This window comes from Aquarana catesbeiana, linkage group LG03 (assembly GCF_042186555.1).
Source record: "Aquarana catesbeiana isolate 2022-GZ linkage group LG03, ASM4218655v1, whole genome shotgun sequence".
Classification (NCBI taxonomy): domain Eukaryota; kingdom Metazoa; phylum Chordata; class Amphibia; order Anura; family Ranidae; genus Aquarana; species Aquarana catesbeiana.
Window position 1 is genome coordinate 126,203,732 of NC_133326.1, and position 144,179 is coordinate 126,347,910.

General features: G+C 44.8%; 1 protein-coding gene across 3 annotated transcripts; it reads left to right on the top strand.

Annotated features, from left to right (window-relative positions):
- Positions 1-47,817: 47,817 nt before the first annotated feature.
- On the top strand, positions 47,818-116,169 carry ZNF592 (zinc finger protein 592). Of its 3 annotated transcripts, none has more exons than XM_073619183.1 (11): positions 47,818-47,966; positions 65,612-65,726; positions 68,865-68,913; positions 78,618-80,938; positions 100,441-100,619; positions 103,073-103,249; positions 105,823-105,982; positions 107,759-108,025; positions 108,308-108,417; positions 113,353-113,503; positions 115,373-116,169. In XM_073619183.1, the coding sequence occupies exons 4-11, from the start codon at positions 78,638-78,640 to the stop codon at positions 115,844-115,846; spliced, it is 3,819 nt and encodes a 1,272-aa protein (XP_073475284.1). In that variant the 5' UTR covers positions 47,818-47,966; positions 65,612-65,726; positions 68,865-68,913; positions 78,618-78,637; the 3' UTR covers positions 115,847-116,169. The 3 variants fall into 3 exon arrangements, with proteins under 3 accessions (XP_073475284.1, XP_073475286.1, XP_073475285.1); XM_073619184.1 differs by lacking the exon at positions 47,818-47,966 and adding an exon at positions 64,924-65,050; XM_073619185.1 differs by lacking the exons at positions 113,353-113,503; positions 115,373-116,169 and adding an exon at positions 109,593-109,725.
- Positions 116,170-144,179: the final 28,010 nt, after the last annotated feature.

Sequence of the window (144,179 nt, forward strand, 5' to 3'; positions counted from 1 at the left end):
TTTACATATACATTGTGCATTCACATCAGTCCCTACCCTCAAGGAGCATACACACTAAGGCCCCTAACTCACATTCATACATACTAGGGACAATTTAGACAGGATCCAATCAACCTACCAGCATGTCTTTGGAGTGTGGGAGGAAACCCACGCAGGCACAGGGAGAACATGCAAACTCCAGGCAGGTAGTGTCGTGGCTGGGATTCGAACCAGCTACCCTTCTTGCTGCTAGGCGAAAGTGCTACCCACTACACCACTGTGTCATGTTGGTTGTTCTTTTCAAAAACTCACATCGCCAATGGCGTTGAACTTCGGTCACATTTTCAAATTTACAATACCACTTCAAAATGGTCTTGCGTTGCTTGAAAGTCAAGTGTACCTTATTTGACTGCCAGTGATAAGCATGTTAACCTCACTGAAAATGTGAGTGCATTTTAACAATTTTTTTGTAAAAGTTTTATAGTGATTTTGCACTATACACCGATCAGCCATAACATTATGACCACTGACAGGTAAAAGAAATATCTCGTTACAATGGCATCTGAAAATTGGTGGGATATATTAGGCAGCAAGTGAACATGTTGTTCATGAAGTTGATGTGGTGAAAGCAGAAAAAAGATGGGCATCGCAGTTTGTTGTGTATGGGGCTGTGAAGCCTATGGTTACCCATGTCTACAGCCAAAAGCTTCTACAATGGTCACATGAACCTCAGAACTGGAGTATGAAGCAATGGAAGAAGGTGGCCTGGTCTGATGAATCACGTTTTCTTTTACATCATGTGGATGGCCGGGTGTGCAGGTGCGTCACTTACCTGAGGGAAGAGATGACACCAGGATGCGGTATAAGAAAGCAAGGCGGCAGAGGCATTGCGATGCTTTGGGCAATGTTCTGCTGGGAAATCTTTGGTCTTGCTATTCATGTGGATGTTACTTTGGTGTCCATGCCTCAATGGGTCAGGGCTGTTTTTTGGGTTTTTTTGGTTGTTTTTTTTTGAAAATATTTGAATATAGCATACAGTGCCTTGCAAAAGTATTCACCCCTCCCCCCCTTGGCTTTTTACCTATTTTGTTACATTACAGCCTTTTGTTCAATGATTTTTTAATCTGAATTATATGTGATGGATCAGTACACAATAGTCTAAGTTGGTGAAGTAAAATTAATAAAATATATACATAAAACTATTTTTCAGAAATTAAAAACTGATAATTGGGATGTGCGTATGTATTCACCCCCTTTGTTATGAAGCCCATAAAAAGCTCTGGTGCAACCAATTACCTTCAGAAGTCACAAAATTAGTGAAATGATGTCCACCTGTGTGCAATCTAAGTGTCACATGATCTGTCATTACATATACACACCTTTTTGAAAGGCCCCGGAGGCTGCAACACCTAAGCAAGAGGCACCACTAACAAAACACTGCCATGAAGACCAAGGAACTCTCCAAACAAGTAAGGGATAATGTTGTTGAGAAGTACAAGTCAGGATTAGGTTATAAAAAAATATCCAAATCTTTGATGATCCCTAGGAGCACCATCAAATCTATCATAACCAAATGGAAAGAACATGGCACAACAGCAAACCTGCCAAGAGACGGCCGCACACCAAAACTCACGGACCGGGCAAGGAGGGCATTAAGCAGAGAGGCAGCACAGAGACTTAAGGTAACTCTGGAGGAGCTGCAGAGTTCCACAGCAGAGACTGCAGTATCTGTACTTAGGACGCCAATAAGTCGTATGCTCCATAGAGTTGGGCTTTATGGCAGAGTGGCCAGAAAAAAGGCATTACTTTCAGCAAAAAACAAAATGGCACGTTTTGAGTTTGCGAAAAGGCATGTAGGAGACTCCAAAAATGTATGGCGGAAGGTGCTCTGTTCTGATGAGACTAAAATTTTACTTTTTGCCCATCAAAGAAAACGCTATGTCTGGAGCAAACCCAACATATTACATCACCCAAAGAACACCATCCCCACAGTTAAACATGGTGGTGGCAGCATCATGCTGTGGGGATGTTTTTCAGCAGTCGGAACTGGGAAACTGGTCAGGGTTGAGGGAAAGATGGATGGTGCTAAATACATGGATATTTTTGAGCAAAAGTACCACTCTTTGTGTGATTTGAGGCTAGGGGTTCACCTACCAGCAGGACAATGACCCCAAACACACTGCTAAAGCAACACTTGAGTGGTTTAAGGGGAAACATGTAAATGTGTTGGAATGGCCTAGTCAAAGCCCAGACCTTAATCCAATAGAAAATCTGTGGTCAGACTTAAAGATTACTGTTCACAAGCGCAAACCATCCAACTTGAAGGAGCTGGAGCAGTTTTCCAAGGAGGAATGGGCAAAAATCCCAGTGGTAAGATGTGGCAAGCTCATAGATACTTATCCAAAGTGACTTGGAGCTGTGATAGCCGCAAAAGGTGGCTCTACAAAGTATTCACTTTAGGGGGGTGAATAGTTATGCACATTGACTTTTTCTGTTATTTTGTCTTATTTGTTGTTTGCTTCACAATAAAAAAAAAATCTTCAAAGGTGTGGACATGTTCTGTAAATTAAATTATGCAAATCCTCTAAAAATCCAATTTAATTCCAGGTTGTGAGGCAACAAAACACGAAAAATGCCAAGGGGGTGAATACTTTTGCCAGGCACAGTAGACATAAATGACTCTATGAGCCCAAATAGGTAGATATCAGCAGAACATAAATATAACATGTCTAAACAGTAAACCTATTCCCAGATGGGGTAACAATGTTTAGATGTACATACCCTAGGAGAGGGAAAGAAGAACTCCAGAACACAAAAAAAAAAAAAGGGGGGGGGGATGGGGAAGATGGAATAATGAGCTTTATTAGTCCTGGCCTATAGAGGAACAACTTTCTCTATTAATCTCATCATAACTTATTGTGTTAAAGCGGAAATGCATGAGTGAGATGCCATGGATCTAATGCTAATAAACCATGTATAGCAAGTGGCTCCAAATCTTCCAATCTCCTCTGGCCGTGTCCCTCAGTAGCAGGTAGAAAAATTGAGTGGATCCCCTTACTCCCTGGGACTAAAAAGGAAAAAAAAAGGGGGGGGTTGTAGGGAAAAGGGGAAGGGAGGAAGAGCATAGGGACATAATGAGGAGAGGGGGTGAGGGGGGTCAGGGCTGTTTTAGCAAAAGGGGACCATACTCAATATTAGGTGGGTGGTCATAATGTTATTGCTGATTGGTGTATTTGGTTTATTCTGTCTTCAGTACATAGTTATTGAGTGGAAGCCCTCAGCTGGAGGGCTAAAAGAAGTTCTGTGTATAGAATTTTAAGCTGACCTGACCTAACTGATATATGCTAGTTTGGAATCAGGGGAAAGGTGATTGGGTTTCAGAAGGGGTCCACCCCCCAGCACTGTTGTGAGTAATTTGGAGAGGAAGCACACAAGGGAGTGTTGTGATGCATTATGAAACAAGATTGTCACAGATATATTTTCATGTAGACTTTATGCAGCACCGAGTTGATTGGTATCGCACATGGAATGAAAAGGGATTGGAGCACAGATTAGGGACTTTTTAAAGAATGTTACTTTATTTCTGTATACAGTATTTTATTCATATTGTTTGGGAGTAGGGATGAGCTGAACACCCCTGGTTTGGCGCGCAGCAGAACATGTGAACAGGCAATAAATTAGTTTGAACACGCGAACACCGTTAAAGTCTATGGGACACGAACGCAAAAAAATCAAAAGTGCTCATTTTAAAGGCTTATATGCAAGTTATTGCATAAAAAGGGTCCTGCCCCAGGGGACATGTATCAATGCAAAAAAAAGTTTTAAAAACGTCCGTTTAAATCACGGCACTGATTTTAATAATACCTAAAGTGAAACAATAAGAATGGAATATTTCTTTAAATATCGTGTCTGGGGGTGTCCTTAGTATGCCTGTAAAGTAGCGCATCTTTCCCATGTTTATAACAGTGCCACAGCAAAATTACATTTCTAAAGGAAAAAATATCATTTAAAACTGCTTGTGGCTGTAATGTGCTGTCAGATCCCGGCAATATAGATAAAAATACCAAAAAAAAAAATAAATGGCTTGGATGTCACCCCCAAAGTCCATACCAGGCCCTTCAGGTCTGGTATTGATATTAAGGGGAACCCCGCACCCAATTTTTTTTTTTAAATGGCGTGGGGGTCCCCAGGCACTATATACTCTGAACAGCAGTATATATACTATATGGCCTGCTAAACAGAGGCAGAAAAATCGGGCCTTGGGTGGTGGTGCCACAACACTGTAAGCCCTCACAGATACTCTTGTTGGGCGCAGGAATGGGCCTGCTATGAAATATTAGATCAAAAATTGTAATTACATGCCCCTGTTGGTGGTGATGCCCTAAACCAAAAATATTGTTGGAAGCTAGCATCATCAAGGTTGAGTAGGGATAGGATAGTCAGCATAGGCAGTCTTCAGGTCATCCCACATCCATAGCAAATTCAATCAGTTACATCAGCATCAGGTGCTTGATAGCTGCTGATCCAAGACTGATTCATTTTTATAAATGTGAACTCTTTGATCCGTTACAAACGCTCCAGCAGCACTGAAAGTGCGTTCAGAAAGCATGCTGGATGCAGGACAGGCCAGTAGCTCGATTGCATATTGAGCAAGTTCTGGCCAGTGGTCCATCCTCAAGACCCAGTAACCCAGTGGATGCTCTGTTGGAAAGGTCTCTAAGTCTGCTCTTGCCCCTAGATATTCCTGCACCATGTAATGCAGACGCTGGCGATGGTTGCTTGAGCCAATCAGACCTTGGCACTGAGGACAGAAAAATTGTTTAAAGACATCGGTCAGCCGGCCACCTTCTCTACCGCTCTTCCTCTGCCTAAACGAAGCCTCAGCAACATGTTGTCCAGCACCAGGAAATTGTAACCTCCCAGGGTCTTGAAATGCGTTGCACAAACCTTTCTTCTATGGCCTCCTGAAGATGTTTTATCCACTGCTCCCTCTGCAAAGGCAGGATGAGTTCTGCAACCTTACCTTTGTAACGTGGATCAAGAAGGGTTGCCAGCCAGTAATGATCTCTCTCCTTGACACCACGAATCCTAGGGTCCTTTCACAGGCTTTGCAGAATCAGGGAGGCCAGAATCTTCCTCTGGGTCACTAAGGATTACATGAGCCGTAACTATCTCCTCCCAGCCAACTCCTTGGGTTTCTGGGGACTGAAAACCATCCCTTGAAGACTGCTGCTGAGTGTTATTCTCTACATCCATGCAGACACAATCCTCCTCCTCCTCCTCTTCTTCCTGTGTGTTTGGCGGGCCTGCAGGAATGCTAACTGGATAAAGGGGGCCTTGAGAGGTAAGGAAGTCCTCCTCTTCCTCTCACTGTTCTGCCTCAAGTGCCCTGTCCATGATTCCACGAAGCGTGTGCTCCAACAGGAAGACTAGAGGGACTGTGTCACTGATGCATGCATTGTCGCTGCTCACCATCCTTATGGCCCCCTCAAATGGTGACAGGACAGTGCATGCATCCTTGATCAGTATCTACTGGCGTGGTGAAAAGAAGCCAAGCTTCCCTGACCCTGTCCTGGTGCCATACTCGCACAGGTACTCATTAATGGCCCTCTGCTGTGTATGCACCTGCTGCAGCATTGCCAAGGTTGAGTTCCACATGGTGGGCATTTCACAAATGAGGCGGTTGGTGGACAGGTTGCATTCCTGTTGAATGTCAACCAACCAAGCACTGGCATTGTATGACTGGTGGAAATGATCACAGACTTTTCTGGCCTGCCTCAGGAGATCCTGTAAGCCTGGGTACCTGCTGCACAAGAACCGCTGTACCACCAAATTCAGGACGTGTGCCAAACATGGAACATGGGTCAAGTGTCCCTGTCGGAGGGCGGAGAGAAGGTTGGTGCCATTGTCGCATACAACCATTCCTGGCTAAAGCTGGCGTGGTGTCAACCACCTCTAAGCCTGCCCCTGCAGAGCAGACAGAATCTCTGCCCCAGTGTGGCTCCTGTCCCCTAGGCAGACTAACTTAAGCACTGCATGGCATCTTTTAGCCTGACTGCTTGCGTAGCCCCTTGAACGCTTATGGAGCACTGCTGGTTCAGAGGATAAATCTGCCATAAAGGAGGAAGGGGAGGGGGTGGAGGAGAAAGCTGTGGCAGAATCACCACTAGCATTTTGGAGGCGTGGTGGCAGAACAAGCTCCAACAACACTGAACTCTGTCCTGCATCCTTCCCAGCTGCCAGCAGAGTTACCCAGTGCACCGTGAAGGAAAGGTAACGTCCCTGCTCATGCCTGCTGGACCATGAGTCAGCTGTAATATGAACCTTACTGCTGACCGCCCTGTCCAACCAGACCAAAACATTGCTTTGCACATGCCGGGAGAGCCGGAATGGCCTTCCATGAAAAAAAGGCATTTTGGAACGTGCCACTGAGGTACAGCACATTCCACAAATTCACAAAAGGGGGCAGAGTCTACCAGCTGAAAAGGTAAAAGTTGCAGTGCTAGCAATTTGACCAAGCTAGCATTTAGATGCTGAGCATGTGGATGGCTGGAAATTAATTTCTTTTTACGGTTCAGCAACTGGGGTAGGGAAATTTGCCTGCTAAAACAGATGATGGTGTACTGCTAGCAGATTAGCTGCTAAGGTAAACAGAGTAAGCGTAGTCAAAACAAGCCAGAGTTCAGTAACCGGATCAGGTAGTCAGCCAAGCAAATGTCACAGAGCCAGAGATAAACGTAGTAGTACAGCAAGCAGGATCAGGAGCCAGAAGGAATGTCAGCCGAGCAAGTCTTCAATAAGAACGCAGGAGAAAGTCTCTGTGATGTTGACAAAGGCGAAGGCAGAGATCAAGTGAGCTGGATGACTTTAAGTAGGCAGGACTGACGAGCAGAATCAACAGCTGGGTAACTGTGAAGAGAGATGGGAGCTGGCAATTAGCCGACAGCTAAGCGGCCAGCTCAGAGAAGGAAGGGCTGAGCTCAGCCCTGACAGTACCCCCTCCTCAATGACCCCTCCCCCTTGGAGGACCACCGGGCTTGAGGGGAAAACGTCTATGGAAATCACGGAGGAGGACAGGGGCATGTACATCCGAGGATGAGACCCAAGAGCGTTCCTCTGGACCGTACCCCTTCCAATGCACCAGGTACTGCATGCGCCCACAGAACCTACGGGAGTCAACAGTGGATTGTACTTCATACTCCTCATGGTTCTCAACCTGTATAGGGTGAGGAAGTGGCATTGAGGTGGTAAAGCGATTGCAGACCAAAGGCTTCAATAAGGAGACATGAAACAAATTTGAGATGCGCTTACTAGGAGGAAGGTCCAAGGCGTAAGCCACTGGGTTAATCCTGCGAAGGATACGGAAAGGCCCAATAAAACGAGGTGCGAACTTCAAAGAAGGAACACAAAGTCGGAGGTTGCGAGACGACAGCCAGACTCTGTCCCCAACCTGATAGGAAGGTGAAGGCAGGCGTCTGCAGTCAGCATGGAGTCTGTACCTATCGTTAGCATGTTGCAAAGCCTCCTGAACTTGTGCCCATGTGGAATGAAGACCACGGAGATGCTCCTCTAACGCAGGAATACTCTGCGGAACAAACGAGTCAGGCAACATGGAAGGTTGGAAGCCATAATTTGCCATAAACGGGGACAATCGGGAAGCAGAATTCAAGGCACTGTTGTGAGCAAACTCTGCCCACAGTAATAGGTCTGACCAGTTGTTATGATGGTCAGAAATATAGCAATGTAAGAATTGCTCCAAGGACTGATTGGCTCATTCTGCGGCCCATTAGACTGCGGGTGATTTGCAGAGGCGAAAGCAAGCTGAATTCCCAACTGTGCACAAAAGGCTCGCCAGAACCGGGAGACAAACTGACTACCCCTGTCTGAGACAATAAACTTGGGTAGTCCATGTATGCGAAAGATCTCCCGAGCAAAAATGGAAGCCAGTTCCTTAGAAGTGGGCAGCTTCTTAAGTGGAATACAATGACACATCTTTGAGAACCAGCCAACCACCATAAGGATAACAGTGTTGCCTTGGGAGTTGGGTAACTCCACAATGAAATCCATAGACAGGTGGGTCCGGGGCCTCTCTCCATTGGGTATGGGTTGTAGGAGGCCCACTGGAAGGTGTCGTGGAGTCTTACTCTGAGCACACACGGAACAGGCAGCTACAAAGACAGTTACATCAGCCCGTAGACTAGGTCACCAGAATTGTTGGGAAATGGCCCAAACAAGTTGATTCTTCCCAGGGTGGCCAGCTGCCTTGGGAGAATGGTAAGTCTGGAGCAATGGCAGTACGGAGACTCTCTGGGACAAAGCAGCAGTCACAAGGTTTCTCAGGAGGAGCATGGACTTGAACAGCAAGAATTTTGTCACCCAAAGGAGAAGTAAGACTGGTGTGAACCGTAGCCAGGATATGATCAGGAGGAATCACAGGAACCGGAACCGACTCCAACTTGGAAGTGGAAGAAAATTGTCGTGACAAGGCGTCAGTCCTTACATTCTTAGTACCGAGTAAGAATGAGACAATGTAATTAAAACACGACAAGAAAAGAGCCCATCGCGCCCTTCTGGGAGAGAGGCGCTAGGCCTCAGACAAGAATGTGAGATTGTTATGGTCAGTAAGAATGAGAACCGGCACAGTGGTACCTTCAAGGAGATGTCTCCATTCTTTCAGAGCTAAAATGATCGCCAACAGCTCTCTGTCACCAATCTCGTAATTGCACTTTGCAGGTGACAATTTCTTGGAAAAGTAGCCACACAGATGCATAGCGCTCTCATAGTTAGGACGTTGAGACAGAAGGGCGCCAATTCCAGTCTCAGAAGCATCAACTTCTAGGATAAAAGGCAACGTTCTCGTACTCTGATGGACATGAGGCACTTGGCAGCAGAAGCGGAACGTGCGGGAACGTCAAATGTACTTTTAAAGAGGCCGCAAAATCAGGGTAACTCAAGACAACAGGTTTTTGCATCTCCCATAGAGGGTTTGCCCAGGCCAAGGCTCTCTCAGAAAGCAAAGATATCACAAAACCTACTTTGCTTCTGTCCGTGGGAAACGCCTGGGGCAGCATCTCAAAGTAAATCTCAACGTGGTTGAGAAACCCTCTGCATTGAACTAGATCGCCCTCAAATCGCTGGGGAAGCAGAGCGGAACCAGACATACCTCTTACAGAGGTAATACTTGAGGCGGGTGCCTGCACAGAGACTGGCGCAGCAGCAGGGACGGCCTGCAACTCAGGTTGTACCGGAGCAGCCACAGTGGGAGTTTCCAGGTGAGCCGTGCGACTCAGGAGCATTTGTAACGCTAAGGCAAACTGATTCATGCGGTGATCTTGCTCATCCAATCTGAAAAAAATATTACCAACAAGTGGATTGACTGTATCTTCTGAATTTATGACCTTCGCCTACTATAAGGAACCATGAAACAGACCAAGACAGAAGTAAAGTTAAATCACACTTGTTTAATAATAATAATAATAAGAAGGTAAACAGTGTAAGCGTAGTCAAAACAAGCCAGAGATCAGTAACCGGATCGGGTAGTCAGCCAAGCAAATGTCAGAGAGTCAGAGATAAAAGTAGTAGTACAGCAAGCAGGATCAGGAGCGAGAAGGAACGTCAGCCGAGCAAGTCTTCAACAGGAACGCAGGAGAAAGTCTCTGTGATGTTGACAAAGGCGAAGGCAGAGATCAAGTGAGCTGGACGACTTTAAGTAGGCAGGACACAGCTGGGTAACTGTGGAGAGAGATGGGAGCTGGCAAATAGCTGACAGCTGAGCGGCCAGCTCAGAGAAGGAAGGGCTGAGCCCAGCCCTGACAGTTCCTTTCAGTGCAGGTTTTTGAGAGGACTGGAGGTATAGTAGGGTTGGAGATCCCAGATGAGGAGCAAGAGGAGCCCTGTCTTTGATGTGGGTGTTTCAAGTGCTGTTGCCAACGGACTACATGGCAGGTCATCATATGTCTGGTCAAGCATGTGGTGCTCACATAGGTTGTAAACAGCAATGGTGCGATCTGCTGCACACGTGTCGAAAAAGGCCCACACCAACGAACTTTTAAAAGTCAGCGGGGAGTCAGCAGCACCCTGCACCTGCGGAGCTCTGCAGTGTGATGCAATAGGGTGGCTTCCCTTAAGCTGCGCCCTAGAGGACATCCTGCCTCGGAGTTGTGCCTCCTCCTCCTTCCTCCTCTCTTCTCTTGGCCACCCAAGTACAGTCAGTGATCTGATCATCCCCTCCCTCCTCATCACTGGAGCAAACCTGGCAGTGTGCTGCATCTGGGAGAACATGACTGCCAGTTTCTTGTCCTTCTGTGGCACCCCCTCTCTCTAGGCTCACGTTACTCTCTTCCTCAACCTGGGAACCAACATCGGAGCCTTCAAATCGCTGTGCATACTCCAGCAGCATGTACCCGACACTGTGGTCAAATAATTCTGGGGACTCCTTCATGCATGATGGTGGGGCTACGGAAGGAGTGACTGTGGACAAGGAGCCGGTGGAATAGGCCGCTTTGGCAGCTGTGTTGGAAGGCAAACTACTCTGAGCCTGGGTGACAGAGGATGAGGAGGATGAAGACGGCTTTGTTATCCACTATAACAACTCTTCTGCATGTTGTGGCTCAATAACACGGCCAACAGCAGCAAAAAACCATGTCCACGACCACCACTGTTGACTGTAGACACAGAGGCTGCTCTTTTAGTGGTCTGTGAGTGTCTGCCTCTCCTTGGTGGCCTTCCGGACATGATGTATTTTTTGTTTTGCAACACCATACTATACTGTATTAGATACTGTGTACACCACCTGCACTGTATTAGAAACTGTACTAAGGATGCACTGTATTGTGTATATATATGAGCCGGGGTGGACTGACCCATTGGGCACCGACCAAAGGCCCGGCCTCATGAGAGGCCACTTGAAGCGGCCGTAATAATACCGATAATAATACTGCTAACAGGATTGCTGCTCCCCGCCGCCCCCTCCTTCCCTCCCGTCCACCGCAGGTGCTTGTACTGTACACATCACCTGGGACAGATGAGAGGAGGGGCCGGCGGGGAGCAGAGCGCCGTTAGTATTATTACAGGCATCGGGTGAGTGAAGCTTTTTTTTACTGGAGTATAGAGACACCAGGGCCACCATCGGAAGGAGGGGCAGGACCGCAGGAAGGCCCATGTTACTCTCCTGGTCCCTCCACCGCCACAGTGTCCCCCTGTGTGCTCTCCCCCCCACAGTGTCTCCCTGTGGCCCCATGAGTTGTCAGTCCGCCCCTGTGTGTATGTATATATCTCAAATACACTGCCACTAACTGAATGACCTGCCTGCTTAATCTAAATCAAGCTATCTCTCTGTCCACGCCAACACTACACACGGCCACAGTGTAAGAAGCACCTTATATAGTGTAGGGCATGGACTTAGTCCCCCTGAGCCATGATTGGTCAAAGGCACCCTGCCTTTGGCCAATTATGGCTCTCTTAGCAGAGCACGCCGTGATTGGCCAAAGCATGCAGATCAGGTGCATGCTTTGGCCAATCATTATACAGAAATGCACTGCGATCTTGCAGTGCATTATGGGGCGTTCCGCTGTTTGGCGAACGGGCGAACACCCGATGTTCGAGTCGAACATCAAGCTCATCCCTATTTGGGAGATAAGTGTATTTGTATTAGCACAAGGTGATTTCATATGTGTACATTTAAGGAAGCACTGCACTACAAAAAGGGAAAAAAATAACCCAGCCACAAAAAAAAAACTCTCAGCTCTCTCTGTAATATATTCCAGTTGAGCAGACCTCATACCGCTAGGCCGTACCTCCCAACTGCACCTGATTCAGCAGGACAGTCCCGCAATTGGCAGCTCTGTCCCGGGCACCCTCATCCCGGGACAATACAGTGTCCCGGAATTGCCCCCCTGGCCCGATCTGATGCCCCCTAAAATAGCCCTCACATCGCCGCTGTCACTCACTGTCAGCCTGTGGTGGACCCCTGGCTGGTGGAGATCCCTTTTACTTTGTTCACCACCGCTGCTGACTCAGTGCCCAGTCTGGAGTTTGGCAACCCATTGATCATGGGCAGGTGATGGGTAGACCATAATCTTTCCTTGCCGACTCCTGGAACCTGGACAGGAGGGGAAGTGTTTACTGGATCTGATCTGTATTTTCTTCCTGCAGCAACTGAAAGTCTGCTTCTCCTCCTCTCCCCCCCCCCCGCCAGCATTCAGCGGCTGGAAAAGAAAAATACAGTTGATCGGTACAAGTATATGCCACCCCCGCCGCCCCTACTGTCCCTGTTCCTCTTCTTTTTTTTTATACCAATTGCTCACCATGTTCACTCGTAACTGAATCCAATGGCGGCTGGTGAAGTTTTAGTATGGGGGGGCGCCAGACCCCGCCCTTCCTTTTTGACCCCTCCCACTTGGTAAAAATGGGCGTGGTTTCGGCAAAATAGTGGGCGTGGCTCTAAGGTGGTGTGGTTAGCGTCTGAGATGAACGAGGGATAGAGGGAGAGAGGGACAGCAGGCCCAGATCCTACACAACAATAGAAATGTGTATTCTACAAAGTTTAACAATCAGCAGATAAAGATACTCCAAACACCTGGTGTTAGCACTTCAATCATCCCGGCACCATGGTTGTTATGGTGTCAGGATGATTGAAGCGCATTATTTCTATTATTACATTGTAATATAAAATGAAATCATTCAACTCACCATAATGCAGAATCAGTGGGAGCCCCGAGTGTGTCACTAGCCACGTCGCCTACAACCAGATGCCATCAGGTGTCCCCAGCAGTCCGTCCTTACATGCAGCCTGTGTCACATCAAATGCAGCCTCTGTCCCCCCAAATACAGCCTCTGCCCCCCCCCAAATACAGCCTCTGTCCCCTTACATCAGAGTTGCCATCAGTGTCCCCCCACAGCAGGTGTCCCCCATCAAAGCCCCCCACAGCAGGTGTCCCCCATCAGAGTCCCCCCACAGCAGGTGTTCCCCATCAGAGCCCCCCACAGCAGGTGTTCCCCATCAGAGCCCCCCACAGCAGGTGTCCCTCATCAGAGCCCCCCACAGCAGGTGTCCCCCATCAGAGTCCCCCCACAGCAGGTGTCCCCCATCAGAGTCCCCCCAAAACAGGAGTCCCCCATCAGAGCCCCCCCACAGCAGGTGTCCCCATCAGAGTCCTCCCACAGCAGGTGTCCCCCATTAGAGTCCCCCCACAGCAGGTGTCCCCCATTAGAGTCCCCCCACAGCAGGTGTCCCCCATCAAAGCCCCCCACAGCAGGTGTCCCCCATCAGAGCCCCCCCACAGCAGGTGTCCCCCATCAGAGTCCCCCCAAAACAGGAGTCCCCCATCAGAGCCCCCCCCACAGCAGGTGTCCCCATCAGAGTCCTCCCACAGCAGGTGTCCCCATCAGAGTCCCCCCACAGCAGGTGTCCCCATCAGAGTCCCCCCACAGCAGGTGTCCCCATCAAAGTCCCCCCACAGCAGGTGTCCCCCATCAGAGTCCCCCCACAGCAGGTGTCCCCCATCAGAGTCCCCCCACAGCAGGTGTCCCCCATCAGAGTCCCCCCAAAACAGGAGTCCCCCATCAGAGCCCCCCCACAGCAGGTGTCCCCCATCAGAGTCCCCCCAAAACAGGAGTCCCCCATCAGAGCCCCCCCCCACAGCAGGTGTCCCCATCAGAGTCCTCCCACAGCAGGTGTCCCCATCAGAGTCTCCCCACAGCAGGTGTCCCCATCAGAGTCCCCCCACAGCAGGTGTCCCCATCAGAACCCCCCACAGCAGTTGTCCCCATCAAAGTCCCCCCACAGCAGGTGTCCCCCATCAGAGACCCCCCAGAGCAGGTGTCCCCCATCAGAGCCCCCCACAGCATGTGTCCCCCATCAGAGCCCCCCACAGCATGTGTCCCCCATCAGAGCCCCCCACAGCAGGTGTCCCCCATCAGAGCCCCTCGCAGCAGGTGTCCCCCATCAGAGTCCCCCCACAGCAGGTGTCCCCCATCAGAGTCCCCCCACAGCAGGTGTCCCCCATCAGAGGTCCCCCCACAGCAGGTGTCCCCTATCAGAGCCCCCCACAGTAGGTGTCCCCCATCAGAGTCCCCCGCAGCAGCTGTCTCCCATCAGAGTCCCCCCACAGCAGGTGTCCCCCATCAGAGTCCCCCCACAGCATGTGTCCCCCATCAGAGTCCCCCCACAGCAGGTGTCCCCCATCAGAGTCCCCCCACAGCAGGTGTCCCCCATCAGAGTCCCCTCACAGCATGTGTCCCCCATCAGAGCCCCCCACAGCAGGTGTCCCCCATTAGAGCACCCCCACAGCAGGTGTCCCCCATCAGAGCCCCCCACAGCAGGTGTCCCCCATCAGAGTCCCCCCACAGCAGGTGTCCCCCATCAGAGTCCCCCCACAGCAGGTGTCCCCCATCAGAGGTCCCCCCACAGCAGGTGTCCCCCATCAGAGGTCCCCCCACAGCAGGTGTCCCCCATCAGAGCCCCCCACAGCAGGTGTCCCCCATCAGAGCCCCCCACAGCAGGTGTCCCCATCGGAGTCCCCCCACAGCAGGTGTCCCCCATCGGAGTCCCCCCACAGCAGGTGTCCCCCATCAGAGCCCCCCACAGCAGGTGTCCCCCATCAGAGTCCCCCCACAGCAGGTGTCCCCCATCAGAACCCCCCACAGCAGGTGTCCCCTACAGCAGTTGTCCCCATCAAAGTCCCCCCACAAGCAGGTGTCCCCCATCAGAGCCCCCCACAGCAGGTGTCCCCCATCAGAGTCCCCCCACAGCAGGTGTCCCCCATCAGAGCCCCCCAAGAGCAGGTGTCCCCCATCAGAGCCCCCCAAGAGCAGGTGTCCCCCACAGCAGGTGTCCCCATCAGAGTCCCCCCAAAACAGGAGTCCCCCATCAGAGCCCCCCACAGCATGTGTCCCCCATCAGAGCCCCCCACAGCAGGTGTCCCCCATCAGAGCCCCCCCACAGCAGGTGTCCCCATCAGAGCCCCCCCACAGCAGGTGTCCCCATCAGAGCCCCCCACAGCAGGTGTCCCCCACCAGAGCCCCCCACAGCAGGTGTCCCCCACCAGAGCCCCCCACAGCAGGTGTCCCCCACCAGAGCCCCCCACAGCAGGTGTCCCCGATCAGAGCCCCCCACAGCATGTGTCCCCCATCAGAGTCCCCCACAGCAGGTGTCCCCCATCAGAGTCCCCCCACAGAAGGTGTCCCCCACCAGAGCCCCCCACAGCATGTGTCCCCCTTTAGAGCCCCCCAGATCCCTTTTACTTTGTTCACCACCGCTGCTGACTCAGTGCCCAGTCTGGAGTTTGGCAACCCATTGATCATGGGCAGGTGATGGGTAGACCATAATCTTTCCTTGCCGACTCCTGGAACCTGGACAGGAGGGGAAGTGTTTACTGGATCTGATCTGTATTTTCTTCCTGCAGCAACTGAAAGTCTGCTTCTCCTCCTCTCCCCCCCCCCCCCGCCAGCATTCAGCGGCTGGAAAAGAAAAATACAGTTGATCGGTACAAGTATATGCCACCCCCCGCCGCCCCTACTGTCCCTGTTCCTCTTCTTTTTTTTTATACCAATTGCTCACCATGTTCACTCGTAACTGAATCCAATGGCGGCTGGTGAAGTTTTAGTATGGGGGGGCGCCAGACCCCGCCCTTCCTTTTTGACCCCTCCCACTTGGTAAAAATGGGCGTGGTTTCAGCGAAATAGTGGGCGTGGCTCTAAGGTGGTGTGGTTAGCGTCTGAGATGAATGAGGGATAGAGGGAGAGAGGGACAGCAGGCCCAGATCCTACACAACAATAGAAATGTGTATTCTACAAAGTTTAACAATCAGCAGATAAAGATACTCCAAACACCTGGTGTTAGCACTTCAATCATCCCGGCACCATGGTTGTTATGGTGTCAGGATGATTGAAGCGCATTATTTCTATTATTACATTGTAATATAAAATGAAATCATTCAACTCACCATAATGCAGAATCAGTGGGAGCCCCGAGTGTGTCACTAGCCACGTCGCCTACAACCAGATGCCATCAGGTGTCCCCAGCAGTCCGTCTTTACATGCAGCCTGTGTCACATCAAATGCAGCCTCTGCCCCCCCCCAAATACAGCCTCTGTCCCCTTACATCAGAGTTGCCATCAGTGTCCCCCCACAGCAGGTGTCCCCCATCAAAGCCCCCCACAGCAGGTGTCCCCCATCAGAGTCCCCCCACAGCAGGTGTTCCCCATCAGAGCCCCCCACAGCAGGTGTCCCCCATCAGAGCCCCCCACAGCAGGTGTCCCCCATCAGAGTCCCCCCACAGCAGGTGTCCCCCATTAGAGTCCCCCCACAGCAGGTGTCCCCCATTAGAGTCCCCCCACAGCAGGTGATGGGTAGACCATAATCTTTCCTTGCCGACTCCTGGAACCTGGACAGGAGGGGAAGTGTTTACTGGATCTGATCTGTATTTTCTTCCTGCAGCAACTGAAAGTCTGCTTCTCCTCCTCTCCCCCCCCCCCCCCGCCAGCATTCAGCGGCTGGAAAAGAAAAATACAGTTGATCGGTACAAGTATATGCCACCCCCGCCGCCCCTACTGTCCCTGTTCCTCTTCTTTTTTTTTATACCAATTGCTCACCATGTTCACTCGTAACTGAATCCAATGGCGGCTGGTGAAGTTTTAGTATGGGGGGGCGCCAGACCCCGCCCTTCCTTTTTGACCCCTCCCACTTGGTAAAAATGGGCGTGGTTTCAGCGAAATAGTGGGCGTGGCTCTAAGGTGGTGTGGTTAGCGTCTGAGATGAACGAGGGATAGAGGGAGAGAGGGACAGCAGGCCCAGATCCTACACAACAATAGAAATGTGTATTCTACAAAGTTTAACAATCAGCAGATAAAGATACTCCAAACACCTGGTGTTAGCACTTCAATCATCCCGGCACCATGGTTGTTATGGTGTCAGGATGATTGAAGCGCATTATTTCTATTATTACATTGTAATATAAAATGAAATCATTCAACTCACCATAATGCAGAATCAGTGGGAGCCCCGAGTGTGTCACTAGCCACGTCGCCTACAACCAGATGCCATCAGGTGTCCCCAGCAGTCCGTCTTTACATGCAGCCTGTGTCACATCAAATGCAGCCTCTGCCCCCCCCACAAATACAGCCTCTGTCCCCTTACATCAGAGTTGCCATCAGTGTCCCCCCACAGCAGGTGTCCCCCATCAAAGCCCCCCACAGCAGGTGTCCCCCATCAGAGTCCCCCCACAGCAGGTGTTCCCCATCAGAGCCCCCCACAGCAGGTGTCCCCCATCAGAGTCCCCCCACAGCAGGTGTCCCCCATCAGAGTCCCCCCAAAACAGGAGTCCCCCATCAGAGCCCCCCCACAGCAGGTGTCCCCATCAGAGTCCTCCCACAGCAGGTGTCCCCCATTAGAGTCCCCCCACAGCAGGTGTCCCCCATTAGAGTCCCCCCACAGCAGGTGTCCCCCATCAAAGCCCCCCACAGCAGGTGTCCCCCATCAGAGCCCCCCCACAGCAGGTGTCCCCCATCAGAGTCCCCACAAAACAGGAGTCCCACATCAGAGCCCCCCCCCACAGCAGGTGTCCCCATCAGAGTCCTCCCACAGCAGGTGTCCCCATCAGAGTCCCCCCACAGCAGGTGTCCCCATCAGAGTCCCCCCACAGCAGGTGTCCCCATCAGAACCCCCCACAGCAGGTGTCCCCATCAAAGTCCCCCCACAGCAGGTGTCCCCCATCAGAGTCCCCCCACAGCAGGTGTCCCCCATCAGAGTCCCCCCACAGCAGGTGTCCCCCATCAGAGTCCCCCCAAAACAGGAGTCCCCCATCAGAGCCCCCCCACAGCAGGTGTCCCCATCAGAGTCCTCCCACAGCAGGTGTCCCCATCAGAGTCTCCCCACAGCAGGTGTCCCCATCAGAGTCCCCCCACAGCAGGTGTCCCCATCAGAACCCCCCACAGCAGTTGTCCCCATCAAAGTCCCCCCACAGCAGGTGTCCCCCATCAGAGACCCCCCAGAGCAGGTGTCCCCCATCAGAGCCCCCCACAGCATGTGTCCCCCATCAGAGCCCCCCACAGCATGTGTCCCCCATCAGAGCCCCCCACAGCATGTGTCCCCCATCAGAGCCCCTCGCAGCAGGTGTCCCCCATCAGAGTCCCCCCACAGCAGGTGTCCCCCATCAGAGGTCCCCCCACAGCAGGTGTCCCCCATCAGAGGTCCCCCCACAGCAGGTGTCCCCCATCAGAGGTCCCCCCACAGCAGGTGTCCCCTATCAGAGCCCCCCACAGCAGGTGTCCCCCATCAGAGTCCCCCGCAGCAGCTGTCTCCCATCAGAGTCCCCCCACAGCAGGTGTCCCCCATCAGAGTCCCCCCACAGCATGTGTCCCCCATCAGAGTCCCCCCACAGCAGGTGTCCCCCATCAGAGTCCCCTCACAGCATGTGTCCCCCATCAGAGCCCCCCACAGCAGGTGTCCCCCATTAGAGCACCCCCACAGCAGGTGTCCCCCATCAGAGCCCCCCACAGCAGGTGTCCCCCATCAGAGTCCCCCCACAGCAGGTGTCCCCCATCAGAGTCCCCCCACAGCAGGTGTCCCCCATCAGAGTCCCCCCACAGCAGGTGTCCCCCATCAGAGGTCCCCCCACAGCAGGTGTCCCCCATCAGAGGTCCCCCCACAGCAGGTGTCCCCCATCAGAGCCCCCCACAGCAGGTGTCCCCCATCAGAGCCCCCCACAGCAGGTGTCCCCATCGGAGTCCCCCCACAGCAGGTGTCCCCCATCGGAGTCCCCCCACAGCAGGTGTCCCCCATCAGAGCCCCCCACAGCAGGTGTCCCCATCAGAGTCCCCCCACAGCAGGTGTCCCCCATCAGAACCCCCCACAGCAGGTGTCCCCTACAGCAGTTGTCCCCATCAAAGTCCCCCCACAAGCAGGTGTCCCCCATCAGAGCCCCCCACAGCAGGTGTCCCCCATCAGAGTCCCCCCACAGCAGGTTTCCCCCATCAGAGCCCCCCAAGAGCAGGTGTCCCCCATCAGAGCCCCCCAAGAGCAGGTGTCCCCCACAGCAGGTGTCCCCATCAGAATCCCCCCAAAACAGGAGTCCCCCATCAGAGCCCCCCACAGCATGTGTCCCCCATCAGAGCCCCCCACAGCAGGTGTCCCCCATCAGAGCCCCCCCACAGCAGGTGTCCCCATCAGAGCCCCCCCACAGCAGGTGTCCCCATCAGAGCCCCCCACAGCAGGTGTCCCCCACCAGAGCCCCCCACAGCAGGTGTCCCCCACCAGAGCCCCCCACAGCAGGTGTCCCTGATAAGAGCCCCCCACAGCATGTGTCCCCCATCAGAGTCCCCCACAGCAGGTGTCCCCCATCAGAGTCCCCCCACAGAAGGTGTCCCCCACCAGAGCCCCCCACAGCATGTGTCCCCCATCAGAGCCCCCCACAGCAGGTGTCCCCCACCAGAGCCCCCCACAGCAGGTGTCCCCGATCAGAGCCCCCCACAGCATGTGTCCCCCATCAGAGCCCCCCACAGCAGGTGTCCCCCACCAGAGCCCCCCACAGCAGGTGTCCCCGATCAGAGCCCCCCACAGCATGTGTCCCACATCAGAGCCCCCCACAGCATGTGTCCCCCATCAGAGTCCCCCACAGCAGGTGTCCCCCATCAGAGTCCCCCCACAGCAGGTGTCCCCCATCAGAGTCCCCCCACAGCAGGTGTCCCCCATCAGAGTCCCCCCACAGCAGGTGGCCCCCATCAGAGTCCCCCCACAGCAGGTGTTCCCCATCAGAGCCCCCCACAGCATGTGTCCCCCATCAGAGTCCCCCCACAGCATGTGTCCCCCATCAGAGTCCCCCCACAGCAGGTGTCCCCCATCAGAGCCCCCCACAGCAGGTGTCCCCCATTAGAGCACCCCCACAGCAGGTGTCCCCCATCAGAGCCCCCCACAGCAGGTGTCCCCCATCAGAGTCCCCCCACCGCAGGTGTCCCCCATCAGAGTCCCCCCACAGCAGGTGTCCCCCATCAGAGGTCCCCCCACAGCAGGTGTCCCCCATCAGAGGTCCCCCCACAGCAGGTGTCCCCCATCAGAGCCCCCCACAGCAGGTGTCCCCCATCAGAGCCCCCCACAGCAGGTGTCCCCATCGAAATCCCCCCACAGCAGGTGTCCCCCATTGGAGTCCCCCCACAGCAGGTGTCCCCCATCAGAGCCCCCCACAGCAGGTGTCCCCCATCAGAGTCCCCCCACAGCAGGTGTCCCCCATCAGAACCCCCCACAGCAGGTGTCCCCTACAGCAGTTGTCCCCATCAAAGTCCCCCCACAAGCAGGTGTCCCCCATCAGAGTCCCCCCACAGCAGGTGTCCCCCATCAGAGCCCCCCAAGAGCAGGTGTCCCCCATCAGAGCCCCCCAAGAGCAGGTGTCCCCCACAGCAGGTGTCCCCATCAGAGTCCCCCCAAAACAGGAGTCCCCCATCAGAGCCCTCCACAGCATGTGTCCCCCATCAGAGCCCCCCACAGCAGGTGTCCCCCATCAGAGCCCCCCCACAGCAGGTGTCCCCATCAGAGCCCCCCCACAGCAGGTGTCCCCATCAGAGCCCCCCACAGCAGGTGTCCCCCACCAGAGCCCCCCACAGCAGGTGTCCCCCACCAGAGCCCCCCACAGCAGGTGTCCCCCACCAGAGCCCCCCACAGCAGGTGTCCCCCACCAGAGCCCCCCACAGCAGGTGTCCCAGATCAGAGCCCCCCACAGCATGTGTCCCCCATCAGAGTCCCCCACAGCAGGTGTCCCCCATCAGAGTCCCCCCACAGAAGGTGTCCCCGATCAGAGCCCCCCACAGCATGTGTCCCCCATCAGAGCCCCCCACAGCAGGTGTCCCCCACCAGAGCCCCCCACAGCAGGTGTCCCCGATCAGAGCCCCCCACAGCATGTGTCCCTCATCAGAGCCCCCCACAGCATGTGTCCCCCATCAGAGTCCCCCACAGCAGGTGTCCCCCATCAGAGTCCCCCCACAGCAGGTGTCCCCCATCAGAGCCCCCCCACAGCAGGTGTCCCCATCAGAGCCCCCCCACAGCAGGTGTCCCCATCAGAGCCCCCCACAGCAGGTGTCCCCCACCAGAGCCCCCCACAGCAGGTGTCCCCCACCAGAGCCCCCCACAGCAGGTGTCCCTGATCAGAGCCCCCCACAGCATGTGTCCCCCATCAGAGTCCCCCACAGCAGGTGTCCCCCATCAGAGTCCCCCCACAGAAGGTGTCCCCCACCAGAGCCCCCCACAGCATGTGTCCCCCATCAGAGCCCCCCACAGCAGGTGTCCCCCACCAGAGCCCCCCACAGCAGGTGTCCCCGATCAGAGCCCCCCACAGCATGTGTCCCCCATCAGAGCCCCCCACAGCAGGTGTCCCCCACCAGAGCCCCCCACAGCAGGTGTCCCCGATCAGAGCCCCCCACAGCATGTGTCCCACATCAGAGCCCCCCACAGCATGTGTCCCCCATCAGAGTCCCCCACAGCAGGTGTCCCCCATCAGAGTCCCCCCACAGCAGGTGTCCCCCATCAGAGTCCCCCCACAGCAGGTGTCCCCCATCAGAGTCCCCCCACAGCAGGTGGCCCCCATCAGAGTCCCCCCACAGCAGGTGTTCCCCATCAGAGCCCCCCACAGCATGTGTCCCCCATCAGAGTCCCCCCACAGCATGTGTCCCCCATCAGAGTCCCCCCACAGCAGGTGTCCCCCATCAGAGCCCCCCACAGCAGGTGTCCCCCATTAGAGCACCCCCACAGCAGGTGTCCCCCATCAGAGCCCCCCACAGCAGGTGTCCCCCATCAGAGTCCCCCCACCGCAGGTGTCCCCCATCAGAGTCCCCCCACAGCAGGTGTCCCCCATCAGAGGTCCCCCCACAGCAGGTGTCCCCCATCAGAGGTCCCCCCACAGCAGGTGTCCCCCATCAGAGCCCCCCACAGCAGGTGTCCCCCATCAGAGCCCCCCACAGCAGGTGTCCCCATCGAAATCCCCCCACAGCAGGTGTCCCCCATTGGAGTCCCCCCACAGCAGGTGTCCCCCATCAGAGCCCCCCACAGCAGGTGTCCCCCATCAGAGTCCCCCCACAGCAGGTGTCCCCCATCAGAACCCCCCACAGCAGGTGTCCCCTACAGCAGTTGTCCCCATCAAAGTCCCCCCACAAGCAGGTGTCCCCCATCAGAGTCCCCCCACAGCAGGTGTCCCCCATCAGAGCCCCCCAAGAGCAGGTGTCCCCCATCAGAGCCCCCCAAGAGCAGGTGTCCCCCACAGCAGGTGTCCCCATCAGAGTCCCCCCAAAACAGGAGTCCCCCATCAGAGCCCTCCACAGCATGTGTCCCCCATCAGAGCCCCCCACAGCAGGTGTCCCCCATCAGAGCCCCCCCACAGCAGGTGTCCCCATCAGAGCCCCCCCACAGCAGGTGTCCCCATCAGAGCCCCCCCACAGCAGGTGTCCCCCACCAGAGCCCCCCACAGCAGGTGTCCCCCACCAGAGCCCCCCACAGCAGGTGTCCCCCACCAGAGCCCCCCACAGCAGGTGTCCCCCACCAGAGCCCCCCACAGCAGGTGTCCCCGATCAGAGCCCCCCACAGCATGTGTCCCCCATCAGAGTCCCCCACAGCAGGTGTCCCCCATCAGAGTCCCCCCACAGAAGGTGTCCCCGATCAGAGCCCCCCACAGCATGTGTCCCCCATCAGAGCCCCCCACAGCAGGTGTCCCCCACCAGAGCCCCCCACAGCAGGTGTCCCCCACCAGAGCCCCCCACAGCAGGTGTCCCCGATCAGAGCCCCCCACAGCATGTGTCCCTCATCAGAGCCCCCCACAGCATGTGTCCCCCATCAGAGTCCCCCACAGCAGGTGTCCCCCATCAGAGTCCCCCCACAGCAGGTGTCCCCCATCAGAGTCCCCCCACAGCAGGTGTCCCCCATCAGAGTCCCCCCACAGCAGGTGTCCCCCATCAGAGCCCCCCACAGTATGTGTCCCCCATCAGAGTCCCCCCACAGCATGTGTCCCCCATCAGAGTCCCCCCACAGCAGGTGTCCCCCATCAGAGCCCCCCACAGCAGGTGTCCCCCCACAGCAGGTGTCCCCCATCAGAGTCCCCCCACAGCATGTGTCCCCCATCAGAGTCCCCCCACAGCATGTGTCCCCCATCAGAGTCCCCCCACAGCAGGTGTCCCCCATCAGAGCCCCCCACAGCAGGTGTCCCCCATCAGAGCCCCCCACAGCAGGTGTCCCCCATCAGAGCCCCCCACAGCAGGTGTCCCCCATCAGAGTCCCCCCACAGCAGGTGTCCCCCATCAGAGTCCCCCCACAGCAGGTGTCCCCCATCAGAGGTCCCCCCACAGCAGGTGTCCCCCATCAGAGCCCCCCACAGCAGGTGTCCCCCATCAGAGCCCCCCACAGCAGGTGTCCCCCATCAGAGTCCCCCCACAGCAGGTGTCCCCCATCAGAGTCCCCCCACAGCATGTGTCCCCCATCAGAGTCCCCCCACAGCAGGTGTCCCCCATCAGAGTCCCCCCACAGCATGTGTCCCCCATCAGAGTCCCCCCACAGCAGGTGTCCCCCATCAGAGCCTCCCAAGAGCAGGTGTCCCCCATCAGAGCCCCCCAAGAGCAGGTGTCCCCCACAGCAGGTGTCCCCATCAGAGTCCCCCCAAAACAGGAGTCCCCCATCAGAGCCCCCCACAGCATGTGTCCCCCATCAGAGCCCCCCACAGCAGGTGTCCCCCATCAGAGCCCCCCCCACAGCAGGTGTCCCCATCAGAGCCCCCCACAGCAGGTGTCCCCCACCAGAGCCCCCCACAGCAGGTGTCCCCCACCAGAGCCCCCTACAGCAGGTGTCCCCCACCAGAGCCCCCCACAGCAGGTGTCCCCCACCAGAGTCCCCCCACAGCAGGTGTCCCCCATCAGAGTCCCCCCCACAGCAGGTGTCCCCCATCAGAGTCCCCCCACAGCAGGTGTCCCCCATCAGAGGTCCCCCCACAGCAGGTGTCCCCCATCAGAGCCCCCCACAGCAGGTGTCCCCCATCAGAGCCCCCCACAGCAGGTGTCCCCCATCAGAGCCCCCCCAAAACAGGAGTCCCCCATCAGAGCCCCCCACAGCATGTGTCCCCCATCAGAGCCCCCCACAGCAGGTGTCCCCCATCAGAGCCCCCCCACAGCAGGTGTCCCCATCAGAGCCCCCCACAGCAGGTGTCCCCCACCAGAGCCCCCCACAGCAGGTGTCCCCCACCAGAGCCCCCTACAGCAGGTGTCCCCCATCAGAGCCCCCCACAGCAGGTGTCCCCCATCAGAGCCCCCCACAGCAGGTGTCCCCCATCAGAGTCCCCCCACAGCAGGTGTCCCCCATCGGAGTCCCCCCACAGCAGGTGTCCCCATCAGAGCCCCCCACAGCAGGTGTCCCCCATCAGAGTCCCTCCACAGCAGGTGTCCCCCATCAGAACCCCCCACAGCAGGTGTCCCCTACAGCAGTTGTCCCCATCAAAGTCCCCCCACAAGCAGGTGTCCCCCATCAGAGCCCCCCACAGCAGGTGTCCCCCATCAGAGTCCCCCCACAGCAGGTGTCCCCCATCAGAGCCTCCCAAGAGCAGGTGTCCCCCATCAGAGCCCCCCAAGAGCAGGTGTCCCCCACAGCAGGTGTCCCCATCAGAGTCCCCCCAAAACAGGAGTCCCCCATCAGAGCCCCCCACAGCATGTGTCCCCCATCAGAGCCCCCCACAGCAGGTGTCCCCCATCAGAGCCCCCCCACAGCAGGTGTCCCCATCAGAGCCCCCCACAGCAGGTGTCCCCCACCAGAGCCCCCCACAGCAGGTGTCCCCCACCAGAGCCCCCCACAGCAGGTGTCCCCCACCAGAGCCCCCCACAGCAGGTGTCCCCGATCAGAGCCCCCCACAGCATGTGTCCCCCATCAGAGTCCCCCACAGCAGGTGTCCCCCATCAGAGTCCCCCCACAGCAGGTGTCCCCCACCAGAGCCCCCTACAGCATGTGTCCCCCATCAGAGCCCCCCACAGCAGGTGTCCCCCACCAGAGCCCCCCACAGCATGTGTCCCCCATCAGAGCCCCCCACAGCATGTGTCCCCCATCAGAGTCCCCCCACAGCAGGTGTCCCCCATCAGAGGTCCCCCCACAGCAGGTGTCCCCCATCAGAGCCCCCCACAGCAGGTGTCCCCATCAGAGCCCCCCACAGCAGGTGTCCCCCCCCCATTCTCCACACAGCGGTACTTACCTTCAGTCTCCTGCGGTGTCCTCCTCCTCACACTTTCACCAGCATTCTTCCTGTTTCCTCTCTCGGGCGCAATGAGAGAGAGAATCAGGAAGTGACATCTGACTCAGGGCAGATGTCAATCAAATCTGACGTGCCAAGTAGCTTCCGCCCGGCGCCTGTAGTATGTATTGCTATGGCCGAGCGGAAGCTACTTGGCGCTTCAGAAAACGCCCCAAGGCGGGCTAAACGCCCGCAAATGCAGCGCCACGTCTGCAATCTCGTGATTGCATAGACGTGGCGCTTCCTATAAGTGCACTGTGTCCGGCGTCGCACTGTATCCGGCGTCCGAACACAGTGCACTTAAGGACCTGTTTTTTTCTTTTTTTTTTTTTTTAAAGGGCCAGTAGTAAAAAAAAAAATTTTTTTTTTTTTTTTTTGCTACCTGGAGGGGGGGGGGGGGGGGGGGGGCGGCGCCCAGGCGCCCCCTATGGACGGGCCACCACTGACTGAATCATAGTAAACTGTGTTTACTATGGTTCAGTTTGTGAATGAACAGGAAGCCGCTCAGGGTAGAGCACTTTCCATTCATTTACTGTCTAGTGCAGCTGAGGCTGCAGAGAAATGGACTCGGAAATCTCTGTCCCCAGTCCCTTTATCTGTCTCAAAAGTGAGACGCCATGGGTCTATTTAGACCCCTGATATTTCACCAAAGCCCCCTAATGGAGCTCCTAAAAAATAAAAAAATTAATTAATAAAAAAAACTACTGTCACCGTCAACTGCCCTACTGACACTGTCCAGGTTTTAATAATTGTATATATATATATATATATATATATATATATATATATATATATATATATACACAGTATCTCACAAAAGTGAGTACACCCCTCACATTTTTGTAAATATTTTATTATACCTTTTCATGTGGCAACACTGAAGAAATGACACTTTGCTACAAATGTAAAGTAGTAAGTGTACAGCTTGTATAACAGTGTAAATTTGCTGTCCCCTCAAAATAACTAAACACACAGCCATTAATGTCTAAACTGCTGGCTACAAAAGTAAGTATGCCCCTAAGAGAAAATCCACAAATTGGGCCCAAATTGTCAATATTTTGTGTGGCCACCATTATTTTCCAGCACTGCCTTAACCCTCTTGGGCATGGAGTTCACCAGAGATTCACAGTTTTCCACTGGAGTCCTCTTCCACTCCTCCATGACGACATCACAGATCTGGTGGATGTTAGAGACCTTGCACTCCTCCACCTTCCGTTTGAGGATGCCCCACAGATGCTCTATAGGGTTTAGGTCTGGAGACATGCTTGGCCAGTCCATCACCTTTACCCTCAGCTTCTTTAGCAAGGCAGTGGTCGTCTTGGAGATGTGTTTGGAGTCGTTATCATATTGGAATATTGCCCTCAGTCTCCGAAGGAAGGGGTCATGCTCTGCTTCAATATGTCACAGTACATGTTGGCATTCATGGTTCCCCAATGAACTGTAGCTCCCCAGTGCTGGCAACACTCATGCAGCCCCAGACCATGACACTCCCACCACGATGCTTGACTGTAGGCAAGAAACACTTATCTTTGTACTCCTCACCTGGTTGCCGCCACACATGCTTGACACCATCTGAACCAAATACGTTTATCTTGGGCTCATCAGACCACATGACATAGTTCCAGTAATCCATGGCCTTAGTTTGCTTGTCTTCAGCAAACTGTTTGCAGACTTTCTTGTGCATCATCTTTAGAAGAGGCTTCCTTCTGGGTCGACAGCCATGCAGACAAATTTGATGCAGTGTGCGGCGTATGGTCTGAGCACTGACAAGCTGACCCCCCACCCCTTCAACCTCTGCAGCAATGCTGGCAGCACTCATACATCTATTTCCCAAAGACAACCTCTGGATATGACGCTGAGCACGTACACTCAACCTCCTTGGTCAACCATGACGACGCCTGTTCTGAGAGGAACCTGTCCTGTTAAACCGCTGTATGGTCTTGGCCACCGTGCTTCAGCTCAGTTTCAGGGTCTTGCTAATCTTCTTATAGCCTAGGTCATCTTTATGCAGAGCAACAATTCTTTTTTCAGATCCTCAGAGAGTTCTTTGCCATGAGGTGCCATGTTGAATTTCCAGTGACCAGTATGAGAGAGTGAGAGCGATAACACCAAATGTAACTTACCTGCTCCCCATTTACACCTGAGACCTTGTAACACTAATGAATCACATGACACCGGGGAGGGAAAATGGCTAATTGGGCCCAATTTGGACATTTTCACGTAGGGGTGTACTCACTTTTGTTGCCAGTGGTTTAGACATTAATGGCTGTGTGTTGAGTTATTTTGAGGGGACAGCAAATGTACACTGTTATACAAGCTGTACACTCACTACTTTACATTGTAGCAAAGTGTCATTTCTTCAGTGTTGTCACATGAAAAGATAGAATAAAATAATTACAAAAAAATGAGGGGTGTACTCACTTTTGTGAGATACTGCATGTACACACATGCATCTGAGCTTTGGGGATCACACCCAAATGCAATAGGCTGCGCACACCTATTATGCTGCTTTAGTCAGGTATGTTACTTGAAAATATAAATGACTGCTAATTTATAATGGAAGTGTTCTTCAACATTTCAAACCTTGCCATAACTCTGCTTTATACTGTACATTTGCAGAAGGTGCTATGGTGTTGATATGCTATTCATTAAAAAAAAAGTGGTAAAGGAAAATAAGATAACTGTCCCTTATAATGTACACAGAAGAAATAAGAACTTGAGTTTTCTCTTTTCCTAGACGCCTCATTCCAGACCTCTGACACTCCTCAGTGTGTGACTCTCCATGGAGTCAGTTCTCCCCTCTGCACATCTCTGGAGGAAGCTGGAAGCTAGTCAGATATGTCAGGAAGACATCAGCCGTTACGCACACATCTGACCAGATGAGGGATGGTAACCTCAGAACAGTCACAGCAGAAAGACGCAAACAGCAGCAATGCTTTTCAGAGGCTCATTAGCATCTCAGATAAAATAAGGTGACATTTCAGAAGCTGCTTATCTCAAATATTAAATCTGATAAGAATGTTTTCTCTTTTTATTCCCTGAAGGAAAATCTAATTGTGATCATTCCAAACAATGACAATTTATTTTCATTCCATTTTTTGTACTCAGTCTTCATATAATGCAAAATATAAGACTTTTGTACTTAAATAGGTAGTAAATGCACTTTTAAACATTATGATCTAACTTACTATTCAGTGTCTTTAAAAGTTTTTCAAGATGTGCCATTTAGGAGACATTGCTCCCTCCTTACGTCCACTAGTGCATACACATTGTAAATCCAATTGACTAAGTGTGCCATCTATACATCAACGTGTCGTCTGTACATCATTATATTTTCTTGGAACAACTGTGAAATCCTGCAAGAATGAACATTTCTTGAAATGGTTTGCTTGGTTCACTTTAATTGTGCATGCGCGAGATTCCCGCACTGACCTTTGAGAAAGGGAGGAAGTATGGGAGGATAAGGCTTTGGAAGTCTTCACAAACATGGCACCAGTTTGAGCTGAAACGGACCTAAATAATAATAAACTACAGAGATAATAAGAGTAATTATAAAACATTATAACTTATTTCTTTAAGTTGATAACTACATCATTATTTGGTATTATGCTTGCTGTGGATTTATTTGTTAAGTTTACTACTGTTTTAAAGTGACACTAAACTCTGGTTTAAATTGAAGCATTTGCCTACAGGGCTCTTTTACCCCCCTTCCTGCCAAGGCCAATTTTCAGCTTTCAGCGCTGCCACACTTTGAATGACAATTGTGCAGTCATACAACATTGTACCCATATGAAATTTTTATCATTTTTTTTTCACACTAATGGAGCTTTCTTTTAGTGGTATTTAATCACCTCTGGGTTTAAATTTTTGCTAAACAAAGAAAAAAAATACCAAAAATTTTGAAAAAATGCAAACATTTTTCACAGTTTGTTATAAAATTTAGCAAATAGGTAAATTTTCTCCTTCACTGATGTGCGCTGATGAGGCTGCACTAAGGGCACTGATAGGTGGAATCAATGGGCACTGATGAGACGGCACTGAAGGGCACTGATAGCTGGTACTGGTAGGCAGCACTAATAGGCAGAACTGATAAGTGCCGCCTATTAGTCGGCACTGATAGGTGGCACTGATGGGCACTGATAAGCAGCACTGATAGGAGGCACCGGTAGGCGGCACTGATTGGCAGCACTGAGGAGCATTGATTGGCAGCACTGGTGGCCATTTTTGGGACTGTACTGATAATCAGTACAAAACAGATTACAGCGCACACATACAAAAATGACATTTATCCTGCAAGGCTAGTTAAAAACACCTTTTTGGGTTTGGTCACACTATATGATCATATAGTGCTAAGCCTACTTACTGCGACAAAGTACCCTGAATAAGTGGGTACTTTGTCACAGTAAGAGACTTTAAGTGAAACAATAAAGTGAAACAATAAAACATGAAAAATTTCTTTAAATATAGTGTCTGGGGGGTCCCCTTAGTCTGCCAGTAAAGTGGCGCTTCTGTAGCATGTATAGAATATGCTGCAGCAAAAATTACATTTCTAAAGAAAAAAAAATGCATGAGATGACATTAAATTTGCAGCAATACAATACCATTGCCGGAAATAGAAAAATGTTAAAAAAAACGCCAAAATAAAAAAGAAAGGCGTGGGGTCCCCCCCAAAATCTATAACAGACCCTTATCCAAGAATGCAGCCAGCTCTGCTGGGGACACTGAGGACCGGGCTCTGCTGGGGACACTGAGGACCGGGCTCTGCTGGGAACACTGAGGACCAGCCTTTGCTGGGGACACTAAGGACCGGCCTCTGCTGGGGACACCGAGGAATGGACCAGGTTCTGCTGGGGACACCGAGGACCAGCCTCTGCTGGGGACACTGAGGAATGGACCGCTCTGCTGGGGACACTGAGGACCAGGCTCTGGTGGGGACACTGAGGACCAGGCTCTGCTGGGGACACTGATGTAAGGACCGGGCTCTGCTGGGGACACTGAGGAATGGACATTGTTCATTTTAGACGCTAACCACACCCCAATTTGAGCCACTCCCTTTAAGTCAGGCCCTCTATTCACTTAAACCATGCCCATTCACCACCGCGGTGCCCCGCATTTTTCTTTCCCTGCTATGTCACACCTGCAAACGAATGCCCCGCCCCTAGTTATAATAAGATTCCTCCTACAGGCAAAAAAGTGTACCTATAAATTATTTTACAATGCTGGCAACTATCCATCTAAGGCTATTCACTTTACTAGGTATATGTGAGGGTTTACATTCACTTTAACCACTTCAGCTGTGGAAGGTTATACCCCCTTCCTGGCCAGACCATTTTTTACGATACGGCACTGTGTTACTTTACTGACAATTGCGCTGACGTGCGACAATGTACCCAAAAAAAATAGAGCTTTCTTTTGGTGGTATGTGGTCACCTCTGCGGTTTTTATTTTTTGCGCTATAAACAAAAAAAGACCAACAATTTAAAAAAAGAAAACAATATTTTTTACTTTCTGCTATAAAACATTTCCAATAAAAAAAATGTAAAAAATCTAATTTCTTCATAAATTTAGGCCAGTATATAATCTGCTACATATTTTTGGTAAACAAAATCCCAATAAGTGTATATATTGATTGGTTTACGCAAAAGTTATAGCGTCTATGAACTATGGGATAGATTTAGGGACTTTTTATTTTTTATTAGTAATGGCCGCGATCAGTTATTTTTAGCGGGACTGTGACATTGCGGTGGACAAATCTGACACCAAGTGACACTTTCTTGGGGACCAATGACACCAATACAGTGATCAGTGCTTTTTTTTTTGCGCCGCTGCCTGGAAGTGACCTACTTCAGTGTTTGCCCAGAAGGCTTCCAGCCTTCACCAAGATGGCTGCAGACCAGAACCGCGTGACCGGAAATTACGCTTCCGGTGTTTCAGCGCCATCTTGGTACACCTCCTGGGGCCCTCCCACATACACACTTGCCTGGGGAGACTGCAGGATGCAGCGGACAGCATGCTGTGCGCTGTGGAAAGCGCTCCGTGGAATACGGCTGGGTGACCCTCCACCAGTGTAGAAGCAGCATCCGTGGGAAAATACCAGCGGCATGTGATGCAGCTTGGGGGGATAGTTGCATACTCTTCTGTAGGGGCGAAACTTCAGGCAGATCCTTAGGCTCAGGTTGCTGCCCCTGCTCGCCCTCCCAAGGCCTGCTGGGCTGAATGGGCTGAATGGGATGCTGGTCAGCGAGTCCCCTGCAGAAAGCACAGAGACTGGATAAAATAATAAACGTTTGAAGCTCCTGTGGGTCTGGAAGAAACACAAAACAACTGAGGCACACAGGTAAGACTAACAAATTTATAATGGTGGACTTGTGTTTCCTGTTGCAGGAAGGAGGAGCCTAGCTCTCGGATGCAGCCCTGGAAGACGATTGGAGAAAAAAATGCACTGACACTGTATAAATGACACTGGCAGGGAAGTTAACATCAGGGGCAATGGAAGGGTTGAATGTGTTCCCTGTGTGTACTTTGTATCTGTAGGGGGAGTGCTTTGACTAAAGGAAAACAGAGATCCTTGTTTCTGCTTTGTAGTACACCAATGTAGTAAATATGAGATCTTCATTTTCCTTTCTGGCATAACAGCAGTCTGGCTTATTTACATAGGCAGACTACTGTTCTGCCTCTCTACGAACGATCGCCAGGTTCCCACCGCTGATTGGACACAGCAGGAGCAGGGCTCCAGCAGCACACATGCACGAGAATCACGTACAGGTATGTGATTTTGCGCTAAAGGGCCGCCCTGCCGCAGTATATGTACGCGGGACAGTCCTTAAGCGGTTAAGCTTATGATCTACCAGAACACCCAGATCCTTCTCCCCCATTGACTCCCCCAGCTGTTCCCCTCTTAGTATGTATGGTGTAGCATATTTTTAGCCCCAAGTGCATAACCTTACATTTATCAACATTAAACCTCATCTGCCACATACAGTATCTCACAAAAGTGAGTACACCCCTCACATTTTTGTAAATATTTAATTATATCTTTTCATGTGACAACACTGAAGAAATGACACTTTGCTACAATGTAAAGTAGTGAGTGTACAGTTTGTATAACAGTGTAATTTTGCTGTCCCCTCAAAATAACTCAACACACAGCCATTAATGTCTAAACCGCTGGCAACAAACGTGAGTACACCCCTAGGTAAAAATGTCCAAATTGGGCCCAAAGTGTCAGTATGGCCGCCACCATTATTTTCCAGCACTGCCTTAATCCTCTTGGGCATGGAGTTCACCAGAGCTTTACAGGTTGCCACTGGAGTCCTCTTCCACTCCTCCATGACAACATCACAGAGCTGGTGGATGTTAGAGACCTTGCGCTAATCCACCTTCCGTTTGAGGATGCCCCACAGATGTTTAATAGGGTTTAGGTCTGGAGAAATGCTTGGCCAGTTCATCACCTTTACCCTCAGCTTCTTTAGCAAGGCAGTGGTCGTCTTGGAGGTGTGTTTGGGGTCGTTATCATATTGAAATAATGCCCTGCGGCCCAGTCTCCGAAGGGAGGGGATCATGCTCTGCTTCAGTATGTCACAGTACATGTTGGCATTCATGGTTACCTCAATGAACTGTAGCACTCCAGTGCCGGCAGCACTCATGCAGCCCCAGACCATGACACGCCCACCACCATACTTGACTGTAGGCAAGACACACTTGTCTTTGTACTCCTCACCTGGTTGCCGCCACACACGCTGGACACCACCTGAACCAAATAAGTTTAACTTGGTCTCATCAGACCACAAGACATGGTTCCAGTAACCCATGTCCTTAGTCTGCTTGTCTTCAGTAAACTGTTTGCAAGCTTTCTTGTGCATCATCTTTAGAAGATGCTACCTTCTGGGATGACAGCCATGCAGATCAATTTGATGCAGCGTGTGGCGTATGGTCTGAGCACTGACATGCTGACCCCCCACCCCTTCAACCTCTGCAGCAATGCTGGCGGCACTCATACATTTATTTCCCAAAGACAACCTCTGGATATGACGCTGAACATGTGCACTCAACTTCTTTGGTTGACCATGGAGAGGCCTGTTCTGAGTGGAACTTGTCCTGTTAAACTGCTGTATGGTCTTGGCCACTGTGCTGCAGCTAAGTTTCAGGGTCTTGGCAATCTTTTTATAGCCTAGGCTATCTTTATGTAGAGCAACAATTATTTTTTTCAGATCCTCAGAGAGTTCTTTGCCATGAGGTGCCATGTTGAACTTCCAGGGACCAGTATGAGAGTGATAACACCAAATTTAACACACCTGCTCCCCATTCACACCTGAGATCTTGTAACACTAACGAGTCACATGACACCAGGGAGGGAAAATGGCTAATTGGGCCCAATTTGGACATTTTCACGTAGGGGTGTACTCAATTTTGTTGCCAGCAGTTTAGACATTAATGGCTGCGTGTTGAGTTATTTTGAGAGAACAGCAAATTTACACTGTTATACAAGCTGTACACTCACTACTTTACATTGTAGCAAAGTTTAATTTCTTCAGTGTTGTCACATGAAAAGATATAATAAAAAAAATATTTACAAAAATGTGAGGGGTGTACTCACTTTTGTGAGATACTGTAACTGCCCAAGTAAACAGTGCATTAATGTCGGCTTGTAATTTGGAGACGAACTGTAAGCATGTTATTCCACTGCATAGCTTGGTGTCATCTGCAAACACTGAAATGGTATTTGAAATTGTTTTTTTAGGCTAGGTTCACCTTATCGTTGGTAGTTGCGGGTGGAGGATTTGCCAGAAACCAAAGCGCACTGCTCTTTAAAACATGTAGGGCTGCCATTCATTCTTAATGGCACCACCATGCATTTAAAAATGCAGTGCATTTGCGGGAGCAGGAACCACAGGGTAATCGCATGGTGCAAAAGCATGCCCGAGGAGTCACGGGTGGAGCAATCAGCCATAGAAGTGAATGGCTGTACGCCAATGTACTCTTTTAAATGCTGATGCTTCCATGTCTGCATTTACATATTTTCTGAACATGAAACTTCCGTCTCCAGTAAAAACACTGAACGTGAATGCAGACCAATGCCAATGCACAGCGGCATCTGCGTTTACACTAGTACAGGGTCGTACAGCCATTCCCTTCTATGGCCATTATACACCCCACCTGTGGCTCCCTGGGTGCAGGAAAATGCTGTGATTTTTTACGGTACATGTCTGTGCGCATGAAGCTTTTTTTGCTATGTAGTTGCTGGCAGATTTATTAGAGATTGTAGACTGTAATGTGTTTGGTCAGTCGTGGGTGAATAGAAGTTGTCACAAATAGACAATACTGTTCTGCACTGCAACACTTTTTTGTGTAAAAATATTGTATGGAGATGCATCCTTGGGCATCATTCACATGAGCGGCCAGGGTGCAGTAAAACCAGGTGGTTGTGCCTGCAATAAAATGTAAGTACCAGTTGCATAGTTCAAGGTTTATTTATTTTCTCTGTTTAAACTTTATTTGAAATGTGACAAAGTGACAAAGTGCAGTGTCTCTGCAGTGCAGCACAGTGTGGTGACTTGCAGTGCTTTCCAGTTTGCTTCAGTAAAATACTGTCTCTGCATTTTACTGCAGCTCACTGCACTGTACCTCCTGGCTGTGTTGCAGTGTAAATAGAGCACAAAGTAAACATTTAATGTCTATATGCCCTAGCCAGTGGCAAACTGAGCATTTTTTCACTTAACTAAAAAAATGGTAGGAGGACATAAACCGATGCGCCAAATTGTGGGTGTGGTCAAGTTGGGTTAACAGTGGGAGGAGCCTAAAAGGAGCCTAGTTAAATAAAGAGTCTATACTACAGTACCCATAAAATATGCTTTAATGACTCTGCCACAAGCAAGAGTGTAAGGGCTCGCTCACACTAGCTAGCCTTGGTTTCTGGAAAATTATCTGCATTTGGATCGCTCTTCAGAAAACATTTGACAGAAGGAGAGGGGGTGTATTTCCTTTTCACTGCCTGCTTTAACACCTTGAACCCCGCACTAATGGGCCGCAAAGAAGACCTTTAGCACCTGCCAAAAGTCGCAGGGGGCATCACTTAGTGGCTGCTGCATGTTTGCACTCTCAATCACTGGCTCTACACCTAAAGGGGGGTGACCGGTCTGCATTCGTGCCAGAGCACGAGTCCAGATGAGACATTGGAATGCCTCCCCAAAAACGTTGTAGTGCCCTCCTTGCCCACCCACACTTCAATGTTAGAGAGAAGAGCACTGGACCACCAGCTGTGTGGGTCTACAGGTTAGGGCCCATTCACATCAGCTGAAGTGTTGGTTAACACATGGTAAAAGCACACGTTATGGTAATTGGTGTACTACAGTTCCATTTATTATGAATGACACCTCAAGGCATCTGTGCTGCTATGCCCTGCAGCAAAGCACAGTGTACCGCCCTGACCAATCAACATGGCCGAAGACCAGCACCCAGAAGAAGCAGGGGAGAAGATGCCGGCGAGTGACTGCATGCTCCGGAGGGTTGGAGCATAGGTATTTGTGCCTTGGTTTAATAATGGTGGAAGCAAAATAATCGAGGACCTGTTTTATTAAAGTATCAAGTGATGATGGTCCTGGTTTACTAATGTGTGAAGTGATGGTGGTCCTGGTTTACTAAAGTGTAATATGATGGTGATCCTGGTCCACTAAAGGGTGAAGTGATGGTGGTCCTGGCTTAGTACAGGTGAAGTGCTGGTGGTCCTGGTTGACTAAAGGTTGAGGTGATGGTGATACTGGTTTAGTAAAGCTGAAGTGATGGTGGTCCTGGTTTAATTAAGGGGAAAGTGATGGTGTTCTTGGTTTACTAAAGCCAAACCAATGGTGGTACTGGTTTAACAAAAGTTGAAGTAATCAAGGACCTGTTTTTACAAACTATGAAGTGATAGCGGTCCTGGTTTACTAAAGGGTGACATGATGGTGGTACTGGTTTACTAAAGGGTGACCAGATTATGGTCTTGATTTACTAAAGCCAAACTGAGCCAAAGCGAGTGTGAAAGAGGACCTGGTTGATGGAGAATGTGATGAGTCTGAAGCACTATGGGTGGAACTGCATATAGATGTCCGTAGTTCAAAGTTATTTAATGGAGTTTGATGTAGACTACCCAATGTTAATGAGGAGGTGGAGACTCAGTTCCTTGCACAGATGGAAAGGGCTGCAAGGGCTGGGACGGTGATAATAATGGGGGATTTTAACTACCCAGAAATTATGAGGGGCTCCCACCATCCCTGTGCTGTGCTGACTTCCTGGGTTTTTTAACTTCATCATAACGAATAATTGTAATTAACGAACATTCTCGTTTCCGTTGTAACGTAATTTGGATCTGAAATCCGTAAATGAAATTTCGTACAAAATTCGGAAGCATAGCAATTCGTATTTTGGATCCTCCCGAATGTACGAATTTACGGAAATTCGTACAAATTTTCGATTCGTACGAAACTAATCGCACATGTCTACCCAGAAATTGACTGGAGTAATGGCACTGCTGGGACACTTAAAGGGCAAAAATGTATAAACCTATTACAGGGCAATTTTATGGTCCAGTTTCTTGAGGCCCCAACTAGGAATGATGCTCTGTTGGACCTGGTAATCTCAAACCATGCAGAGCTTATTACTAATGTTCACATAAAGGAACATCTTGGTAGCAGTGACCATAACATGATTTCATTTGATGTTAGCTGTAAGCAAAAAACACATACGGGAAAGATAAAAACACTTAACTTCAAGAGAGCAAATTTTCCAAGGATGAGGGCTGCACTCCAGGACTTGGACTGGAAGGGATATTGGTATCAATGGGCACAGAACAGAAATGGGAATTCTTTAAAGTGACTGTGAACTCACTGCAGAGTATATTGCCATGGGCAATACGTTTAAAAGGCTAAAAATAAAACCTACGTGGCTCATGGACAACGTTAAAAAAGCTATAAACAATAAGAAAAGAGCTTTTGAAAAATATAAAAATGAAGGAACACTAGCGTCATTTAAATGTTACAAAGAATATAACAGAATATGTAAAAAGGAAATCAAGGACGCAAAAACTCAAAACGAATGACAGATTGCAAAAGATAGTAGGACAAACCCCATAAAATTCTTCAAATATATTAATAGTAAAAAGGTCAGGTCTGAGCATGTAGGCCCTTTACAAAATAATCTAGAGTGGGTGACTGGAGACAAAGAGAAGGCCAATTTATTAAATACTTTCTTCAGCTCTGTGTATACAAAGGAGCATGGGGAGCTCATGTCCTTAACCACTTGCCGATCGCCTCACGTCTATATACGTCAACAGAGCGGCACGGGCAGGCAAAATCACGTACCTGATACGTGATGCCTTCCCGCGGGCGGGGGGTCCGATCGGACCCCCCCCGGTGCCAGCGGCGGTCGGCATTTGTCTGGCAGCGATCAGAGATGAGGGGGAGGCCATCCAATCGTGGCCCCCCCCTCGCGATCGCTCCCAGCCAATGAGAAACATCCCCTGCCTGTGTATAGTACACACAGGCAGAGGATGTGATGTCATCTCTCCTCGGCTCGACAGTTTCCGTTCCAGCGCCGAGGAGAGAAGACATCCGAGTAAGTGTAAAACACTACACACACACAGTAGAACATGCCAGGCACACTAAACACCCCCGATCCCCCCCCAATCACCCCCCCCCCCCCCTGTCACAAACTGACACCAAGCTGTTTTTTTTTTTTCCTGATTACTGATTGGTGTCAGTTTGTGACAGTTAGAAGTGGTAGGGCAGTGAGTATTAGACCCCTGTAGGTCTAGGGTACCCCCCTAACCCCCCCTAATAAAGTTTTAACCCCTTGATCACCCCCCGTCACCAGTGTCGCTAAGCAATCATTTTTCTGATCGCTGTATTAGTGTCGCTGGTGACGCTAGTTAGTGAGGTAAATATTTAGGTTCGCCGTCAGCGTTTTATAGCGACAGGGACCCCCATATACTACCGAATAAATGTTTTAACCCCTTGATTGCCCCCTAGTTAACCCTTTCACCACTGATCACCGTATAACTGTTACGGGTGACGCTGGTTAGTTTGTTTATTTTTTATAGTGTCAGGGCACCCGCCGTTTATTACCGAATAAAGGTTTAGCCCCCCGATCGCCCGGCGGTGATATGCGTCGCCCCAGGCAGCGTCAGATTAGCGCCAGTACCGCTAACACCCACGCACGCAGCATACGCCTCCCTTAGTGGTATAGTATCTAAACGGATCAATATCTGATCCGATCAGATCTATACTAGCGTCCCCAGCAGTTTAGGGTTCCCAAAAACGCAGTGTTAGCGGGATCAGCCCAGATACCTGCTAGCACCTGCATTTTGCCCCTCCGCCCGGCTCGGCCCACCCAAGTGCAGTATCGATCGATCACTGTCACTTACAAAACACTAAACGCATAACTGCAGCATTCGCAGAGTCAGGCCTGATCCCTGCGATCGCTAACAGTTTTTTTGGTAGCTTTTTGGTGAAATGGCAAGCACCAGCCCCAGGCAGCGTCAGGTTAGTGCCAGTAGCGCTAACACCCACGCACGCACCGTACACCTCCCTTAGTGGTATAGTATCTGAACGCATCAATATCTGATCCGATCAGATCTATACTAGCATCCCCAGCAGTTTAGGATTCCCAAAAACGCAGTGTTAGCAGGATCAGCCCAGATACCTGCTAGCACCTGCGTTTTGCCCCTCCGCCCGGCCCAGCCCAGCCCACCCAAATGCAGTATCGATCGATCACTGTCACTTACAAAACACTAAACGCATAACTGCAGCGTTCGCAGAGTCAGGCCTGATCCCTGCGATCGCTAACAGTTTTTTTGGTAGCGTTTTGGTGAACTGGCAAGCGCCAGCGGCCTAGTACACCCCGGTCGTAGTCAAACCAGCACTGCAGTAACACTTGGTGACGTGGCGAGTCCCATAAGTGCAGTTCAAGCTGGTGAGGTGGCAAGCACAAGTAGTGTCCCGCTGCCACCAAGAAGACAAACTCAGGCTCGTCGTGCCCAAAGTGCCCTTCCTGCTGCATTCGCCAATCCTAATTGGGAAACCACCGCTTCTGCAGCGCCCGTACTTCCCCCATTCACATCCCCAACCAAATGCAGTCGGCTGCATGAGAGGCATTTTCTTTATGTCCTCCCAAGTACCCCTACCCAACGAACCCCCCCAAAAAAGATGTCGTGTCTGCAGCAAGCGCGGATATAGGCGTGACACCCGCTATTATTGTCCCTCCTGTCCTGACAATCCTGGTCTTTGCATTGGTGAATGTTTTGAACGCTACCATTCACTAGTTGAGTATTAGTGTAGGGTACAGCATTGCACAGACTAGGCACACTTTCACAGGGTCTCCCAAGATGCCATCGCATTTTGAGAGACCCGAACCTGGAACCGGTTACAGTTATAAAAGTTACAGTTACAAAAAAAAAGTGTAAAAAAAAAAAAAAAAACACAAACAAAAATTTAAAAAAATAAATAGTTGTCGTTTTATTGTTCTCTCTCTCTCTATTCTCTCTCTCTATCGTTCTGCTCTTTTTTACTGTATTCTATTCTGCAATGTTTTATTGTTATTATGTTTTATTATGTTTGCTTTTCAGGTATGCAATTTTTTATACTTTACTGTTCACTGTGCTTTATTGTTAACCATTTTTTTGTCTTCAGGTACGCCATTCACGACTTTGAGTGGTTATACCAGAATGATGCCTGCAGGTTTAGGTATCATCTTGGTATCATTCTTTTCAGCCAGCGGTCGGTTTTCATGTAAAAGCAATCCTAGCGGCTAATTAGCCTCTAGACTGCTTTTACAAGCAGTGGGAGGGAATGCCCCCCACCGTCTTCCATGTTTTTCTCTGGCTCTCCTGTCTCAACAGGGAACCTGAGAATGCAGCCGGTGATTCAGCCAGCTGACCATAGAGCTGATCAGAGACCAGAGTGGCTCCAAACATCTCTATGGCCTAAGAAACCAGAAGCTACGAGCATTTTATGACTTAGATTTCGCCGGATGTAAACAGCGCCATTGGGAAATTGGGGAAGCATTTTTTCACACCGATCTTGGTGTGGTCAGATGCTTTGAGGGCAGAGGAGAGATCTAGGGTCTAATAGACCCCAATTTTTTCAAAAAAGAGTACCTGTCACTACCTATTGCTATCATAGGGGATATTTACATTCCCTGAGATAACAATAAAAATGATTAAAAAAAAAAAAAAAAAAAATGAAAGGAACAGTTTAAAAATAAGATAAAAAAATAATAAAGAAAAAAAAAAAAAAAAAAAGAAAAAAAAGCACCCCTGTCCCCCCTGCTCTCGCGCTAAGGCGAACGCAAGCGTCGGTCTGGCGTCAAATGTAAACAGCAATTGCACCATGCATGTGAGGTGTCACCGCGAACGTCAGATCGAGGGCAGTAATTTTAGCAGTAGACCTCCTCTGTAAATCTAAAGTGGTAACCTGTAAAGGCTTTTAAAGGCTTTTAAAAATGTATCAATTTTGTTGCCACTGCACGTTTGTGCGCAATTTTAAAGCATGTCATGTTTGGTATCCATGTACTCGGCCTAAGATCTTCTTTTTTATTTCATCAAACATTTGGGCAATATAGTGTGTTTTAGTGCATTAAAATTTAAAAAAGTGTGTTTTTTCCACAAAAAATGCGTTTGAAAAATCGCTGCGCAAATACTGTGTGAAAAAAAAAAAGAAACACCCACCATTTTAATCTGTAGGGCATTTGCTTTAAAAAAATATATAATGTTTGGGGGTTCAAAGTAATTTTCTTGCAAAAAAAAATAATTTTTTCATGTAATCAAAAAGTGTCAGAAAGGGCTTTGTATTCAAGTGGTTAGAAGAGTGGGTGATGTGTGACATAAGCTTCTAAATGTTGTGCATAAAATGCCAGGACAGTTCAAAACCCCCCCCAAATGACCCCATTTTGGAAAGTAGACACCCCAAGCTATTTGCTGAGAGGCATGTCGAGTCCATGGAATATTTTATATTGTGACACAAGTTGCAGGAAAGAGACAAATTTTTTTTTTTTTTTTTGCACAAAGTTGTCACTAAATGATATATTGCTCAAACATGCCATGGGAATATGTAAAATTACACCCCAAAATACATTCTGTTGCTTCTCCTGAGTACGGGGATACCACATGTGTGGGACTTTTTGGGAGCCTAGCCGCGCACGGGACCCCGAAATCCAAGCACCGCCTTCAGGCTTTCTAAGGGCGTAAATTTTTGAATTCACTCTTCACTGCCTATCACAGTTTCGGAGGCCATGGAAAGCCCAGGTGGCACAAACCCCCCCAAATGACCCCATTTTGGAAAGTAGACACCCCAAGCTATTTGCTGAGAGGTATAGTGAGTATTTTGCAGACCTCACTTTTTGTCACAAAGTTTTGAAAATTGAAAAAAGAAAAAAAAAAAATTTTTTCTGGTCTTTCTTCATTTTCAAAAACAAATGAGAGCTGCAAAATACTCACCATGCTTCTCAGCAAATAGCTTGGGGTGTCTACTTTCCAAAATGGGGTCATTTGGGGGGGGGTTGTGCCATCATGGCATTTTATGGCCTTCAAAACTGTGATAGGCAGCGAGGAGTGAAATCAAAAATGTACTGTATGCCCTTAGAAATCCTGAAGGCGGTGCTTGGTTTTTGGGGCCCCGTACGCGGCTAGGCTCCCAAAAAGTCCCACACATGTGGTATCCCCATACTCAGGAGAAGCAGCTGAATGTATTTTGGGGTGCAATTCCACATATGCCCATGGCCTGTGTGAGCAATATATCATTTAGTGACAACTTTTTGTAAATTTTTTTTTTTTTTTTTGTCATTATTCAATCACTTGGGACAAAAAAAATAAATATTCAATGGGCTCAACATGCCTCTCAGCAATTTCCTTGGGGTGTCTACTTTCCAAAATGGGGTCATTTGGGGGGGGGTTTGTACTGCCCTGCCATTTTAGCACCTCAAGAAATGACATAGGCAGTCATAAACTAAAAGCTGTGCAAATTCCAGAAAATGTACCCTAGTTTGTAGACGCTATAACTTTTGCGCAAACCAATAAATATACACTTATTGACATTTTTTTTTACCAAAGACATGTGGCCGAATACATTTTGGCCTAAATGTATGACTAAAATTGAGTTTATTGGATTTTTTTTATAACAAAAAGTAGAAAATATCATTTTTTTTCAAAATTTTCGGTCTTTTTCCGTTTATAGCGCAAAAAATAAAAACGGCAGAGGTGATCAAATACCATCAAAAGAAAGCTCTATTTGTGGGAAGAAAAGGACGCAAATTTCGTTTGGGTACAGCATTGCATGACCGCGCAATTAGCAGTTAAAGCGACGCAGTGCCGAATTGTAAAAAGTGCTCTGGTCAGGAAGGGGGTAAATCCTTCCGGGGCTGAAGTGGATAATGGGGGTGGTAGTGAAACAGCCCCAAATGATCCACAATGGCTCAAAAGTGATATGGTCCAGAAATATTTAGACAGAATAAAGGTGGATAAAGCCTTTGGACCAGATGGCATCCACCCACGGATCCTAAAAGAATTGAGCTCTGTCATTTCAAAGCCATTGTTTCAAATTTTTAGGGACTCATTAATGACGGGAATGGTACCACTGGATTGGTGTATGGTCAATGTGGTGCCTATATTTAAAAAGGGAACAAAGTCTCACCAAGTAACTATAGACCTGTTAGTTTAACTTCTATAGTCGGGAAGATACTGGAGCGTTTAATAAAAGACCACATAGACGAGTTCTTGCTGGAAAAAAATATTTTAAGCAACAGACAGCATGGATTCATGAAAGACAGAAGCTGTCAAACAAACCTGATTTTTTTTTATAAGGAGGTAAGTAAAACCTTGGACAGAGGGGTGGCTGTGGACGTGATATACTTGGATTGTGCAAGTTCCCCACACACAGCTAATGTGTAAGGTAAAGTCTACAGGCTTGGAAATATCAGTTTGTAAATGGATAGAAAACTGGCTAAAAGACCGAATTCAGAGAGTAGTGGTTAATGATTCTTACTCTGAATGGTCTAAGGTAATTAGTGGTGTACCCCAAGGTTCAGTGCTAGGACCCTTACTTTTTAATACCTTTATAAATGATATAGGGTATGGGATAAAATGTTAACATTTCTGTCTTTGCAGATGACACCAAGCTATGCAGTGGAATAACGTCCTTACAGGATGTCTCCGATTTACAAGCCAACCTCAATGCAATGTCTAATTTGGTGACTGTGGCAGATGAGGTTTAATGTTGATAAATGTAAAGTTATGCACTTGGGGGCTAAAAATATGCATGCATCATACATACTAGGGGGAGTACAACTGGGGGAATCAGTTGTGGAGAAGGATCTGGGGGTTTTGGTAGATCATAAGCTCAATAATAACATGCAATGCAAAGTCCTTTCTTGTATTGAGAGGTATGAACTCCAGAGAGAGAGACATCATTTTGCCCCTGTACAAATCATTACTAAGACCTCATCTGGAATATGCAGTTCAGTTTTGGGCACCAGTTCTCAAAAAGGATATCGGGGAACTGGAGAAAGTGCAGAGAAGGGCAACCAAACTGATAAGAGGCATGGAGGAGCGCAGCTATAAGGAAAGATTAGAGGAACTGAATCTATTCTCTCTTGAGAAGAGGAGTTTAACCGCTTGCCGACTGCCTCACGCACATTTATGTCGGCAGAATGGCATGGACAGGCAAAGCAACGTATATATACGTTGCTTTGCACCTGCCCCCTAGCAGGCGCTCGTGTGCCCGCCGCAGTCTCCATGACCCTGCCCGCGTGACCCGCGGACTCGTTGTCCACCGGTGTCCGGTCTCAGAACTGCAGAACGGGGGGATGCCTTTGTAAACAAGTGTGGCATAGACTCCCTCGAGGTGGTTCTGGCCAGCTCAGTAGATTGCTTTAAGAAAAGCCTGGATTATTTCCTAAATATACATAATATAACTGGTTACTGACATTTATAGGTAAACTTGATCCAGGGAAAATCTGATTGCCTCTCTGGGATCAGGAAGGAATTTTTCCCCTGCTGTAGCAAATTGGATCATGCTTTTCTGGGGTTTTTTCACCTTCCTCTGGATCAACTGTGGGTATAGGATTGGGTATATGGGATTGTATGATATTTTTAATTTTATTTATTTATTTTTTATGGTTGAACTAGATGGACTTGTGTCTTTTTTCAACCTGACTATGCAACTATGATGGTGGTACTGGTTTAATAAAGGTTGAAGTGAAGTAATGAAGTACTTGCATTACCAAAGCATGAAGTGATGATGGTCCTGGTTTACTAATGTGTGAAGTGATGGTGGTCCTGGTTTAATAAAGGTGATTTGATGGTGGTCCTGGTTTAATAAAGGTGATTTGATGGTGGTCCTGGTTTACAAATGTGTGAAGTGATGGTGGTCCAGGTTTACAAATGTGTGAAGTGATGGTGGTCCAGGTTTACAAATGTGTGAAGTGATGGTGGTCCAGGTTTACTAATGTGTGAAGTGTCAGTGGTCCTTGTTTAGTAAGTGATGTAATGATGGTACTGCTTTGGTTAAGATTATTTGATGGTGGTATTTCTTAGTAAATGTAAAGTTATCAGGTTCTTGTTAACTGGAGGGTGAGGCAATGGTGTAACTGAATTAGTACAGGTGAAGTGATGGTGGTCCTGGTTTACTAAAGCATGAGGTGATGGTGGTCCTGGTTTACTAAAGGGTGAGGTGATGGTGATACTGGTTAACTAAACCTGAAGTGATGGTGGTCCTGGTTTACTAACGGGTAAGGTGATGGTAATTTTGGTTTACTATAGGCAAAATGATGGTGGTACTGGTTTAACAAAAGTTGAAGTGAAGTAATCAAGGACCTGATTTAACAAAGTATGAAGTAATAGCTCCCTGGTGCACTAAAGGGTGACATGATGGTGGTACTGGTTTACTAAAAGGTTGCCAGATTATGGTCCTGATTTACTAAAGCCAAGCTGATGGGGGTACTGGTTTAATAAAGGTTAAAGTAAAGTAATGAAGGACCAGTTATACCAAAGTGCGAAGTAATGATGGTCCTGGTTTACTAATGTGTGAAGTGATCGTGGTGGACCTGGATTACTAAAAGGTGATGTGATGGTGGTCCTGGTTTACTAAAGGGTGAAATGATGGTGGCTGTGGTCTACTAATGTGTAAAGTGATGGTGGTACTGGTTTACTAAAGATGACACCATTTCACTTTAGTAAACCAGTACCACCATCACTCTGGTACTAGTTTACTAAAGGGTGAGGTGACAGTGGTCCTGGTTTACTAACGTGTGAAGTGATGGTGGTACTGCTTTGATAAAGGTGAATTGATGGTGGTACTGGTTTACTAAAGGGTGACATGATGGTGGTCCTGATTTACTAAAGGGTGGGGTGATGGTGGTCCTGATTTACTAAAGGGTGGGGTGATGGTGGTCTTGATTTACTAAAGGGTGGGGTGATGGTGGTCTTGATTTACTAAAGGGTGGGGTGATGGTGGTCCTGGTTTACTAAAGGGTGGGTGATGGTGGTATTGGTTTAGTAAAGGTGAAGTGATGGTGGTATTGGTTTAGTAAAGGTGAAGTGATGGTGGTACTGGTTTACTAATTTATTTATAACGTGTCCTTATTTACACAGCGCTCTACATATATGATGCACATTCACATCAGTCCCTGCCCTCAAAGCAACAATATAAGGTCCCTAACTAACATTCATACATACACATACTAGGGCCAATTTAGAGAGGAGCCAGTTAACCTACCAGCATGTATTTGGAGTGTGGGAGGAAACCCACGCACAGGGAGAACATGCAAATTCCAGGCAGGTAGTGTCAAGGTTGGGATTCGAACTGGCAACTCTAGTGCTGCTGGGCAGAAGTGCTAACCACTTAGCCACTATTGTGTAAATGATGGTGGTCCTGGTTTACTAAATGGTGATGTGATGGTGGTACTGGTTTTCTAGTGTGTGAAGTGATGGTGGCCCTGATTTTCTAAAGGGTGATGTGATAATTGTACTGGTTTACTAAAGGGTAGAGTGATGGTGATGCTGGTTTACAAAAGGTGATGGTAGTACTGTTTTTCCAAAGGTGAGGTGATGGTGGTGCTGGTTTGGTAAAGGTGAGGTGCTAGTTTGGTAAAGGTGAGGTGATAGTGGTGCTGGTTTGGTAAAGGTGAGGTGATAGTGGTGCTGGTTTGGTAAAGGTGAGGCAATGGTGGTACTGGTTTGGTAAAGGTGAGGTGATGGTGGTACTGGTTTGGTAGAGGTGAGGTGATGGTGGTACTGGTTTGGTAGAGGGGAGGTGATGGTGGTACTGGTTTGGTAGAAGTGAGGTGATGGTGGTACTGGTTTGGTAGAAGTGAGGTGATGGTGGTACTGGTTTGGTAGAGGTGAGGGTGGTGCTGGTTTGGTAAAGGTGGTACTGGTTTGGTAAAGGTGAGAAGATGGTGGTCCTGGTTTGGTAAGGATGAGGAGATAGTGGTACTGGTTTGGTAAAGGCGAGGTGATAGTGGTACTGGTTTGGCAAAGGTGATGGTGGTCCTGGTTTGGTGAAGGTGAGGTGGTCCTGGTTTGGTGATGGTGGTCCTGGTTTGGTGTACTGGTTTGGTAAAGGTGAGGTGATGGTGGTACTGGTTTGGTAAAGGTGAGGTGATGATGGTACTGGTTTTGTAAAGGTGAGGTGATGATGGTACTGGTTTGGTAAAGGTGAGGTGATGATGGTATTGGTTTGGTAAAGGTGAGGTGATGATTGTACTGGTTTGGTAAAGGTGAGGTGATGATGGTACTGGTTTAGTAAAGGTGAGGTAATGTTGGTACTGGTTTGGTAGAGGTGAGGGTGGTGCTGGTTTGGTAAAGGTGGTACTGGTTTAGTAAAAGTGAGAAGATGGTGGTCCTGGTTTGGTAAAGATGAGGTGATAGTGGTACTGGTTTGGTAAAGGTGAGGTGATAGTGGTTCTGGTTTGGTAACGGGGCGGTGATGGTGGTACTGGTTTGGTAAAGGTGAGATGATGGTGGTCCTGGTTTGGTGATGATGGTACTGGTTTGGTAAAGGTGAGGTGATGGTGGTACTTCTTTGGTAAAAGGTGGAGTGATGGTGGTACTGGTTTGGTAAAGGTGGGGTGATGGTGGTACTGATTTGGTAAAGGTCAGGTGTTGGTGGTCCTGGTTTGGTGATGGTGGTCCTGGTTTGGTAAAGGTGAGGTGATGGTGGTACTGGTTTGGTAAAGGTGGGGTGATGGTGGTCCTGGGTTGGTAAAGGTCGGGTGATGGTGGTACTGATTTGGTAAAGGTCAGGTGACGGTGGTCCTGGTTTGGTAATGGTGGTCCTGGTTTGGTAAAGGTGAGGAGATAGTGGTCACATAAACCTCCCTCTGCCATGACAATGACATGGCTATAACGGATCCCTCCCTGTAGTATTGGCTCAGTAGATTTCTTCAGTCTCTCTCACAGTTGAGTTCCCTCCTTCACCCCGGAGATGTGTGTCCCTTCCGTGGCCTCTCCTGGCCGGCTCCCCCGTTCTCCTCCATAGCGCAGGCTCGGTCCCTCCCGCTTCCCGCCGTGCTCGGAGCAGTGCTGTGCCAGGTCCAGGCGGAGCCTGTGTCAGGCCTCGTCCCCCTCCTCCAGTGATCAGACCCCTCCTCTTCCCCAGGCCCAGTCTCTGTCCGCCATGTTAGTGTCTCCCGGTCCCGGCCTACTAATCAGGCCGATTCCCGGTGCCGTGTGCGGTGTGTGGGCTCGGTGCCCGGACGTGTGAGCGGTGCAGTCCGGACAGGACGGGTGAGTAGAGGCCGCGCTCATCCTGGGGCCGGTATATGGGGAGGAGACGGGCAGTACAGTGCAGCTCCCCGCATAGAGATGGATGTGCCCCGGGCTCAGCATTGTACAGTACACCGTGTACCGAGCATGTGTGTCCGGACTGAGAGCAACACTGACCCGGGACGATGAATGGAACCTACACCCCCCCCCCCCCCCAACTACATGGTGTGTGCTACACCCCCCCCACTACATGTGTGTGCTACACCCCCCCCCCAACTACATGTGTGTGCTACACCCCCCCCCCAACTACATGTGTGTGCTAACTACCCCCCCCACTACATGTGTGTGCTACACCCCCCCACTACATGTGTGTGCTACACCCCCCCACTACATGTGTGTGCTACACCCCCCCACTACATGTGTGTGCTACACCCCCCCACTACATGTGTGTGCTACCCCCCCCCAACTACATGTGTGTGCTACCCCCCAACTACATGTGTGTGCTACCCCCCCCCCAACTACATGTGTGTGCTACCCCCCCCCCCAACTACAATGTGTGTGCTACACCCCCCCACTACATGTGTGTGCTACACCCCCCCACTACATGTGTGTGCTACACCCCCCCAACTACAAGTGTGTGCTACACCCCCCCACTACATGTGTGTGCTACGACCCCCCCCAGCTACATGTGTGTGCTACACCCCCCCACTACATGTGTGTGCTACACCCCCCCACTACATGTGTGTGCTACACCCCCCCACTACATGTGTGTGCTACACCCCCCCACTACATGTGTGTGCTACACCCCCTCCCACTACATGTGTGTGCTACACCCCCCCCACTACATGTGTGTGCTACACCCCCCCCCCCACTACATGTGTGTGCTACACCCCCCCCCCCACTACATGTGTGTGCTACACCCCCCCCACTACATGTGTGTGCTACACCCCCCCCCACTACATGTGTGTGCTACACCCCCCCACTACATGTGTGTGCTACCCCCCCCCACTACATGTGTGTGCTACACCCCCCCACTACATGTGTGTGCTACACCCCCCCACTACATGTGTGTGCTACACCCCCCCCACTACATGTGTGTGGCTACACCCCCCCACTACATGTGTGTGCTACACCCCCCACTACATGTGTGTGCTACACCCCCACTACATGTGTGTGCTACGCCCCCCCCACTACATGTGTGTGCTACACCCCCCCACTACATGTGTGCGCTACACCCCCCCACTACATGTGTGTGCTACACCCCCCACTACATGTGTGTGCTACACCCCCCACTACATGTGTGTGCTACCCCCCCCACTACATGTGTGTGCTACACCCCCCCACTACATGTGTGCGCTACACCCCCCCACTACATGTGTGTGCTACACCCCGCCACTAGATGTGTGCGCTACACCCCCCCACTACATGTGTGCGCTACACCCCCCCCACTACATGTGTGCGCTACACCCCCCCCACTACATGTGTGCGCTACACCCCCCCCACTACATGTGTGTGCTACACCCCCCCACTACATGTGTGTGCTACACCCCCCCACTACATGTGTGTACTACACCTCCCACTCCAGGGACCCCTACACTACATACCGACCCTACCTCCCTGTCATAGAGGGACCCCTACACTCCACACCAACCTACCCCTACACTCCAGGGGGGACCACATCCAATAAAATAAATAAAAAATCAGATTTCTTCCTCACGTAAGGCCAGTATGTATTCTGCTACATATTTTTGGTAAATCCCAATAAGCGTATATGATTGGTTTGTGTAAAAAGTTCTAGTGTCTGCAAAACTATGGGATATATTTATGGCATTTTGTATTTATTTTTTTACTAGTAATAGCGGCGATCAGTGACTTATAGCAGGACTGTGATTTTGCGGCGGACAAATCGGACACTAACTGACACTTTTTGGAGACCAATGACACTAATACAGTGATAGGTGCTAAAAATATGCACTGTCACTGTACTAATGACACTGGCTGAGCAGGGGCTAACATCAGAGGGTTAGCTGTGTGCCTAGGTTGGTACTGTGTGGGAGGTGCTTTTACTAGGGGAAGGCTTGGATCCATATTCCTGCTTTGGCCCGGAGACACAGGATCCAACCCTTACCTACTCACAGAATGGCGATCCGCCTAGTTCGGCCTGTGCTAGCAGACATCGAGGTCCGCGGTACCGCAGATCAGCTCTCGCTGTGTATAATCACCAGCGGCGTATATGCACGCCCCAGACCTGGAAGTGCAGGATCGTATACTGGGTACGTGATCCTGCGCAGCAGAGTCGCCTTTCCATCGTATATGTAAGTTATACGGTCAGTAAGTGGCTAACTGGATTGTAAAGGAAATTATTTATTTATTTTTTAACCAAGATGACCAACTGACCAAATGGCTTTATTGACCATGCAGTAAAAATCCAGAAATGTCTGATATAAAAAACCCAATGTTGTGCCTTCCAGCACGTTCTACTTGCTCTGTGCAGTCCTGATCCTCCTCTTCTCACCGGCACTCTGGGTCCCTCTCCCTTGCGGAGTGCTTGCTCCGGATCTGGCTCTCTGTGTCCATAAGATAGTGTGCTGCTCAGCCCTGCCCCCCGCTGGCTGTGATTGACAGCAGTAGGAGCCAATGTCTTAGCCAGTCAGGAGGAAGAGCGTTGGCTCTCATGCACATTGCTGGATTGGTTATAGGTAAGTATTGTGGGGGCAGCCGGACCGTGAAGGTTTTTTTAGCTTCATGCGTAAAATGCATGAAGGTAAAAAAAATACTTTCAGCCTTTATAATCACTTTAAGAGAAGATATTTTCAGTTTCCTCTTACACACCCTGGTGCACACTCCTCCTCCTCATACCTACCATTCTCATAAGATGAAGCTTTCGAGTTCATTTCCTGTGATTGCTATTCTTTTTAATTCAAGCTGAACTCCAGGATAAGCAAATATTGTTCAAATACAGGAGACTTGTGTAGTCTTCCTTGGGTTTTTTGCTTTGTGTATTTCTTCTTCACATCTGCTGTAATCCAGTGTGGAACTTTGCCTCTGTGTAGGAGTTTCCTATAATAAAGACCACTCACTGCGGCTCTCTCTCCTTGTGCAGTGTGACAGATCATGTCTCCGCCCCTTCCTGTGCTTTTCTGCAGGAAGCCTGTAATGGGTGGAGCCATTGTGTCCCTCCCACAGCTCTGATTTCTGCACTATGTATAGCACAGACATTATGTCGCTGCCACTTTTCAATGATAATATCTGGATTTGTAAAGGCAATTAGTGCCCTCGAAGTAGATTTGAGTTAGTTTTATCTATTGAGTCGTATATTTGAATGAGAGGTTTTGTACCCAGAGTTCAGCTGTAAAAAGCTCTTTACTTTTTTTAATGTGCATGAAATCATGGGCATCTTGCAGATGGGTGGGGGGTCCTATTAGAAATAATCGCACTCCTACCTGTCTGCTAAACAGCAGCTGTTTCTCTCGCATGGTGGGAACATGTGAATAATAGCACATGCAATGGTGTTCACTTCACTTAATGCCTAGTACACAGGGGCCGATTGTTGATTGTATGTCAGTCGGTCTGACAGAAGCCGGATTCTGTCAGACAAGCATGCTGGAAAACAAGCAGCCGACCAGCTCAGCCCAATGACTGAGAGTGCTAACCAGAGTGTTCTGGCAGGGGGGGGGGGGGGGGGGTGAATGAAAGCGAAACTATTCGTGTGTACCAGGCTAAAGTAATACTTAAATCTCGTTTTTTTTTTTTTTTTTTTCTTTCTTTAAAAATAACAATTATGTTATAATTACCTTTTCTGTTGCAGTGGTTTTGCACAGAGCAGCCCCGATCCTCCTCTTCTTGGGTCCCTCCTCTGTGCTCATTCCTCCTTGGTGCCCCCACAGCAAGCGACTTGCTATGGGGGCATCGGAGCTGAGCCGCAGCTCTGTGTGTCCATTCAGACATGGAGCTGTGGTTCAGCCCCACCCTCTCTCTCTCCTCCTTGGCTAAATAACTGACAGCAGCAGGAGCCAATGGCACCTCTGTTGTGTCTCAGCCAATCAGGAGGGAGAATCCTGGACAGCCGAGTCTCTCATGCAACATCAGTGGATCGAGATGGGGCTCAGATAAGTATTAGGGGCGGCTGAGTGGGGCTGCTGCACGCAGGTTTTTATCTTTATGCATGGAATCCATTAGGATAAAAAACCTCCTGCCTTTACAACCACTTTAGGGCATCATTTGTATTGGTGTTCATCCCTTTAGAGCTCCTTCACACCATATCTGTTGAGCTGCGTTGAATTTGATCTGGATGAATCAACACAGGCTTGGTGTAAGGGCATGTGGAAAACAGTTGTTTTCTATGTTCCCTGTTCACACTATAATGCAGCATTGAGGTGCGGTACCCTGCTTAAAAATACAGCCACGGCACTGCTGGGCATCACAATGCTATGTAGTGATAGATTAGAACAAAGTACCCTTTTTTTCACACTTAAAGTGATTGTAAAGCTCTGTGTTTTTTATTTATTTATTTTTTTGTTTTGTTTTTTTTCCTTTTAAAATAACAAAGATGTTAGGCCCCTTTCACACGATCAGACCGTTCAGGTCCGCCTGTCAGTTTTGTCGGCGGACCTGAACGGGCGCTCCATGCTAGTCTATGGAGCGACGGATGTCAGCAGTGACATGTTCGCTGACATCCAACCACGTCCAATCTGCTCAAATCAGACGGATGGCCCTACGTTCACATCCATCCCTATTGGATCGGTGAGATCTGATGAAAATGGACACGCTGTCTCAGCGAGCAGAGAGGGACCTGTCATCCACCGGCTCAGCGGAGATCAACAGAAAGATCTCCCGCTGAGCTGGCGGACTCTGTGGCAGCGGATCCACCTCGTGAGAATGAAGCCCTAAACTTTACCTGCTCTGTGCAATGGCTTTGCACAGAGCAGCCCTGATCCTACTTTTCTGGGGTCCCCCACTGGTGCTCTTTGCTCCACCTCAGCGAGTGCATAGAAAGCTGCTTTTTCTGGAGGCACTCGTATGTGCTCACTCCGGTTCTCTGCTGTGTTTTTCCATAGAGCGTGACTCGGCCCGCTCCTGCCTCACTGGCTCTGATTGTCAGCAGTGGGAGCCAATGGATCCTGCATGCAAAAGGTATTTTATCTTAATGTGCAGAATGGTAAAAAAAAATCTTCTACCGTTACAACCACTTTAACCACTTACCGACCGGCTCACGTCGATATACGTCGCCAGAAGGGCACGTACAGGCAGATTAACGTACCTGTACGTTGCCCTTTAAGAAGCGTTTTGCGCGCGCACCGCTGCGACCTCCGTGAGTGTGATCACGGGTCCCGCGGACTCTATGTCCGTGGGGATACCTGCGATCGTCTCACGGAGAGGAAGAACGGGGAAATGCTAATATAAACAAGCATTTCCCCGATCTGCCTAGTGACACTGACATTGATCACCGCTCCCTATAATCGGGAGCAGTGATCAGTGTCGTGTCACACATAGCCCCCTCCCAGTTAGAATCACTCCCTAGGACACACTTAACCCCTACAGAGCCCCCTCCTGGTTAACCCCTTCACTGCCAGTCACATTTACACAGTAATCAACGCATTTTTAATCACACTGATCGCTGTATTAATGTGAATGGTCCCATAATTGCGCCAAAAGTGTCCGATCTGTCCGCTATAATGTCGCAGTCACGATAAAAATCGCTGATCTCCGCCATTACTAGTAAAGAAAAAAAAATTATTAATAAAAATGCTGCAAAACTATCCCCTATTTTGTAGACGCTATAGCTTTTGCGCAAACCAATCAATATACGCTTATTGCAATTTTTTTTTTTTTTTTTTTACCAAAAATATGTAGAAGAATACGTATCGGCCTAAACTGAGGAAAATAAATGTTTTTTTATATATTTTTTGCTGATATTTATTATAGCAAAAAGTTAAAAAAATTTGTTTTTTTTTTTCAAAATTGTCGCTATGTTTTTGTTTATAGCGCAAAAAATAAAAACCAAGGTGATCAAATACCACCAAAAGAAAGCTCTATTTGTGGGGAAAAAAAGGACGTCAATTTTGTTTGGGAGCCATGTCGCACGACCGCGCAGTTGTCAGTGAAAGTGACGCAGTGCCAAATTGCAAAAAGTGCTCTGGTCTTTGGGCAGCCAAATGGTCCAGGGCTTAAGTGGTTAAAGCGATATTAAATCCAAAAGCAAACCTATTATTATATTATATCACTTCTGATGTGATGGCTGCATTAGTTTTCCTTTTTAGGCATTCTTCTATTTTCTGTTGTTTTTCAAAAGCACAAGCTCTCCAGCAGATTGTATCAGTTTACACGGATAAGACAACCCTTTTAACAGTGACAGGGACCGATGATCATATTTTATTTTTTCATGTAAAACTTTTATAATCAGTTATAGCAACAATTTTTTCCCCTTTTTGGAATAAAGTGTGAGCTGGAGTTTGGCTTCAATTTTTCATGTTTTTAAATCTGCTAATACATGCAACCCCCCCCCAAAGTGATGGTCACTGGGAGCCTGCTGGTGGTATCGTAGCAGGGGTCACTGTGCTGGATGCTGCGAGTGAGTTTGTTCCCAGCACAAACAGAGGAGGTTGGCTATACACATATTCCATGTTCCATTAAAGGCCCCTGCCATGTTGTCACATATGTGTGTATAGCTGTTATTGTGGCAGGTGTGTGACTCAGGAATACTGTTTTTGCTCGGTGATGTTTTCTGACCCTGTGGTACTCATTTATGTAATTTGGGATATCGGTGGAACCCGTGACCCTGTCCTTACTTGCAAGCATAGGAAAATAAAGGCAACCTGTAAAAGAACAATCGCTAGTAAAAAGGCTTTATTTAAATTATACATTTTAAAGAGCAACTGTCATCTCTGACCCGCTGTTGACTCACCAACAGTCCCCATTACCTTTAATGGGGTGGCAGTGATACAGCAAGGTGAGGGACATGGCGGCAGCAGGTGAGTGGATGCCCGCTAACAGGCGCTGCCATGATGGATCTGAAACGAAAGGTGCTCTTTATATGTAAGGACACATTCTTGCAGGTAGTTAGAATCTTTAATATTTGCAAACAAAATGAAGGTTTCCCATTTAGAATAATAAGTGGTCAGGTTAGTAGAACAGTGATATCAGAACCAATTCAATCATACAGTTTATAGTGTACATAGATTTGCAAAACAATGGGATAAAGGAATATTCCTGAACTTTGTTTTATCTCATGGTTACTGTGAAATTGTGTGAATGCATCAATGCAGTGCATGTTATCCTAGCTTGCAGAGCTTGGATTCATTGAATGAGTTTACCAAAAATGTAAATATTGCAGAGTATACAGCCTCATGCTACATAACTAAGCTCCATTTCATGCTGAATAAACTAAATTATTACTGTATCTTAAAAAAGAAACATATCTTTAGACAGATTTTTACGCCAAAAGCATTTTATTAGAATAAATTTGATATAAATCAAAAGATCTGATTAAAATCAAAATGATGCGTTTTTTTTTATTTTTGCCTTTCCCGCAGCCTGTGCTTTTATATTGATGCTGTCTGGCCATCCATCTCTGGTTCCCATCATTTCCAGGTGTGATGAATAACTGCCCCCCTGCCACGGTTCCTCTTAACAGCCTCCACTACTTCCCGGTACACCTCCTGAGTGTAGGTACTGACATAGCAGCCAATTGGGCTTCAACATTAAAGCAGAACCTCACTGAAAATTGGAAGATCTGATCTCCCCGAGACTCATACCAGCCATTTTCAACTGTGGGGTGCCTTTAGGTTTTTTCAGGGGTGCCTTGGCAAAATACCTAAAAATTGCCCAAAAATTGTATACAAGCCAGCGGGTGGATCAAGCTTGTCTTTAAGTAAGGCCGGCAAATTTCTTACCTGCAACCACAGATTGATTGATGAACACACTCGGTGTTGATGTGGGAATGCCTCCTGCTGGGCCATTGTCTACCCCCAGCAGGGGCGGATAGGGGAAGCCAACCTCGCCGGGAGAAGACAGTGATTATCAATAGCGGCTATAGCAGTCGCTAGTGTTTGCAAAAGAATCCGGCAGGCTGGTTGTACCAAAGTTGATCGATCAACTTGGTACTTTCAGCCTGCCCATTACCGTCTTGCATCTCGGCTGGTTCAGCATGAACTGGCTGAAACTTGAACCATGTATGGGCCGGCCTTACACAAAGCCACAGGTTTTAATTGTGCACCTTTACAATGACATCATCAGTTGAGAAGGAGGACTTCAGTAGCCTGTCTAGCATCCTTGCTTGCCCCTCTCTGATAGCACTGGGGTCATATTAGCTGAGTGGGAGAAACTGAGGTGGAAGAGAAACATTGGAGTACTTGTCAGTACCAGTGTGCAAAGGCATATTTGCTTTGAAAGAATAAATCACATCGATGAGTGTCCGGTGTGTGTGGATGTTGCTGCGTTATGTAAAACTATTTGTTTCGTTTTTTTACATTTTAGATAATATCGATGCCTCGATATTGTGCAGAAATGTGACCACTTCAGGCCCGGAAGATTTGGTTGCTCAATGACCAGGCCATTTTTTTGGGATTCGGCACTGCGTCGCTTTAACTGACAACTGCGCGGGTGTGCAATGCTGTACCCAAACAAAATTGACATTCTTTTTTTTCCCCCCACAAATAGAGCTTTCTTTTAGTGGTATTTGATCACCTCTGCGGTTTTTATTTTTTTTTACTATAAAACAAAAGAAGAGCGACAATTTAGAAAAAACACTATCTTTTCCTTTTTGCTATAATTATCCCAATTTTGTATAAAAAATACAAATTTTTTCCTCAGTTTAGGCCGATATGTATTCTTCTACATATTTTTGGTAAAAAAATCGCAATAAGCGTATATTGATTGGTTTGCACAAAAGTTATAGCGTCTACAAAATAGGGGATAAATTCCATAAATCTTTCTTATTTATTTATTTTTACTAGTAATGGTAGTGATCTGTGATTTTTGTCAGGACTGTGATATTGCGGTGGACAAATTGGACACTTTTGACAAATATTTGAGACCACTGACAATTATACAGCTATCAGTGCTGTAAAAAATGCACTGATTACTGTATAAATGTCACTGGCAGGGAAGGGGTTAACACTAGGGGTCGATCAAGGGGTTAACTGTGTTCCCTAGGTGTGTTCTAACTGTAGGGGGGATGGGACTGACTAGGGGAGAAGAGAGATCGGTGTTCATACTTAGGTGGCCGTTTATCATCCAGCGGTAAAATACCGCTACTCAGTTCTCAGGCATTCTCAGAGGAGATCGCTCTCCTCTGAGTGCCTGTTTATCAAGCTTTGTAGATCGCTTCTCCTGTTGAGTAGCGATCTACAAACGCCGGGAAATCCTGAGAACGGCTCCTCTCACTGTAATCTCGTGCGATGTAGCGAGAAAAATTCCGAAGTTTAACACAAAGCACCACACATTACACACCTCATATTAATAAAACAATAAAGTTACATTCCCCCTACACAATATACATTAACCTAATTATTCAAAAACATTGGTTTTATCAATATTTAAAGATCATACATGTGCCTATTTAAATGTGAATGGTGTACAGTAAATTAATTGAATCCACATATGTAATGAAGCTAAACACCATTCATATAAATGAAAAATACATTTATAATCATTAAAAAAATAATTTGAATAAAGTATACAAATATAAATATTTATTAATAAATTAAAATAAAATCTGTTTCATAATTCATAAACCCCCATATAACTGTAATAGAACAGTCCATGGGTAAAAACATATTTTAGAGTTTACAAAATTTTTTTTAGTAATAAATTAAAAATGATATAAAAATTACTTTAATAATAGCATTTTAATGCAGGTAGAATTTTTTTTATATATGTGTGTGTGTGTGTGTGTGTGTGTATATGTGTATATATATATATATATATATATATATATATATATATATATATATATATATATATATATATATATAATCTCTATCGTTAATAATAGTGATTTCAGCTGCCATCATCACAGTATAACCACTTTCAGTACAGCGACTTACTGCTATGTCACTTGTCATCAAGTGTTATTTAGATGTGTATGTGCATAGATATACAGTATTGCCTTATTTCCACTGAGCGGATCGGTTCGGGTCGGTACAGTTTGAATGGCCTAGAATGGTCCGGTCTATTCTGGTGAGTGTTTCCACTGCAAGTGGGACCACAAGGGGCCATACAGGGTTAAGAAAAAATGCCTCAGCATAGCACAGCAGAGGGTTTTCTGTCAGCCAATCAGTGGAATGTATCGTAGCTCCGCCCTAACCGAACCGTTCCATTTTCTATTGCCCCACATCTGAAGCAGGACCCTGAATGGAGTGGCACGGTTCGGTTGTATGGGCCGCTTTCATAATGGAAACACCCAAAATAGCGTACCGTACTGAACCGAACCAATCTGCTCAGTGGAAACGGGGCATATCTCACAAAAGTGAGTACACCCCTAACATTTTCGTAAATTTGTTGTTATATCTTTTCATGTGACAACACTGGAGAAATGACACTTTGCTACAATGTAAAGTAGTGAGTGTACAGCTTGTATAACAGTGTAAATTTGCTGTCCCCTCAAAATAACTCAACATACAGCTATTAATGTCTAAACCGCTGGCAACAAAAGTGAGTACACCCCTAAGCGAAAATGTCCAAATTGGGCCCAAAGTGTCAATATTTTGTGTACCCACCATTATTTTCCAGTTGCCACTGGAGTCCTCTTCCACTCTTCCATGAGGACATCACGGATCTGGTGGATGTTCGTGACCTTGCGCTCCTCCACCTCCCGTTTTGAGGATGCCCCACAGATGCTCAGTAGGGTTTAGGTCTGGAGACATGCTTGGCCAGTCCATCACTTTTACCCTCATCTTCTTTAGCAAGGTAGTGGTTGTCTTGGGTCGTTATCATGTTGGAATACTGCTCTGCGGCCCAGTCTCTGAAGGGAGGGGATCATGCTCTGCTTCAGTATGTCACAGTACATGTTGGTATTCATGGTTCCCTCAATGAACTGTAGCTCCCCAGTTCCGGCAGCACTAATGCGGCCCCAGACCATGACACTCCCATCTCCATGCTTGACGGTAGGCAAGACACACTTGTCTTTGTACTCCTCACCTGGTTGCTGCCACACACACTTGACACCATCTGAACCAAATAAGTTTACCTTGGTCTCGTCAGACCACAGGACATGGTTCCAGTAATCCACGTCCTTAGTCAGCTTGTCTTCAGCAAGCTGTTTGCGGGCTTTCTTGTGCATCATCTTTAGAAGAGGCTTCCTTCTGGGACAACAGCCATGCAGACCAATTTGATGCAGCGTATGGTCTGAGCACTGATAGGCTAACCCCCCACCCCTTCAACCTCTGCAGTAATGCTGGCAGCACTCATACGTCTATTTCCCAAATACAACCTCTGGATATGACGCTGAGCACGTGCACTCATCTTCTATGGTCAACTATGGCGAGGCCTGCTCTGATTGAAACCTGCCCTGGTAAACCTCTGTATGGTCTTGGCCACTGTGCTGCAGCTGAGTTTAAGGGTCTTGGAAATCTTCTTATAGTCTAGGCCATCTTTATGTAAAGCAACAATTCCTTTTTTCACATCCTCAGAGAGTTTGTTGCCATGAGGTGCCATGTTGAACTTCCAGTGACTATGAGAGAGTGAGAGCGATAACACCTGCTCCCCATTCACACCTGAGACCTTGTAACACCAAGTCACATGACATTGAAAGGGAAAATGGCTAATTGGGCCCAATTTGGACATTTTCATGTAGGGGTGTACTCACGTTTGTTGCCAGAGGTTTAGACATTAATGGCTGTGTGTTGAGTTATTTTGAGGGGACAGCAAATTTACACTGTTATACAAGCTGTACACGCACTACTTTACATTGTAGCAAATTGTCATTTCTTCAGTGTTGTCACATGAAAAGATAGAATAAAATATTTACAAAAATGTGAGATACTGTAAATAGAGAGAGAGAGAAAGAGGTGGCCATCACAATTGTGCAATCACAGATATTGCATGTGACGCATTGCTGTGCGATGCAAATTTAAATCATATTGCATTTGCACCAAAATGGTACAGGACCCTTTATTTGGTCCGCACTGGAGTCGGATTGCATGGGTGTCATTAACTTTACATTGACACCCGCAGTGGTGCGCAGATGTTAATGCAGGTGCGATGTGGAAACCCGCACAGTAATCGCACTGGTTCACGCATCGCACAAGCGTAAACTCAGCCAGAGAAGTGTACATCTAAGAAAAATATATATATTTATCTATATATGTGTGTGTATGTATATATGTGTGTGTGTGTGTGTGTGTGTGTGTGTGTGTGTATATATGTATGTATGTTTATTTACACTATAAATTCCTAACCTGCTCGTTTTGGGGTGTGTAATGGTGGGGAAGATGTGCTCTGGCCACTGGGTGAAAGAAGGAAGTCAAAACACTTCCTGCTTTCTCCAGAATACTCAGCTAGCTTTGCGCTTCTCTCTCTGATTCTCCACCTCTGAGCTGGTGAATCAGAGAGGGAGAATTCTGTCACAGATCGCCAGTGAGGTGCAGAGATCGCACTTTCATAAACTGTCTGTTTCTGTGACAGTCAATTACAGATTCTCTGTGTGCTGCGATGATCAGTGGAGAACATGTTCTCCGCTGATTACCTCAGTTTCATAAACTGAGGATCGCCGCTGATCACAGTTTGATAAACGGACACCTTAGTATGAACACAGAATCAGTCTTCTCTCCCCTGATTGAACCGGGATTTGTGTGTACACAAAAATGTTTAAACCGCTGGCAACAAAAGTGAGTACAGCTCTAAGTGAAAATGTTCAAATTGGGCCCAGTTAGCCATTTTCCCTCCCCGGTGTCATGGGACTTGTTAGTGTTCCAAGGTCTCAGGTGTGAATGGGGAGCAGGTGTGTTACATTTTGGTGTTTTCGCTCTCACTCTCTCATACTGGTCACTGGAAGTTCAACATGGCACCTCATGGCAAAGAACTCTCTGAGGATCTGAAAAAAAGCATTGTTGCTCTACATAAAGATGGCCTAGGTTATAAGAAGATTGCCAAGACCTTGAAACCAAGCTGCACCACGGTGGCCAAGACCATACAGCAGTTTAACAGGACAGGCTCCACTCAGAACAGGCCTTGCCGTGGTCTACCAAAAAAGTTGAGTGCACGTGCTCAGCGTCATATCCAGAGGTTGTGTTTGTGAAATACAACCTCTACCGGCATTCCTGCAGAGGTTGAAGGGGTGGGGGGTCAGCCTGTCCAGTGCTTAGACCATGCACCGCACACTGCATCAAATTGGTCTGCATGGTGTCGTCCCAGAAGGAAGCCTCTTCTAAAGATGATGCACAAGAAAGCCCCCCAACAGTTTCCTGAAGACAAGCAGACTAAGGACATGGATTACTGGAACCATGTTCTGTGTTCTGATGAGACCAAGATAAACGTATTTGGTTCAGATGGTGTCAAGCGTGTGTGGCAGCAACCAGATGAGGAGTACAAAGACAAGTGTGACTTGCCTACAGTCAAACATGGTGGTGGGAGTGTCATAGTCTGGAGCACTGTGACACATGTACTGTGACATACTAAAGCAGAGCATGATCCCCTCCCTTCGGAGACTGGGCCACAGGGCAGTATTCCAACATGACAACAACCCCAAACACACCTCCAAGACCTTGCTAAAGAAGCTGAGGGTAAAGGTGATGAACTGGCCAAGCATGTCTCCAGACCTAAACCCTATTGAGCATCTGTGGGGCATCCTCAAACGGAAGGTGGAGGAGCGCAAGGTCTCTAACATCCACCAGCTCCGTGATGTCGTCATGGAGGTGTAGAAGAGAACTTCATTGCCAACCTGAGAAGCTCTGATGAACTTCATGCCCAAGAGGGTTAAGGCAGTGCTGGAAAATAATGGTGGCCACACAAAATATTGACACTTTTGGCCCAATTTGGACGTTTTCACTTAAGGGGTGTACTCACTTTTGTTGCCAGTGGTTTAGACATTATTGGCTGTTTTGAGTTATTTTGAGGGCAGAGCAAATTGACATTGTTATACAAGCTGTACACTCACTACTTTACATTGTAGCAAAGTGTCATTTCTTCAGTGTTGTCACTTGAAAAGATATAATTAAATATTTACAAAAATGTGAGGGGTGTACTTACTTTTGTGAGATACTGTACATCCCCATTATAAGGTTTCCTCTTGCCTCCCATCCCTGTGACAAAGCTGTTGAGTTTCATATCCTTTCTGTACTGGAGACAGTGGTTTCTAGCACAGATTATAGAGTGAAACACAGTAATAAAACTTGACAGCATTTCTAACTTTTCTGTACTCTAACCAAAAATGTAATATGTTGCAGCTTACCATTCCTTCAATGTGATTGCTTCATTCGTTTTCTTTTTTTCTCCCTTATTTTTATATGGTTATTCTGCCAGTAATACACTTCCTGTCCAAGGGTGACAGCGCTCACTTACTGTACCGTATCTATGGAGGAGCATCGCTGTTACCTTAGGACTGCAAAAAAATGTGGGGGCGAGGGGGTTTGCAAAGTTCCTTATTAACCACTTCCCGACCGCCGCACGACTATGTACGTCCTAAGTTTGAACGGGGATATCGTTGTTATGGCAGCAGCTAGCTGCCATAACCCCGGTATCCCTGTTTTCGTGCGGCAGCCGGCTTTCAGATAAAAGTGGTCCCTGCGGCGGATTCGCCGCGAGATCACTTTTATCGGTGGCGGGAGAGGGCCCCCCCCCTCCCGCCGCGATCCGGTGCCCTCCGCCGCTTACCGGAGCCGTCGGTAGCGGCGGAGGCGATCGCGTCCTGTGCCGTGGTGTGTCTGGAGACGAGTGGGGCCAAGATGGCACTCACTCGTCTCCATGACACTGCTGGGCAGAAGCGACGTCAAAACGTCACTTCCGTCCACGCATCTTAAAGGCATATTTTTTCAAATGATATTTTTCTAAATGACTTTTTTTTTTTTTTATTGCATTTTAGTGTAAATATGAGATCTGAGGTCTTTTTGACCCCAGATCTCATATTTAAGAGGTCCTGCCATGCTTTTTTCTATTACAAGGGATGTTTACATTCCTTGTAATAGGAATAAAAGTGACACAATTTTTATTTTATTTTTTTTAAACAGTGTAAAAATAAATAAAATATTGTAAAATAAATAATAAAAAAAAACAAAAAAAAAATTTTTAAACCCCCCTGTCCCGACGAGCTCGCGCGCAGAAGCGAACGCATACGCGAGTAGCGCCCGCATATGAAAACGGTGGTCAAACCACACATGTGAGGTATCGCCGCGACCGGTAGAGCAAGAGCAATAATTCTAGCCCTAGACCTCCTCTGTAGCGCAAAATATGCAACCTGTAGAATTTTTTAAACGTCGCCTATGGAGATTTTTGAGGGTAAAAGTTTGACGCCATTCCACGAGCGGGCGCAATTTTCAAGCATGACATGTTGGGTATCAATTTACTTGGCGTAACATTATATGTCACAATATAAAAAAAATTGGGATAACTTTACTGTTTTATTTTTTTATTCAAAAAAGTGAATTTTTTCCAAAAAAAAGTGCGCTTATAAGACCGCTGCGCAAATACGGTGCAAAAAAAAGTATTGCAATGACCGCCATTGTATTCTCTAGGGTGTTAGAAGAAAAACCATATATAATGTTTGGGGGTTCTAAGTAATTTTCTAGCAGAAAAACCTGTTTTAAACATGTAAACACCTAAAATCCAAAACGAGGCTGGTCCTTAAGTGGTTAAAAGAGAAAGGGGGGTTCAAAATCATACTGACCTAGGTGGATGCAGCATCAGTTCCCTGCTGGCTCCAAGACTGAGAACCAATTGATCAAAGACCGTTGATCGCTCGGTTCTCAGAGCTCCTTGAGCAGAGACCTGGTGACTCTCAGTCACCGCTGTCTGCTCTCCCCCCTGCACTCACTGGAGCGCTGGGCTGTGGAGGGGACGGGAGCAGCTGACTTAGCCTCTCAGCGAGCCAGGTGCCGATCCATGGTCGTGGGCAGGTCCTGGCTTGATTGTCGTGATCTTGCCCGAGCCTGGACCGGCTCTGTGATGTCAGGTGACAGTGGGCTGAAGCCCACTGTCTGCTAAAAAAGGGTCACAGTAGTGCAGAACGAGCAACACTTCTGTGATCCACAGAAGAAGTACAGCCGCCGTCATACTGTGGCAGGTCGGCACGAACCGTCGTAGCTGTACGTCGGCCCTTTAAATGCCTATAGCAGTCGCGCCCCCTGCACGGCAGGGGAGCTGATGTGTGTGGCCGGCGGTCGCGGGCACGAGAGCCAGAACAGGGACGTGTGTGTGTAAACACACAAATCCCTGTTCTGTGAGGAGAGACAATAGTCTGCTCCTACTAACTAGGAATGATATGTCTCCTCCTCTAGTCAGTTCCGTCCCCCCACAGTTAGAAACACAAATGAGGGAACACATTTAACCCCTTGATCGCCCCCTAGTGTTAACCCCTTCCCTGCCAGTGACATTTATACAGTAATCAGTGCATTTTTGTATCACTGATCGCTGTATAAATGTCAGTGGTCCCAAAAATGTGTCAAAAGTGTCTGATCTGTCCGCCGCAATATCGCAATACCGCTAAAAATCGCTGATCACTGCCATTACTAGTAAAAAAAATAAAAATGCCATAAATCTATACCATCGTTTGTAGACGCTATAACTTTTACGCAAACCAATCAATATATGCTTATTGTGATTTATTTTTTTTTTTTACCAAAAATATGTAGAAGAATATATATCGGCCAAAACTGATGAAGAATTTTAGATTTTTAAAAACATTTTCGGGGATATTTATTACAGCAAAAGTAAAAAATATTGTGTTTTTTTTTTTTTTTTTCAAAATTGTCGCTCTTTTTTTGTTTATAGCGCAAAAAATAAAAACCGCAGAGGTGATCAAATACCACCAAAAGAAAGCTCTATTTGTGGGAAAAAAAAAGGACATCAATTTTGTTTGGGTACAGCCTCGCAGGACCGCACAATTGTCAGTTAAATCGATGCAATACCTAATCGCAAAAAATGGTCTGGTCAATAAGCAGGCAAATCCTCAGGTCTGTAAGTGGTTAACAAACTGGATTTTTGTCAGGATCAACGTGTATTGTTTGCACTTAATAAACAGTTCTGGCAAAACATACTCAATGATGCATTTTACAGACCCCCCAAAAGAGTAAATAATCGAAGCTCATTGTTGGGGTTTACATACACTTTACCAATGGCTATTCGGTTTTATTCCAGTGTGGCTAATCTTGTGCCACAAAATACTATTCAATAATATGAGCTTCCCAACTGTTCTACAATCAGTATCTGATTTGTGTTTTGTTTTTTTTTTAGCTTACGTCTGTAGCCTAGGTGTTGGTAGCTTTTTCTGCTTTGTGTGCTTCACTGCACCCCAATATTCAAAATATTCCGGTATTATGAAGGGGAATGTTGTCCAACTAAAAACATATCAGCAAATATGTGCATATTATTGAATCTAATGATCATTAATTAAAGGAAATAACCATTTTAGATAAACATGTCATGTGCTTGGCTACAATTTGGCCTGTAAATATATCCCATAGGCTCAAAGTATTCCCATCGTTCACTACAATTGATTTTCCTCTTTTCTCTAGGCGGCATTTTTTTTGTCTTGAACATCTGTGGATATTTGGACACCTGATGGGCATGTCGGGAGCAAAGCAGAAAACATCCTAGGGACAGCGGGCTAGAACGAATCTCAAACATAGGGTGAGCAGAGATCACGTGTATTCTGCTTTTACCTCTCAATATTTTATTTTGTTATGCTTACTTTATATTGACACGTGCTATACTACGCTTTTTATTAGATTGCTTTTTGTTTTGTACATATGGCAATAAAAATACAAATTACAGAACACAAATACATAGAATCAAGTATAACAATGGTTTTCTGATACAGGACAGGTATTCCATACATCCTTTACAAATAACTGCATATGTACATAAAGCATTTTGTTTTCCGTAAATTAATCCAAAACGCAAAGAACAAATAAAAACGAAAAGGGTAAACTCCCCAAATTGTTTCAGAGTGGGCTGCTACTATTCACCTTATAATATACCATATTTGATGGTTTCATCTGACTTCTCATGTCAGGTGGGATGAAGGCATGTAGCATCCCATGAACTACAACAAAAACCTTCCAAGGTAATATACTATTTCTCCCCACTGATTAAGGGCTTTCAGACACTTGTTTCCATGGATTCCACCCATCTAGCCCAAATTCTGGTAAATATTTTTAGCACACCACCTAGCATCATCCAAGTCATTCTGTATAGGGTAACATTAGAGTTTACCAGAGATTTCCAGGCCGATAATGTCAGTAGTCTGTCCGAATACAGTGTATTGCAATCAATTTGCGGGCATAAAAAATGAATAATCTTAGAAGGGTTCTCATATTTTTTTCCATAAGCTCATCATCTTATTCCCAAAAGCCTAACCATAGGACTGCATGTGTTTGGAAGGTCAAATGTATCCGCCTGGCCCCTAAACTCCATGCAGGGCGCCGGACGCATGGATTTCAATGCAGGTTGTTTTTTTAAGCACATGATTAGAGCCCGAGGCTCTATTTGGCTTCAAAAAAGGGTGGACTTGGAGCACAGAGCACTGTGCCCTGAGCCTACCCAGTTGTGTGACATTAGCTAATTAATATTTGCTAATGTCTTCTCCTCCCAGCCAATCAGGAAGCAGTTCCAGAAACCCGATTGGCCAGGGAGTCTTAGGACTCCCGGCCAATCGGGTCTCAGGACCCACTTCCTGTTCGGTCAGGAGGAGTAGCAACAGCCTCTTCCTGGAGCCCTACCCTAGATTCAGCTCACCACCGGTCCCCTTCCCGCACCTGTACCGCAGCACCACGTAAGGCCATGGATTGCGTGCCGGGGGTTGTTTGTAGATCGCTGATTGAGTGAGCGCTGTGGGGGGGGGGGGGGGGGGGGCTTAGGTTCCTGATCGCTGGTCTTTCCAGGCAGCTGTTGGCTTTCCCCTAGGATGTTTATCAACATATCCCCAGCACATGGGATAGTTTATATACAGATTATGGGTTAAAAATGTTAGAGTGGTTCCCTCTTATGTGACAGAATGAGTGGCTTTTACAATGAATACTCCTTGGTATGGTGTTCACTTTGGCATTAGCTAGCCTTAGGTAGAAGTGCTAGTTTTTGTAATTGAAGTTTTAACATTTTGTGTAATTTTCATGCTACAAGCACAAATATAAAAAATAATATATTTAATTTTTTTAATCTAAAACATCGATTTTTCCCTCATTAAAAGAAAAGTATGACCGAAGTGCTTTTGGCCATACCTCTCTTGTGAGTCACAGAGCCACTCCAGCGTCTAGAGCAGGGGTGTTCAAACTTTTTACAAAGAGGGCCAGATTTGATGAAGTGAACATGCGTGAGGGACGACCATTTTGCCTGACATTCTTTGAACCATTAAAATTCGGTCTAAGTGTGTTCGTTCAAGCACTAATACACTGCCCAACAAGAATTCTCTTGCCTTTGTGGCAGTGTGTGAGTAAAGAGATGAGCTCGGGCATATTATTTGGATATACCATATTTATTGGCGTATAACACGCACCTTCACTTTAAGAGGGAAGTTTCAGGAAACAAAAATAAAATTTTGAATAAAGAACTGTGAAGCAAAATAAGGGTCAGTGCCCATTTGCAGACCCACCATTGCCAGGAATGCAGCACCCACCATTGCCAGGAATGCACTCACGAGCGCCAAAGATTCCCTACAGAAGAATCTCCTGTTAACACGACGGCCTCTTTAATAGAAAGTCCCGCCTCTTTTGATGGACAGAACAGTCGTCCAATGGCAGCCCTGGAGACGGGACTTCCTATTACAGAGGAAATTCTCCCTTGTGTGTACGGCGCTCGTTCTGCCTCCTCCCTGTCCCCTCCAAGGGGAGAGCCTCGGGGGCCACAAAAGATCTATATGTCCAAATAACCAGGTGGGCCGTTCAAAACCGGAATGCGGGCCGCACTTTTGGACATGGCTGCTCTAGAGGCATCCCAACAGTAATGTCAGGATCCACCCAGATGCCTTACAAGCAGCTGGCTTAGCCTCTTAGAGTGCTGCTTAGAGTCTGAGCCAACCTCTTCCACCCCTTCTCTTGCCCAGTGGAAGGGGAGGGCAGAGAGCTGACCCAATAACTGAGTGATCAGCAGTCATGTAATCATTCAGTTCTTGGCAGGGACAGCTGCAGCATTGAACCGATTTCTGCAGCAGGTAAGTTTTTTTTTTTTTTTTTTTTTTTTTTTTTTTTACTGTTCCCACTCTTCTCCTTTTTAAAAGGGTATTCTCTTGTGAGAAAGATAAGCTGGCAGCCACTTCTTACCACCAAAAATACTAGTTCTAGGCTTTTCATTGCAATATTTTGATTTCTCAGTCCAAAGCTGGCATGTGGCAAGTGAAGTCAGAACTCCTGATCTGCATGTTTGTTCAGGTTAGTGGATCCAAACTTTGAAGCCAGAGGATTTATATGTCAGGCATGCAGCTTGCATTTTCAAGATCAACAATGGCTGCCTTCATATTTCTGTTGTGACAGGTTTCCTTTCAAAAATGTTACTTGGTTGCATTTATTTTATAATATGAAGGGTTGACAACATTGCCAAAGTAATGCTTTGTTAGCCTTGGTAAGTTTTTTTTTTTTTTTTTTTTTTTTTTTTTTTATTGCACTTGCTTAAAAAAAAAAAAAAAAAAAAAAAAAAAAAGCTCTTTGTTAAAGGGATACAGGCATGCCATGCGATATTACTGTATGATTATTGTACTCCAAGATGCATTTTTAGGGAAAGTGTAAATTTTATGATAGAAATTACTTATTTTCTAATCTGGTTATCCATTTATAGGCTTTGTGAGGTGTCTACTCAAAGTGGAGCCATGCAATAGACCCACTTGGTAAGTTCCCCTCCTTTTTATAATGCAATCTGTTTTTGGGCTATACATTTAATGATGTTGTAATTTTATTGCCATACTTCTCAAGATGGGAGAGCATTACAATAAATGTGGCTTTAATCAGTTGGTTTTGCATTTTGTTCCTAAGCATTAGAAGTAACTGTGTAAAGGTTGTTAATCTCGTTTTTGAAAGGCAGTTGGATCGCTGGGTACGGGGATTGAACATGAAGTTGCTGAACAGCACTGTTGGGCAGAAGAAAGGTTTTTTTACCACCGAAAGTGATAATCCAGTTTAATATAAAAGTCACTGCATGATACAGACTGCTGTGAGGGATCTGCAGCAAGGGTCTGTTTTTTATATTAAATTTTTTTTTTTTAATTCTCAATTGTGTTTTAACTGTGCATATGTTTCCACTGTATTTCCTTATTTAAATAATTGCTAAATGTCTAAGTAGTTTTTCCTCTAACTGGGCAGTGACACTGTCCTATAGCTATGACACCTTTAATTGCTGCTGTTTTGTCCAGGGTTGATTTGATTTAAATCAACTTGATTTCAATCACTAGTAAAAAGGTTTGATTTAAATCAACTCGATTTAAAATCATAATTTTTTTTAAAGCACAGCTGTCATCTCTGTCCTGCAGCGGCTCCTCTGACCCGCTGTTGACTCACTGACAGTCCCATTCACTTTAATGGGACGGCTGGTGATGCGGGACTTGGCGGCAGCAGGTGAGTGGATGCCCGCTAACAGGCGCTGCCACGATGAATCTAAAATGACAGGTGCTCTGTTAATGTAAGGACTCGTTCTTGCTGGTAGTTAGAATCTTTAATATTTGCAAACAAAATGGAGGTTTCCTATTTAGAATAATAAGCTGTCAAGTTAGTAAAACAGAGATATCAGAACGGATTAATCATACAGGTTTTTAGTGTACATAGATTTGCAAAACCATAGGATAAAGGAATATTCCTGAACTTTGTTTTTTATTTCATGATTTCTGTGAAATTTTGTGAATGCATCAATGCAGTGCATGTTATCCCAGCTTGCAGAGCTTGGATTCATTGAATGAGTTTACCAAAATGTAAATATTGCAGAGTATACAGCCTCATGCTACATAACTAAACTCCATTTCATGCTGAATAAACTAATTTGTTAATGTATCTTAAATAGAAAACTAATCTTTAGATAGTTGTTTTTTTTTTTTTTTTTTTTTTTTTTTTTTTACTACAAAAGCATTTTTTAAATAAATTTAATGGGAAAAAAAAAATCTGATTTTAAATTTAAAAAATCTTTTCTTTTTTTTTATCATCGATTTTTATTAGGGTTGCACTGATGCCACTTTTTTAAGACCAAGTACATGCACCGATACTTTTTTTCAAGTACTTGCCGATACTGGTTTTTATTTTTATTTTTTTTATTAATGTCCTGTGACAGTGGCACTGATATGCAGCACTGATGAGGTGTGGACTGTGTCAGTAGTTTTATTTTTTTTTTAATATATATATATATATATATATATATATATATATATATACACCGTATTTATCGACGTATAAAATGCATCCCAAGTTCAGGAGGGAAGTTTAAGGAAAAAAACTTACATTTAAATGCCCATCAATACAGCCTTGTCAGTGTCCATCATTGCAGCCTTGTCATTGTCAGTGTCCATCTGCAGCCTTGCCCCTGTGTCATTTGCAGACTGCTGCCTTTTAAAAATGGTGCTTTCGGCTTTCGGCCATTCTCGGCCGCTCTCGGCCATTCTCGGCGTGTCTTGGCCATTATCGCCGTGTCTCGACCACTCTTGGCGGCTTTCGGCGGCTCACGCGGGACTGCGAGAGCCGCCGAGAACGGCCGAAAGTCACCGAGAGCCGCCAAAAGGCTCACAATCGGCGGGGGATCGGCGTATAACACGCACCCACGATTTTCCCCTGATTTTAAGGGGAAAAAAGTGCGTGTTATACGCCAATAAATACGATATAGATTTTTTATATATATATATATATATATATATATATATATATATATATATATATATATATATATATATATATATATATATATATATATATATATATATATATATAATTATAATTTTTTTTAACAATGCTTTCTTGCGAGGGTAAGGAGTGGATGGTGTCACTGGTCTTTTTTTTTTTTTTTTTTTTTTTTTTTTATCTTTTATTATTTTTACTTTTAAATATTTATTTATTACAATTTTTTTTTTTTTTTTACCAACCCTGTTGGGGGCAGGGTGCTTGGAGGGGGATATCAGGGGTCTCCTGACATCTCCCCTTTGAGACAGGGAAGAGAACTGAGGACACAGATTCCCCAGTCCCTTTCCGAGCAGCCTCAGCTGCACTGAGGATGGATAAGGAGCCGGTAAATGACAGAGCCAGGGAGGACACAGGGGACATTTGGGGATGATTGGTGCGGCAGTGGGGGCAGTTACAAGCACCAATCTCTCTGACAGCCGCGAGAGGGAGAGGAGGAGAAGCGGCTGTCAGAAAAGCAGTACAGGGAGATCGGTGCTTGTAACTGCCCCTACCGCCACATCGATCCCCTGTGAGGCTGCCTGGCCCCCCCTGTTACACTGAGGACTCGGGGTGTACTGGCCTCCTGCCTGGTATCGCGTCAAGCATCAGAGCTTTTGCACGAGTACAAGTACTCGTGCAAATGCTCGGTATCAGCACCGATACTAGTATCGATATTGGTGCAACCCTAATTTATTTATCGTACATCATGGGACACAGAGCCTAAGTGTTTACTTAATGGGTTATGGGCCACCTTCAGGTGTTGACACTGGTATACCCAATCAAGGAAGTTCACTCCCTATATAAGCCCTCCTCCTTCCAGGAGCACATCAGTTTTTTCGCCAGTGTCTAAGGTGTTGGTCACAAGTGAAGATGTGCTCTGAGGAGCTCCAGGAGGGATCCATGCTGGATTTAAATTCCTCCATCTGACCGGATCCATCCAAGCCACTGACGCCACAGGATAGTAACCAGGCCTCGCATAGAAGAACGAGGTTTTGCCTGTAAGCCTCTCTTGAGGGCTGGACCCCAGGAACCAGGACTCTTTTTGGTCATGCTACATTACCTAAAGTTGTTTCTGAGGGGTGCTATACAGGTCCAAAGGAGTGGAACCCCTATAATAGGGACCCAGTCTTTGAAGGTTACTAACGCTGCCCGCCGTGATGGGTGAAGTTTGCATCTGTCTGTTTCAGCAGTATCCTGCAGCGAGGAAAAGGTAAGGGAAGAAGCTTAGGAACTGCAAAGCCTTTTTTTTTTTCCATATGAAAACATTGTAAATGCCCTAAAATCTCCTCTAAAGGGAGTACAAATTACCTTGTGCTTCTCAGTAGCTCTGTGTCCAGCTACAAACAGCAGTGTGTCCCAGTAGCAGGTGGGGGTTTGTAATTTAACAAAATGTCCCCCACCCCCCTGAATTGGGAAACTAAGGGGCTGGGGGTACAACATTTTTTATGTAAAAGCTGTACTACATCCTACCTTTGGATAGTGTTGCATGTCTGAATAAGTCATTACATTGAATTGGCAAAAATGACAGCGCTAAACTAATTTACACTTATGATAACAGAATATAAGCCTCAACGGTTAAATAAAATAAAATGGCTAAATGCATTCAGACCCGAATGCCGTCCCTTCCGCGCGTGCGATGGTTCATTTGAAAGGAGGACAGGTCACTGAAGGGGGCGTGGCTAAGGCAGGCGGTGCCGTATGCAGGACTCAGCGTCCATGTGGAACACACGGCACGCGCACTGGGAAGTAATCAGGCTCACACCTGAAGTCTCTTCTATAAAGCCTGCGCTCTTAGGACAAACAGTCTCTGTCAGAGCAGCTGAAGAGTAGAGGCTGTCACACAGGACACAGGAGCGCTGGGGCACGTAAGCGGTGTATACAGGCATTTCCAGTACAGGAAAATACAATTGTTATTCAGCATCAAAAGCTCATCTGTATGGTAGCATTTGCTGCTAGACTATTGCTCAGCAAATAGTATATTTGTCTTTAAAGTGCCTCTGCTTTTGTGCTTAGCATTATGACTTCCAGAACTACCACAAAGGTGCCAAAAATTCCACTCCCAGGTGCTGGGAACTCCAGTGAAGGGTAGAGAAGGAAGCGCCATCACTTCCGGGAGAGGGCTTTACTCAAGGGAAGAAGCTGTTGATAGGCTACGCACTCGGAGCTGCTGCTCCTTCAATGGTCAGACTCAGACTCAGGCCTATTGAAGGAGCAGCAGCTCCGAGCGCGTAGCCTATCAACAGCTTCTTCCCTTGAGTGAAGCCCTCCCTCGGAAGTGATCGGACGACCCGTGACGTCACGTGCGTTCCACGCTGGCCCCAGCCTCTTCCTGATAGCCACAGAAGGAGCTCCAGGCCGATAATCAACAGTCTGCGTCCCTGCATCAACACCGGATCAAGACCTGAGGAATACACCATGGACCACATATAACAGATGAGCCCTTTTAATGTTTTTATCCTGTAAGTGTGACCTTACTTTGTGTCATTAAAAGCATTTTTTAATACCACACTCAGGTGGCGCTTCCTTCTCTACCCTACTCTTGCCTACCACAGAGCCAGCTCTCTGAGGATAGCAGCTGCCTTTGAACAGCTACCATACTTAAACTCTTGAACTGCCAGTCACCTGTTTAACCCCTGAACTGCCAGTCTGATTGCTATGGACTAAGTGCCTAGCCGTTTTACATCCCAAGTATTGTATGCACCTGTGTATTTGCACTTACAGTTACCTGTACTTTTGCTGGGAACTCCAGTCATGCCGCTACACTATCATCCTCTCTGGAGATACCAGATAGGGCAAGCCAGGGTGAGTCATTGGAACCTATTGGTGGTGCAACTGCTTGTCCTGTATATGTGACTGAAGATGCATTTTCCTCGGCCCTGCAGGGCTTAGAAGAAAGATTAGCGGCTTTAATCGCATCCTCTATCCAGGTGGATAGAAAGCATGCTAGATTCCCTTTCCCCACCTCAAACCCTTTTACCAAGGGAACAGTGGGCACAGGATGAGATATTACCCTCCGGCGATCACATAAAAAAAAAGCCCATTATTCCTCTGCGTCAGCTGAGTCAGCTGAAAGTTTGGTCTCTTCCTTGGGTTTTTAAAACCCTTACAACCTTTTATGCGTTTCTGGTCCATGCATTACTAGAAAAGCCTATTTATGCTGATGGGATCACCCGGATAAGCATTGTTTCCCTCCAAAGAGATTCTCAGTTCTCTATCCCATAGAGGAGAAATTCACAAAAAGATGGAAAGTACCAGCAGTTGACGCGATTTCCAGCATCAATAAAAATTTAACTTGTCCAGTAGACAATGCACAAATGCTTAAAGATCCAACAGATAAAAAGTTGGAATTTCTTTTAAAATCCTTTTTTTCCTTGACAGGAGCCACTTCTCAGCCTGCAGTTGCTGCAATAGGCATCTGTCAGTCCCTAAAGGACCAGTTCAAAGAGGCCCTTAAGGATATCCTGCACAACAGTCCCGTGAGTTGGCCGAACTACCAAAGGCGCTATGTTTTGCCATAGACGCCATGAAAGACTATTCCCCAGGCGTCCTGCCTTGCGCTTGTGCTAATACACATGCGTAGGACCCTGTGGTTAAAAAAAAAAAAAAATTGGTCAGCTGAAGCACCTTGCAAAAAGCTTTGACTAGTTTCCCTTTTCATGGGGAGTGACTATTTGGGGATGACTTGGATAAATATATCCGAACGATTTCTAGTGGGAAGAGTACTCTTTTACCAGTCAAAAGAAAGTATAAACGTCCTTCACTTAAATGGACTTTTTCTCCTGTGCCTGGGGCATCCGCCTCTAGGCAGTGGCGACAACCTCCACTGTCAGACTCTAGAGGAAAGCCTCAGGGTCAGGCCCAGGCACAGAAAACGTTTCAGCACTATATACATGATTGAAAATGCGTTTTTCCTCCTTCCTGCAGGGCCTAGAAGGAAAATTAGTAACCTTAATCGCATACGCTATCCAAAAGGATAGGAAGCGTGTTAGATCCCCCTCCCCCACCTTAGACCCCTTATTAAGGGAACAGTGGGTAGAGGATGAGGGGTTACCCTCAGGTGATCAGGAAGAAAGGCAAACCGATTACTCCTCTGTGGAGAAAACAACTGGAGTTGAACCTTTTTCAGCCTCGCAATCTGAGAGATTGCTGGTACAAATCTCTTACAGAGATGGTTCATGCCTCTTTCAAGCTACCTCTAGCAGAGTCAGCTGATCTGTTTCTTCTTAGGTTCCTTAAAACCTTCACAGCCTTTTCATGCGTTTCCTGTACATGTACAGATCCACACAGAAATTCAACAGATCCATTCTAGATCTAAAGAATCTAAATCAGTTCCTGAAGATCCGCTCCTTTCTATGGAGTCCATCAGGTCAGTAGCTTCTATCCTACAAGGAGGAGAACTTCTGGCGTCTATCGGCATCAGGGATGCATATCTACGCGTCCCTATATTTTCCGCTCGACAAAGGTTTTTGCGGTTCGAAGTAGAACAGCAGCATTTCAGTTTGTAGCCTTGCCCTTCGGGCTAGCTACAGCACCCCGAGTGTTCACGAAAGTGCTAGCCCCACCTCTAGCCAGGTTAAGGGCACAGGGCATAAACAGTCTTGGCATACCTAGACGATCTATTGCTAATAGACCAATGGGTGTTTGGAGCAAAGTGCACGCATTACAACCAGTTACCTGGAAAAGTCTGGGTTGCATTCTCAACCTAGAGAAGTCTCCCTTAAATCGCTAAAAAAGCTGGAGTATTTAGGTCTGATCGTAGATACAGCCCAGAAAAAGGGTGTTCTTGCCCCAGGCAAAAGACAACTCCATAAGAGAGTTGGTGCGGAGGGTCAGGTCAAAAGGAGATCCCTCCATTCGCCTTTGCATGAGGTTGTTAGGAAAGATAATGGCTTCATTCGAAGCAGTTCCCTATGCCCAGTTCCATTCGAGACTGTTGCAAAACAGTATTCTTTCTGCTTGGAACAAAACGATCCAAGCTTTGGACTTGCCAATGCGGCTGTCCCCAAGGGTGTCCCAAAGCCTCAATTGGTGGTTACTAACGAATCTGCTAAAAGGAAAATCCTTCAGACCAGTTATGTGGAAAGTGGTAATGACAGATGCCAGCCTTTCAGGCTGGGGAGCAGTACTAGAGAAGACAACTGTCCAAGGACAGTGTTCAAGAACCGAAAGAGCCTTGCCCATCAACATCCTAGAGATTCAGGCAGTGCATCTGGCTCTGAAAGCCTGGACTTCCAGGTTAAGGGATTGTCCTGTCAGGATCCAGTCGGACAATGCCACGGCTCTTGTCTATATCAGTCACCAAGGGGGCACCAAGAGTCTCTCAGCGCAGAGAGAGGTGAACCATACTCTAACTTGGGCAGAAAGGAATATTCCGTGCCTATCGGCAGTCTTCATTCCAGGAACAGAGAATTGGCAGGCGGATTGCTTAAGTCGCCAGCAGTTATTCCCAGGGGAATGGTCAGTTCACCCCGACATTTTTCGAACTGTTTGCCAAAAATAGGGGACTCCGGACGTAGATCTTCTAGCATCCAAATTCAACATTAGTCAACTTTGTGTCCAGGTCAAAGGATCCACTCGCATGCGTTAACAGATGCGTTGGTGACCCCGTGGGATCAGTTCTCACTGATCTATGCATTCCCCCCTATTCAGTTGCTCCCACAACTTTTTTGCAGGATCAAGCTGGAAAGAAAGCCATTAATTCTGGTAGCACAAACATGGCCCAGAAGGTCATGGTACGCAGAAATCGTAAAGATGGCAGTGGAGGACCCATGGTTCCTTCCACTAAGGCCAGACCTGCTCTCACAGGGGCCGATATTCCATCCTACTTTATGATTGCTAAATTTAACGGCCTGGCTATTGCAACCCACATTCTGAAGAAACGTGGGCTTTCTGGGTCAAGTATCTCTACTTTGATTAATGCAAGGAAGTCATCTTCCAGAGCTATATATTATAGAGTCTGGGAGGCTTATGTTTTCTGGTGTGAATACACAAGGGTTGGCACCCTCAGAGATATATCATAGGCAGAATTCTTGCCTTTCTACAATTAGGCGTAGAGATGAAGTTGGCCCTGAGTACTATTAGGGGCCAAGTCTCAGCCTTATCGATTTTATTTCAAACAAGGAAGCTGGTATTTTTGGTTACTATATCCTCAGCAAGGAGGGTTTCAGAATTGGCTGCTCTTTCTTATAAAGAGCCATATTTGATTTTTCATGAGGACAGGGTGGTGTTACACCCTCATCCGGGTTTTTTTTTATACCAAAATTAGTCTCAGGTTTCCACCTGAACCAAGATATTGTCCTGCCATCATTTTTTCCAAAACCATGTTCCAGGGAAGAAAGGTCACTACATTGTCTTGTACATAGTTAGGCTCTGTGTCCCATGTTGTATAATAAATAAATTAGGGTTGCACCAATACCGATACTAGTATCGGTGCTGATACCGAGCGTTTGCACGAGTACTTGTACACGTGCAAAAGCTACGATGCTTGACGCGATACCGGGCAGGAGGCCAGTACACCCAGAGTCCTCAGTGTAGCTGGGGGGGGGGGGGGGCGGCTGCCAGGTAGCCTCACAGGGGATCTCCCTGTACTGCTTTTCTGACAGCAGCTTCTGCTCATCTCCCTCTCTAGGCGGTCGGAGAGATCGGTGCTTTTAACTACCGCACTGATCATTCTCGATTGTCCCCTGTGTCCTCCCTGGCTCCTCCTCTGGCTCTGTCATTTACTGGCTCCTTGTCCATCCTCAGTGCAGCTGAGGCTGCTGGGGAATCTGTGTCCTCAGTTCCTTGCCCTGTCTTAAAGGGGAGATGTCAGGAGACCCCTGATATCCCTTCCAAGCCCCCCCCCCCCCCAACAGGGTTGCTAAAAATAAACAATTGTAATAAATATTTAAAAGTAAAGATAATAAAAGATAAAAATAAAAAACAGTGACACCATCCACTCCTCATCCTCGCAATAAAGCATTGTAAAAAAAAAATAAATAAATAAAAAAATATATATATATATATATATATATATATATATATATATATATATATATATATATATATATATATATATATATTAAAATAAAAAAATACTGACACAGTCCACACCTCATCAGTGCTGCATATTAGTGCCACTGTCACAGGACATTTTACAGCTTACCTGGAAAATCCTTTTCTTGGAGTACATCATGGGACACAGAGGTCCCTTCCCTCTTTATGGGGTTTAAGTATATTTCTTTGCTACAAAAACTGATGTGCTCCTGGAAGGAGGAGGGGTTATATAGGGAGTGAACTTCCTCGATTGGGTATACCAGTGTCAACACCTGAAGGTGGCCCATAACCCATTAAGTAAATACTTGGGCTCTGTGTCCCATGATGTACTCCAAGAAAAGGATTTTACCAATTGACTTGCTTAAATAACAGGTAGTAGTTTTCTTCTCATCTGAGCTCCAGTAGCTAATAGTGTAAATTCACTTAAAAGCTTGTTTGTATGCTGTATTCTGCATAGGCCGTTATCGTGCACATTTGCTGAGTCCAGACCAATCTCCAGAACGTTCATTTTAACATTTACTTTTGTGCACTTTCATTTTATGGAACCTTTACATAGTGGAGCCCTTAGAATATTTGAGAAAGTTGTACTGATTACTTTTAGTTAAAACATATGGCATAGTCATTCTGTTCACTCCCATTTCAGATCTTGTCATATTTCCAGTCATGGGGGACATGAAGACTCCGGACTTTGACGATCTACTTGCTGCCTTTGATATCCCTGATGCCACAAGTTTGGACCCAAAGGAAGCTATCCAGTCTACAAGTGATGAGCAGGAGAACCATCTTAAAACTTCAGGAATGTGTTTGGATGAAAACCTGTCTTTGGCTCAGTCTGTGTCAGCCCCTGATGTACCTGCAGTAAGTGTGATTGTGAAAAACACCAGTCGGCAGGAGTCATTAGAGGCAGCAGAAAAAGAAGGAAATCACATGGGTCCAACGCTTCTTCAAAATGGGTTTCGTGGTCCAGAAGTGAGTCCTGAGCCACACGCTGTTGGACCTGGCTATGGAAAATTTGAGCCTGGTTTTATCAATGGGGACAACTCTAGAGGTTACAGTGAAAAAGTTGAGTCACATAAAACAGAACCATTGCCAACTTTTAGCCAGTTCAGCCCAATTTCAAGCCCTGAGCCAGAAGACCCAAAAGATGGAGTGCTGAACAAGCAAAAAGCAGCAGAATCTCCTTACTTTCCACAACCTTCTATGTATGTTCCTGAGGAAGGCTGCATGGTGGATTCATTAGGGAAATCTACAGAGCCTGAGCTTAGTATGTTTGATGAATATTGTAAAAAGGAACAAAAATCAGACTGCATGGAAGCAGAGAAAAATAAACCTGCTGAGCAAAGCAAGGATATTGATAAAACCAACAGTTTCCTTGGACCTTCCCTGGCATTCAGGGATGTTCAGGATGGCAGCATTTCTGAGGAGAAATCCTTTTCTAGTGCAGGGGACACTTATGACAATTTGGCTGATTCAGCACCTGTGTGTTCCTCAGCTGTGCCACCCCGACAACGTATTAAGCCGGCTCACTCTAAATTATCTTCCTGTGTAGCTGCTTTAGTGGCATTGCAAGCCAAAAAAGTTGCCGTAGCCCCAAAGGAGGAGCCCTTGAATATTTCAAAAGACGTTGGTATACCATTAAAGGACAGTATTAAAGGAAGCCCAAAAATGCCGAAGTCACCAAAAAGCCCAAGGAGTCCACTTGAAGTAGTTAAAAAGATAATAAAAAATCCAGATAGCCCAATGAGTGTCTGCAGTGACACCAGCAGCAAAGACTCTCCATCGGTCTGTGCTGGCTCACCTCCTGCAATACCAAAAGTCAGGATCAAGACTATAAAAACGTCATCGGGTGAGATCAAAAGAACTGTAACTAGAATTTTGCCAGAAGTTGAGCCAGATGATGGGGTAAAATCTCCTGAGGAATTCCTTGGTGAGAATTCATCTGGAGAAGATATTAAACCACTTGTGAATGTTGAAGAAGTTGCAGATTCAGAAAAGGAAAAGACAAGGAATTCTGGAAGGCTTTTAGCTAGCAATCAAGAGCAAAATGCAGTCAGTAATCAAATAGCCAATGCTAAAGGGGACAAAAAGAAGAACACACAAACATCAAGTGTTCAGAACCCTGGTGGTAGTTCCTCAAAGAATACAAGTTCATCACAAAACAAAAAGCCATCACCGGCTCCTATCAAGACCACAACCAGTACAACTAGTTCAACCAACCTGCTCCCCAAAGCTGTCCACCTTGCCAGCCTAAACCTAGTCCCCAATAGTGTTGGCACTAGTGGGGGGCAGAAGGCTACGCCATTGAGACAGACTGCGCACAGTGCTCCTATGGCAGTGCCACTTGTACATCAAGTTAAAATTGCAGCTCCTGTAATAGTGGATGCTTTTAATAAACTTTTACATAGTGCTAACCCTGTCCCAACATACACCCCAAATTTGAACCCCCCACCTGACTGTAATATTTCTCTGCCAGCTTCTGGTTACTCTTGCCTGGAATGTGGAGATTCATTTGCTTTGGAAAAGAGCCTTGTTCAACACCAGAACAGGAGGAGTATCCATATTGAGGTAATGTGTACCCAGTGTTCTAAAACAGTTCAGTTCTATAACAAGTGCAGTCTGTTAAGTCATGCCAGGGAACACAAGAGTAAAGGACTGATTATGCAGTGCTCTCAGCTAATGATGAAGCCCATATCCTCAGAACAGATGCTGGCTTCACCACCTTTGGTTTCCACAGTACTTGCCTCCCAACCTTCAACTTCCACTCAACGAACCATAGCTCCAGCAACTTCACTTGGAGTGTGGTCTGGGACTTCTTCCTATGCTCCACCAGCCATGCCACTTTATGCAGACCCATATGGACTTATCCGCCATGGATTCAAGTGTCTTGAGTGCAGTAAACAGGTTGAGGACTACACCAGTCTTGCGGGACATTATCAGAGAGTGGCAGAGGAAAAAGATGGACTGGTGAGTGAAACTTCACTCATTTATGAACAACTTGCTTCTTAAAATTAGAGTGTCTGGTAAATACACTTTAACAGCTCTTTTAATCACAGCACAGGCCTCTAAATGATAATAGTGCTATGTTGGTATGATTGTTTATATATTGTTAGACCATTTAACCATTTGACCTCCAAGAGATTTACCCCTCTTCATGACCAGGCCACTTTTTGCTTTTTGGCACTACATTACTTTAACTGATAATTGTACGGTCATGCAACGCTGTACACAAATTAAATTATTTTTTTTCCTACAAATAGAGCTTTCTTTTGGTGGTATTTGATCACCACTGCTTGTTTTTTTTTTTTTTTTTTTTTTTTTGCGCTATAAACAAAAAAAGACCGACCATTTTGAAATAAAAACAATATTTTTTACTTCTAGAAAACATCCAATAAAAAAAAAAAAAAAAAAAAAATCTAATGTCTTCAGAAATTTAGGCCAATATGTATTCTGCTACATATTTTTGGTAAAAAAAAAAAAAAATCCCATTAAGCGTATATTGATTGGTTTGCCCAAAAGTTATAGCATCTACAAACTGTGGTATATGTGTGTGTGTATGTATGTATGTGTGTGTGTGTGTGTGTGTGTGTGTGTGTGTGTGTATATATATATATATATATATATATATATATATATATATATATAGTGTGTGTGTGTGTGTGTGTATATGTATATATATATATATATATATTTGTGTGTGCTACAGCGAATATAAAAAGTCTACCCTTGTTAAAATGTCTGGTTTCTGTGATGTAAGAAAAATCATAAATAATATAAACTGCGTGAACCCAGTCCATATATAGGTGACGCATATATTTAGTCCATATAAAGTATTATAGAGAATGTGACGTATAAGAAAATGAAAGAGTGAAAGGACATCATCTGGGGTCCTAGAGGACGAAACGCATCGGGACGGACGATACCACTGGTTCTGCCACACATCTTGTTTTACAAAGCGCTTTTTTATCTCCTAAATGTGAGTGTTTTTTATCCACAATAAATGCTAAGAGATTTTCATAATACAGTATTACGCTATGTGCTCTCATATTTTTTTCTATATAAAACCTTGATGCCTGATTGGACCTATCTACATCCAACATTTTTACAAGCATTTGGGCCACCTTGAACCGTGCCTCCTATGGTAGCTGCTATCAAGGATCTTCACCTTATAAGCCTGATTGACCCAGGGGGTATATGCCCATCTGGGTCCATTTTTTTTCTGGTAAGCCTCCCTTTTGAGCAGTGGTGGATCATCTATCAACACACTCTTTCATTTTCTTATAGGTCACATTCTCTATAATACTTTATATGGACTAAATATATGTGTCGCCTATATATGAACTGGGTTCACGCAGTTTATATTCATTTATTTTATTATATGTTTTTTCCTATATGGTAATTTCACATGGTATTTCAGAGTTGTAAATATCAAAGGTTGCAATTTTCTGGCACTGCACCTTTCCACATAAGTATATTTCTATGCAAGATTTGATCGCTTGTTGCGTGTCAGCTGCTCATTTTTTGACAGCGCGATATACACACTTTTTTATTTTTCAAAGAAAAATCATTTCAGAACTTTTTCCAACTTTAGGCCCCGTTCGCACCTCTCCCCCCTTCTCCCTGCTCACTGATCCGCAGCTACAACTCAGAGGAACCGCTGAACAGCTGTTTTTTCTCTTCGCAGAGAAAACTGAGCTGGAATTCGCACCGCACATGTGTGAACCCAGCCTAAATGTGACCTATAAACTGTATAACTCAGTTGAACAACATATTTAAATCTTATAGGTGGAGGGAAGTAAAAATAAAAAAATAAAATAATATGGTTGCATAAGTGTACATATCCTTACACTAATACTTTGTTGAAGCATCTTTTGATTTTATTACAGCACTCAGTCTTTTTGGTTGAGTCTATCAGCATGGCACATCTTGACTTGGTAATATTTGCCCATTCTTCTTTACAAAACACTCCAAATCTGTCAGATTGCAAGGGCATCTCCTGTGCACAGCCCTCTTCAGATCACCCCACAGATTTTCATTTGGATTCAGGTCTGGGCTCTGGCTGGGCCATTCCAAAACTTTAATCTTCTTCTGGTAGATCCATTCCTTTGTTGATTTGGATGTATGCTTTGGGTCGTTGTCATGCTGAAAGATGAAGTTTCTCTTCATGTTCAGCTTTCTAGCAGAAGCCTGAAGGTTTTGTGCCAATATTGACTGGTATTTGGTACTGTTCATAATTCCCTCTACCTTGACTAAGGCCTCTGTTCCAGCTGAAGAAAAACAGCCCCAAAGCATGATGGCGCCACCACCATGCTTCACTGTGGGTATGGTGTTCTTTTGGTGATGTGCAGTGTTATTTTTGCGCCAAACATGTCTTTTGGAATTATGGCCAAAAAGTTCAACCTTATTTATTTATTATATATTCATGTTACTTATATAGCTTGGTTTCATCAGACCAGAACACATTTTACCACATGCTTTTGGGAGACTTCAGATATGTTTTTGCAAAATTTAGCCAGGCTTGCATGTTTTTCTTCGCAAGAAAAGGCTTTCGACTTGCCACTCTACCCCATAGCCCAGACATATGAAGAATACAGGAGATTGTTGTCACATGTACCACACAGCCAGTACTTGCCAAATATTCCTGCAGCTCCTTTCATGTTGCTGTAGGCCTCTTGGCAGCCTCCCTGACCAGTTTTCTTAACTTTTCACCAATTTTGGAGGGACATCCAGTTCTTGGTAATGTCACTGTTGTGCCATATTTTCTCCACTTGATGACTGTCTGTCTTCACTGTGTTCCATGGTATATCTAATGCCTTGGAAATTCTTTTGTACCCTTCTGACTGATACCTTTTTAACAATAAGATCCCTCTGATGCTTTAAAAGCTTTCTGTGGACCATGGCTTTTGCTATAGGACACGACTAAGAAAATGTCAGGAAAGACCTACTAGAACAGCTGAACTTTATTTGGGGTTAATCAGAGGCACTTTAAATGATGGCAGGTGTGTACTGACTCTTATTTAACATGAGTTTGAGCCTAGGTTCACATATATGCGATTTCAGCGCCGGTTCCCGCATCGTATCTCTCCCGTATCTCTTCACACTGCCCTCTGCGGGTGTCAAAACAATGTTAATGACACCCGCAGATCGGTTCACAGATCGTAGTGCAAACTGTGCCCTCGCACAGGAATTGGCTTTCATGGGTGAGAACACCCATGTGATCCGATTCTAGTGCAGGGAAAAAGTCCCTGCACTATTTTCCTGCGAATCCAATGCAAATTCAGCCATACAACTGTATGAAAAGTATATATTACGCTACTGAATTGAAGAGAAATATTATGTACCTTTGTCCTATCAATTCTACAAAAACAACTATGAAATTGAGGCAATCTTGGACTATCGTGGTAGACTTACAATGCTCAAACGGCTTTTTATAAAATTACAAATTTATTGAAAAAATCCATTAAAAGGTACCCAAAAGGGGTAAACATATGACATACAGAAGATATAAGGTATCCCATGATAGGGAAAAACCTTAAACAATTAGATTTCTTTGATGTGAACTGGAAAGAAATAGATGTATCTACCCACAATGGGGGTTTGGATATTTGTCTTTTTCCAGTTACAGACTCCACATGTTTCGCAGAGACCCGCTTCTTCAGGAGTATAGTTCAGAGAGACTTTTATTCTAAACGGAATTGTTCACATAAGAAATCTTCATATAACATGACATGATAATATGGTAGAACTGCAGGATGTGGAGCAGACCACCAGGTAGCTGCCACAATGGTGAGACGCCCCACAGCTACAGTCAAATCCACTACACATGGTAAATACTTATATTAATCCCCAACTGCTATCGTCATCAGGAGAAAAATCCTATGGGCAAAAGTACTCACCAGCAGGACCGCCGCCAGAAAATCGGGCACCTCAAGGCTGCAATGGCAATCTCCCGGGCGAATGCAGGAGCCAGGTGAGGGTAACACGGAATAAACAGCTGTTAAATAAAAAACAAAAGGGGGTATAAGGCAAAAACACCCTGATGGGCATATAGGGTCTGTAACAGGGGTTGGGAAATCCTCCCAATCTCCCTGAACCCTCGAAACATGTGGAGACTATAACTGGAAAAAGATGAATATCCAATCCCCCATTTTGGGTCGATACATCTATTTCTTTCCAGTTCACATCAGAGAAATCAAATTGTTTAAAGTGGAGTTCCACCCAAAAATGGAACTTCCGCTTTAAGGGAAGGTGACCCCCTGACATGCCAAATTTGGCATGTCATTTTTGGGTGGGTGGGCGGGGGGCCGTAAACCCTCTTTTTAAAGGGTTTTAGCTCCCACTTCCTCCCAGGGCGCTGGAAGTAAGTTCACCTCTCCCCCCTCCCTCTCGCCAATCATCTTGGACACATCACAGGTCCCAGATGATTACCTGGCCAGTCACAGTGCGCAGCGTGGCATGCGCAGAGCGTGCCCGGCTGTTAAGCCACCATGACAATGCCGGCGCCGCAGAGAGGAGGGGGAGACGAGCGGGGCTTCGTTCCCCTGCATCGCTGGACCCTTGGATAGGTAACTGTCCAATTTATTAAAAGTCAGCAGCTGCAGTATTTGTAGCTGCTGATTTTCAATTTTTTATTTATTTTTTTTTAGTCGGAACTCCACTTTAAGTTTTTTCCCTATCATGGGATACCTTGTACCTTCTGTATGTCAATATGTTGGCCCCTTTTGGGTACCTTTTTTTTTTTTTTTTTTTTTTTTTTATTTAATGGATTTTTTCAATAAATTTGTAATTTTATAAAAAGCTGAGCATTGCAAGTATATACTGTATCACGAAAGTCCAAGGTTGCCTCAATTTCATAGTCGTACAACTGTATGGTTGAACTTGCATTGCACAGACACCGCATGTGATCAGCACCGCAGCGTGAACCCGGGCTGAATGTGATTGCTTAATTCTAAACACAGCTACATCCCCATTTATAAGAGGGTGTGCACGCTTATGCAACCACAGTATTTAAGTTTTTTATTTTTACTCCCCCTTCCTTAAAAGATTTCAGTTTGTTTTTCAATTTAGTTGTACAGTTTATAGGTCACATAAAAGGTGGAAAATTTTCTGAAATGGTTTAGCTGTCATTATTTTTTTTCATTTTTTTTTTTTTTTTTTACATCACAGAAACCTGACATTTTTAACAGGGGTGTGTAGACTTTTTATAACCACTGTATGTTGTGGTTTTACTAAGGGATGTGGTGGATTTTCAGGGAATTAAAATCCGTCACTACCCCACTGACAGGACAAAGCTCTTACATAGGAAGAGCTCTGTCCTGTCTCTCTCCTTGCCAATCAGTGGGTGTCGGTGGGCATCTATTGGCCAGCACCTACTAATCAGCTTGTGCTGTGTCTAATCACAACCCAGCCCAGATCCCGGCAGAGCTCGCGTCCGTCCGCCCGCCCCCTTCCCGTAAGTGACAGATCACGTACTAGGTACATGATCTGGCACAGAAGAGCCGCTCTGCCGCGAACATCAAGTGATGCGGTCAGCAGGTGGTTAAGCAAGGTAACCAATGTTATGAAAATTAGGCTAATGGTTAAAAATGTGTTTTTTGAATAATGAACTCCATTTCCCCACATTTACTGTTTAAAGCTCAACAGCAGCTTTTGTTACACATAGTTTGTTTGGGCCAGCTTGGTTCAAATTAATTATGTCCCTCACTAACATGTGAGGCCGCTGGATGTGCGGTATAAACTGTAGGCTACATACAGCACTGTGTTCCAGGTGTGAACCGAGACTTCCTGTCTCATACCTGGAACAAACTGGAGTCTATCTGATCACCACTCAGCCAATCGGAGAAAGCGATGTATTCAAGCAATGAATACAAAGCTTCTTCTGATTGGCTGATTCAGAGGTTGTGACATCCTCAGCCCACCTCTCTGACTCAGAGGAAGCTTTGTATTTATTGCTAGAATAAATCACTTTCTCTGATTGGCCGATCAGACTGTTTTGTGTTTTCCGGGTATGAGACAGGAAGTCTGGGCTCGAACTTGGAACACGGTGCGGTATGCTGCATGTAGCCTCAGCTACATACAGTTTATACCGTACATCCAGCGGTCTCATTTTAGTGAGGGGCATCGTTCATTTGGGCCAGCTTGGTAAAGTGTAGCAAAAGCTGGAGCCCAGCTTTAAGGGCTCATTTATACATATCGCCACTATGGATCACTTTTGAGAGGGGTGGAATTATAGTTGCACATGTGAATGAGCCTTTACACCTCCTTCACATGGGTGGCGTGGCTTATTAGCCTTTTGTTTACGCAGCTGGAGCTGTATGCGAGCATCCTGTCACTCTGTTGATTCGCAGCAGCATTATAGACACAGTGCACATCTTAGTTTGATAGGTGTGCCAATAAAGCGATATTAAACCCAAAAACAAAAATGTAATGAATTGCAGCTTACCAATCATTAGATGTGGTGGCTGCATTTGTTTTCTATTTTTAGTTTTTTTTTTTTTTCCCCTCTGTTTACGCCTGTTGATCTGGCCAGTAACGCACCTCCTGTATTAGTGAGACACCACTCTGGATAAGCGAGCACAGCAGACAACAGCATTGCCAGTCTGATGAGAGGGGAATGTTAGATGTACTAGCAGATTTAGAGACACTAACAAATTGAAGCCACACTCCAGGTCATACTTTATAAGCAGTTACAGCAAACAAGTTTTTTTTTTTTTTTTTTTGTTCCCCTTGGGCTAAAGGTTTCACATGAAAATGAAAGCTGATCATTATAAGCACTTCTGTCAGTGGTTTGTCCCATTGTTGTAACTTGATACATCCTGCAAGAGAGCTTGCTCTTTTTGAAAAACAGACTTACTGGCCAGATCACCAGGTGATAATAGAAGAAAAAAGCCTAAAGAAGAAAATGAATGCAGCCATCACATCTAAGAATTGGTAAGCTGCAGTATAATAAATGTTTGCTTTTGGGTTTAATCCTGCTTTAAAAAATGACTGCATATGCTGTTGGATGGGATCATAATAGTTCATCTAATCTGCTCATATAGTTTTAGCCTAAGAATTAATCAAATTATAGATATGTCTACATTTGGTTACTGCTGGCTTTCCAGATATGGCTTATTTTCATGCTTTAAGCACCCACTTAATTCTTTAAGATATTAAGCGAGTGTTTGCACATTTATTCATTTTGCTTAGCAAGTAATGGAGACATAATATGTTCAGAGGCTTTTTATGTTATCTGAAGTAGGGGTGGTGAATATGTATGCTAGCATATGGTGTAGCCTTCCAGGTATTTGATAGACACCATATAAAAGCTGACCCAGAACTCTTAGCAAAGTGTGTAAACTCTATATAGACCATCCTTTTAATGCCCACCTTGTTTATTCCTATTTTGAAAATGCTTCATGCACTTTGTAGTTTCAGTAAAGCATCTGTGGATATTGAATGTGCCCATTTGTTGTAAAGCACATGTGATTGTACACAACCCCCCTGTACATTTTGTTTTTGGATAGGCATTGGAAGCATTCTGTCTGTGAATGTTCCATGCCATTGTGTCTTCATCCACCATGTGTTTATTACTCATATCTGCATTGCCACAGTAACCATATTAGAAAATGTTTTCCTTCCACAGCGGTAATATATACATTTCCTTTCTGCCCCTACCGAGGCTGCAGCAGCTATTGATGGAATAATGTTTAATAATAAGTATGCCTTATTAATTATTGAAGGCCAATTCCAGAAAAATCTTATTTAATATTTGCTAGTGTATGAAATTCTTGGGGTTGGTCTACTTTTCTTTGCATAAAATGGGTTTTGCATGTCCATGTAAGTCTACAGGAATGAAAATCCCACCAAAGAGGTCCAAGGAAAGTCATATAAACCGATTTTTGAATGTTATTAGAAGTATCTCAAACTGATATTAAACTGATGACAAGCTCAAAGCCCACCAACACACTCTTTCAGACTCTTATTGCTTGCTGCCTCTGTATTGGAGATCTCCCCTAAATTTCTGTCAGGGCAAAACATAATTGGAAATCTCTCTAATGGGGGCACAGTCTTCATGCTGTACTGCCTCTGTTTTTTTTTTTTTTTTTTTTTTTTTTTTTTGCTAGTGTCCTAGGAGAATGGATATCTTTTTTTTTTATCGTACACCATAGGACATAGAGCCTCAGTTATTTACTTAGTGGGTTATAGCTACCTTCAGTTGTTGACACTGGCACTTCCAGGAGTACCAGTTTTTTCGCCAGTTTCTAAAGGTGTTGGCACGAGTGAAGATGTGCTCTGCGGAGCTCCAGGAGGGATTCAAAAAGCCTCCACAACCGGATCCATCCTGCCACTGCAGCTCCAGGATGGTACCTGGGCCTCGCATAGAGGAATGAGGTTTTGCCTGTAATGCTCCTCTTTGAGGGCTGGACCCTAGGAACCAGGACTCTTTTTGGGCTTGCTACATTACATAAAGCTGTCCTGAGGGGTGCTATACAAGGTCCAAAGGAGTGGAACCCCTACTAAAGGGGCCCCAGTCTTTGAAGGTTTTACCACGCTGCCCGCCGTGATGGGAGAAGTTGGGATCTGTCTGTTTACAGCAGTATCCTGCAGTGAGGAAAAGGTAAGAGGAAAGCATAGGAACTGCAAAGCCCACCTATGACTTTTCTTTCAATTATATTGTAATGCCTTAAAAACTCCTCTAGAGGGAGGAATAATGTATAGACCCTGTTTAAATCTGTGCTAAAACAGCGTGTGTCTCAGCAGCTGGTGGGGGGGGTCTCCTCTCTCCCTAAATGGGCAAACTGAGTGGATGGGGATACGTGTTATGTTTAAACAAGCATAAATCTGTGTAAACCCCCTTCCCCCCTCCCCCGCTTCCCCTCTGGGGTGACTCTTGCAAAGCATAGGAAACAGTTACTTACCGTTTGCCTGCAAAGTATTGGAGACATGCCGCAGCGCGGCTGTAGTCTCCTCTCCACCTCTGATGTGTGTTCAAACGAAGCCGCCACGCACGTGCACAAGGCTGACGTCAGAGGGCGGGGAAGGGGCGTGGCTTAAGCGGTTGGCACCGTGTGCGGACTCGGTGTCCTTGCAAACACACGGCGCATAGACAATCGGGCTCACCTGAAAAAGCTTAAAGCTATAACTCTGGGAAACAGTGTCTATCAGAGCAGCTGAAGCAAGGCTGCCACAGGACACAGAAGCGCTGGTGCACGTGAGGGGTTTACACAGGCATTTGCAGTACAGGAAAAGACTTATTGTTTAGCATTAGATCATTCTATGCTGCCACTGTTTTTCCTACTATTTTTCAAGTAAATAGAACAGTTCTTAGAGTGCCTCTGTTTTTTGTGCTTTGCATTATGGCTTCAAAGCTTACTACTAGGGCACCAAAACCACTCCCAGGCACTGGGAACTCCAGTCATGCCTCCACATTGTCATCATCTTCGATATCTGACATGGCAAGCCAGGGTGAGTCATTGGAAGCAATTGGTGGTGCAACTGCTTTTCACACTTCAGCCCCTGTATACGTGACCTGAAGATGCATTTTCCTCTGCCCTGCAGGGCTTAGAAGGAAGATTAGCCGATTTAATCGCATCCTCCATTCAAGGGGGATAGGAAGCGTGCTAGATCCCTCTCTCCCACTCCAAACCCTTTACCAGCGGAACAGTGGGGACAGGATGAGGTATTACCCTCAAATGATCGGGAAAAACAAACCGATTATTCCTCTGCGGAGGAAACAACAGCTGATGTTTCAGCTTCACAACCTGAGGTACAAATCCTACGGAAATGGTTTGCTCCACTTTCATGCTATCCCTAACAGAGTCAGCTGAAAGTCTGGTTTCTTCTTTGGGTTCTTTGAAACCTTCACAACCAGTCCACGCAATACTAGAGAAGCTTATTTTATACTGAATGGAATCAACTGGATAAGCATTTTCTCTCTCCAAAGAGATTCTCAGTTCTCTATCCCATGGAGGAAAAATTCACCAAAAAATGGAAAGCTCCAGCAGTAGATGCTGCGATTTCCAGTGTGAATAAAAGTTTAAAGTGGTGTTCCGGCTGAAATTATACTTTTTAAATAAAAATACCCATATAATACACAATCTTAATGTATTCTAGTAAAGTTAGTCTGTAAACTAAGGTCTGTTTTGTTAGTTTATAGCAGTAGTTTGTTATTTTATAAACTTACAGCAGGCCGTGGCCATCTTAAGTGTGGGCATCTGAAGCCAGACTGTATTTCTTCCTGGATCTCATCCTTGCAGATCTCGTACATGCTCAGTGCAGCACAAGCAGTGTAATAGGTTTCAGGTCAGGTTTCCATAGCAACGGCAGTGTCAGAGGAAGTTGCCACCCCTTCCCAGAAGGCATTGCAAACAGGAAATGATTAGAGGCCGACCGATATGGGTTTTTCTCTGGCCGTTGCCGATATTTAGAAATCGCGGTGGCCGATATATGATGCCAATTTTTTTGGCCGATATATTAGGCCGATTTTTTTTTTTTTTTTCCCTTCATCTCATAAAATCTAACAGTTAGACCCCTTTCACACTGGGGCGTTTTTCAGGCGCTTTTGGGCTAAAAATAGCGCCTGTAAAGTGCCTGTAAAACGGCTCCCCTGCAGTCTCAGTGTGATATCCCGAGTGCTTTCACACTGAGGCGATGCGCTGGCAGGATGTAAAAAAAAGTCCTGCAAGCAGCATCTTTGGAGCGGTGTATACCCCTCCTCCACCACTCCTGCCCATTGAAATGAATGCGCACCGCTGCCGAAGAGCCTGCAAAGCGTTTCGGCAGCAGCGCTTCATGGGCGCATTTAACCCCTTCCTCGGCCGCTAGCTGGGTTATAAGCGCCCCGCTAGCAGCCGAATAGCGTCGCTAAAACTAACAGCGTTTTACTGTCAACGCATGCCCGCTCCAGTGTGGAAGCAACCTATAAGTAATAAGTGATACAGAAATTTTTTTACATTTAAACATTTATTAAACAAAACAAACCTCCAATCAGTTCACTTGTATGTATAATTTAGGTTAAAAAAAAAAATAACTATATCTTAAATATTAAATACACAAAAACAGGTAATCAACACTTTTGGACGAAAAAAAAGGGCTAACTTTACTGCTTATTTTTTTTTTTTTTTATTTCATTAATTTAAAAAAAAAAATGCGTTTGAAAGACCGCTGCGCAAATACCGTGTGACATAAAATATTGCAACAACCGCTATTTTATTCCCTGGAGTCTCTGCTAAAAAAATATATATAATGTTTGGGGGTTCTAAGTGATTGTCTAGCAGAAAATACAGGATTTTTACTTGTAAGCAACAAATGTCAGAAAAGATTTAGTCTTTAAATGGTTAAACTGAGAACTTCTAGACACAGAGTTCAGCTCATTGATAAAAGAACCTGAAAAGATACAATGTATCTTCTAACCAGACTTGGCAGGGTGCCCAGGGAGGAGAGTATCCTCTCCACAGATAACCTCAGGAAACTTGCATTGACTTCTATTACAGAAGTCATTTGCAAGTCCCTCTGAAGTTATAATCAGCTTTTTTCAGCACAATCGGCTAATGCCGATTAAGTAAATAAAGCCAAATATTGGTTGACCTCTAGAAATGATGCGATGGGCCACGGCCAGGGAGGAGGAAGTGAAAAATGAATACAGCAGATATACAGTAGGTGCTGAGAAAAAAAAATATCCAATTTGTTTATAGTGCACAGTTTAGTGAGGGATGCTGAAGAGTTGTAAAAGTGGGTGGAACTCCACTTTAACTTGTCCAGTGGACAATACGCAAATGTTAAAAGATCCAACAGATAAAAAGTTGGAATTTCTGTTAAAATCCTCTTTTTCTTTAGCAGGTACTGTTGCTCAGCCTGCAATTGCAGCTATAGGCATCTGTCAGTCCTTAAAGGACCAGTTCACAGTGGCCCTTAACGAGCTCCCTGCACAACAGGCCTGTGAGTTAGCCGAGTTACCAAAAGCATTATGTTTTGCCATAGATGCTATGTAGGATTCTATTCACCAGGCGTCTTGCCTTGCACTCGTGCTAGTACACATGCGTAGGACCCTTTGGCTAAAAGGTTGGTCTGCCGAAGCACCCTGCAAAAATCTACTGTCTAGCTTCCCATTTTATGGGGAGCGACTATTTGGCGATGATTTGGATAAATACATCCAGACAATTTCCAGTGGAAAAAGTACTCTTTTGCCAGTCAAAAGAAAGTATAAACGTCCTTCATTTAAACAGACTTTCTCTCCTGCGCCAAGCGCATCCATCTCTAAGCAGTGGCGACGGCTTCCACCATCAGATTCCAGAGGAAAATCGCAGGGTCAGGCCCAGGCTCAAAGGAAGACCTGGAGCCGCAAAACTACAAAGCAGAATACTAAGACCTCTTCATGAAGAGCCGTCTCCCCTCAACAAGGTGGGGGGAAGACTTCTGCATTTCGCAGAAGTCTGGCAAAGGGAAACTAAGGATAGATGGGCGCTCTCCACAGTGACTCTAGGATACAAACTAGAGTTTTGGGAGTTTCCACCATCTCATTTTCTGAGATCAAACATTCTCAAGGATCCAGGGAAAAGACAATCCCTATTTCAAGCATTAGACCGATTATTGACTCAAGGGGTAATCCTACAGATCCCCACAGAAAAACAGGGTTTGGGATTCTATTCAAACCTGTTTACGGTACCAAAACCGAATGGAGATGTCCGACCCATTCTGGATCTAAGAAATCTAAATCGGTTTATGAAAATCCACTCATTCTGCATGGGGTCGATCAGGTCAGTGGTCTCTATCCTACAAGGGGGAGAACTTCTGGCATCCATCGACATCAGGGATGCATATCTGCATGTCCCTATATTTCCCGCTCACCAAAGGTTTCTGTGATTCGAAGTGGAACAGCAGCACTTTCAGTTTGCGTCCTTACCATTTGGGCTAGCCACAGCACCCCAGGTATTCACAAAAGTACTGGCCCCACCTCTAGCCAGGTTAAGGGCACAGGGCATAACCGTGTTGGCGTACCTAGACGATCTATTGTTAATAGACCAGTCAGTGACTCACTTAAAACAAAACGTATACATTACAACAAATTACCTGGAGGGTCTTGGTTGGATCCTCAACCTAGAGAAGTCTTCCTTAAGACCAGTAAGAAGGCTGGGATATTTAGGCCTGCTCATAGATACGGCCCAGAAAAGGGTGTTCTTGCCTTCAGCAAAGATCAGCTCCATACGAGAGCTGGTACGGATGGCCAGGTCAAAAGCAAATCCTTCAATTCGCCTTTGCATGAGGTTGTTAGGAAAGATGGTTGCTTCATTCGAAGCAGTTCCCTATGCCCAGTTCCATTCAAGACTGTTAAAATGCAAAATGCAAAACCGTATCCTCTCTGCTTGGAACAAGACGATCCAAGCCTTGGACTTGCCAATGCGACTCTCCCCAAGAGTGTCCCAAAGCCGCAATTGGTGGTTACGAAGCCAGAATCTGCTGAAAGGGAAATCCTTCAGACCAATTATCTGGAAAGTAGTAATGACAGATGCCAGCCTCTCAGGCTGGGGAGCGGTACTTGAAAAGACGACTGTCCAAGGATTGTGGTCAAAACTCGAAAGAGCCCTGCCCATCGACATCCTAGAGATTTGGTCAGTGCGTCTGGCTCTGAATACCTGGACTTCCAGGTTAAAGAATTGTCCTGCCAGGATCCAATCTGACAACGCCACGGCTGTGGCATATATCAATCACCAAGGGGGCAATAAGAGTCTCTCAGCTCAGAGAGAGGTGAACGACAGTTTTCATTCCGGGAGTAGAAAATTGGCAGGCAGATTATCTAAGTTGCCAACAGTTATTCCCGGGGGAATGGTCTCTTCACCCTGATGTTTTTCGGGCTGTTTGCCAAAGATGGGGGATACTGGACATGGATCTTCTAGCGTCCAGGTTCATCATGAAGTTAGTCAACTTTGTGTCCAGAACAAGGGATCCACTTGCATACGAAAAAGATGTGCTGGTAACCCCGTGGGATCAGTTTTCACTGATCTATGCTTTTTCCTCGATCCAGTTGCTGCCTCGACTTCTTTGCAGGATCAAGCTGGAAAGAAAGCTGGTAATTATGGTAGCACCAGCATGGCCCAGAAGGTCATGTAGATCGTAAAGATGGCAGTGGAGGGTCCTTGGCCATTCCCACTAAGGCCAGACCTGCTCTCGCAGGAGCCGATATTCCATCCTACTTTACGAACGCTAAATTTAACAGCTTGGCTATTGAAACCCACATTCTGAAGAAACGTGGGCTTTCCAGGTCAGTTACCTCAACTTTAATCAATGCAAGGAAACCAGTTTCCAGAGCTATATATTATAGAGTTTGGAAAACTTATGTTTCCTGGTGTGAATCCAATGGTTGGCACACTCGGAGATATAGGCAGAATCCTTGCCACAATTGGGCGTAAAGATGAAGTTGGCCCTAAGTACTATTAAGGGCCAAGTCTCAGCCTTATCGGTTTTATTTCAAAGACCGCTTGCTGCGCATTCTTTAGTCCGGGGTTTTATGCAAGGGGTGATGCGGATTAATCCGCCAGTTAAATCACCTTTAACCTCTTGGGGCTTGAATTTAGTTTTGTCAGCGTTACAAAAACAACCATTTGAACCATTACAGCATATTCCCTTAGTCCTAAGTAGGAAGCTGATATTTTTGGTTGCTATATCCTCAGCAAGGAGGGTTTCAGAATTGGCTTATTCATGAGGACAGAGTGGTGTTACGCCCTCATCCAGGCTTTTTGCCAAAAGTGGTTTCAGGCTTTCATCTGAATGAAGATATTGTCCTGCCATAGTTTTTCCCAAAACCATGTTCCAGGGAAGAAAAGTCATTACATTGTCTGTATGTGGTGAGAGCAGTGAAAATCTATTTAAAGAATACTGCTCAGATTCGTAAGACTGATGTCTTATTTATTCTGCCAGAGGGTCCTAAGAAAGGACAGGCAGCGTCGAGATCCACTGTTGCTAAGTGGATTCGGCAAGTTATAATTCAAACTTATGATTTAAGGGGTAAGATTCCCCCTTTTCAAGTTAAGGCACACTCTACCAGAGCGGTTAGTGCTTCTTGGGCAGTGCGTCACCAGGCCTCATTTGCTCAGATTTGCAAGGCCGCAACTTGGTCTTCGGTCCATACATTCACAAAATTTTATCAAGTGGATGTAACAAGGAATGAGGATATCGCCTTCGGCGCAGTGTGCTGCAGGCAGCAGTATAAGTCCTCAAGGTCTGGGGGTGCCCTACATGTTATGTCTCCCTCCTCTCAAGTAGCATTGCTATGGGACGCCCCAGTAAGTAAATACTTGAGGCTCTGTGTCCTATGATGTACAATAAAGAAAATAGGATTTTTATAACCGCTTACCCGTAAAATCCTTTTCTTGGAGTACATCATAGGACACAGAGCTCCCGCCCCTCTGTTTTATGGGGTGAAAGTATATTGCTAATATTGCTTGGCTACAAAAATGGAGGTACTCCTGGAAGGAGGAAAGGTTATATAGGGGAGTCAACTTCCTGTATTGGGTGTGCCAGTGTCAACACCTGAAGGTAGCTATAACCCACTAAGTAAATACTTGAGGTTCTGTGTCCTATGATATACCCCAGGAAAAGGATTTTACAGGTAAGCTGTTATAAAAATCCTATTTTTTCTTCAGCACTACCGTTTGAATGGCTAAACTGTGTGTGTGTGTGTTTTGTTTTTTCTCCTAGCAGTCTAGTTATTTTTTTCAAAACTATCCTTTAAAGTTCTGCTTGAGGTTTCTCTTCCGATTTGCAGCTATCCAGCACAGTTGCCTTGCTACCCGTAATCCATCTAGATTTCACTTGACTGGATGTTGTGGGGCTAGCCTGAAAGTGACCACCTGGCACAGGGTTTTGTGGATAAAGCTTTAAGATCATCAGCCTGTTGCTTCTACCACTGCTGTTTCCAACCTGGAGACTTTCCCTTTGCACCTGCATTTCTAAGATTGGAAGTGGTTTGATAGGTTGTCTGCTCCTCTTAAGTGCTTGCTGGCCTTGTATCTGTTTGGTGCAGATTTTGTTAAGAAATGGTCTGTTCCTGCTGTGGTTCAGGCTGTGTTTTGCCTTAACAAGACAACTACCACACAGTGGAGTGGAGGATACACCTGCTTTTAAAGACTGAATCAATAAGCAGTTGGATGGCCTTTCCTGAACTCTGTTCTCACAGGCTATGACTGATTTTTGTCAAACCATGTTTGACTAGGTGAAATCCCTTTAAAAGAGATCTAACCGCTGCTGTTGTTGACCCTCCGCATGAAGATGGAGCAGATGGCTGTGGCACTAAATTTCAACCTTGCCTACTTACTGGAAGCGTTTCTCGTATGTGTATTCTGTCAAGACATATGCGTAGGGCACTTACAGCAAAAGTGCTGGACTGCAGAGCTGCTTTGTAAAAGAAGAATTTAGTTCACATGGTCTTCAAGGGGCAGCACATCTTCTTATAAGTTCTAGATGTTCTCATCAAGGATGTTACTGATGGCTAGTACACTTCTCTTACCTAGCAGAAGAAGAAACCTTCAATGTTGTCTTCCTCTCTGTGTTTAGGAAGCATCCTTTTTGTGTTCCTCCACTATATCGACTTTAGCATTCAGCCCCTCCAAATCTGGCTAACCTTCCACCAGCAAGTCTGAACTTCAAGCTTTCCAAATCCTCAAACAAGGATAAATTACAGTGCTCACAATAGTGCAAAATTATCAGTAAACAAATACATGAGTAAAGACAATTGATAAGTGAATGTCCATATAATGGCGAACGCTGTGCTCCAATCGATAAAGTGCAGTAGTGCTCCGAAATTCAAGGTGCGCCACACCCCCTCCTGTGTCCCCACTCACTGGATGGAATGGACCCCTAGCTTTTCAGTCTAGGAGTCGTACAGGCTTAAAATGTTGGCCAGAGATGGATGATTCACTTCAGGATGCAAAGAAGATCTCCCATATCGTAACAGTCATACGTGGATAATAGTGCCCAAAAAGAGATAAGTGGAGCCTAATTGTGAAGTACTGTTTGGCAATTGTTTTATTGCGCAGATTAAAAATGCATACTTACAAAAAGGTAGGTGAAATTAAGCATGTATTGGCAAGAGATTACAATAGGAAACACTGGTGGTGTGCGTTCTGACAACCGGAAATTACGCCGTTTGGCCTTGAAACCGAAAATTGCGTCAATGCGTTTCGCCCTCCCACAGGGCGCCATCAAGGTTCCTTGAACAACTGGCCAACTTTTCTTTCTTTCCATCTTTTGGAACATGATGGATGCCAGTTATCAGGCTTGAAGTTTCTGGCAATTTGGCTGGGCCTTTGGCATTGGACTAATGACATACATCAGTCATCAGGATGACACCAGATGTTATATTGCAGCAAGATAATTGGCAGATTGCAGGGTGTTCAGGACCTATGCTGCAGGTGGCGCATGCCAATTGTGGACCTCCTGGCTTCCAGGTTTATTAACAGACTGGACAAGTTTTTATGCAGGAGTAGGAATTCACTGGCAGAATCGTGGATGCTCTGGCAGCTTTGTGGGATCAGTACACCTTTAAACTATGCCTTTCCATTTACTGAAACTTTTTTTCTCATCTGCATGGCAGGACCGAGTTGGAGGGAATTCCAGTAATCCTTATTGTTCTGGGTTGGCCCAGGCCGATGTGGCATGCCGGCCAGGTAAGGCTTCCAGCAGATGCTATGTGGTCTTTGTCAGACATTCTAGATTTTCGGTCTCACTGGCCAATTTGCCATCTTGCTTTTCAGTTGCTGGCTTTAATGGTATGGTTGTTAAAGCCCAGTTCTAAGAGTACAGGGGACTCTGAGTCTGTAATTTTGTAAAGTATATCATTGGACATGAAAAGAGTCCCGGGGATGGATTCCCTCCTTTCTGCAGTTGGGTCTTGACCATCGTTTTGCTCTCAGCAGCATCAAGGATCGGGGCTTTCCACTTTCCCTTCTGTTTCAGAAACTGTTGATTTAACACTCTGTGAATTAGACGTTCATGCAGGGGGCCTCACATTTGGTCCCACCAGTCTAGTCACCTGTGACTCCATGGGATTGGAGTCTTTTTCAGTCTGCACTGTACAAGCCACCATTTGAACTACACAAAGACCTTCCTTTCCTACTCTCTCAAGTTTGATTTTTTTTTTTTTTGTAGCTGTCACTTCTTCAAGTGTTTGGATATGGTTCGGACTTTTCAAGTCTGTCTCTTAGCCAGGATTTGTAATACCGGATGGACCCAGGAAGGGCATCCGGTTTCTTGCTCCACCATTTCTAGGTGGCTCAGACAACCTGTTCAAGCTTATGGTCTCAAGGATTGGTTCCCCACATTCCAGTTAGAACTCGCTTCACTAGATCAATGAGCGCCTCTTGGGCTTTTTGGTATCATGGCCTCTGTTTCCCAAATTTGCAAGGTTGCCACCTGATCTTCTGTTTGCATGTTCTCTAACTTCTATCAGGTGGACTTTTCTGCCTTTATCTGATGCTAGCTTCAGACTTGGTGGCTTTTTGAGCTTCTGGTGACTTTAAGTCCATTAAAGAGACACAGGTTCCAATCCTCGTGTTTATGATCATGTTCCCTGCACTGCTTTGGTACAAAACTGAGGTATGCTGGTAATAGGAGGGGTTATACCCTTGGTTGGTCTATAGTTTGTTTGCCAGTGTCAAATCCTTCTGTAGGCAGTAGTAACATGCCAAGGTTAAGCCTTCCAGTTTCCCAAAAAGGACACTCCATTGACAGCCATACCCCTAGTCTTAGTATGGGGATGACAGGGAATTGGGGAGAAAATCTCCCCGGTGGGAGCACAGACCTAGATAAGAATCTGACAGATTTTTTTTTTCACTTTTTCCCAATCTATTTGAAACGAAAAAACACATTTTGACCAGAGTTAGGCTTTACTCACAAATCTCCCTCTCCCAATCCTACATTTCAGAAGAGTGTCTGATGTGCACTGCCAGAAAAGAGATCCTGACTTCCCCCCTGTTCTCTTTTAAAATATTCTGTCACATCAAAAGGAATGTAGGGGAAGTTGGGTCCTGCTTCTCAGCAGCACACCACATTTGCATAGGCAAGGTATAACAATAATCGTTTAACAATATAAAACCAACAATGACAATGTTTGTATGCCCTGGCTTAGTTGTGCCTATGATCAGGTTTTCCTGGGCACCAGTTTTTTTTTCTTGTTGCCAAGGCAAATGGGACTTGTTGAGCCTTGCTAGAAGATTCTAACCTTTAAAAAAAAAAATCATGTTAGTGTAGTTTTGCCAAGTGCTATGTTGTTTTTTTGGTAGGTATAAGATTTTTTTTCTTTCCTTCCATTTTTTTTTTTTTTTTTGTCCCTGTTGTCTGTGTAACTTTGTTTTCCTCCTAGTTTTGGTCACTCTGGTCCATTTAAGTTAATTGTTAGCCTTTTTATTTGTGTTCAATTGAAGTTATATTACATTATATTCATCCTGAATCATATATTTAAGACCGTTTTTTTTTTTTTTTTGCCCTCTGTGTAGACCTGCCAGGTGTGCCAGATGATGCTCCCAAATAAATGCAGCTATGGGGCTCACCAGCGCATTCATACTCACAAATCTCCATATTGCTGCCCTGAATGTGGTGTGCTTTGTAGATCAGCCTATTTCCAGACCCATGTTAAGGAGAACTGCCTACACTATACACGCAAAGTGGCATTCCGGTGAGTGTGACACCATTCATTTGACAGTATGCATTTTACACATGTAATAATGTACAATTAAAGAAGAATTCTAGGAATTAGAGTACTTTACACACTCACTTTGGTTCAGCTTGCCTTAAAAGAATTATGCAGATGCCATCTCCTTGTGGTTGATGGTGAATTAGTACTTTACTGTTGTAGCCCATTCTACACCCAAAAAGCAGTGTCCTCATCAGGCAGGTGCTCCAGCAACCTCTGTTTTGTTTAGTAAATAAAGAGTGCTGCTCGCTCTGGCACCGCCACCACTCAAAAGGAGCCTTGTATTTTTGTTTTTCAATAAGTAGAAGGCCTCCTCTGACTGAACGAATTGAAAAAAATACAAGTGGTGGAGGCGCAGGAGCAAGTGACGCTCATTTTTTAGTATACTGAGTTGGTGGAGTACCTGCTGGAAGAGGATGCCACTTCCTGTATGTAGCATAGGCTAGAACAGTATATGTGTTACTGATTCAGCATAGGCCACATGGAGGTGCCATCTCCATAATTTAGGGAAAGCTAGCCCAAAGTAAATGTGCAAACTAATCTAATTCCTGCAGTTCTTTAACAACCACATGCATGTTAAAAACAAATAAACCCATCAGTTGTAATATTCACAAGGGAATCTGTAAGTTGCAAGTTATTCAGTCTTGGTTATTTTTAGGGGATCGTGTGTTTTGGGCAGCAGTGAAAAATACATGGTCTTTAATGGGCCCAAATGGGTTGAGAATAGGACATTCTGCATTCAAATGCAGTGGAACGCAATACAATGTGTTACACCGTGCATTAAGAAATAGTAATTTTGGCTTTTGCTATGAAATTAAAAAAAAAAGTGTGTATATATATCTATATATCTATATATAGATATATAGATATATATCTATATATCTATATATATATATAGATATATATCTATATATATATAGATGGATAGATAGAGATATATATAGATAGATAATATGAGAGAGAGAGAGACTCTTCTGTTTTTTTGTGTTTATATGTATGTTTAGCATGCTTTTAAACGCAGTGCACATGGTGTGAATCCAGCCTAAACTGTTTTAACAGCGCAAGATACTCTAGGGCTTATAGTTAATCATCAAAGGGAGCGAGGAGATGTAGATAAATTACACAATCGCCACCCTGTATGACAGCTGCAGCAGGCCAAAAGCAGAGCCCTGGCTGTAGCATTGGTACAGATATGAATGGTACAGTACACAGACGAGATCTGTATAAAAAAAAAAAAAAAAAAACACACGTCCAGGGTTTTTTTTCCCTAAAAGCAATACTAAACCGCTAGAAAAATAACAATGGGACCCACTGCAGGTTTAGGTCATAACGTACTAGTATGCACCACATACTAGTACATCATGACAGATTTATTGCACAGGGAGCCTTCTATCGCATGGGTTAGACTGTTCTCTGTAAATCAAATAAAACAAGCCAAATGTAATTCATCTGACTACACCACGTTGGAAGGAAAGTAATTTATTGTTAAAGGTAGGCAAAGCTTTTAAGTCACAAGTTCACTTTTTAAAAAATTACAAAATAACTTTTTGTTACACCTTTACTACTTTATACTTCTCTTCACTCCAGCGATGTGGCTCCCAGCTGGCCGCTGACATCTTTGGGTGGCTGGGTACTGATTGTTGGCCGCTTTTATTGGCCGGGCTGAGATGATGTCACTAAATCTCTGGTTTGCTGAAATTGTGCAATGAGCTGCGTGTGCACAGCTCAGTGTACAGGGGTGGACAGCCAGGTAAGTAACTTTTAATGTAGATGAGACAACAGTGTTGATTTACAAAAGTCAAATAGACTGGGCACTTGGAAGTGCAGCTGCTCCAGTGATTAGTAAATGAGATAAAGCTTCACTTTACAAAGAATATCCAATTGCATGCAAAAAAAAAAAATTAAAGAAAAAGAAAAGCATTTTTCTTGCACATGATTGGATGATAGAAGTCAGCAGAGCTTTCCTTCACTTAATAAGCTCCGGGGCAACTACGCTTACTGAGTGCAAGTGCACTTGGAAAGTGCACAATCTATTTGCCTTTAGAAAATCCACCCTATAGTATGTCTCCTCTGCATTAAAAATCTTACCTGTTTCCCATAACCTTTTTTTCTAATGACGTTCCACTTTAAACCATATCTATATGATCTTCTTACTGAAGTGTAAATATACTGTACTGCTCCCTTCTCCAAAAGGACTTAATCTTCTGCCATCATTTTCTGTAGAACACCGCTTCCCTTGAGTCTGCATTTTACTAAACACTTCATCAAATGTATATACACTGACAAGACCACACCCATGAAAACTGCATGTTTGCATTAAATTCTGCAGCCTGTCCAGTAGAGACTTTTGAAAAGTGTTTGACCTAGGAATGCATTTACAGAAACTTTTTTTTTTTTTTTTTTTTTTTTGTTACTAATGTGAAATGTTTCAACAGGTGCATCCACTGTGGGGTGGTATTCATGTCACTGGGGATGCTGAAGGCTCACATCCAGGACAAACACTGCGAAGTTTTCCACAAGTGCTCCTTCTGCCCCATGGCCTTCAAGAGCACAGAAAGCACGACTGCTCACATCACTGCCCAACATCCCACTGCTAGCCACAAAAATGCACAGTATGTTTTTTTTTTTTTTTGTTTGTTTTTTTTTTTTGTTTTAGATTTATGGAAAATACTCTGTTTTTTCTCAAAGTTGTCAACCCAACCACCTACCATTGCCTTTACTTCTCAAATGTAGCATTTTCTGTGATTCAGTTTCCATTAGCAGCAGTTACTTTTTAGAGTTGAACTTAACTAGTTACTACTCGCTGTATTGTGACCTGGATGAATGAGAACCTTCACAGATCTCTAAATGCTAAACTGTTTTCAGTACAGACATAGTTGGTCCTATGGTATGATAAAAATGGAACATTCCAGTGCTCAGTCCATTACCAGAGAAACTGAACAGTAAATGTATGGCAAGTTTTAGGCTCATCCAGGGGAATTCAGAATAACCCTACTGATAGATTTTTGGCGATTTAGTTTCCTTAAGAGTCTGTCCCTTGGCAGTGACAAATTCCTAAAGAACTACAACCAGTTTTCAGATTAGGAAATTGGTGGTAATTAAGACGAACCTTGAGCTGGCATACATTGGTATGCCAGTACTGAGAGCGAGCCCTGCCTGTTCTGGGAAGCTGTCATAAATGTGACAGCTTCCCGCACAGAGCTTAAACCCGGCCCCATTTAGCTACGGCCAGGAAATCTAAATGTAAACAAAGGTGATGTCGTTACTCAAATATGGCAACGTTCATATTTGGGAAATGACTTGTCACTGCATGGGCGGAGCCTGATGGTGAATTGAGAGATTCTTTACGTTTAAATGAGTGCATGGCAGTGGGTGGATTCAAAAACTGCTATTAGACAGAATAGCGGCTATGTATCCACCCACTGCGGTGATCTGTTAATCAAAAGTAGAGCAGACCTGTAGTCCCTCAGTTTCTCATCAGGCTTGGCCAACCCCTAGTTCAAAAGGGGGAGGGAGAGTAGGAGTGCACTAAGGATGGAATGTCCAGGGAGGACACGCCAACCGCTGTGCAGACACATTCTAAGGCATGTCTAAAACACCCTTTACAATTTTAATGTGAATAATAAGTGTTGCGCTAATATATAATCAAAAATCAAAACCCATTAACATCCCAATAAATGCATTAATGTCCCAAGCTACATTTAAACCAAAAGGAATATACGTGTTAACATTACATCCACTTTGTTTCTAGCTTGGAGATCTTTTGTTAAGGCACTACCTTGCCAATGAAGAATACATTTATCTTTGCCTAAAAATAATGTGCCTGTAGGGTCCTTATTATGGACAGTAGCATAGTGTCTGGAGACCTTTTGTCCCTTAAATCCACGTTGAATATTACCCAAGTTTTCTTCTAAACGGACCTGCATTGCCCCGGTAGTCCTCCCTATATATTGGAGGCCACACGGGCACTGCAGGAAATACACTATATTGGTAACAAAAGGTTTAATTAAATGACTGCGAGAGGTGGCGTTAAACGCAAAGGACTCAACCTTTTTATCCACACTATTCACTTTTGGTGGCGGGTGACACTTGTGATACTAAAGGAAGTAAGAAGATATTAAAGCGGAGTTCCACACAAAAATGGAACTTCCGCTTTTCGGAACCCTCCCCCCCTCCGGTGTCACATTTGGCACCTTTCAGGGGGGAGGGGGGTGCAGATACCTGTCTAAGACAGGTATTTGCACCCACTTCCGGCATAGACTCCCATGGGAGTCTATGCTTCTTCCTGTCCCTCCGCGCTGTCTCCTGGGAAACACACAGCTCCCAGGAGAGAGCGGGGACCACTTGGGATGCGCAGTGTGACTCGCGCATGCGCAGTAGGGAACCGGGAAGTGAAGCCGCAACGCTTCACTTCCTGATTCCCTCATCTAGGATGGCGGCGGTAGCTGCCGAGAACCGAGCGGGTTCTCGACGTCGCCTGCCGAAATCGCTGGACCCTGGGACAGGTAAGTGGCCATGTATTAAAAGTCAGCAGCTGCAGTATTTGTAGCTGCTGGCTTTTAATATTTTTTTTTTAGCTGATGTAGGTGGACCCCCGCTTTAATTTATTCATACATCTATGCACTTGAAATGGGACTGGAGTTGCTCTACCTTTTTCACGGAGGACTATTTCTTTGTATTTAAATAAGTTTTGTTTTTTTGGTTGCTATTTTCTGGATAGTACAAGTATTTATGAGTTTGATTTTTGATTATATATTAGTTCAACACTTGTTATTCCCATTGTTTTATTAGAGAGGATATCCCCTTTTGTGTTTGCAGGAAAGAAGGAAGCCCCTCCTAAGTGCTTTGGAGGTGCTTCCTTCTTCTTTCCTGCATACAGAGTTGGCTGGTCATATGGACATTTAAGGACTTATTCCCATTGTCTATATGTACTATACAGGACAATCATGTGCGCCAATATCATTGCCTTTTAATTATCTTTTGTGTTTGCGGCTCACAGTTTTTATTTATGCTCATCTTTGCGCGGTTTGCAATTTATATTACTTACCCTTTATAAATACCCCCGATTTATGTATGTCTGCTTCTGTAGTTCTACAGAGCCTAGCTTTCAGTCTCTTTAAAAATGATTCAGCACTGTAATTTCCTTTGCTGTGCACTAAAATGGAGTTCTTTTTTTGTATTACAGGATAATCTATAAATGTTCTTGTGAAACTGTCTTCAATAAGAAAAGACTTTTACACCAGCATTTCTACCAGAACACAAACAGTCTTCTAGTGAGCGTGTTCAAGTGTCCCGAATGCCAGCTGGCATATATGCAGAAACAGCTGCTAGTGCAGCATCTGAAGGTGAGCCATGAGGACGCGAACAGGAAAAATAAAAAAAAAAAGCTTTATTGAAATGCCACACAGTGACGTTTTATAAAGTTATATCAGCCGGCGTTCAGTGACTGTGCTGCGCTGGAGAAAAGTATTGCATGCTGTACATTTTTCAGCACACCACAACAACGCAGTGGTATGAACTGGCCGGCATTTTGCCTTGTGCGGTGGGACTGCACTGGAAAAGCCGCCCAACGCATTCCCACCAGACCTGGTGTGACAGTACCCTAAGACATGGGAAACTGGGAAACTTTCACTGCTAGTGTTTAAAATGCCAGGGCTGTTGGTCAAACTGATGGTTGTGGCTGTGCAATAGAAAAGATTTTAAAAGGACTCAGATTGTTATCTTAACTTGGATCCCTTGCTAGCGCTGTTAACTGCCACCATTCAGTTCTGGGACTTGTAATAATTTCAGGGCAAGGTGCACCTCTGCAGCAGGTTTTTATTTAAATTTAAAGGCTCTTTGGGCTGCTCTTCTTTGTTTTCCACAGAGATTTAAAAGCTAAACAAGAGGTGTTTTTTGTGTATATATCGCTTGTGTGCCGCCCTGCTCTGAAAGTCTAATAAATGTAATGATTCTCTGTTTTTCTAGCATTTACAATTAGAGAATTACAGGGGGATGCCATCACTGACCTCTTTCTGAAAGTGCTAGTTGCTTCGCTGTCCTTCTGGCTTTATTTTCAGTGACCCTAAAGAAATATGGCAGGTAATACTTTGCTTACCTGGTTGTGGGTGCTGCACAGTTAAAATACTCGGCCGCCCAGCTGATTCAGCATTGTCCTGCCGAGGTCCTCTGCTCCTCCCCCCCGGCTCGGTCCTGCTCTGTCTTGCGTGACGCCATCAGGAAGCTTTCAGCTCTTCTGGGTTTAGCTGGCAACTTTCCCGATGACGTAGTTATAGGCTTGCCCCCATCCTCGTTTCTCAATAAAGGAAAAAATGCATGTCAGTTGCCTAGGTGACATGCATGGGGGGGACAGGCCAGAGGTTTTTTTATTTAAAATAAAAGCCCTATTTGCACAAGGTATGGGAAGTGGGGTGGAGAGGGGGCGATATAAAATTGAGGGTGAAGATCCACTTTAACTATTTGTTACACGTTGGAGAATCAAGAGGGTCAGCTTGGCAGCCAGGCAGTAGGTATTTTCACAAAGGTTAGCAATGGCAGACACTTTTGACGCTCTCATGCTAGGTCTCCTTTAAAGTGCACCTGTTACATGAGAATCATGAAGGTGGCCATTGCTTTCTTCCTTTTGTTCTGGATCAGTGACTTCTTGACAAAAGGAATCCCAATCCTTTTTCTTATTCATTTACATCATATTTTAGGTCAGTGAATCAAAAAATAGAAGCGAAGAGAAGACCAGGCAGTTTGCAGCAGAAAGAGGCCAACAATGGCAGCCCTATACTCGCCTCACAACAGGTGTACCTTAAGTCAGTATAAAAAGTAGAGTTGCCCTTTGGCATCACGATTACCAACAAGTGAAAAAAGGCAAAGGTATGTAAGAGCAAAGCTTACACACCGTTTGTTTTCGTCATATTCTTTGTTATTCTACCTTGAGGTGTTCCACAAAGCAGTACCAGAGGTCCTATTCTTAATTTACTTTGGATATTAGCATCACTAATCCATTATATCACAAATCAAATTGAGTATTCTCTTTGGCACTTTAATTTTAAGCAGGCACTGGCTCCTTTTAGTATTGATTCCCACTGATCTTTTTCTTTTTCCTTTCAAATATTTTTTTTACTGTTCAGGGCGTCCATGGCCTTTCTAAATCACTTGAAGATTCTTCATCCGCCCTGAAAAAGCCAGATGCTGCAGCAGAGAAGAATGACGACTCCACTTCAACGTCAAAGTCCACGGGAAAGACTGGGGCTAATTCCTCCTCTAACAAGAAAGACAGCGAGTCTGCAGAGGCGCAGCACAAGCAGAAACTTTCAGGTTGGACGTGTCCAGAGTGTTCGGAATGGATTCTGGATCGGGAAACGTATGTGTTCCACATGAAGAAAAGTCATGGGAAGGTATGATTATAATCATTTTCTTTTTTTTTTTTTTTCCTTTTATTCTGAAGAAAAAAATACATTGTTCATTTACCATGTCACTTTATCAGTTTCATTTAGTTGCCAAAATACAGGGACAGACAAACCATGATACCAGTCTGAGTTTTGCTAGCAAAATTAGGTGAATTACTTTAAAGGGGAACTCCATTTGCCATCCCCTCCCTAAAGTTATAGCAATACATGCTGATAAATCATGCTAAAGAATTTTGTGTTACAAATATTTTGATACCATTTGTTTTGCAGAGTATGAAAAGGTATCCATGCCGACAATGTGAGCGCTCCTTCAACTCTACAGCCAGCTTACGACGACATGTTAAAAATGACCATGACGCAAAGAAGGAGTATACCTGCTGGTAATATCTCAGTGTACACACTTTCAGTGCTAAGAAATACAATATGTTTTATTTGTCTTGACTTAGTAGTAGTGCTATGTTTTATGACCCTTTATGGTCACTAGCTGTCTTTTTGTATAGCCTTTATGTAAAATATAACTACATGGGTGCAATGTTGGTTAGAGCTTTAGGCTCCGTTCACACACAGACACTTTGAATCGCCGCAGTTTTGCCCGTGATTTTTTTTTTTTTTTATTTAAATCTGTTTGTTTTTTTTTTGTTTTTTTACATTTTTATCAAATTTATTTTAATAAAATGCCTTTGGAGTAATTTTATCTAAAGATAGTTTTCTATTTAAAGCGGACCTTCAGTCATTTTTTCAACTTTCCATCTATTAAATCTTCTGCCCTTGTTTTAATTTTGGATTGTAAAATATTTTTTTTTCTGCCAGTAAATACCTTATACAGACCACTTCCTGTTTCTTGTCTGGTAAAAAGCCTAGGCTTATGACATCATGCACAGCTCTCTTTCACTCTCGTGAGAATTTGCCAGGAAGGGAGGGGGGGTGAGTCATAAGAGGGCCAATGAGGGCTGCAGAGCTGGAGGCGTGCCTCTGTAAATCCAGGAAGTGAACAGGCAGCAGCTTCAGCTGCCTACAGTTAAAATTGTTGCAGCCAGACTCAATAGAGGGAGATTTCTGCAGCATATTTGGCAAGTACAGAATCACAGTATGTATAAAATAATATGCAAAGTGGTTGGAGGGAAGCTTTAGAATGGCAAAGATGTTTTTATTACAAATTATGTGAGCAGACTGCAGTTCCTCTTTAAGGTACATTAATAATTTTGTTTATTTAGCCTGAAATGGAGCTTAGTTATGTAGCATGAGGTTGTATATTCTGCAATATTTACATTTTTGATAAACCTAATCAATGAATCCAAGCTCTGCAAGCTAAGATAACATTCACTCTCAATGTTGTTGTTTTAGTTAAATTTTTAATTAAATAAAAGAATTTGAGTAGTTCTCCAACTATGTGTGATTAACCTATTAACCTAAAATCGGTTCTGATATCTCTGTTTTTACTAACCTGACCGCTTATTATTCTAAATGGGAAACCTACATTTTGTTTGCAAATATTAAAAATTCTAACTACCAGCAAGAAGAAGTCCTTACATTTAGAGAGCACCTGTCATTTCAGATCCATCATGGCAGCGCCTGTTAGCGGGCATCCACTCACCTGCTTCCGCCACATGCCTCACCTTGTTGTGTCACTGCCGCGTCACCAGCCGTAACATTAAAGTGAATGGGACTGTCGGTGAGTCAACAGCGGATCAGAGGAGGAGCCTCTGCAGGACAGAGATGACAGTTGCTCTTTAAAAATGATGATTTAAATCAAGCCTTTTTACTAATGATTTAAATAAAATCCACCCTGTCTGTACGAGATTAGTTACTATGTTGCTCCTCCCCTTTAGGCTGCACATCAACACAGTCAGAAAAGGGTGGTCCAGAACATAATTTTGTGTGTCTGGATCAAACATGTTCCCAGTGACGAGCATTATCTGAACTCTGGCCACATATAAAAAAAAATGTAATCCCAGTTATAACTTCATTATATTATTAAATGTATTTGACAAGCATTGGTACCTGAATCAGTCATGATATCGGCCTCCTAGAATTGCACTAGGACTTGAAAATAAGGGCCTTCACTCTCGTGGCAATCAGTGCATTCATTATTTTCTAGGTGCTGTCAGTCAAAAACTGAACATGGAGACCAAAGCAAAGAAAAATACCTTATTCATGTTCTGCTACGCCTTCATTGTGTCAGGCAGGACTGCCTATATTGCAAGACTGGCTGAACCTTTGGCACTTTAAACCATTCTGTATTTAACGATTTGCTTGGTGTTAAAGCAAACTTTGTGGTTATGTGCAGCATAATTGCACATTTACCTTTTGAGTGTGCTTACCTTCAGAGCTGCAAGGTTGTAGCTTACTGCCACTGCTCTGTCACCGCGACTCCCATGGTTTTTTTTTTTTTTTTTTTTCCCAGCTATTTTTATTGTTTAAAATAGCAATTTACAAGACGAACATAATGTATATATCTTGACACATTACATTTACCATTCTTCACGATAGCTTTATATTTATTTATTATATTTTGGGCAGAGACTAGAAGTCTTTTCTACCCAATTTGTCTACTGACAAATTTTTGTTTACTTCCACTTGTCTTAAACTATTTTATATTTTTCACCTTGGACAATAAAAGTAGAATCAATGGTTTCTAGATCATTATTTTTGCTGCTTTATACAGCAGTCATGTGACACAATCTACCTGCTTTTTTCTGCACTGAGGGAGCAATAGGTGAGCAAGCATATATCTTGATGGAGCCTTTATTTTCTTGTGGTTGCACAGAGCCGATTGGCACTGTTGTGGACATGAGTGTTAGCCCCTTTCACACTAGCGGACCGATTGGGTCCATCTGTCAGTTTTTTCAGACAGACCCGATTGGAATCTACAGTCTCCTCTATGGAAAGGCAGGTGTAATGTGTCCATTTCCACCTGCCAACATCCGACCCGGTCTGCTAAAAACAAGAGGGATAGGGATCCTTTCCTCATCTGTCTGGTGGATCGGATCAGATTGTAGTTGGGTGTAAACAGACAGGCAGTCCATTTACATCCAACCGCTCATAAAGGAAAGTAGGCTGCGTCTGTGTCCCCTCTACATAAGCGGAGTGCACACAGACCAACCATCCGCCTGCTTAGCGGGGGTCAGCGGAAACATTCCACACTGAGAAGATGGACTCCAGCAGAGGCCGCCCCATGTGGAAGGGGCCTTAAAATTAAAAATGTGCACCAAGAGTGGCACCACAGCAGCCTGAAGATCTGCTGTGATGGCATAGACACTAGCAATGGGAAATTGCATGCAAAGGCAGGATCAACCAGATACTTGCAAATAATTAACAGAAGGGTGATGGCAAGCTTCAGCACACAGATATAGTACATCATTAAATAAATATAAATTAAGTATTTATTTGAATTTAATGACACTTTAAGGTTTAATATGTAAGGCTAGAGCTTTGACAGGTTTATTGCTTTAGATTTTAATCTTTTTCTAAGTCCACTGGCTAATGCAGATTTAGGCTCCATTCACACTAGACGCTCGAAAAACAGCGACAAAAACTCTGGATAAAAACGCTAATACTTCTCTTTTTTTTTTTTTTTACGTGTTTTTGCAGTGTTTAGGAACGTTTACAAGTGTTTAGGAGCAGTAGCACTTTCATTAACAAGCGGCAGCCGCCGGCATCCTTAACAACCAGTAAATATCTGGTTGTTAAGGAGCAGGCCGGGAAGCCGACCGCCGCGTCCCTGACAACAGATGACTCATCAGCTGTCAGTGGGGTTCTCCGCTGACAGCCAAATATAAACTCAACAATTGCCGGCAACAAAAAAAATTGAGAGAAAAAACAGCGTGGGGGTACCCCCAATCCATACCCGGCCCTTTTGGGTCTTGTTCAGATTTTAATGGGAACCCCGCGTCAAAAATAAAAAAGCAAATGGTGCGGGGTCCCCCACAAATCCATATCAGACCCTTAGGTTTGGTATAGAATTTAAAGGGGAACTCCACACCAAAATTTTTTTTGAAAATGGTGTGCCCCCCCCAAAATCCACACCAGAGCCTTATTTGAGCATGCAGGCCAGGAAAGGAGGGGGGGTAAGCGAGAATCCCCCCCCCCAAACCATACCAAGCCACATGGCCTCCCCCCAACCCCAAAGCACCTTGTCTCCCCATGTTAAGGACAAAGGGTCTCTTCCCCACGTCCCTGGCTGGTGGTTGTGGGGGTCTGCGGGCAGGGGGCTTATCGGAATATAGAAACCCCCTTTACCAAGGAGAGTCCCAGATCTCCCCCCCCCCCCCCCCCAAATGTGATTGAGTATGGGGTGCATTGTACCCCTACTCATTCACCAAAAAATGTGTCAAAAAAAGAGAATAATACAGACAGTTTTTTTTTTTTTTATTCCTTTATTAAAAAAAACAATGTCCCCCAGTGTATATCCATCGTCGATCACGATGCTTGGTTAAGGGTTCGGTATAGATTTGGGGAGGAGGGGCCCCACCCCTTTTTTTTAATTTAATTTTTTTTTATTTTGGTTATGGGGTTCCCCTTTAAAATCCATACCAAACCCGAAAGGGCCTGGTATGGATTGGGGGCCCCCCCACGCTGTTTTTTTCTTTTTTTCAATTTTTATTTTTTCCTTGCCAGAAATTGATTAGTTGACATTTAGCTGTCAGCGGGGAATTCCTCTGACAGCTGATGAGTCATCCATTATTGAGGACGAGGTGGACAGTTTCCCCGCCCGCTTTTTAACCACCTATACACTGGTTGTTAAGGGCGCCTGGCTAAGAAAAAAAAATGTCGGAAACTGGTGCTTAGCAGTGGTTAACAGCTTTAGGAACGTTCAGCGTTTTTTTTGTTTGTTTTTTTGTGTTTTTTTTCTGCTGGAAAAATGCTCCAAAAAAACTCTACAAAAAGTTTTTTTTTTTCTTCTGCTCCTAGACGTTGAAGCTCGAAAGACACTAATAGCCTAAAATAGTGTGCATGGCCACATAGGATGGCATTTTTTTCTGCTCCTAGAAGCTAAGTAGTGTTAACAGCTTCTAGGAGCTTAGAAAAATGCTTGTGTGCATGGAGCCTAAGATTTACAGGAATATTTGATGATATTTGACACGGTATTTACCCCACTAAATGCTACTTCTCCTTGGCACAGCATTTTTTAAATTAATTTTGGCCAGTAATTTCAATAATAGGAAATGTTTACTTTTGTTACATGTAGGTATCAATTTTGCCTAGACTGTGTGGTTATGTCTTGAGGTTAGAAAAAATATATCAGTTTTCTGTAGATTAAAATGTTATATGTTTTTAATTAAAATGGTTTCACTGTATTTTCTTCTGTCCTTCAGCTACTGCACAGAGAAGCCCACTTTTGCCAAGCCGTCCATGTTGGCTAATCACATTATTTTAATGCACGGCATCAAAAACCCTGAACTTACCCAGGTGTCCTCTTCTATTGTAACAACAGACGCAGCTTCACAAAGCATAGTCCAAGATCAGGTATTATGCTTATATTTAGCAAAAATATTCTGGATATTTTCTAGATTATAAAAAACTAAGGGGAATAGGAAGTTAGTAAGCTGCCTGCTGTTAACTGCATGAACTTTGTGGGTACCTGCATATTTTTTAATTTGTTTGAAGCAATATGATTTTTATAGTTCTCAGGGTACAGAAAGTAGAGTGGGGTTAATGAGTGTCAGGGTCTGATTAAAAAAAGCATAACAGGCTCACAGTTGAATAGTTACAGTAAGATACAGAGCTACCCAATCTATATTTAATAACAGTGATCCACAATTATGATGGGGGAACTGCAGAAAAATTTAGCTTGGGTATGATTATGACATTTCACTGGTGATCCTTGCTGAGCTATGCAGACACATATAAAGACAAAGTAGGGGAGACAGAAATGAGCACAAGAAAGGGAAAAGGAAAGCAGAACAGAAGAGAGGGAGAGCCTGAACAGGGGAGTCCAATGTGCCTACTTCGTAAAGCTTATGTTTAGTCAATTAAAGTAATAGCAAAGGAATTTTTTATTTTTACCACTTCCATACCGGGCCTATTCTGGCGCTCCTCTCCTACATGTAAAAATCATCATTTCTTTGCTAGAAAATTACTCAGAACCACCAAACATTATATATGGTTTTTTTTTAGCAGACACCCTAGGGAATAAACTTTTTATGTCGTACGGTATTTGCGCAACAATTTTTCAAACACGTTTTTCAAATGCGTTTCATGAATTAAAAAATAACAAAACAGTAAAGTTAGCCCAATTTTGATGCTGATGTTACGCCGAGTAAACAGATACCCAACATGTCACGTTTTAAAATTGCACACACTCATGGAATGGCGCCAAACTTCAGTACTTAAAAATATCCATAGGCGACGCTTGAAATTTTTTTACAGGTTACCAGTTTAGAGTTACAGAGGAGGTCTAGTGCTAGAATTATTGCTCTCACTCTAACGCACATGGCGATCCCTCACATGTGTGGTTTGAACAGCGATTACATATGCTGGCGGGACTTGCATGAGCTACTGGGGACAGGTATTTATTTTTTTACACTTTCTCTTTAAATTTTTTATTTTTTGTATCGCTTTTTTATTCCTGTTGCAAGGAATGTAAACATCTCTTGTAATAGGAATGGTGTGTGACAGGTCCTCTTTATGGAGAGATGCGGGGTCAATAAGACCCCACATCTCTCCTCCAGGCTGGAAAGCATGAGATCAAAAAAAAATTCACGATCCCATGCTTTCCAGCCGCGATCGCGGCTTTGTTTACAAGCGCTTCTTGGACGTGACGTCATAACGTCGCACCCTGGCCTCCGACGGTCATAGAGATGACTGGTGACCATCTGCTCACCGGAAATCTCTATGATCATCATCCATGATTATGGAGTATTTGTTGGACACAGCTGATTGGGTGGTAAAGAGTTGATGTGATTGACTCTTTACCACGATCTCTGATCAGTTGTGTCCCAAGGACACAGCAATCACAGATGGGGGCATGCGAGAAGCGCCATCATGGGGGACATCATATGACACCCTCCCGGCAATGTATGTCCCTTTTTCTATTTTTTATATCTGTACTAATAAAGCGGCGTTGTTGCCTTTTAATGAAACTTATTCTTTATACAATATTTTCTGCCTAAAAGGTCCATGGGGGGGGTTGTTCTATATGCACTTTTGTGCATGTCCTGAAAATGTTAAGCTGAAATATAATAAATGCTTTTGGGTTTAACACTGTTTTAAGGTGTGATGGGTAATCTTAAATATAAAGAGAGTTCCAATCAGTTTTTTTAGAATAGAAGAAAATAAGGACATTTTCTAAAACACATTTATCCTTTAATTTCAATAATATCTTCTGCTTTTCAGTCATCAAGCTCCAAGAAAGCTGTTAAGAAAGAACTTGAGGACTCTGAAGCAAAAGAAGGCGGCCCCGATGCTAAGAAAATGAAATCGATGTACAAATGTGCAAAGTGTGGCTTTGCAGCAGACAGCAGCTCTGAATTTCTTGAGCACATACCTCAACACAAAAGTGACAGCTCATCATACCAGTGTGTGCATTGTGGTTTATGTTACACATCCCAGATATCACTAAATAGACACCTTTTCATTGTACACAAGGTGAAGGAGGATGAGGAGGAAGAAGAGAATGAGCGACCTCCAAGCCCTGACGCAAAAACATCAGAAAAACAGCTTTCAAGTTTTAAGTCAGAGCAGGGGGGGACATGGGAGTGCACCCAGTGCAATTTAACCTTCGATCTGGAGAGCGCGCATGCTGCCCATGTACGGACGCACAAAGACAGTACGGATAACAGACAGAAGGCAGGATCCCCTGTGGCCTGATAAATACTGGACTTCAACAGCAAAATCAGAGTTTTGAAGCAAAAGCAAATCAGATGTTAATAAAATACTTAACAATTTTTACTGAGAAACTGGGAGGAATGTTGATTAAAATTAAAAAGATAGAAATTAAGATATAAGGTACTGTGTTTGTTTATGTGAACTGTTAGCCTTTCATTTAGGATATACTTGTCCATTGTAGGGACCAACAATGCCCAGAAATATGAGTGGACAGTAGAGAAACAAAAAAAAAAAAAAAAAAAGGGAAATGTAAATTTTTATTTTTCCAGTTCTTGAAAGTTACTGCGTTCACTTTTCAGTATACCCACATCATAGTATTCACTGCTGTCATATATTCATTCTACCTTATTAGAGATACATGTGCTATCATGATATTTAAAGACCTGAGAGCTGGAACTTTCAAATGGTTTATTTTCCTTCTGGACAGACTTTAATTTAAATGATGCAGTGGTTAAAGAGATTCCATGCATATCAGAATCTGGTATCATTGCATTGTAACTTGTGGCATACAGCGTTAAAATTAATATATAGTGCAATTGAGGCTAAATGTCAACAGATCAGTAGCTGCTTTAGTTTTACTAGACAACATTAGGGGGACTTGCCTAGAGCAGTTGATATATGCAAGTTTCAACCGGTCGTAATAAAGGAACAGTGCTGTGCTTGGCTTTCCTGTAGAAAATGGTGCTGGATCTGGTACCAAGCACATGATATGCTGATCAAGAGCAACCTTAGAGTGCATGCTGGAAAAGCCTTTTACAGCTGCTGAGAACCGCTTACTCTATCCAAGGGAAGGGCATAGGGCAGGATTCAATGCTAGATCAATCAACTCATTGTAATGGTTAGCACCTTGTCTACATGCTGGAGAAGTTGTATGTTCTCTCTGTTACTGCTACAGGCCGAAAACTTTTTAAAACAATACTTTTCCTCTAATCGGCACATCCAAAAACTTAAAACCATTTCATCTGCATATTTTTCACCGAGTTGTGAATTTTTCGGGAGTTCTTTGAATTTTAAATCAGCATGGCAATTTTTTTTTTTTCCCATTTCAATTCTGTTCTGACTAGGGTTGCACCATTATTGGTATCGGTGGCGATGCTAGGCATTTGCACGAGAATCATACTCATGCAAATGCTCCAATACCTGAAACCGATACCTTTGCGATTTGAGCCCATACAGAACGAATGGGCTCAAATCGCACTGCAAAGAATTGCATGGAATTTGAACAGGAATCTGGTGCGATTCCTCTCCAAATCACAAGCGGTGACCCCAGGCTTGCCATAGCGATTTCAGCCTGGGTTAACACAGGAGCAGTGCAGGAAACCACTTGTGATTCAGACAGGAATTGCATAGCATTCCTGTTCAAATCGCACATAATTCTTTGCAGTAAGATTTCAGCCCAATTATTTTGTATGGGCTAAAATGACACCGCAAAAGTATCAGTGAGTACTTGACCGAACGTATAAGTACTCGCCGATAAAAAAACGCCATCAGTGCAACCCTAGTGCTGACCATTGTTTTATTAAGAAGGCTTAAGGTACGTGATGCTAGAAAATAAAACAGCTGATAGTTATAAGTAATAGGATTCAACGTTAAGCCTTTTTATTCTTTAATACTAAACCTAATTAGCCCTATGATGGCACTTGTGTACCGATGTATACAGCCAAGGGTAAGCACTTTATTGCAGTTGCTTTGGGCCCTGCTTCATATGTAGTTTTATGGTTTCAATGCTGCATTACTCATAGTTGCCCTTACCGCCAGCCACTCGGAATAAGCAGAAGTGAATTTGGACATGGGGGAGGGGTTTATTTACTAAAGGCAAATCCACTTTGCACTACAAGTGCACTTAAAAGTGCGGTCACTGTAGATTTGAGGGGGACATGCAAGGGACAGCATTTTTGCTTTTACATGATTGGATGACAAAATCAGCAGAGCTTCCCCTTTAGATATACAGCGACTGCACCTCCGAGTGCACTTGTAGTGTAAAGTGGATTTGCCTTTAGTAAATCAACCCCACTGTGTTGCTACTTGTGCAAAAACTTTGTTATTTGTAATTTATCGCAGGTCTTTGAGACCTCTGCAGAAAATTCACCATTTCACTGAAATTTATACTGTATAAGCGGTTTTTAAAAGAGGACTAATTCTCGGTTATGTGCATCCTTTGAAGAATTGCCTATGTAGCATTCGTCATATTTGCAAACTTAATAGTATACAAAGTACCTGCAGTGTTATTAATCTGCACTATATAATTAGTAGGCAAACATTTTCCTTCTGCTTGTTTTAAACTTTGGTCAGACAGCATTGTTTGTATATGTAAGGTTTGCAAATATGATAAAACCTGAAGCAAATCATTTCTAAATTATTGGTTACCCCCTAATTTCAGATTATCTTTGATATTAAGTATGGTAATTTCATATTGATTATCATGATGCAAAAAAAAAAAAACGGTTATATGGTACTTCCTTCTTTAGGTTGATTTAGTAAAGGAGTAGTAGATCAAATCCCGCGTGTTTGATTAGCTTTCAGTTTAGTGTGGTCTGATCAAAGGTACATTGTTTCTGTTTTATTCATTGCTGCATATTGCACATTGGTATCTCGGCAGTTTTGGACAAAAAAGAAAAACCTGGTGGGACTTTATATGAGGCATGCACCCCGGGAGATAACACGATAACAATGAAAATGGCAGGTACCTGAAATAATGTAATTGAACCAAAAACTTTGCAAGAAAGCATTACATGACATCAATTGTCATTCAGTGGTTTAATTGTATATAAAATATGACAGAGGTAAAAATAATAACATAATTAGTTCAGACTGGAAATACTGTGTAAACCACATTCATTTCAGGCATGTCTCTATAGATAATTGTATCCCTGGTTGATTGGTATGTTCAATTGATATATAAGATAATAATGCAATTATAAAAGTAATAAGGGGGCAAATATTGGCTCATAATCCCATAATATAGCAACATAATTAGTTCATACTATAAACATTATCAATGACCAAATGAATTAAAGCGTGTCTCCATGATAAATAGTTGTAGCCATGTTTAGTTGGTACAATCTAGTTAGTATGTAAGGTAGTTAATGGTAGTAATGTAGTATACTCTCCATTGTCAATACATATTCAGGGGTCTATTTTATTTAAACACTAATATTTACATTGCCAATCTAGTTGCTTATGTCAGTTTAGGTTCAGAGGAGCTTGGCTTTACAATGTTACTGTCCTACACTGTTACACACAATGTATTTGCTTGGCTATGCTGCCTATGTGTACTGGGCTGTGTTGTGAACTGGGTTGGTTGTTTCCCGGCCGTCTTGCTCAGTCCCGGGAGCTGTGATGCGCTCCTGGGGTCCTCCCCTTCCCCCTCTTCCCCTTTTGAGTGACGCGGAGGTTTTGGCGTACGTCCAGTTGCGCATCGATGTCACGCATCCGGCACCGGACGCGCTGCGTCACCATCTGTGATGTCGGCGTGCTGACGCTGTTGATTCGATCTGGCGTCGGATGGCGAGCAGCTGATTGGCACCGTCTCCTCCCATTAGCTGCCATTGTGTCGTTGCTTGGACACCCATGACCACATTGGAGTATTTATACTCCCTCCAGCTGATCCCTAGCCCCCACACAGTTGTTACCCCCACTGCCTCTACACTTCCGGACCTTCATTGTTCATACCCTTCTTCCAGGTAATCTTTCTGGCTCTCCCTAAACTTTTTTCTTTTTGTGTCACATTACCATTCCCATTACTTTGTACTGATCCTACACTTTGTTTCACTTCCTTGCCCCTGTTCGGTACCTGCACTAGTACACTCTTTCTACTAGTCACCCATTATATATTTCCAAGTTTTAATTATATTTTACCACTTATCCCCTCCTTTTTATAGATGGCTACTACGTGGATTACACCAATTTTTGAAATTCATGGGGGTGCATCCCTGGGGACTAGTGTCTTTTTACTGGACTTCCATCGCTGTCTATCTGGGTTAGTCCACCTCAGCTCCCGGGGGCTGATGTTTCTTCGGTCGGACTCCAGCCCTAATGCCTATGCCCAAACTCATAGAAATACTTGTAAGTAGTTCTGGAAAATCAGGGTTTCCCCCCCCCCCCTACTCTCCTTCCACACAGACCTCATATCTGCTCCTGAAGAGTGGCAGTTGCCACGAAATGCGTCAAGCAAATAGATGCCCTTTCACTTATACTACATTACTACCATTAACTACCTTGCATACCAACTGGATTGTACCAACTAATCATGGCTACAACTATTTATCATGGAGACACGCTTCAATGAATTTGGTCATTGATAATGTTTATAGTATGAAATAATTATGTTGCTATATTATGGGATTATGAGCCAATGGTTGCCCCCTTTTTATTACTTTTATAATTGCATTATTACCATATATATCAATTGAACATACCATGAACCAGGGATACAATTCTCTATTATAGAGACATGCCTTAAATTAATGTGGTATTTCCAGTATGAACTAATTATGTTATTATTTTTACCTCTGTCATGTTTTATATACAATTACACCATTGAATGCCAATTGATGTCATGTAATGCTTTCTTGCAACATTTTTGGTTCAATTACATTATTTTAGGTACCTGCCATTTTAGTGTTGTCCCGGGGTGCATGCCTCATAAAGTCCCACCGTTTTTTTTTCTTTTTTGTCCAAATTATTGGGGATAGAGACGCATGGCTCTACACACCTTGCGCCTCATACAAAGTCCCACCTTGCTGCTCTGCGTTTCATTTTATTCACCTCAGCAGTTTTGCTGAATATCTCATCACTCCTAAAGCTTCTGCTACCTCAGTGAGACTTGTCTGTTTTTTACCTTGACAAACCAAATTAAAGATAATGTACAGTCTGTATAAAATCATGATGATTGAGTTTTGTTACTCATTTCCATTTCTCTGTGGTTATCCAAAATAATTTTTCATACTTTTAAAAGCTTGCTCCTTCTAGATTTTCTGTTATTTTAATCAAAATTCGATTAGGTGCAATTAGGATTTATGTACATGATCCTCAGACTAAGAAGCAATCAAACGTGGCATGTTTTTAAATACGATCGTGGAGAAATTGCTTGCATTTGAGGTCATTTTCAGTTTATTCAAACCTCCTGCCTAGTTTCTGTTTGCATTTACCATAACTTAGCTTAGTGAATGTGGTGAAAATTCACTATTAAATCCATATCCAATGTCTTGCAAGAGAAAAATATATGTAGAAAATTTTGCTTTCACATGATTGAATGAGGGATGATGGTAGTCAACAGAGCTTCGCCTCATTCATTAAGCTAAGATGAAAATTTCCCTACAGAGTAAAAATTCCCTACCTTGCAATTTGAGCAGCCTGTTTGCCTTTAGTAAATTAACCCAAGAGATTTTCATTGTGTGCAGGAGTAGGAGAAAAGATAACCACTGCAATGGAAGAAGTAGAGAGTATGACATATATGTTCCTATTTAATTACAAATTAAACCTAGTGCATTTTTTGCATACCAAGCTAATCCCCTATGTGAAAAATGTTTTTGGACAACCTATACATTGCGTTTTTTAAGTGCTATTGCAGCTTGATGAATCAACCCCAATGATTCCACAATCACCTGCAATTAAGAGTGTTCTGAAACATATTACAAAGTAGTAGGTCATATTTTGCTACCTTTTCAGATAATTTTTTTTATCCCAAGTGACTATCTGATTTGTCTCTCTTAGTTTTATTTGCCTGTTTTCAATAGCGTTACATGGTGTAGGGCACTTGTACGCTAATTATTCTCTATAGAATGTGTCATCATACAATAAGGTATCCTGAAAACATTCTTGAGGTTTGTAAGTTGCATGCCTTATTTTTTCATACAAGTTGGGTTATCTGTGGCGTCTATTTAAAAATTCACACAAATTTCACCCAAGATTCACATTTTTTCTGTTAGGATTCGATGTGTGAATCTTCAGTGAAACCATAACTAGACTCCTATGTGTTTTAAATATTGTCCTATTAAATGTTCTAGATGTATCAGTAAAACCTCTCAGGGAAGATGAGTATCCATTAAAAATCAATGGAAGGCCATACTGATTTCTTCTTAAAAACGCTTTCTGCAGCATCTCCATTCTAAGCTGCATGGTTTTCATGGTATGAAAATAACTTATTCCATTGCTCATGTAAAACAGTTAATGTTTTAGTATATTCTGTACCAGGCTTTATCTAGTGTTTACTTTTGCCTTGGATTAAACTGTGAAAATGACTGTTAGATGGATCACTGTTTAAATCTTATAAATTTGAATCATAAATTTTGGTCAAAATGGCTCTGTTATACCGTTTATTGATGTGCCCTTGTTCAGAGGCCTTGCTTAGGCCAAAACTGGCCAAAATCCAGGAGCAAAGTATTGAGTACCTACAAAATTACAGGTGGTATCTAAAATTCTTTTAATCAATATGATCAATAAAAACACGTCCTGCCTTGTATACATGAGCCCGCAAGATGGCTATTGTCTATGCCAACTGCCAATTACTCACCACCACCTATCGCATCAATCACTTAAGCTATGCGGCTCTGTAGAAACAGCATTTTGCAAAGTACTGGCTTCGCTTTGCGTTCAGGTGAACCTGGCAATCTACATTCTAATATTGCAGTCAGTCTGCAATCTACTACTGCAATCTGTTCTTTAAACCAACCCTTGTAGGTGGACCCACCATACAGTGCATTAAAAGAGAAGCACGGAAATGGCAAAAAAAAAAGAAAATCTTACCTAGATGGCTGCAGCTGTCCCCTGCTGGCTCTGCCCCAAGAACTGAGCGATCAAATACCTCTGATCACTCAGTTCTCCCCCTCTGGTCTGAGCAGAAAGCCATGACTGTCAGTCACTGGGTCTCTGCTCTGCTCTGCCCCTCCAGTGCTCACTGGAGTGCTGGGTTGTGGAGGGGCTGGTTCAGGGTCTCAGTGGCTCGTGGAGGGGCTGTCTCATGGTCTCGGCGGCTCACGGATGGGTTGGCTCAGGGTCTCAGTGGCTCACAGAGGGTTTAAGCCGGCTGCCGGTCCAGGCTTCTGGGCAGATCTTGACCATATGGTCAGAATCTTTTCAGCACCTGGATCATTGAGTGACATTAGCTGACAGTGGACTTTAGCCCGCTGTAGGCTGAAAATGGGTCACAGGAGTGCTGTATGAACTGCACTCCTGTGATCCATAAGAGAAAAATAGCCAAAAAAAGCTTTGGCTATACTTCTTAAAATTTGCAGTCCAGATTAGATTTGCATTCATGAACCCTAAAATGTGTTGGCTGTCTTCTAGTTTGAACTGCTTCAATTGTTGATAATCACAGTGTAGATGGTTTGTAGGAATGAACTGCTTCCAGGTGGGCTAAAACCCCAATCTCCTGACAACGCAGGTAACTGGAAGAGCTCTCTAGATTGCCCAGTGAAATGATGTAGACAGACTTTCACTTTTAATAATGTTCTTTGTTGGCAACCCACTGGGCAACATGCACTATATATCTGATTTATTCTGATCACTGTGGCCACAAATATTTTTTACAAATAACAAACATGTTATACCTACCTGCTCTGTGCAATGGTTTTGCACAGAGCAGCTCCAATCCTCTTCTTTAGTTCCCCGGACAATGTTCCTGGCCCCTCCTTTTCTCCAACTGGCACCGTAGCAAGCTGCTTGCTATGGGGGCACTCATGCGTGCATGCTCCTGAGCCTCGCTCTGTGTGTCCACCCCCCTGCTCCCTCCTCAATGGCTCCCACTGCTGTCTCTGAGCCAATAAGGAGGCAGAGACTCAAGAGAGCAACCACTCTCATGCACATCTCTAGATCGCAATTGGCTCAGGTAAGTATTGGGGGGAGGGTGTGAGGGAGCTTCATACTGAATTTTTTTTTTTTTTTACCTTCATACAAAGCAAGAACCATCAGTCTTTAGAATCACTTTAAAGGCTTAATTCTTGTAACGTTTACACTTTAGCAACACGATGTTAACAGGCTACCTATAACAATATGACATGATCAGTTTTTTGAGGATATTCAGATGCCAAAACTGCATAAAGGCAGGGGACAGAGCTGGTTTACCTTACTAATGGTGTACGTGTACAGTGTATGAACTGGAGCCTGCTATTTGTGATAAGAATTACATTAAATTATTCTTCCTGCATCATTTAAATGTTAAAATCTGAAGCCAGGATTTGTGTTGTTCCTCCCGTGTTTCTTTGCTACCATATGTAACATTTGACTTTCCATTATGCTGTATTACTGTTTGCAATGTGTTGCTGCTGAATACATCTTGTCCCTTTTCAGGCAGGGACCCCTAGTTAAGTATTTTGATGGGATTGTAATTAGCCCATTCTCTCCCAGATTTCAATGTTCTAATGACTTATTAAAGATGGTTTTTATTGTATTTAAATGTAGTCATATTGACTATGTATAAATATATAAATAAATATATATACTTTCACAAAATGTTTTTTAAGGTGCTGTTCCACTGGCTATATTCTATATTGTTTTATATATGTGTTTTTTTTTTGTTTTTGTTTTTTGTGCGTGTGTACATACATGCATGAGCGTGTATATAGTAAATATATTTCTGTATTTATATATTATCTATCTTATAGGTAGAGAAATATAATTCCTCATTCACAAACTGCTTTTATTTTCCATCTCACATGTTCCTGTGACCTTGATATGATTTATATCCCTAACTATGTAATAAATACATAACTACCTTATACTACCATACAGATGTGCTCAGTATGGTATTCGTTTAATATATTTCTCAACCCACTCATCATAAATATATGTAAAAATGTTCTTGGGTTGGGAAATCAACATGGCTCCAAAAGGAGTAATACGTTCCCTTATGTAAGACTATCGCATACTTCCATAAACTAGAACCATGATTCTCCATGCATTTTCCGTCTCCACCCCTGCAACTCCTGTTTTTACAAAGTTAAAGATCACATTATGTTCTTGGCTTTATTCCAATTTGAGATACAGACAGTAACACAAAGAAAAGCACACAGATACAGATGTTTTGAGACATTAGAACAGGAACACTATGAAAATTTTCATACAGCTGTCCCATTTTGATCTAAAATAAAATTCCATAAACTGCATGATGATGCACACATATGAACATACCTGGTCTTCCATATATAGTAATGGTAACTATTTTGTGGTCAGTTAATGCACTTAAACACTTCTCATATCTTTATGAAGTCACTGGTTTCTAAGTAGATTTGAAGTAGAACTAAAGGCAAAACATTTTTTTCATTTTGAATGGGGTAGAATTGGGTTATAACCCATGGGAGAGATTCCCTTTACTTCCAGTCCCATAGCCAAAACAGGAAGAGAAAGAAAATCCCTCTAAAGTGAGGGAATCCTTGGTTGCCCCCTAATAAAAGTCCCAATTGGAAGAAATCCCTACTATTTCTGTTCTGGGGGCAACCCAAAATTTGGGATTTTCTTTGACTTTCATTTTCAGTGATAATGGTAAACATAACAGAGAGGGTGAGTCTCCCTAATGGGGGCACAGACAGCAAAACAATCTGAAAGGTGTTCTAATCCCTCTCCACTCTATCCAAAAATAAATAAATAAAAAAGTTTTGCCTTCAGTTATACTTTACTGCGTTCTAACATACAGTAATGGTGTACATGGGCAACAAGTGCAGTAACTGCCATTTCCTTATTAACAGAAATGGAGATTGTAAATGTTAGTCTGGGGGAGTGTCACAAAACCTGAAACTGCCTACCCAAACAAATGGGTATAGGTTTAATTGGAATTAAGGATCTTGGTCAAATTTCATCTGCAACTGTACTGAAGGCCAAAGGATTTTTATTTTCAGTAAAGTGATAGATACATTTTATGGATGATTAGAATAATGCCAGTTGCATTGTGTGAAATAACTGCAACAATCCCAGATATACGCTTAAAAGATTAGTAAAGTGATAAAATGGAACAGCATCCTTTGCCGTTTACCTATCTACCTTTATATTTTAGAAAAAAGAAAAAAAAGTCAGGGGATGCAATGGAAGGAAACCAAATTAAATTGAAAATACATGTCAAGAAAGTGCAGTTTTTACATATGTTTTTGTGAATGTGTTTCCATAGGTCTGTATTAAGTTTAATATAAAACCAGACTTGCTGCTAAGTGGCACTGCACCTAACATTGGCATAAAAGGCCCATTAAGGGTCTTTTGACCATGCCATTGGTCTGTACTGAAGCAGAGAATAGAGTGCAGGGCCCCAATATCACAACCCTGTCAAAAATGTCCTTGAGGTACAATGCCTATTAGATTTATCATTTGTAATATGTACCTATTTTTATGCTGAACCAAGTTTTCATTTATTTACTTGCTTTAAATAATTTAATGAAAAACAGAAATAATTGCTATTTATCTTGTCACCTTTACAAATTAGGGATTTTACGCTCGTCGTCTCGTGTTTTGATACGAACAGATCTGAGTATTTCTACCCTCTTTTTTTAACAATGTGCATATTAGAATATTGTACAGAGTAGACTGTCCTCGTGGATTTTCTGTTATGAGAACATCCTCACATTTGTGTAATTCTCCGGGGATTGTATGTATGCTTCAGATTGTTTCAAATAAAAATTTCAAACAGGCGGCCTGACTGGCAGTCTATGTGTGTATGTATTTATGTACAGATGGTTCATAAATATATTTTCATTTCTATATCTAGTAGTAGTCACATCCAACATGGACATGCTCTGTAATGTAGACATTACGTAAGCTATGAAACCTCTTTGACATTACCCACTTGAAGACCAGGCCTTTTCTGGCACCTTTTGTTCATTTTTTTTTAAAGCAGAGGCCCTAGAGAATAAATTGGTGGGGGTTGCAATTTTTTTATGTCACACGGTATTTGCGCAGTGGTTTTTCAGAAATTTTAATGCAAAAAAACAATGCTTAATCCATTTTTTGGTCAAACATAAAAGATGTTATGCTGGTTAAATAGATATTAAACATGCCATGCTTTAAAATTGAGCAAGCCCATGCAACAGCAACAAACAATGTAAATTTTACTTTCCATATGCAACACTTTAAAAGCCTTTACAGGTTACCACTTTAGATTTACACAGAAGATCTGGTGCCCATGATCTGACGTTCGCGGTGATCTCTCACATGTGTGGGATAATCACGGTTTGCATGTGAGGGCAGAGGCACTTTACACTTTTTTTTTAAATTTATTTATTTTTTTATTTTTTTACACTTAAAAAAAAAAAAATTAAAATCACTTTTATTGCTGTCACGTGGGATGTAAACAGCTACTCTTTATGCCCTTAAAAGCATTTTTATCAAACCAAGATCGACTTAATTTTTAAAAAATAGCGCCGTTTACATCCAGGTAATCCAGAAGTGATGTAAGGTCATCGCTTTCAGTTCCCTATATGATAGAGGCAAACAGAATGGTTTCAGTCTTCGTTCACCTCTATGATCAGCTGGCGGAAGCATCGCCTGGTAGATCGGGTATCCTGGTGGCACAGCACAATAAAGCCTCGTGAGGTTGGGGGGGGGGGGGGGGGAGAACAGGGAAGGTCCCCACCTACTGCTTGTAAAAGCAATCCAGTCGCTAGTTAGCCACTAGGTCTGGTTTTACAAGACCGCCAACCGTCGGCTCATAAAAACAGTACAGTGATGATGCCTGCAGGTATAACCAGTTGAAGTCCAGCGATGTACCGTGACGTTGCTGGTCTTCAAGTGGTTATAAAACAAGTCTAGTTGAATGTGACTGTGATTAGCTATAACATGACCTGGATAAATGAGAATGGTCAGACATATTTACATTGCTATTTTTGTAGCTTTAAGAATATAGAGTTGTATGTCATAGTGATAGGCTAGGATAATATCATGAAAGTCACAGTTTAGAACACCTAACCAGATATAATCCTCTATACATCCTTAAGCTAGATGTCTAAAGGACGTTCTACTCAGAAAGTTTTGTTTATATAATTCTCTTCTGCATGAGAGAAAAATACAGTGATAACTTTGTTTGCGAGCATAATTCGTTCCAGAAGCATGCTTGTAATACAAAGTACTCTTATATCAAAGCAAATTTCCCCATAGGAAATCATGGAAACTCAGATGATTCGTTCCACAACCATTTAATATAAAAATGATTACAGCAAAACAAAATACAGTATAAAGTTTACTGTAAACAAAAATTAAACTGTACTTCAAAATACAGCACTGTACATTAGGCAGCACCTCCTGTGTTGCAAAAGTTTTAAGGTAAAAAAAAAATGTGTACACTTACAATGTTAAGGAGTTTGGTGCTCATCTATCTAAAGCCGCTGTGTATACTGTATGTAGAGTAAAGCTGCTGGTGTACAGTATACAGCTTTGTATGTGGCCAGAGGTTGGTTTTCATCCATTTAAAGCCGGTCTTTATACAGTACCGTATGTTCAGTAAAGCCGCTTGTGTACAATATACAGTACAACGCTGTATGTGGCCAACTCCTAGCGCTTGCTAGAGAATTAGGAGACACTCGGGAACTGTTGATATCATTTCCAGGTACGTCCGCCCCTGCTGGGAGTGTCTCCAGAAAGCGCTGGGAGTCACCATCGCCTGCGAAACTCTGGCCACATACAGAGCTATACTGTACACCAGCGGCTTTAATGTACATATACACAGCAGCTTTACATGGATGAGCAGCAGACGCCTTCACATTGTGAGTGTAATTCTTTTTTTTTTCCATTAAAAAAAAAAAAACACTTGTATGACAAGACAGCGCTCGCAGATCAAGGCAAAACATTTTTTTTAAAAAGTTGCTCATCTTTCAAAACGCTTGTAAACCACATTACTCGTAAACCAGGGTTTCACTGTAGAAGGATTTTGCCAAACTTGATTTATATTTGTGTGTGTAGCAGCACTGGGTAAAAAAAAAAAGTATATTTTTTTACAAATAAATATAAATACATGACAGAATTTCCAAAGCACTATGGCAGGGGTCAGTAACCCCGGGATCGCGTGCCACCTAAATGCTGTGGCACACAAGGGGAATCCTAGAAGACCCACCTCCCGCACATTGTAACTAGGCTTTTAACCCCTTTCAAAACAATCTTTTTGAGTACCTCATTGTAATGGAGGATTTTAAGATTTTAGGATTTTGGAGAGAGAGGAGGGTTTTAAAGACTTTTCTGCCATACCAGCTAATGACAAGTATTAATTTAGGCTACATTTGCATGGATGTTTAGACACCGTGTGAATAGCTGTGGCAAGACTCTGGTTCCTGCTGCTGTTTTTGACACCAGTTAGCTGCAGCCACCAAGCCTGTACAGTACACTATAATGACATGTTGCTAGGGGCTGCAGTTATTCTTGATTGCACAGCCAGTGATTACCAGCAGAGATGGCTGAAAGTGTACGTCCAGCAGCCATCACCACAGGTAATTGCTGGTTGTGTGAACAACCACAAAAAGCTACAGCCGCCGGCAACTTGTCATTTGTCACTTGTAAAGGAATTAGAGCTGATCTGAGGCCTGAAGAAAGAGGAATTGAGGCTGATCTGAGCTGTGAAGATACAGGAATTTGAGCTAATCTGGAAGGTAAGGGAACTGAAGCTAATCTAGAGCATGAAGGTAAAGGAATAGGAGCTAATCTAGTGTGTGAAGGTGCAGGAACTGGAGCTACTGGGGCTGAAGTGAGGCCTGCTCAATGGTGTAAAAAATGGCAGCAAGAATCAGCAGAGTCCATGCACACCGTTGCTAAACATCCGTGCAAAATATAGCCTTAAACCAGGCTTTGGGAGCTGCTACTTTAGAAAAGAGTTTGGTAACTAGTACTTTAGAACAAACAGAAGTTCTAAAGTAGTAGTTTCCACAACCCTATTCTAAAGTAGTAGCTCCCTTTAAAAGTTATAAAGTAGTAGTTCCCAGTAAGGAAGGAACTACTACTTTAAAACAAGGTTTGGTATCTGCTACTTTAGAACTTTTGATTGGAACGCCAAGGCAGCTGTTGCTCAAAATTTTTGGAAGGGGCGCAAACAAACTGAAAAATTCTGAAAAAAAATCCTCATCAATTGCAGCCTCACTGTGCCCGTCGAATGCTGCCACTGGGCCCCCTGCCCACCCTGCATTTACTCTGTCTTGGTGGGGCAGCAGGTGACAGTGGTGGGTGGTGTCCTCCTTGCTCCACCATGTCCTCTATCTTCTCCTGTCCCCTAATATGATTGGACGCCTGATAGGCGCCTGTCGTTTCAGCCAATCAGATGACGGGTAGCAGACCCGAGCACCTGATTGGCGGAGAGGCAGTTCAGTGTTAGGAAAGCGAATATTCATTTGCTTTTCTAACACAGCTGGGTGAACTGCCAGTGCCAGGCATGGCATGGCACTCGCTGTTTACCTTTTATGACACCTATTAGAGACTGGCTCTAATCAGGTGCTTCAAGACCACCCCCCGCTACTGTAATTCAAGCGTCCGGCGCCAGAAAAGGGTGCCTTTGGCCAATCATGGCTCAGTGGACGCCCCACACTATATAAGGCTGCTTACATAGCGGCCGTGTGTAGTGTTGTTGGTGTGGACAGAGAGATAGCTTGAGTTAGATTAAGCAGGCAGGTTATTCAGTTAGTGGCAGTGTATTTGAGATTATATATATATATATATATATATATATATATATATATATATAATTATGTCAATGTCTAGTGTGTGTGTGTGTGTATATATGTGTGTATATATATATATATATATATATATATATATATATATATATACTCTGAATTTAGCAGAGACTTTATATTCAGTATTTACTCTATATTCAGTCAGTGCAGGCAGTGTATTAAAGAAAAAAAAATATATATATATATACTCTGCATCCAGTGTAGCCTATATCTACAGTGCATTCGGTGGTGTACTGTTTCTAATACACTTCAGGCGGTGTATTTTTATATATATATATATATATATAGTCTAGTACAGAATACAGTGTAGTGTGGTGTTGCAAAACAAAAGATACATCATGTCTGGAAGGCCGCCAAGGAGAGGCGGACGCACACAGGCCACTAAAAGAGGGCAAGCAGCCTCTGTGTCTACAGTCAACAGTGGTGGTCGTGGACATGGTGCATCCTCTGCAGGTGGCCATGGGGCACGCTTGTCCTTTTTTTCTGCTGCTGGCTGTGTTATTGAGTAACAACATGCAGAAGAGTTGGTGGAGTGGATAACGAAGCCATCCTCATCCTCTGTCACCCAGACTTAGTAGTTTACCTTCCAATGCAGCTGCCCAAGTGGCCTATTCCACCGGCTCCTTGTCCACAGTCACGCCTTCCCTAGCTCCACCAATATGCACGAGAGGAGTCCCCAGAATTATTCAACGACAGTGTTGGTTATATGCTGCTGGAGGATGTGCAGCGATTTGAAGGCTCTGATGTTGGTTCACATGTTAAGGAAGGGAGTAATGTGAGCCTAGAGAAAGAGGGTGCCACAGAAGGACAAGAAACTGGCAGTCATGTTCCCCAGCTGCAGCATACTGCCAAGTTTTCTCCAGTGACGAGGAGAGAGGGGATGATGAGGTCACTGACTGTAGTTGGGTGCCTGAGAGGAGGAGGAGGAGGCTCAACTCCAAAGAGGCAGGATGTCCTCTAGGGGGCAGCTTAAGGGCAGCCACCCTATTGCATCACACGCAGAGCTCCGCAGTTGCAGGGCGCTGCTGACTCCCCCCTGACTTTTAAAAGTTCCTTGGTGTGGGCCTTTTTTGACACGTGTGCAGCAGATCGCACCGTTGCTGTTTGCAACCTATGTCTGAAGCGGAACAAGCGTGGCCAGAACAGCAGCCGCTTGGGCACCACATGCTTGACCACACATATGACGACTTGCCATGCAGTCCATTGGCAACAGCACTTGAAAGACCCACATCATAGAAAAAGGCAGACTTCTCCTTGCTCCTCATCTGGGATCTCCAATCCTACTATACCTCCAGTCCTCTCAAAAACCTGCACTGAGAGGAATGAAGGTATAGCAATAGGTGTCCCAAGTACTTGCAGACAATCTGCTAATTTGGTCCCAGCCATCCACATGCTCAGCATCTAAATGCTAGCTTGGCCAAATTGATAGCACTGCAACTGCTGCCTTTTCAGCTGGTAGACTCTCTGCCCCCTTTCGTGAATTTGTGGAATGTGCTGTACCTTAGTGGCAGGTTCCAAAATACCATTTCTTTTCACGGAAGGTCATTTCGGCTCTCTACTGGCATGTGGAAGGCAATGTTTTGGCCTTGTTGGACAGGGCGGTCAGCAGTAAGGTTCATATTACCGCTGACTCATGGTCCAGCAGGCATGGGCAGGGATGTTACTTTCCTTCACGGCGCACTGGGTAACCCTGCTGGCAGCTGGGAAGGATGCAGGACAGGGTTCAGTGTTGTTGGAGCTTGTTCCGCCACCACACCTCCAAAATGCTAGTGATGATTCTGCCACAGCTATCTGCTACACCCCCTTCTCTTCTTCTTTCTCTATGGCCTCTTCTGCAGATTTGTCCTCTGAATCAGCAGTGCTCCGTAAGAGTTTAAGGGGCTAAGCAAGCAGTCAGGTTAAAGATGCCATGCGGTGCTTCAGTTGGTCTGCCTAGGGGACAGGAGCCGCACTGGGGCAGAGATTCTGTCAGCTCTGTAGGGGCAGGCTCAGAGGTGGTTGACGCCACACCAGCTACAGCCAGGAATGGTTGTATGCGACAATGGCACCAACCTTCTCTCCGCCCTCCAACAGGGATACTTGACCCATGTTCCATGTTTGGCACACGTGCTGAATTTGGTGGTACACCGGTTCTTGACCAGGTACCCAGGCTTACAAGACCTCCTGAGGCAGGCCAGAAAAGTCTGTGGTCATTTCCACCGGTCATACAATGCCAATGCTCAGCTGGCTGACATTCAAAGGTAATGCAACCTGCCCACCAACTGCCTCATTTGTGACATTCCCACCAGATGGAACTCAATGTTGGCAATGCTGCAGCGGCTGTACACACAGCAGAGGGCTTTCAATGAGTACCTGTGTGAGTATGGCACCAGGACAGGGTCAGGGGAGCTTGGCTTCTTTTCGCCATGCCAGTGGCTTCTGATCAAGGATGCATGCACAGTCCTGTCACCATCTGAGGAGACAACAAGGATGGTGAGCAGCGACAATGCATGTATCAGTGACACTGTCCCTCTAGTCTTCTTGCTGGAGCACTTCATGGGATCATGGACAGGGCACTTGAGGCAGAACAATGCGATGAAGAGGAGGACTTCCTTTCCTCTCAAGGCCCCCTTTATCCAGGTAGCATTCCTGCGGGCCCTCCAAACAACAGGAAGAAGAGGAGGTGGATTGTGTCAGCATGGATGTAGAGGATAACACTCAGCAGCAGTCTTCAAGGGATGGTTTTCAGTCCCCAGAAACTCAGGGAGTTGTACGTACCTGGGAGGAGGTAGTTAAAGATAATGTGATCCTTAGTGACCTAGAGGACTCAGAATCTAATGCTTCTGCAAACTTATGCTGCATGGCCTCCCTGATTCTGCAAAGCCTGCGAAAGGACCCTAGGATTTGTGGTATCAAGGAGAGGGATCATTACTGGCTGGCAACCCTTCCTGATCCACATTACAAGGGTAAAGTTGCAGAACTTATCCTGCCTTCGCAGAGGGAGCAGAGGATGAAACATCTTCAGCAAGCCTTGAAGTAAGGTTTGTGTAACGCATTTCCAGACCCTGGGAGGTTACCATTTCCTGGTCCTGGACAACGTGTTGCTGAGGCTTTGTTCAGTCAGAGGAAGAGCGGTGGAGAAGGTGTCCGGCTGACTGATGCCTTTAAAAAATCTTCCAGTCCTCTGCGCCAAGGTCTGATCAGTTCAAGCAACCATCGCCAGCATCTGCATTATATGGTACAGGAATATCTAGGGGCAAGAGCAGAGTTGGAGACCTTTCCAACAGAACATCTACTGGGTTACTAAGTCTTAAGGATGGACCACTAGCCAGAAGTTGCTCAATATGCAATCGAGCTACTGGCCTGTCCTGCATCCAGCGTGCTTTCTGAAAGCACATTCGGTGCTGCTGGAGGGTTTTTAATGGATCAAAGAGTGTGCCTGTCCACAGACTCCGTTGATGGGCTCACATTCATAAAAATTAATCAGTCTTGGATCAGCAGCTATCAAGCACCTGATGCTGATGTAACTGATTGAATTTGCTAGGGATCTGGGATCCCTTGGAAACTGCCTATGCTGAATATCCTATTCCTCCTCAATCTCAATGATGCTAGTTTCGAACAATATTTTTGGTTTAGGGCACCACCACCCAAGGCCCAATTTTTCTGCCCCTGTTTAACAGGGGCATGTAATTACAATTTTTGATACAATATTTCATACAATATTTCACAGCAGGGCTCGTTTTTGTGCCAAACAAAAGTAACTGTGAGAGGTTACATTGTTCTGGCGCCACCAAAACCAAAGGCCCAATTTTTCTGTCCCTGTTTAACAGGGCCATGTAATTAAAATGTTTGATATAATATTGGCATGGTTAGGCAGTAATGTTTGTCTGTCAGCTGACCTCTCCGTGTGTTCAGCTTAAGAGGCCAGCCACTCTCACCTGGCTGCTTGAGTAATCTCTCCTCAAAGCATGGCTCCACCCCAGCCCCTATCAGGGAACTCTATATTAACTTGTGCACTGCAAGCCAGCCCTGCTGATCAATATTTTGTGTTTTGGCTTCCATGTGCTCATTGCTCTGTGTCCTACGTCTGATCCTGTTTACCGACCTTGGCTTGTTCTTGACTGTCCTCATCTGCTTCATATCCCGACCTTTGGCGTGTTCTTTGACTATCACTATCTGCTTGTTGCCCTGAACTTTTGGCTTATCTCCTGACTATCTTTTTTCCAAGCTGCTGCTTCCTTTCTATCCTCCAGTAGTCTACTGTGAGCGTGAGCTGGGAGACCCTGGGGCACACGACCTAGAGCCAGACTGCAGCAAAGACCATCCCCACCATTGGGGGCCCTGGTGAACACCCGCTGGCTCTTAGATTCCACGCCCTGGGAAATCTCATGCTCTAGCTCCCAGTGTCATCCGCGTTGGTGCTCCAGAGTACCTGCTTTTCTGAAACACCCAGGGCTCCATTCGCAGCAGTCAGCCGTAGGGTCCACTACCTTGCGGTGCACTCCAGACTCCAATGGGGTGCATCTGTCACCTGGACTCAGGTGACCTGACAAATATTAAACAGCAGGGCCTGTTCCTGCGCCCAACAAGAGTAACTGTGAGGGTTTACAGTGTTCTGGCACCACCAAAACCAAAGGCCCAATTTTTCTGCCCCTGTTTAACAGGGCCATATAATTACAATTTTTGATACAATAGTTAAGCAGGGCTCGTTCCTGCGCCATACAAGAGTAACTGTGAGGGGTTACTGTGTTCTGGCACCACCAACACCCAAGGCCCAATTTTTCTGCAGAGTATATAGGGCAGGCCGTATAGTATATATACTGCTGTTCAAAGTATATAGTGCTTGGGGGACCCCCACGCCATTTTTTTTTTTACATTTTGGTGCGGGGTTCCCCTTAATATCCATACCAGACCTGAAGGACCTGGTATGGATTTTGGGGGGACGTCCACGCCATTTTTTATTTTTATTTTTGGCGCGGGGTTCTCCCTAATATTCATACCAGACCCAAAGGGCCTGGTAATGGACTGGGGGAGACCCAAGCCTTTTTTTCCAATGATTTTTATCTATATTGCTGGGATCCGACAATACATTACAGCCGCGAGCAGTTTTAAATGACATTTTTTCTTTTAGAAATGTCATTTTGCTGTGGTACTGTTATCAACATGGGAAATGCGCTATTTTACAGGCAGACCAAAGAGAACCCCCAGGCACAATATTTAAAGCAATATTTCATTTTTATTGTTTCACTTTAAGCATTATTAAAATCACTGCTCCCCAGAAAACATCAGTTTTTAAAACTTTTTTTTGCATTGATACATATCCCCTGGGGCAGGACCCGGGTCCCCAAACATTTTTTATGACAATAACTTGCATAACAGCCTTTAAAATGAGCACTTTTGATTTTTCACGTTCGCGTCCGAACTGGGGGGGGGGGGGGTGTTCAGCTCATCCCTACTCATTTGTACTGACCAGGGATGAACTTGGGTTTGGTCTAAACCTCAAAAAGTTAGCATAAGCCTGACTGGAACTGGAAGACAACTAGATATAATAAACAGCAAAAAAGGGAAGTGGGGTGCCTTCGTGGCAGTAGAGAACAATGGAATATCAGTGAGAAGGTATAAGAAAGATTTTATTGGCAAAGGTTTAAGAGGCGGAGCTTAATCTGTTGTATGCAAATGTGCAAATAGAATGCTAAGAAAAGACCTAAACTTGCATTTTTCCTCCACCCCGCATCATCATACTGAATAACAACCTGTCTTTTAGAGGGAGAAGCACCAACTGCATCATGGGAGTTTGGACCTTGTTCAGACCTACTCAGTTATGGCTGACTGAAAAAATTTCTCCAATTGGGTCCTACTGATTAGATGAGGAAACCTTGCATTCACTAAAAAAACACATCTAAAAGTTTCTTGAATTTATCTACACTCCCTGCTGAAACCACCAACTGTGGAAGGGCATTGCAGATTCATACCGCTCTAACAGTAAAGAACCCCTTTCACAGTTTAAGATTGAACTGCCCCTTGTCCAACCTCATTGTGTGTGAACCTGTGTTTAGAGACCTTAAATTAAATAGATTTCTCCCAATGCTGAAGTCACCGTTTATAGATAGATAGTAGATACATAGATCGCAGGGCTTTTTTTCAGCGGGAACGCGGGGGAACGCAGTTCCGGCACCCCCAGCACCTCCAGCACTGAATGTATGTAATGGTAAGAGGTGCTGGGGAATGCTGGAAGGTCTATTGTTGCTGGCTGCGGGGGGATCTATTTTTCCTGGGGTGCTCTATTATTGCTGGTGGGGGGTCTGTTGTTGCTGGAATGGTCTATTGTTGGTGGGGAGGTCTGTTGTTGGTGGGGAGGTCTGTTGTTGCTGGTGGAAGATTGTCGCTGGGGGGGGTCAATTGTTGCTGGGTGGTCTATTAAAGTGGATGTAAACCCACTCTCATCATTTCTAAATTACTTCCATAGTGCTGATCTATTAGGATATACATGCCTCCTGCATGTATCCTTACCTGTCAAATATCTCCCCTTTTGCTGTTTGGAACCCTGCAATACTCCGGATTCTGTGGGCGGGTCTGTTGTCTGGAGCTCAGTGGGTGGAGTCGTGATGTCAGACTCCCCGCCCACCTCTACACTCCCCTTGGCCAGGCATCAATATTTCTTACACTGAACTTCTGCCGGTCTCATGGATTATGCTCCATGATAACTAATATCCAGCCAAAACCCAGGAAAGTCACCACATGCCTTCAGCATGCCCAGTCATGCTGAGGTGTGGAGCAGCCAATCATGGGAGAACTGGAGAAGAAATGAGGGGGGATGTGAAGTACACAGAATGCCTCTGTCAGACTTGTGCATGAGATAAGGAAATCACCTGTCACTCACAGCAAGGGGGAAGAATGGACACCTATTTCTTTGTGTGTCTGTTTTTATCTTACTGAAGAATGATAAGAGGATTGTTCAGAGCTGGATTAACTGTGGCAAGACTGGGCACAGATGACATTCTCTGCTGTTACAGATATGAGTCTTAATTAAAAAAATTTTGGGGGGGTTACATCCACTTTAATGTATGTCCGCCCTCTGGGTGTTGTGCTTACCCCAGTTGTCACCCTCTCCCTTTGCAATTTTGTTAATCCTCTCCATGCAGTAGTCATCCGGTAAAGACCCCAAATCTTTGCCACTCTCATTCCCCAGAAGTGCAAAACAAGTAAAGTTGTCAGGGTATGCCGAGACAGCAGGGGGTATCTGAGGTCTCTGAACCTGGGGAAACAACAAACTTAACATGTGACAGGGTGTGTTGGTGTCAGGTTTGTATGTTTTTTTATATAGCTTTAGCATACACTCTAAACCATCTGGATCTATATTGTTATTTAAGGGAAAAGGCACTGTAGCCAGCTGGGGTCTGGCCCCTGCACAGACCAAGCAGTTCTCTTTTTTAAGGATGTTAGCAGTATAGATTAACCATTCAAGCCATTCATTCTTATCCTGGTATCCTGTTTCTAATGTTATAGCTTCTTCCACTGTGAGATTGGTGAATCTCACTGTGGATCCTAATACCTCTACTTTAAATTGGTCCTTATTATCTAATTCTTTCTTCTTGTTTGTCTCATTCTTTGGTTTAACTTCAAGGAAGAATTTTCCCAAAAGGTCAGTTTCTGATATCCAAGCTCCTAAACGGTATAACCTCTGATCTTCTAGTTTTGGGTCCTTCAGGGAAATCAATAATATATTGCAATTCTTTGATTCTGTACAGGGAGAGTGAGCCGCTTTTAGTTATGGTTAATCTATTCTTTAAATCTCCTGCTGCTGGGATCTCATATCCCCAATCCTGGGCTGCAGTTGTCCACATGACTGAATCCCAAGTAGTACACCTGGTAGTTCCAGCCAGGTAGCACCGTATTTGTCTGCCCAGGTCAACTTGCTTGCTTCTACCTTATCTCCACAATCTGTCATCTGGCAGAAATCCACCTGTATAGTACTGGTGGTTCCTTCAACAAAGGTGAGGTTCAATGCTCTTCCTGCCTCTTCCCAATTGATTGGTTCCACTATCCTCCCGTGTCTCTTACCTCCCCGTATAGAGGCTTCTCCTAGAGTCACCAATACTCCCACGAGGAACAAAATCCCTACCATCCTATCTGAAGTGAGGGGGGCCTAAATAGGGCCTTTTCTTCACCAAGGTTGAGACAAGCAGACCTTTTATCTGCCTCCCTTTGTAGTTGGACTTTCCCCCTCCTTCAGTCTTTCTGTCCCTACTCTGCCTATGTTTACCTTTTTACAGTGGGATTGGTGAATCCAGATAGTCCTTTCAGCAATTCTTACTGCAGTGGGAGTAGTAAGGAGTACTTGATATGGCCCGTCCCACTTAGGGGAGTGCCAATACTTCTTTCTGATCACCTTGATGAGCACCCGATTTGTACTTTGTCTTCTCCTATGGGCTCTCCTTCTGGAATGGAACACTCTTGGTTAATTTGTTTCTGTTTTAATAACCTTGACATGTATTCTGCTAAGGTTCTCTCCCCTTCCTCTGTGTGGGTTTCATTTGGTAATAAAGGTATTTTATAAGGTCTACCCTACATCATTTCAAATGGACTCAGCCCCTCTTTAGTGAGGGTGATGTGCATGCCTAAAATAGCTAGTGGGAGACAGTACATCCAATTTTTCCCTGTCTCTTCCATAGCCTTTTTTAGCTTGCTCTTTAATATCCCATTATGACTTTCTATGAGCCCTGCTGACTGAGGGTGATATGCACAGTGATTCTTTACTTCTATACCCATCACTTCTGTTAGGTGTTTTATGATCTGATTTCCAAAAATGTGAACCATTATCACTATAAATCTTCTCTGGTATCCCAAATTGTGAAATTATATCTTTTAGTAAGGCTTTGGATACTGTTAGGGCGTCAGCACTTCCTGTGGGAAATATCTCTACCCATGTGGTCAATGCATCAATGATTTCCAAACAATATTTCTTCCTTTTCACATTTGTCTAATTCAATAAAATCCATGCAAATGTGTTGGAATGGATATTGCGGTGTGGGGAACTTCCCTTTCCGTGGTCTTATGCCTCCCTGAGCATTGTGTCTTGCACATATAATGCATTGAGAACAAAAAGTTTTTTTTAGTAGTTTTTGAAGCCATAGGCTGTACATACCTTATTAAACATCTCAGTCACCCCCCTGTTTGACACATGAGTTACTCCATGTGTCAATACTGCTGCATACCTAAATAAGGATTTTGGCAATGCCAGCTTTCCTTCAGGTGATGTGTAGATGTTATCTATTATTGTGCAACCTTTTGTTTTCCGATATTGTTTCTCCCCAGGGGATACATTCTGCTGTATATCAGTAAGGACTGTATGATCTATCTCTATGATTTCCTGTTCTGTCATGTGTCACTTCTGCATATCCAGTTACACTTGTGCCATCTGGATTTTTCGTACTGGAGCCATCAACAAAAAGTGTCATGTCAGGGTTAGATAACGGTACATCTTTCCAATCACTTCATGGCAGTACCTTTTCAGCGATGGCAGCAGTACAGTCATGTTTATGACCATCAGTAGGAAGTGGTATTAGTGTGGATGGGTTTAATGTAGTACATCTCTGTATTGTTAAGTGAGGTTGTGTCGAAAGTATTGTCATACAGTAAAGGTGTCGTGCTGGGCTCAAATGTATGGACCAACGGGGCGCGGTCAGTACTGAATACCCAGAAATCCAAGCTCTACAAAAATTTGTCATGCCCAAAAAAAGACATCATTTGTTTCTTTGTTTCTGGCTTCGGCACCTGATGGAGGGCTCAAATTCTCTCCTCATCCAGGTGTCAACCTTCTTTTGAGATATTATACCCTAAGTATTTGACCTGCTGTTGCCACAACTGGAGTTTAGTTTTATTTACCTCATGCCCTTGGTATAACTGCCTGGTTAACAGCTTGTAAATCCTGTACCATTCTCCAGCCTGTGGAAGGCGGAGCCTTCTCAACAGGAAAAAGAGGGGTATTGCAGGGGCTATACCCTCCTCTGCTTCCTTCTTAAGGGGGTATCTCCATCACCTTGCACTAAAACCTTTACTTTCACATTTTTTTCCATCACTTTCAAATACTTCTCAGAATGCTTAACATATTGCAAAACATCTAAAACTGATGCAGTTCGGTAAGTAACCAAGTTTTTAACAATGTAATACTTATGATCCTGTTTTAATCCATTAACAAAAGCTATCTTTAGCTGTTGTTGATATGCACTATTCACATCCTCAGCTTCGGGGAGCCCAGAGAACACTTTAAAAACTTCTCGTAGTTTATTTAGATAATCACTGACACTTTCCTTGTCTTCCTTTACAGTCATATTAATCTTTTGCCAGTCAGTTCGTTATACCCATTGGAGATTGCATCTCTGATAGAAGGCAGTCAATCTGTCTGTCAAATCTTGGCTATCAAGGGCCAGTGGTTCCCCTCTTTGTTGAGGGGGCACTGTGGCTACACAGGGGTCCCAATGGACACTGGCCGCCTTCTGGTAGCCTGCAATGTCAGGGTCCGCCCTTACTGTGCAGAGGACAGTACTTTTTAAATAAAGTGCTGCAAAACAAATGGTGATTATTGGAATCTCTGATGCATGATTTGCTTATTGCATTCCTATAACAGAAAACATTTGTGATAACAAAAAGGATCATACTGGATTAACAACCCCGCATCTGCTGTTCATATAATGTATATAGACTAGGCTTTCTGTCATGCTTTCATAGCATACCAGAGTATATATATGTAGACTTGCAATGCTTAAAGGGTAACTCCACTTTCATGGGGAAAAAAATAGCAAATAAAGAAAAAATAATATAGCGCATATGATTGCGACACTGATCATTTTGTAATTGAATGTTATTAAAAATGACCTTTCCTTTTCAATCTGCAGCCAATTTAATTTTCTGAGAATACATTGCAATATGGCTACCTGGAGTTTTCTGTACACAGAGTGTGTACTGACCACTCCCCAAAACATAATTTCCTGCTTATGTGATTGGCTCACCAATTTTCCCAGAAGTCTGCCTAAGATACAAGTCAGATTTCAGGCATCCCTTGCAACAAAAATGTCATTTTTTGAGAGATACCTTCAATGGGAACCCGTCTAAAGGGATGCAGGTCCAGCAGATTGCCCTGTAGCTCCACACCTGACAGTTAATAATGAAACCACTCCCATTAGACCTACACTTTGCAGAGGCACAGAGAAACACACAGATTTCTTCAGAATAACAAAAGGTAGGAATCTGCAACAAAGTTTGTTATAATCCTCGCAATGTACACTGATCACCCAGAGGAGAACGTTTTTTTCTTAACAAAGTGGAGTTATGCTTTAAAGGTTATTTCACCAATTAATATATATAAGACTTGAATTTGAAATAAAAGGTAACTAAACATTTCCAGTACACTTAACAAATGTGTTACAGTGTTCCATCAGCTTTCTGTTTTCCCCAGCAGAATAAACAATATACGCATTTCAGAAAGGAAATATGATTTTTTCTAGGCAAGTCTGTAACATGACAAAGAAGCAGCTCAGTGAAGCGAGGCAGAGGGAGAACCACACGACTGCCTTCTGTCCCACTGAACTGTTGGGAGATATTCTCTTCTCTGCCTCCATTTCAGTCTGCTAAGCAAACTCCAGATGGGCAGCAAAATGTGTATGGTACACATTTATCAACAACATGTTTTTTTTCTGATTTTAGTATTAGGTTTTCTCTTATATATGCCTACTGTTCTAGTGAAAACATTTTAGATGCAGATTATTTCATTTTAAAAAAGGATTCCAGGTCAGTACAAGATGTAAGGGGAACATTTTATAACATATCAGAGAAAGCTAATAAAAGAAAATCCTCCAGTTTGCGCCATATGCAAAATCACTATATTTCAAGTTGCTCATCTTGCCATTGCAGTATGGCCTCATTAGCTTGGAATAAAAGGTAAATCAATATCCAAATGGCCATGGATAAGCTCTTTAAAGGGATACTAAAGCCAAATTGTTTTTACCTTAATGCATTCTCTGCATTAGGGTATAGAATGCCCCACTACTTACTTGACTTTCTCGCCGCTTCAGTGCTGCCTCTGGCTCCAGCACTGCTCCCTTCACTTCCTGCTTACCGGCACTGCGCGTGTCATTGGACACACATTGCCCAACTCGGAAGCCAACAGGATCACACACACACGTTGGTGCCTCCTTAGCACCTGGCCTGCTACATACAGGAGGCACTCTAACTCCCTTGTGCATGAGTGTGAGTTAGGTCATCCCGTCGTGGCCAATCAAGAAGGCCATATATGAAGGTATGAACAGGGTTCTCCACAACCATGAAACAAGTGGAAGGGATGTCTGGAACATACTTAGCTATTCTCGTTGGTGCAGGGTACCATATAGATAATACCTTGTAGGCTGTTTTGATTTATGACAAGCAAAATGTCCATCCAGTCTTCAGTCTCAAGTTCTTAATTTAAATCTGCCATCCATCGTGTGACATAGGTGGGGGAAGAGCTTTAGGGCTGGTTAATAGAGTCTTAACAAGCTTACAGATCACCTCTTTCGCATGTGGGTCAGCTGTACATAAATATTCAAACATGGTCATACTGTAAAGGCCTGTTTGTAAATTAATTTTCATGGGGTAAAAGTGCCTAACCTAAAGGTAACAAAATAGTTAGAAATTCATAAGTTTATCCCTTTCATGACTAAGCCTATTTTTGAAATTTGGTGTTTACAAGTTAAAATCCGTATTTTTTGCTAGAAAATTACTTAGAGTTCCCAAACATTATATATATTTTTTTAGCAGAGAATCTAGAGAATAAAATGGCGATTGTTGCAATATTTTTTATCACACGGTATTTGTGCAGCGGTGTTTTAAACGCAAATTTTTGGAAAAGGGACACTTTCATGAATTTTAAAATATCCAAACAGTAAAGTTACCCCAATTTTTTTGTATAATGTGAAAGATGATGTTACGCCGAATAAATAGATAATAAAACATGTCACCCTTTATAATTGCACGCACTCGTGGAATGGTGACAAACTACGGTACCTATGAATTTCCATAGGCGATGCTTTAAAATTTTTTTACGGTTACCAGGTTTGAGTTACAGAGGGGGTCTAGGGCTAGAATTATTGCTCTTGCTCTGACGATCGCGGCAATACCTCACATGTGTGGTTTGAACACCGTTTACATATGCGGGCGCGACTTCCGTATGCATTTTTTTCGCTGCGCGAGCTCGCGGGGACAGGGGCACTTTAAAAAAATTTTTTTTTTTTTTTATTTATTTTATTTATTTTTTTACTTTATAAATTGTGTTTTAAAAAAAATTTTATTTTTTTTTACTTTTATTGCTGTCACAAGGAATGTAAACATCCCTTGTGACAGTAATAGGTGGTGACAGGTACTCTTTATGGAGGGATGGGGGGTCTAAAAGACCCCCCATCCCTCCTTTACACTTCAAAGTATTCAGATCGCTGAAAACGGCGATTCTGAATACTGTGTACTTTTTTAAATTCGGCGCCATTGGCAGCCGAGTAAACGGGAAGTGACGTCATGACGTCGCTTCCGCGTTTACAACAAGAAGGCTGTAACGAAGCCGCTCACAGCTTCGTTCCAGCCCGCCCCCAGCCGCCAAAGGTAGCCGATTGGACACCGGGCCTCCCGATCGCACGGGAGGCCCGGTAACAGCGGCGGGAGGCGGCGGGAGGGGGGGATGT

Excerpts from the sequence above, each read along its gene's own strand:
- ZNF592 (XM_073619183.1), top strand. The coding sequence starts at position 78,638 with ATGGGGGACATGAAGACTCCGGACTTTGACGATCTACTTGCTGCCTTT. Across the intron at positions 108,418-113,352 it reads AAGAAGGAGTATACCTGCTG|CTACTGCACAGAGAAGCCCA; the intron begins GTAATATCTCAG and ends TCTGTCCTTCAG. Across the intron at positions 113,504-115,372 it reads AAAGCATAGTCCAAGATCAG|TCATCAAGCTCCAAGAAAGC; the intron begins GTATTATGCTTA and ends TCTGCTTTTCAG.